Source organism: Glandiceps talaboti, chromosome 4 (assembly GCF_964340395.1).
Source record: "Glandiceps talaboti chromosome 4, keGlaTala1.1, whole genome shotgun sequence".
Lineage (NCBI taxonomy): Eukaryota > Metazoa > Hemichordata > Enteropneusta > Spengelidae > Glandiceps > Glandiceps talaboti.
In genome coordinates this window covers 10,908,711-11,052,889 of record NC_135552.1, presented here as the reverse complement: position 1 = coordinate 11,052,889, position 144,179 = coordinate 10,908,711, and the positions used below count along the sequence as shown (strand labels likewise).

General features: G+C 35.2%; 9 protein-coding genes across 12 annotated transcripts; 4 read left to right on the top strand and 5 right to left on the bottom strand.

The window, feature by feature from the left end:
- Window positions 1-39,692: 39,692 nt before the first annotated feature.
- Window positions 39,693-43,747, bottom strand: LOC144434153 (uncharacterized). Its single transcript, XM_078122608.1, has 2 exons — window positions 43,072-43,747; window positions 39,693-42,112 (listed from the first exon to the last, which is right to left on the bottom strand). Exons 1-2 carry the CDS (start codon window positions 43,745-43,747, stop codon window positions 39,693-39,695), a joined length of 3,096 nt encoding a protein of 1,031 aa, XP_077978734.1.
- Window positions 43,748-46,334: 2,587 nt separating this feature from the next.
- On the top strand, window positions 46,335-46,745 carry LOC144434479 (histone H3). The gene has a single exon (XM_078122933.1). It carries the CDS (start codon window positions 46,335-46,337, stop codon window positions 46,743-46,745), a length of 411 nt encoding a protein of 136 aa, XP_077979059.1.
- Window positions 46,746-50,706: 3,961 nt separating this feature from the next.
- Window positions 50,707-82,857, bottom strand: LOC144434152 (uncharacterized). Its single transcript, XM_078122607.1, has 21 exons — window positions 82,729-82,857; window positions 81,945-81,992; window positions 76,338-76,394; window positions 74,603-74,701; window positions 73,426-73,548; window positions 72,731-72,871; window positions 71,770-71,968; window positions 71,142-71,254; window positions 70,512-70,673; window positions 69,919-70,098; window positions 63,402-68,595; window positions 62,204-62,334; window positions 61,262-61,480; window positions 59,131-59,175; window positions 57,613-57,737; window positions 56,781-56,952; window positions 56,074-56,176; window positions 55,705-55,808; window positions 55,221-55,268; window positions 54,753-54,845; window positions 50,707-51,603 (listed from the first exon to the last, which is right to left on the bottom strand). The coding sequence occupies exons 1-21, from the start codon at window positions 82,756-82,758 to the stop codon at window positions 51,580-51,582; spliced, it is 7,410 nt and encodes a 2,469-aa protein (XP_077978733.1). The 5' UTR covers window positions 82,759-82,857; the 3' UTR covers window positions 50,707-51,579.
- A 127-nt stretch (window positions 82,858-82,984) lies between these two features.
- On the bottom strand, window positions 82,985-86,629 carry LOC144434151 (uncharacterized). The gene is made up of 4 exons (XM_078122606.1): window positions 86,499-86,629; window positions 85,163-85,243; window positions 83,209-83,482; window positions 82,985-83,001 (listed from the first exon to the last, which is right to left on the bottom strand). Exons 1-4 carry the CDS (start codon window positions 86,580-86,582, stop codon window positions 82,985-82,987), a joined length of 456 nt encoding a protein of 151 aa, XP_077978732.1. The 5' UTR covers window positions 86,583-86,629.
- Window positions 86,630-89,674: 3,045 nt separating this feature from the next.
- On the top strand, window positions 89,675-126,735 carry LOC144434612 (leucine-rich repeat flightless-interacting protein 2-like). Of its 4 annotated transcripts, XM_078123087.1 has the most exons (13): window positions 89,675-89,680; window positions 89,960-90,061; window positions 106,868-106,954; window positions 107,804-107,866; window positions 110,281-110,397; window positions 113,823-113,993; window positions 114,816-114,908; window positions 116,031-116,222; window positions 116,963-117,083; window positions 117,587-117,666; window positions 118,006-118,110; window positions 119,773-119,930; window positions 122,664-122,764. In XM_078123087.1, the coding sequence occupies exons 2-12, from the start codon at window positions 89,975-89,977 to the stop codon at window positions 119,881-119,883; spliced, it is 1,227 nt and encodes a 408-aa protein (XP_077979213.1). In that variant the 5' UTR covers window positions 89,675-89,680; window positions 89,960-89,974; the 3' UTR covers window positions 119,884-119,930; window positions 122,664-122,764. The 4 variants fall into 4 exon arrangements, with proteins under 4 accessions (XP_077979213.1, XP_077979214.1, XP_077979212.1 ...); XM_078123088.1 differs by having other exon boundaries at window positions 89,675-90,061; window positions 110,284-110,397; XM_078123086.1 differs by having other exon boundaries at window positions 89,675-90,061.
- Window positions 126,736-131,996: 5,261 nt separating this feature from the next.
- Window positions 131,997-132,368, bottom strand: LOC144433916 (histone H2B, gonadal-like). The gene has a single exon (XM_078122321.1). It carries the CDS (start codon window positions 132,366-132,368, stop codon window positions 131,997-131,999), a length of 372 nt encoding a protein of 123 aa, XP_077978447.1.
- Window positions 132,369-133,910: 1,542 nt separating this feature from the next.
- Window positions 133,911-134,291, top strand: LOC144434613 (histone H2A). The gene has a single exon (XM_078123090.1). The coding sequence runs from the start codon at window positions 133,914-133,916 to the stop codon at window positions 134,289-134,291; it is 378 nt and encodes a 125-aa protein (XP_077979216.1). The 5' UTR covers window positions 133,911-133,913.
- Window positions 134,292-138,173: 3,882 nt separating this feature from the next.
- Window positions 138,174-139,524, top strand: LOC144433651 (late histone H2A.3, gonadal-like). Its single transcript, XM_078121996.1, has 2 exons — window positions 138,174-138,207; window positions 139,169-139,524. Exons 1-2 carry the CDS (start codon window positions 138,174-138,176, stop codon window positions 139,522-139,524), a joined length of 390 nt encoding a protein of 129 aa, XP_077978122.1.
- Window positions 138,433-138,804, bottom strand: LOC144433972 (histone H2B, gonadal-like). The gene has a single exon (XM_078122392.1). It carries the CDS (start codon window positions 138,802-138,804, stop codon window positions 138,433-138,435), a length of 372 nt encoding a protein of 123 aa, XP_077978518.1.
- Window positions 139,525-144,179: the final 4,655 nt, after the last annotated feature.

Sequence of the window (144,179 nt, the reverse complement as noted above, 5' to 3'; positions counted from 1 at the left end):
TTTGCAATATTAAGTGCAATCCCATCAACTGATCTATCATCAACGTTCTTGAATAATTGTTTCTAATATTAAAGATGAACAAAAAAAAATGAGAGTTGGGGAAAAAACCCATTCTGCCCTCTTTCTTGAAGTAAGTGACATGTCAGAGACACAGAGTGAAACACCTTTCAGCAGACTAGTTATGAATACCTAATGACGTAGTCACGTCACTGTACTACATCCATTCTCCAATTTGTTGCTAGGCAACCAAACCTTTCTAATGGATGAAAAAAAGTGCTCCCTAACTTGGGGTAATTTCACTGATTCACGAAGGTCTTTCAAGTTCATGAATAATTGCTTGTAATTCATCAATAACATATTGTTACTTTCCATTTATATTTTGTCAAATCAATTTGTGTACCCTCAAATCTTCTTTATATTCGCAAAATAGGATATAATTTTTAGGCCATGATAAGGTGGATTTGTGTTTTCATAAATCAAGAAATACAAACAGAGAGTGGTAATTTATATGCTGGCAATAAAGAATTCTCACATCACTGCAAACGTACGAGCAAACACGTAATTTATTCAGCAAAGTCATCTAAAAGCTCTGTGGCAAATTTTGAAAAATTTTTCTCAAAATCTTCCTCTATACTGTGATTTATTCAAATCACTGAAGACAAATTTTTTTGTGAATTTAGTCTCTAGCACAAGACTAAGAAACTTAATAAAATGGGTGCAAATTTTTTATATTAAAATATATATTTCAAGTTCATTTTGGATATGAAGTTGAGTGTTTATTTTTTTATTTGTAAACTGTATTTTTTTTTATTAAGAGTCACCTCGTCTTGTGTTTTCTTTCTTGTCAAGAGACCTAAGTGATTGGGGACAAGGTCAGTTGAAAAAAAAAAGAGAGAAAAAACATTGAAAAAAATCTCCCTGATGCACCCCTCACCTGACTGGTTATATAGTTAGTAGAGTCTTGCAGTAATTATTAACCATTGTGGGGAAGAAATTGTCAGTTGTTGCAAAAATCATATGACAGCAATAATTTAGGGTTGATCAGGTCTTGTCTAGGAAACAAAAACAACATTTTTGCCAATGTAATAAAAAAATGCAATGGAATCAAAATTTAGGGTTGTTTAAAATCTCAATGTGTCTTGCTCTATTAAAATATTGTCTTTTTCCATGGTTATTCACAATTTTCTGTAAAATAAGGAAACTGTCAAAGTTCGATGTATCTGTCTGATTTCTTAAATTACCATATCAAATTTTTCATCCTGACTCTTAAGATCATACCTTTAACGGGGCACAGCCAGGTCTGAACATCTTGTGTCTTGTCTTTTTTTTTTGCATGTGAAGGAATATGTTATTGCACTTACGGAAACATGTTTAGTCATCACTGGTAAGGCCAAATAAAAAAAATTGTGTTTCTGTTAACCTGACCAACCCTCATTTAAGCAAAATGGGTTTTTTTAAAAACATTTAAAACAAAAAGATGAGAAATTCTTTGTCTTCTTAACCTTCTTACATGTCTGTTTTCTATCCCCAGTGATGTCTGTACATATTTCATCAAAACTATCACAGAAGGTGTATTCTCACTGACATTTTGTTTGTTTTTGGATTGAAGCAGTATTTTTCAAAAATAAAAACTATTAAAAAGATAGAATAACATACAATCCCAACCAACCTACCCTATTTTCTGAGGCCATATCGGAAACACACAATTATTTTTTTTTCACCGAACTATGAGAGAATACATAATCCATATGAATGCTATTTTAAAAACAATACAGTTTATAATACACACACACGCATACACACACACACACACATACACATACACATACATACAGACACAGACACACGTCATACACACATGCATGTATGCACAGTGACACATACACACACACATCATCACACACATGCATGTATGCATAGTGACACATACACACACTCACATGTCATCATCACACACATGCATGATCCACAGAGACACATACATACATACACACACATTCATTCATTCATTGTTCCATCCCAATGAAAAGACATGAAGTAAATCACACCTTGTTGTATCACCTTATTGTATCTATAGCCAAAATAATAGTTCACATATATCTACATTCAGCATTGTTGTACACTAACAAAGCAGGTCCTTTTATATTTTGGTTTCCAATAATCTTTTTAAAATAATCTTTGGAGAAAAATCAAAATCGTAGATGAAATCTTGTGGAAACCTCTGTTTCACAAATTTTTCACCATCACTCGAGATTTCACTTTTATATTTGGAAAATTTATTTCCAAGATTATCACTGAAATTTTTACATGTAATTCTAGACAAGATAAATGACTAAAGAGCAGACTTTGGCAATCAATGTAAATGTTATCTTCTCTATATGTTCAATGTACCACTTGTCTCCAACAGTCTTTGAAAGTCCTACTTTATACATAACACGTTTTAATGAGACAATTGATGGTAAATTTCAGTGCGTAAATCACACATTTCTAACTTCTATTTTTAGTATGTTTTCCCCGAAGTACTACATGTAAGTGTCTTTAGCACATAGGTGTTATGTGCAAATGCTGCAAAGCCATGAATCAAGGAATGTAATGGAGAAAAAAAAACGGAATTAGAAACATTAATATGTAATACACGTGTGATTTCATTTCAATGCAAAAGTACATGTTAATTAATGGCTTCATTGATTGACCTGACCGTGTCTTTTCTCGGTTTTGTTTATAGATTGAATTTTTTTTTCAATTCAGGAGGCACCTGACAGGGATTACAATACATTGTGTTATTGTATCACTCTGTAAATACAGAACAATATTACAATTAAAAGAGATAATCTTGTTAGTACTATTTGTTATGCAAGTTTGATTATACGATCAATAATTATTTAACACAAAGCTTTGTGCTTTGCCAGTCAAATGACCTTTGACCTCATACTGTTCAACTGTATGTGAAGCTGATTGGTCTTTGTTATTTTTTATTCTCCCATTGTAGACTTCCAGAACGTGGGATCTGTTTGAATAAATAGAGATAGATGCAACAGTCAGAAAAATATGTCTCAACCATTTTATTTTGTTACAATAAACTCTTTTGCAATAACTATGCCATCAAAGTTTCAGAGAAATTTGCAGTCTGACTGTCAAAAATGAATTTTTTAATGAAAATTTGTGTTGGAGTTAAAATTGAAAATATGAAAAAATCAAATCAAATGTACAAATATAAGGTTCCAATAATACTTCACCCTAGCTTATAGTCCGTTCCCCCCCCCCCCCCCCCCCCCATTTAACAGAATCTTTGTACAAAATGGCATGAAGTTGTCTGGCAGATCTATACAATAAGTTTGTTCAGATAAATGAATTATTCTGTGTTATTCTTATGGCATGATAAGACAAGGCCGATTACATTCAATTTTAAAATAGGTTGGGTAGGTAGATTTTTTATTTTATTTTCAAATTATTTTTTTTTTTCATGTGTGAGTGTCTAGTTCAGGTTTTCCATTGTTTTCCAAATGGTCTCTGTGTTGTTTATTTCTTCCTATCAGATGTACAGCCATTACAGATAGGAAGAATAGTTGTATATTGACCAATAGTCCTAAAAGTGTAGTCCTCAACTGAAAACAGAGTTCATCTTTTGGCCGCTCAGCCGATTGCCTTGATATTTGGTGGGTATATTACCTTGGGTGTCTAGTTGGGAAATTGTTCAAACCCAAATGATCTTAACACCGGTGTGTGATTTAGGCCAAAAATGTGATTTTTGGTCAAAAAACTACTTGGCAGATAAGTCTTCAGGGTGTTTATATTAAGATTAGTTCATGACATGATGATCCCGTCAGTGATAAGCAAATTAGGTCTAAAAATGTGTCTTTTTGGTTAAAAATCTTTAATTCCAACACTACTGAGCAGATTTAATAGGCAGAAATTTGGTTGGAACGTTCTTCAGGGTGTTATATTAGGAATTGTTCATGGCATGATGATCCCATCAGTGATATACAAATCAGGGCAAAAAATGTCTCTTTGGTCAAAAATCTATATTTCCAAAATTTTTGAGCCGATTGGGTTGAAATTTGATGGGAACATTCTTAGTGCTGTTTAGATTAAGAAGTGTTCATGACATGATGATCCCATCAGTGATATGAGTGATATGCAAATTAGGTCTAAAAATATAATTTTTGGTAAAAATGCTTTAAAATCTTCTCCAAAACTACTGGGCCAATTTGAGTTGAAATTTATTGTGTAGGTGTCTTGGGATGAGCAGATATAAGTTTGTTCAAGACAAGTTGATTAGGTTATTATTATATGCAAAATTAGGGGTAAAAAAAATAAAACTTTTGTAAAATGGTGACTATAATACAAAAGTACAATATTTTACCAACTTTCTGTGTGAAATGTGTTCTTAGTGTGTATGAATCATCATATGAAACCACTAACCACTTTGTTACTTTGCTAAAACACAACTGCATAGTGGAAGAGCTGAACCGCAGAACCACTTCTACACATGCTACAAACAAAAACACAAAACAAAAAAAACAAAAAACAAACAAACAAACAAACAGCAGAGCTCTCCTGACCATAGGTCGCTTGTTTGGCCTTTTGCACTGTATTGAGCTATAAACACAGACTTGGTCTATGTTGCTTCACATTGATTTTTCAAATAAATAGGAAGCCATGATTAAATTGTTTTGAAAATTAAAAAATCTAAAATAAATACCTAATCCTCATCCATATGGCCACATTAATTTTTATTCAATTTTAATTTTTTGTAGAGCATCAGAAATGATAGACTGTTGACAGCGGCGGCAGGTACTTTTTAAAATCTTTGAAGATTTGGTAGATTGAATTTAATCTTAATTATTCTTATCTGTATGGAAAATAGCATTCTAAAAGATACAATTATTATATTGAACACAATCTTGAAACATGCTTACCACAAAAATTGCACCTTCAATGCTGTTTTCACCACAAGATACTTTTATTTATGTCGATAAAGACACAGAAATACATCTGATACATATACCAATAAATAATCCTACATAGTATACAAAATCTATATACATGTGCAAAAAGAACCCCTCAAGTGACTATCGATGCAAAAAGAACCCCTCAAGTGACTATCGACAGTGAGATCAATACCCATAATATGTCTACCCATAGCATTGATCAATGCCAGACATGTCACTTCAACTTTACCAGATTGTCATCAAATGTCTGCCTTTCAGTGCAGAAAGTCTCAAAAATTCAATTTCAGCCGAGTGTCATATCCATAGTTACATTATTCAATATCTTGACCTTTGACCTGAATTTGAAGACTGCAACCTGTAATTATTGTCCATGTATATAACATATTAAATACTGTACCTCGATAATCACACAAAAAATTGTCAGATACGAGTTAGAAAAAACTTCTATTTTAATTGTACAGGTGGTATGTACCATGGAAATATAAATGTTAAATTTTGGCTGTTGTTTCAATTTTTCCTGACAACCCACGCCCAAACTCAGTTAAATCAAAGGTTACCATACAATCTTTTGAAAAATAGGTGAGATCATTTTAGAATCCGAAATGATCACCAAATATAACACGGCATCTCAGAGTCTATGGGAATATGAAAGACTCTCAATTTCCTTCAACAGAGGACATTGACTCCTGCAGTTTCTTTTATTATTTCAAAAGGACTCTGAACTAGCTTTCATCCATGGCAAAGCTTGAAGAGATTATTTTTAGTCCCCGCGGACGAAGTCCGGAACGGGGACTTATGGATTGGGTTCCGTCTGTCCGTCCGTCCGTCCGTCCGTCCGTCCGTCCGCAGCCGTTTCTTGGAGATGCCTGTACCAATTTTTTTCAAACTTGGTACAGGGGCAACATGCTATGGCATACATATGCACGTCAATTTGTTTTATGATACGATCCAATATGGCCGCCTAGCAGCCATTTTGTTTGTGAATTTTCCCTGTCTAAAGCCATAACTCAGACATGCTCACACAGATCTCATTCAGAGTTGGTATTAGGACAGTGTTCTATGGCATATATGTGCATATTCATTGTTGTCATGATACGATCCAATATGGCCGCCTGGCAGCCATTTTGTTTGTGAATTTTCATGTCCAAAGCCATAACTTAGACATGCTTGAACAGATCTCATTCAAAGTTGGTATTAGGACAGTGTTCTATGACATACATGTGCATATCCATTTTCATTGTGATACGATCCAATATGGCTGCCTGGCAGCCATTTTGTTTGCAAATTTTCCATGTCCAAAGCTATAACTCAGACATGGTTGAACAGATCTCATTCAAAGTTGGTGTTAGGACAGTGTTCTATGACATACATGTGCATGTCCATTTTCATTGTGATACGATCCAATATGGCTGCCTGGCAGCCATTTTGTTTGCAAATTTTCCATGTCCAAAGCCATAACTCAGACATGCTTGAACAGATCTCATTCGAAGTTGGTATTAGGACAGTGTTCTATGACATACATGTGCATATCCATTTTCGTCATGATACGATCCAATATGGCTGCCTGGCAGCCATTTTGTTTGTGAATTTTCCATGTCCAAAGCCATAACTCAGACATGCTTGAACAGATCTCATTCAGAGTTGGTATTAGGACAGTGTTCTATGACATACATTTGCATATCCATTTTCATATTGATATGATCCCCCATACCCGATCAATCCTTTATTGTTGTAGGCATATGTTCCATGTCCGACAAGCAGACACAACATATCTAAGTCTGTTTGATTTAGGTTCACAAGTGTTGTTGCGTGATCAGAGTAGTGCTAATTCCTTAAAACCCAATCATAGCGGGGACTATGTCATTCTCAATGGCTTGTTTTTAGTGAAATTGGTCTCTGAGGTGCACACATTGTACCTTTGATAAGCATGCAATTATATGTGTTGGCAACTTGAACATGGGTAAATATATATTGACGTCAGTATTTCAATACAATCACAACTTTCATTCTGTATTTGAAGTAGTTGATTTTCAGCAAATTATACCCAAGGGACTCTTTGAAGGAAGCTGTGATAGATTAAAAGAGGATGAAATATTGGAATATCAAAATTACAAAAGAGAAGAAATGACAGCTTGCATATTAATAACCTTTTCTTCAACAAACTGCATTGGTTTTTGATTGGATATACATGTATATATACTACACAAGTGTGCCATATATTTGCAACAATTTCAAAAATCTTTCATTTAAGGACCAATGAAAAGCTGTGCTTACATCATAGTGATTGATCATGTGACATGGGTACATTGTTCCTAGCCTTAATAGGAATTAAGGAACACCAAATGTTTTAAACTGGACAGCATCATTTTTATGGAGTAAAGAGAAGTGCAGAATTAAATACTAGCTACTATGGAAATCAAGCTACAGCCACAAAATAAAACTATTGTTATAACATATATTGATATACAATGTAAGCTATCAATAGATTCTGATGTAATTACACCCACAGTAGGGTGGCATCTCTGATCTCAAGTTTTCCTCAAGTAGTAACACATTCAACCTCATCCAGTGTTTACACTATCTTAATTAATATAGGGTTACTGTGTACCCATGTAACCATGGCAGGGATGCTACCTCACCTCTTGCGTAATCAAATTATTAAGCTACCTGGCATATGCAAATGCAATATAGTTCTATTACTTTGTGTCTATTTTAAGTTTGCCAATAACTTACTTTCCATAGTACCGGTAGTATTTAGAATCATTACACACTTTAATAATTTAAGCCACAACGTACATGCATATATTATACCACATATTGTAATGCATGGTGCAATATAAAATGATTGCTCAGTTCTACTACAAATCAACGTAGACTGGGCCTAGGTAATAATAATCTGCTGTTACTTTTTCAAGAAAACTCCAACCTATTCTCAGTTTTAAATCAAGAAAAAAAATCAGGGGGTCACTGTACAAATTTTCATTAATGATTAATATATGACTCGAAAATGAACCTATGTAGAATCCAATATGGCCACCACAATACTATGTTAACTCTATGAGAAAATAAAAGATTGTCTATTTCCTTCAAGGAGGACAGTGAACCTCCGGTTATTTCAAAAAGGACTCTGAACTAGCATTCATATGACAACAGTTAATGAGATAATCAAATGACAATTATGTCACAGTTATTAACTTGAACAAGGGCAGATGTAATTGGTTTATTATGTCAAAATCTTACACACGAGTACAAAAACAAGAAATTTCTGACTTGTTTCACACCTAAGGGACTTTTTGAAGGAAACACAGGATGCACTTATAGACTGATCAATGGAACATAACAAATTAAAAATAAAAAAGATAAAAAAAGAACATGTATGCAGTGATTCAAAACAGTGTTGGTAAATAGATGGATGCACCTATATATGTTAACCCAGGTGTTTTACTTCACCACCAAAATTATGGTGCAACATATATAAAAATCTATTTTATATACAAATTGTAGCAGATTTTTTTCCCCACACATAAAAAGTACTGCTTAGAAGTAGAATGCCAATAAAATGAAAGTCCTTAATGAATAAAAAAAAAAAGTTTGGAAGTGAAACACATATTGTGTGAAATGCATTGACAAATTAGAAAAAATGGGGGGGGGGGGGAAACAACGATGGATAAGAAAATAACACCCCCACCCCTCCCACAAATAAAAAAATAAAATAATGTATAAAATAAAAAAGATGAACAATTAACATGCAAATCTCATGAAAATTAATAGAACTATTTCTCCTGCAGGTTATACTGAAATTTAATTAATTTTGATCATTTACCTTTGGCATGGTATGTAGGGTGAATACCGTTGCTGCATGTTGCTTAACATGATTGCGCTGTTTCTATATGCAATGTAAACAAGAGTGATACAATTGAGATGCAACTCCTGTAAAAATGACACTATATATGGGACTATTTCACTTCCAGTCATTTCAATCATTATAACCTTTGATGTGGTAATGCTGAACACTGGCAACTTGTGTTGCTTTTAGAATGTGATAACTGTTTCTGTATATGCAATGTCAGTGCGTGGTGCTTAGCGTGATCGAGTTGTTCGTGTATGCAATGTGAAAAGGGTGAAATAATTAAGATGCATACGCTTGTCAAAATGGCACTGTGGGACTTAATTTCACCGCCACTGGTTTATAGCCAATCACTTTCGGTCATTTCATCATTACTTTGGTGTGGTATGTAGGTTGATCTGGTGCATGTTGTTGAACGTGATCAAGCTGTTTCTGTATGCAGCGTAAGAAGGAAAAGTCTGCAAACTCTTTGTAAAAATTGCACCTTTGGGACTTTCACCTTCAGGTTAACTTGTGACTTTTCAGTAAGTTCACCGATATGTACTTTGGTGTACACGTATGCAGGCTGATCTGGTGCATGTTGCTGAACGTGATCGAGTTGTTTCTGTATGCAGCGTACGAAGGAAAAGATGCAAACTCTTTGTAAAAATTGCACCTTTGGGACTTTCACCTCCAGGTTAACTTGTGACTTTTCAGTAAGTTCACCGATATGTACTTTGGTGTACACGTATGTAGGCTGATCTGGTGCATGTTACTAAACGTGATCAAGCTGTTTCTGTATGCAACGTACGAAGGAAAAGATGTTAACTCTTGTAAAAATTGCACTTTGAGACTTTTCACCTCCAGGTTAACTCGTGACTTTTTAGTCAGTTCATCATCATTACTTTGGTGTGGTATGTAGGTTTTGCTTTTTCATGTTTTGCTTAACATGATTGCAAGCTGTTAATTTCTGCATACAATAAAAAAAAGTAAAACTCTCGTGAAAATTTGTGGTATTGATAATAATGATATCAGGGCATTAATATATTTCTCCTCCAGGTTAGATCATTTTGATCTTTACCTGTACCATTGGTATGATACATAGTATTATACAAAAGTGTATTACGGATGTTTACACAGTATTATACAGATACAGATACATAGGGTGAATACTATTGCTGCATATTGCTACAACATGATCGAGCTGTCTTTGTACATAATATAAGAAAGAGTGAAATAAGATGCATTTTAACAACTCTTATAAAAAATGGCAGGGACTTGCAGCACCTCCCTTTCACCTCCAAGTTTAATAGACCATCATCAGAGTTTAATTAAAGTCACATCATTACTTTTGGAGGGTATATTATTGGCTGATGCCTCATGTTGCATTAACATGATCATGCTGTTTTATAAGCAATATTAGATAGAATGAAATAAGTAAGCTTGTCTTGTAAAAATGGCACTGTGGGACTTAATTTCTCCTCCAAAAAAGTTAAACCATGACTTTTCAGTAATTTCAACATCACTTTGGTATATCATGGCATGTCTAAGGGCAATTGATGCGGCGCATGTTGGTTAATGTGATCAAGCTGTTTCTGCATGCAATGTAAAAATGAGTGAAATAAGTGCAGTACATTAGTCTTGTGAAAATGGCACTGTGGGACTATTTCAATCTCCTCCAGGTTAGCTAAATTATGGAACTTCAAACCAATTTAGATTGGTCTGGTACCTGAGCGAATACAGTCAGTGCATGTTGTTGAACGTGATAACTGAAAGTTGTCTTGTTGGACATTGTTACTCATATATCTATATAGATCATGGAATTTTATGTCATTACCTTTGGTGTGGTGTAGGTTGATCCTGTCAGTGCATGTAAAATGTGAAAATAGTTAACATTAAACATGCAATTATGAACTCTTGTGGAAATAACATTTACGATCATCTTCATAAATTTCAGTTCATTTTGCACCAAGCAATACCAATAGCTTACGGAAACTTTTGCCAGGTATCCACATGGCTTCATCAGCATTTTCTGACGTCTACACAATACATGTGTGACTTAAAAATCAAGTTTGCATCATACGAGTTCAGTAAACACTGACAAAGCCATGTTGGATGCCTGGCGCAGCTATTAGCTTTGAAAAATAAATCCTAAATGTACGAACAACTTTGGACAGCAGGAACGTTTGCACAGATGAGCTGGACATGACATGCTTATGTCCTCTTGGTTAGATGGAATTTTAGCAATCATTATGACTTGAATCCATATGTACCTTTGTTGTGGTATATATACAGATGGAATATTGTCAGCGTGTGTTGCCAAAAGAAGCACAATGTTGGCAACTGAGACATTTTTTTCATCCAGTTATATATATCCAAATATATATTCACTGAAAATTAGTTAATTACTTATAAAAAAACACTATCTGTTCATTGTGTTGTAATATCATATGCAAACAGTTTGACAAGTTTAAAGCTTGAACTGAAGCTTGGTTTGGAATCTGTTGCCATAGGATGTTAAGACTGCACTAGTTGATAACTGGAGTATCGTTTTTAGACAATCATGATATCATCACTGAAAATTGCTAGAAAACGAATAATTAGACATTGTACATGTTAATCAGTGGTTTATGTTTTATCCATTATAGTACAGAAATGGGTTGAAATCACAACTGTTGTCGAGGACACTAATTTTGGGTGTGGACACCAAAATTAATCTGATTTGATTTATCATGGGAATACATTTAACCATAGGTGATGCGATACTGTTCAGGGTGTACGATATTACAAGTAAACAATTGTTAGCTGAGAAAAGATTTTCAAAAAATCTGTTCCAATTGCAGCTAACTGCAGCTTTAACGTACATGTTATCACACTGCTTCGCCTGTATGCATAATATAACAACACATGCCCTTCAACGTGAGAAAAGAATTAGTCCTCTCAACTTGGATATTTGAGCGACTCGACTACTTGCATCATTGAGTTCTTCGATATCAAAGGTATTTAAGAGAATAGTTTCCATCTTCGTGAAACTTCAAAACAGGAAAAATACACTCAGCAAGCATTAATCAACTTAAAAATATAAAATATAAATACCTGATAAGTAGGAAAGGGTGCTGAGAAAATAAGTTAGAATTACAAATCAAGTAAACCACTTGTTCCTCGGTTGTTGTACGCTTGCCATAAAACGTCATCACATGGCTTGCAACGTGAATGCTCTCTGCTTGTATGCAAATCAGCACGTGGTTATCAATGTGAACGTTGGCATATACAAGTTTGAGTCATAATGGTAACTTTGCACTTTTTGCAACTAATCTGATCCAATTTATCTTCTGGTTTTTTTCCACGAATTTACTTTTAATCATGAAAGCTGACGCAGTATTTTTAGGTAGGATTATATACTTTTATAGTAGAAACCATTAGTCAGAGCATGCGAACCTTTATATAGGGTTATGACATATCACAACATAACATTTGAAAATTCAGCTCAGTACGTTATTCAAATTTTAATCCGTTATTGTTTTCCATACATCATTAATAGATTGTATTTAAAGAGATCAAAAGTTACCAATGTAAGAAATTACTTTTATCATTTCTGTAACTGTGGCTTAAATGGATCCAGTATATTTCTGACAAAATATCAACAAAAAATCCACCGCAGAGACCAGATATTTTTATAGTAATTAAAGTTACATGATTTCCCAGCGAGCCACAATGATTATCTCTCAAAAGATTATAGGTATTAGCTATCATGAAAAGCAAAGTCATCAAACTTGGGGTTAGCCGAGGAAATTGATATGCGATAGGCTTGTAAGAATTATTACAGAACCATATTACTATATTTCATATTTGGTTTGATAAAATATTAAATATTGAGATTAATTTAGTGCAACTGCAATCATTTAGTCCTCTCTGAAAATTAGCACCCTCCCTCTTCAGCTTTTTTTCTCAAGTGGAGCATCTGAGTTAGCCTCAGCGAATCATTTTTCTGATGAGGATTTGTCGAAGACACTGTCAAACTGAATATAAAATAATTGTTACAGTTCAGTGATCGTGAAATGGAACATATGCGATTTATTGATGATTAAACAACTAATCCAAGGACATTTCGTATTAAATCTCATGTCAGAATGCACTATTCAGAGATGTGGTGGTGATTCAACCTTAAGAAATGTGCCATTAAACCTTTAGAGATTGATGAGAAACCAGAACATATATCTTTGAAATCGCCGACTTGCATATCGCGGTTAACGTAAATCGTCATCACGTGTATGCGTGCATGCTGTAAACGTGCATCACGTTCTAATGTAGATGAATGAGTCGGATTCTGCAATTCCAATGAATGCAGGTCACCTGAGTAATCTGTATAAAGGGAATTTACTCTCGTATGGTTAAGTCATCACGAGGCCTTTGATTTGAATTACAACTTAGTGATTTGTTCTATTTAGGATATTGATCAGTGTATGGATTACTTTCCAACAAATACAGCGGCTGATGTTTGGAAATCAGAAGACGAGAAGAAAATAGAAAATGTTTTTTTTTATATGTTCAGATTTACAAATCTGGTAGAAGCGTGGAGTAATTACAGTAAGTGATATTGCAAGAGTCAGTCTCCTGGAAACCATTGGCAATGCAAGGTGCATGAGACTGAAAGTTGACCTCGCATAGACAAGGTCAAATTAATTCAGAGACACTTTGTAGTGCCACAGGGAAATTGAAATATGAAAGGTTTATCCTTTCAAGACTTCACTACCATATGCAAAAATGAAAATTTATTGCACCGCTTTTCACAATTTTTCTGAATTCTATCACTTTATGGCAAAATCTTTACACATGTGAGTGATGAATTCGTTATGTTGAGATGCACCTAAAAAGATATGGTTTAAACAATAGATTCAATCTTTTCCCTCTTTTTTTGGTGGGAAAAGGTGCACACAGTCTTGGAATTGTTATTAAATTACCATTTAATGAGAAATGGGTATTTAATTAAAAATTTTAATTAATAACTTGTGATTATTTTTTGCTACTTGTAACAATAAACACAATGTGAAACAACAAAGACCATATTTATAACTCAATAAATCCCCCCAATTTTTATTTTATTTTAAAGATATTAATTTTCAAAATTTATAATTTAATAAAAATCAAAATATGTAAACAGACTTCCTCTACATGTATACAATTTTAAACAACTTTTTTTACATATTTTTTTTCAGTTTTTTTGTAATTTGTTTAGTTACAAAAACAGACTTTATCAAAACATTACTGTTTCATATTTTGATAAGAAAACAAAAGTTGATTTATTTTAATAATAAAAATCAAAAACAAATTCCCCATTTTTAATTCGATATAGCCATTTTAATAAGAGTACAAATTAAAAGAATCACACTGAATTGAATTTGCTCCTTATATTCAAGAGACATTTTTACCAAATGTAAATGCTTTTCTGTCTGTCTGTCTGTCTGTCTGTCTGTCTGTCTGTCTGTGAGCAACCTGAAAAACAAAAACTTGTATGCCAATTGGTCTGTACACTTTATAGAGATGCTTTTTGGGGTGTACTCTTTGGGTGTATACTTGAGGTGTCAATCACAGGGACAAAAAGGGTACAAAAAATTATATATTCCAAAATATTTTATTTTATGCTATTATAAAAATAGCACCGAAATAGCCATCAAACCAAAGAATCTCCCTTGCTTGTGTCCAACTGGCAAGTATATTTAGTAATATCCATTATCGATCTGAGCACCAGGCTCCCCCTCTCCAACCCAAAGATTCTCTATTCCTTATCTCCAAATGGCAAGTACAGAAACTCTTTATCAATATCTCATCCCTCTTGTGAAGAAATATCAAGCTGAATTAAATAGTAAGGCTCTCTAGATCTATCAGCTCAACACAAGATATACTCAAAGGATGACTTCAAAAAAATACCTGGTCCATATATGTGTGAACTTTTAAAATTATTACAAGAATTGATGTAACAAATCTTTTTTGATATAGAATTGAAAAGTAGTATTTATAGACCATGCTTTGGGGCAACATACATTACCATTTATCAACATGTACTAACTAATTCAACTTTTGTCATGTAAATTTTATACAGCTCCATCAATTAAATACTTTGTTTGCCATACTTGAATTTCCCAAAAACCTACTAGTAGCGGGCAGACAGGGAAAAAACCAAACACAGAAAAAACACAATGCTAGCATGTCATGTGAAATCCATTTTTCTGTTAAGTCATTTTCAGTTTGTTACCTAAGTCTACAAGACTGGTGAAATGTGAATATAAAAATCCAAAGTTTGATTGACTTTATAAACAACTATTTTGAGATCTGATTTGTAGTTGTTTTGTCGATATTTTAAGACTTTCCATTTACAATATATGACATACAGCCTTCTGCGGAAATTTTGAGCTATAATTATTCTTCTAAATCTACCAAAAAACCTACCCACATGTGGACGGCAAACAAAGACTTCAATTGATAGTGCCTAAACCATGTATTTCAGACTATCACTATCAAAAAGTTAAACTGGGTAACTGGTGACTTTAACACAGTTATTTGAACTTTTGAGAGAACGATGACATACACAATCAAACTTAGTCCTTTTGTTATGCAGATTCTTTATAGAATTAAAAAGGTCGTTGTTTGGGGGTCATTCAATAGTATGATACAACAAAAGCCAAAATAAAAATAAGAATAATTCATAAGGAAAATAAACTGTGTTTAAATAATAATTGATCTATTACACATTATGGTATTTATTGTGTAAGAACATATCTCTTATTTATGTTTCAACAATGCTTTTTCTTTCTTTTTTCAAATTTTCAGAATTTTTTACATACATCTTCCAACAGAGAAAAGTATAAGTTGCAGTTAAAGGGGTATACCACTCCAGGAAATGCATTTTCATAAACTTTGGGTTGCGAGTCAATTCATGATTTAATATCATACAAATTTCCGATCTGATAAAATCTGATGTCGTGAAAGCGGCTAGATGTCTTTATTTACTGCTATTTCCATCGTTTGTGTCGTTTGTTATGTTCCGGTGATCGCCACCTTCCCACATCTGACCCTGTATAATAGAAAATCTCATTTGAACTCGCGCTTTTCTGTAGCCAATCAGGTTGAGCGTTATGTTGCACTGAGAAATTGAAAAACAAATCAGGGATCACCGTCCAAATGTTTACAAAGGCTCAGCTCATAGATGTAGTAGTACTAGAAACTATGGTGGTATAAAAGACTATAACATTGTTAGAGGAGCCCTCTATTACTTTTAATGCATTTCATCCTAACATTTTCAAAATGATGTGTAAATCATGTTGGTTTTTAAAAAAAAGTGTGTGTTTACATGATGGGTTGCTTTCAATATCAGTACATTTAAGTCTTGATGCCATAAAAGCAAACTAAGAACAGCTTGTTTTTAAAAACCGTCCCAAATATCAATGATACATGATTACTTTCACACCAGTCACAAACTTGTGGCAGTGCTATATCCATCAGTGATATTATAATTCTTTCCTGATCTGGCCATAGAGGGCATCTAATTTTTATTTATTTAGTGAAAGATATATACAACATGTACAGTTGGTCAGGTGATGAGAAACAAATAGAAAGGGCAACCCTTACATGTAACTGTCATTCTGTGAGGCAGTGGTTCAGAGAACATAATTAAGAACCATCCAACATACACTGTTACTACATGTAGGTTCTCGTTTCCTTCATGACACATATATCCACACCATATGCCACTAGATACTTGGGGGGGGGGGAGGGGGGCATTAAGGGTATGTTGGGTGTAAACACTTTTGACAAAGTCTACTGGATAATAATGCTCTTAATAGATAGTCTATTGTTGATAGGTAAAGCTATAAATTTGGTCAACTTTGGCATTTCTCAAGTACAGTTGACTTCAAATGCTAAACTTTAGTATTCCATTGGCTGAGGGATTAAAACACTCAGTTGATCTGTTATGGTCACGGACAAAATCCAGAGTTGATTTCTTTACCTGCAGACAAGCCCTTAAAATGCATCCTGTTTTCCATTTTTTCATAAGCCATATAGCTGTATAGGGGAGATTGATATATTTAGTTTGTGACGTATAATTGACCATCAGCTAAAAAAACCCAACATACTTACATGTGTATGACTTTCAGCCTTTAATTCTGCAGTGTTTTATCGCAATGCTTACCCTATCATAGAAATCTTATGTATTAAAGGGGCACGTAGCTGCAACTTGGACATTTCTGAAACTATGTTGTTTGATGACTTTAATAAATCTTAATATTGTATGTACACCCTGAACAGTATTGAATCACCTGTATAAACAAATTTGTGTCGTATACAATCACATAGTATATGGAGCAATATCCTGTGAACCTAGATATTTTCACCCATTAGAAAATTTTACAGTCCTCAGCTAGTTCTTAAAGACTAATTTTTACTAATTACCAGACTGGTATATTTAATGTTCATGTATAAGAAGGCATTTTAGTCACTACTTATTTTTTACTAATTACCAGACTGGTATATTTTGTGTTCATGTACAAGAAGGCATTTTAGTCACTACATATTTTTTACTAATTACCAGACTGGTACATTTTGTGTTCATGTATAAGAAGGCATTTTAGTCACTACTTATTTTTTACTAATTACCAGACTGGTACATTTTGTGTTCATGTATAAGAAGGCATTTTAGTCACTACATATTTTTGCGGGTTTTTTTTGGTTTCCAGTGAAATAAGTGAAAATACATCTTTTAGTGAAAATTTCCAGGTTTTCAGTATTCAATCAAATTGATTTTTGGGTCCACACCCAAAAATCAGTGCCTCTATCAATCACATTTTCAACTTATTACTATATTTCTTATAGATAAAATAGACCTCTAAATTGCTAGAATTGATGTATACAATGTCTCATTATTGATATTTTCACAATTTTCTGTCAATAGATTTTGACTGACTGAAAAAATGATACCCCAGTTATAACATAGCTAGTGCAGGTTTAAATAAACTTTATTTGACAGTATTAACACAGGTTCATTGTGAGTAGAATCCATGGGTTGTTTTCTTTTGAAGTTCATCACACACTATTAACAACATAAGTTGACCTACTCTTGCCCCACCCTACCTCACCCCCTCCAAACACACAAAATATACCCCCCCCCATACCTACACATTCATACTGTTTAGTTAATTAATTCAATGTAGTATAATATTGTTTTATATTCTAAACTTGCACAGAATATTAACTATTTGTCCTAACTCAACTTTGCCTCACAATGTTCCATAATTTTTTTCTTCGAAAGACATATTTTATAAAGAATTCTTAAAAATCCATGACGTCTGTGACACTGACTAATACTAAAGTGCTGAGAAAAGAGACACTTAAGGACTGTTGTTGTTGTTTTAATGTGGTTTTTTTGTACCTAATTTACTTATATTGAACACCTCATTGTTTTTATTCATCGAGGTTTATCTGTTGTCAAGAAATCTAGTAGGATTGTCAGGTAAATATTGAAAAAAAATTCTAAATTTTGATCATGAATCCAGGTGAAATACCATGGAAACATTTACTGTCCTTCAAAAAAACCCATTCATAATCAAGAAAAAATATATGACTCTTTTCTTAGTGTGTGTATGAGAGAAAATCAATATTTCTGCTGTTGGTGACCTTTGACCTGCAATTCTGTATGCAATACATCATTCTGCAAGTGAATAGCCTGTATATGAATGTGGAATTTCAATGCAAATTAACGATCAATGGTGGCTATGATTATTCTATTCTGTATTCCTTATGTCAACTGATACTTTCAAATGCCTGTCATGCCCTTCAAACTGATTGAAAACTAATACTCAAGGTCAACAATTATTATAACCAACTGTTTTTTTCATCACATTATATTTTCAAATATTCTCTGTCTCAGTTTCATGGTCTGGAAAAAAAATTACTAAGATGTATTTTCTCTTTTCTTTTCCATCCCCTTTCAACAGAATCTGTTTCATTCTCACAAAATTATTTTTATGAAAATTGAAATATTAAGTAGTTTTTTGGTTGTTTTTTTGTTTTGAAATTTTTGCAAATAACATTAGAGATAGTAATTCTCTGCATACCTACTTCGTATCATGCCAGATTTATTGCATTTTACAAGTAATTACTGGAACATACCATTTGAGAGGAAGGGGAGGCAGGGTTTTCTAGTTATATGATACCACAGTTATCCAGTTATCATTTTTTCATAAAAAACAACAAAGTTTGACCCACCAAATTAATTTTGCAGAAAACCATTCATATAAATGGAGTGATGTTTAAAACAATTTATTTCTGCTGAATTTTAGAATTTTGTGACGTGAGGGTTCCTCAACCCCTGTACATAAAATAGCTTACTAAATGTCGTCTGCAAATATTGTATCTACTATAGGTAGCAGCACTGAAAGAATGTCAAAATTGAAAAAAAATACTGCAATTATAAATAAAATAAATATTTATATTAAAAAGCAATTATAAATGTTTATATGAAAGTAAATTCTATTTTTGTATCTTTAACAGATTAATTTGCATACAGATACTTGAATTAAGTGTGACAGCTGAAAAAAGGAAAGAAACATTTCTCAAATTTCCAGTAATATCAAAATGTATGCTTCAAACCTACTTGGTTACATAAAAGCCCTCATGATATAATTATTTTAGAGCTTAAAATAAATTCAGCTGTTCAAATACATGTAATTATATATTTTGGTACATGTTTGATGATGCTATGTAAACTGCACATGATATTAACCCCCCATACCCTACCCCCATATGACCAGAAATTATAAACAAAAATAAATATTTGTAATGAAAAATGTTACTACAAAAATAAGAATACGGTTTTTCCTGCACTTCTTGTCTAAAATTTAGTCGAAATCTGCAAAAAATTTACAAAAAAACAAGAATTTTTAAAAAAATTTGTAGGCAATGACAAGATACAGAAGATGTTTGATGTTTTCGGCATGTACTAAAAATTAGTAACATTATTATATAGAGGGAATTTATTTCAATCACTCCTGTCTAAAATGGAGTTGAGATCTTCTAAAAAAAATTATGAAAAACAAGAATTTTTGTAGGTATTTTTTTTGTGGGAAACTACATGACACAGATGAAGTAAAAGGAACAAGCTTTGAAAGCAAACTGAATTCAAGTGGATATAATTGTTGAATATTTCCGATCATTACCGATACTTGATAGGGCTGTGCAATCACATGTGTTATAAATAATTCAGTACCCAGAAATATGAGTAATTATCTATCCTGGGTTGGGTTTTTTCTGAATAATTAATAACTTGACAGTTTACTATAAACAGTCTTCATAGTAGATGATAAATATTGAAACAAATATGTGAAAATATTTTAATGTTTGCCTTGTGGTATTAAATTTGTCACCCAAATATATCCAGGAAATATATCTAGGAAAAGAAAAATGCAAATTTGATCACAAATTTTTCTATATATATTTCTATATTATTTTGGAAAAAATGAATTTCATGTAATTAATTATTCATTTATGAAATTTGTCTACAGCTTTTCCAAGATATTTATATTATAGCAAAATTATATAGTTTAACAGAAGTGTAGTTTTATTTTTAAAAATATCTTAATATTTTCATTTATTGCAGTTTTAAATATATACTGTGTTTTGATCATTTTGAAATAAATTTTTGATTCTATGATAATATGAAAATGATACTGTATTTTTTTTTTATTTAAAAATAGAACACAGAAAATATCAGGTGACAATCCCTAAGGAAAACAATGTATAGACATACATTAATCACTTTGTTTTACAACCTCATTAATAAACTTGTCAATATACTTACATTTGTACATCAATTATATTTTGTTCTTTATTAACTTGTTCATTGCTTACCATTCATTTATCTGTCTGTGTGTGTTATTGCTGACTGTACTTCCAATGTTTATTTACTTCTTTCATAACTTTCTATCATAATAAAATTGATCTAAATTAATTTTAGAAATTGGAAAATGGTCACCACTTATGCAGTGCCCTGATACCCATAGCTGGGGGGGGGGGGACAAGTCTTTGTAAAAGACACAGCTTTCCTGCATGTGTAAACACAACAATGAGTCTGTGATTGGCAGGAATTGGCTTGATTTTGATAATTGACCCTGAAGGTCAAGGTCTCCAAAGATAGCTTGCATCTGATAATATGGTGGTAGACACTTGAATGGAGTCTATGTATTACAGTTTTTGAGTTATGCAGTAAATAATGATTTTTAATTACAAATATGGCTGCCATGCAGTAAAAGTGATATGAGCACCAAAAATAATGCTTGTGCATAGTTCTTTTCTTCACTATTCCTTGTAAACATGATTTACAAGAAATTAGCAATCTGTAAATACTACAATGTGTTTGTGTTTTATATATAAATCTAGTTAATCTTTACTCAAGCCAATCTACTTTCATTGGGCAGATTTGAACCTAAACTCTGAGACTGTAGTTGTAAGAGGTAGAAACAAACTAACCACTCAGCCACTGACAATTCATTTCATTTGTTGATCTCTTTGCTTTATTTACTTTTAATGGTATTAATGAATGTACAACACAATAGAATTCAGCATAAATAAATAAATAAATAGATAAATAAATAAATAGATAAATAAATAAATAGATAAACAAATAAAATTAATTGAAAAGTAGGAAGCTACGCAATTTTTATTAGAAATTACAATAATTATATTATGTGTGTATGTACATGTGTGTGTGTGTGTGTGTGTGTGTGTGTGTGTGTGTGTGTGTGTGTGTGTTTGTCAATCTGTAGGTGTAAAAAATGATTAAGCATTTTAGTTTTGTAAAATTAAAAATGATTCTTTTCTCACATTTCTTTATCTGTCCAGGCCACACAAAAATAGTTATTCATAGTTAATGATAAACTGTCAATTTCAAGTGTTCGTGTTTGTTTTATTTTTTGTTTGTTTGTTTGTTTGTTTGTTTGTTATTTTGCTTGTTTGTTTGTAGTCAGTTTTTCTTTTGTAAGCCTGAAGAACAATATTATTATTTTATACTCTAGCTTGGTTTAGAATTTGGATCAAATGGAGAAGATTGTGACAATAGGGATGTTTGAAAACAGGATCCACATGATGAATTGATTGATTGATTGATCGAGGCAGTACAAAGTAGTTTTTAAATGGATGCCTGGTCTCCTTTATTCTTGATTGGTGTGTACTATCTTTATACTATCTGATGGTGACTGTAAGTCTTAAATTCCTATTTGCATTCAGTCATATCTATAATCATGAGTAACCATAGAAACAGAGTAGAAAACTAGCATGATATATATTTGTATCTTTGAGTCTTATATCATCTGTTATATCGTTGATGTGTTTTTCAAAATAACAACAGCTTATCCCGATAAAAACAGCCATTACAATATGAAAAATATGAAAGAGAGAGTGTTGGAATGAGATTGAAGCCTTTTTCTATCAAGGTCCATGGGGGGAAAAAACCTTCCAAATTATATGGTGATAGAACTTTTACTGTATATGCACCAAAGCTGTGGAATCATCTTCCGTCTGACCTTCATTGAAAGAAACATTCGAATTATTCAAGGCAAATCTTAAAACATTCATATTTCGTCAATGTTATTGTTGAAGTGGTTGTGTTTCAATTTTGTATGGGTTTCTGGTGTGTTCTGTGTTGTTTCTTTTGTTGTAGTTAATCAAACTGTTGTGATTTTATGATGTGTAGTGCTTGGCAGTTTTTTTAATGTTTTTTTTGTGTTTTTTTTTTTCTCTGAATCATGTATGTACATACAAATGTCTGTCTGTATAATGGTGTGTGAGTATTTCACAATGTATTATGAAATTAATTTGTATTTCTTTAGGCCTAATTATATAAGTTGTGTGTTTCCGGTTACACTCAATTTTTAGAATAGGTGGGGTAGGTACCCGTAGTCTTTTTATTTTATTTTGTTATATTTTTTTTTTTCATTATATTTTTTTTCTGGGTAAGTGTCTAGTTCAGGTTTTCCATTGTTTTCCAAATGGTCTCTGTGTTGTTTATTTATTCTCATCAGATGTACAGCCATTACAGATTGGAAGAACAGTTTTAGAAATTAGAGTGTCTTTTTAATTTGTTGGTAGTTTTTACAGATTATCTACAAAAAACTTCTATTAAGTTACAAGTGCATGGAAAATGGATTACTGTAAATAGAAATGGTTGTTAAAGTACAGAATGGAAAAGGAATACTTTTTCATTCAACTATCCCAGGGTGATTGTAAAGTTATATGTCAATTTTTTTACCTCTCTCCCTCCTCCATCCCTCCCTCCCTCCCCCCCCCCCTCTCTCTCTCTCTCTCTCTCTCTCTCTCTCTCTCTCTCTCTCTCTCTCTCTCTCTCTCTCTCTCTCTCTCTCTCTCTCTCTCTCTCTCTCTCTCTCTCTCTCTCTCTCTCTCTCTCACAATTATTTAATTTCATGAAAAAGTGCTAATATGAATTACAAGGAGTAAAAACAAAATTGTGCACACTTATTTTTAAATTATTTTTGAAAGCATGTTAGTAATATATGCAAACATAAAATATTCAGAATAAAGTGAACAGACAAGTACAGTTCATGATTTGGGTGAAAAGTCATTATCTACACTAAAATCCCTCAGGATAAAATATATGTATAGTTCAACACAGCCTTGAACTCATTTGGCTATTAAGGACAAACATGTCATTTGTATCTCAGGTAACCCCTCCCCCTGGGCCTAGCAGCTTGAAGTGGAAGCCAAGAAAATTACATCTCTAGAATTACCTATGTTACATCTAAATCACATCTCTACTTTCATTTTGTATACACCTTGACCTTTTCAGTTATATGTGTGTTACTATTTTAAATTGTTTAGAGTCTTGGAGTTAACAGAGGACATTATTTGGGATTTGGAAGAGAAAAACCTTGACTCTAGAAATAGTTTATTTTTATTTTTATAGATGCATTCTCTGACATTGATTTGATTGAGTACCATATTGGATACTGTATCTCGTAAGATATGAGTCATCGTACGTGAATGTGAAACATCCCTCACCTGCAGGTTTGAGTGAGTTCACAATAATCAAATCACACTGCCATCGTTTCCACTAAATTAGATCAGTCAACCTAATAGAGAAAGTGGCTTCCTTTCCTTATTTATCGTATTTTATGCGAACTATTTCCATCCTCCTTGGGAGAGGGTAACCACCATAGTTGCCAGTCAACAAGACAAGACAAAAGGAGACGGCTTGTGAGAATACTGAATAAAGTGCTTCTCCATCAGACTACAACACCTGGCCGTGAGTGCATTCAAATTACACAAATTTTGGTGATTTTTCACTATATTTTTATTGACTTTGTAAATTGTGTGTTGGGCAGAAACACTTTACTGTTATATATATATATATATATATATATATATATATATATATATATATATATATATATATATATATATATATATATATATATATACATATATACATATATACATATATACATATATACATATATATATATATATATATATATATATATATATATATATATATATATATATATATATATATATATATATATATATATATATATATATATATATATATATATATATATAACTCGGTGAGTATCAATCTGCTAAGACAGTGCTCTATACCGCAGTGGCAGAGCGTAATAGTTTTGGTAGTACTGGAACTCTTTCTTGGGTGTAACTCGGAGTTTCACGCATATTGCGATCATCAGACATATTGCGATCATCAGTGTCTGATGATCGCAATATGCGTGAAACTCCGAGTTACACCCAAGAAAGAGTTCCAGTACTACCAAAACTATATATATATATATATATATATATATATATATATATATATATATATATATAATATACATACATACATACATACATACATACATACATACATGCATACATGCATACATACATACATACATACATATATATACATGTTGTGTCGGGGAGGACAATTCAGTACAATTCCCTGTAGAATCTGCCATCTTTATCCTGAAACATGATGGAGTAAACATTCTCTGACATGAGGATTATATTTATATACATATCACATTTACACATCATACAATCACATGATGAAGTCACATCTACACAAATCATGGGAGGGTGCACAAATTAAATGCATTTACATTAAAGTCGCAGTATCTCCCTGGATTATCTCAAGTAGCTCTCTACACTGTAAAGAGAGCTTCTAGAGAAAATCCGGAGAGAGATAATACTGTATAGGTCTCTATGCTGTTGTATGCAAATTGTCACTACATACAGTGGACCTGTATATTTCAATAATGCATGGTATATTCTACAAATTTGTCTTTAAAAAAATAAATATTATGGCAATTTCTTTCCAAATTTATTGCATCAGCTTCCCCCGAAAGTACATATTTATAGTGTTCTGTATAATTTGCACACAATTCTGAGCTATAAAAGCAGTAACATTTTCACGTGTGAAAGCACGAGTTCTGCTGTAGGCTTACGTTCACGTTCTTGTATATTTTTGTCACGTTCCAATCCACGAAATGATATCATGCATGCAGTGACTACAAATGAGTTCGTCTGTACTCTACGGTCGGTCGTCTGCTCTGCTGCACAGGGGCGTGTAATATTGCATAGATTGTTGTTTTCCAGGTCTACAGACTAAATATAACAACCTTTTGAATATATATTCCTACCTGTATAGGGAAAGAGAGAAGGGAAGACACGATTGTCGACCCTGTATGAACTCCTCTGTACGTCTAGCTATTTTGAATAACCCGCTCGTTGCCGATTGGCTGCTCGAACTACGCCTACGTAAAAAGACCCCCTAGCTTACCTGAAGATTAGACGCATAGCTACAGTAAGGAATGACTTCCGCGTTCGAAACAAAAAGGGTTTGTTTCATCAAATTTACCGTATTTCGACCCAAAACGTATTCATGGTTTATACAAATCTTTTTGGCGATTTATGGTGGACCGAGTCAGCCTAAATATATTTTCTCTTTCTGGAAACGAAATGTCTACGGAAGCGTATTAGTGCCAAGTTGTAAGGAAAAAAATAAAATTTAAAATCTCGTAATACGAGATTTCAATTCTCGTAATTACGAGTTTTTTTCTCGTAATTACGAGTTTTCAATTCTCGTAATTACGACTTTTCGATTCTCGTAATTACGACTTTTCGATTCTCGTAATTACGACTTTTTGAATCTCGCAATTCCGAGAATCGTAAAGACATTTCGATTCTCGTAATTACGAAGCAATTCTCCGGTAAGTTGATATCTAACTGGGAAAATCACACTGCCATTTTAAGTTCATGTTATAAGCAACAGCTGAGTTCTCAACAACACCCGATCATCGGGTAGTAAGTACATTTAAGGTGAACTGAACACTCTAATATAAGTCCAGTGAAATTACATAACACCCATAGGTTAAAAAAAGAAATGGCAATGAAATAACGTGTTCACATATGTACACACATATACTGGATGCAACAAGAAGTTATATAGGTTCACTGCAATGTTTAAACAGGCAATCTGTCAATGAACTTAGCCAAATAATAAACACAAAACAAGAATTCCAGAAGAACAACAAGAATTCTTCATCAGCAAAGAATTTGTTCAAATAATGGAGTCCAATATTAAACATATAGATATTCTTCTGAAATTCGGACACAACTCCAACTTATATCCAATGATGAAGATGTAGGGAAACTGTCCAATACAAGACAGGATTACGACTGAAGAAGGACCTAACGGCCGGTCCGAAACGTCTTAAAAGAAGGATCAATAAAGTTTCTATCTGGGGAGTCTCGCCAATGTCTTCCTACTAACACCCTGATATACCAGGGTCAATAACCTCGACAAACCGGTCACTTGGCTAACTGACCCTCAAACCAATATTATTATACCATACCAAATACATATATTCAAGTATTTATCAACCGTGGAAAAGGTCTCCACACATTTTCAAACTTGATCGAACGACCTACGGTGCCACGTTATTGAATTTTAAATTTCAAAACCGTATAAATCTGATTTACCTTAATCAGTGAAGAAAATTCTAAACTAAAGTTGTGAATTTTACCAAATATCAGATGGTAAATACTATTTTCTTCAATTTCAAATCCATTATTGATTCATTTTGCCGACATATAATGAAAGAATATTCTTCGCTGTTTTAATGCACTCGATTTTTTTAATGAAACGAAAAACGCAATCAAATCATACAAACCGGTTACCGTGTCAAACACTCTATAGTGCATCTGCTTAGTACATCAAAATCATAAGTTTCAAGGCGTGTCTGAACAATTCAAAAATTCAAAAATAACAAACAATAAAAAATCATAATTTCATAATTACGACAATCAAAAAGTCGTAATTACTAGAATCGTAAAGTCGTAAATACGAGAATAGAAAAGTCGTAATTACGAGAAAAAAGTCGTAATTACGAGAATTGAAATCTCGTAATTACGAGATTTTAAATTTTATTTTTTTCCTTACAACTTGGCACTAATACTTTTCCATAAGTGTCAGATTCACAGTCACATGTTCATGATGTTAGCTAATATTCCATTCCACCATTTCCAGGATGGTGATATTGTAGTCTAATATGGCTGTCGACAATAAGACCTTCAAATCCCCCGGAAGCATCACTACTTTATGGGCCACCAAAAATGAAATTAATTTCAGTATACACAGATTCACAGTTTGACACAGTAAAAATGCATTTGTATTGGAAATCGTATAAGTATACTCAACAGGAAGCTGTCGTAAACTTTTCGAGATCCATGGTTCCGGGTTTAGTGATGGCCGTGCTTCTAATTTTGAAATGTAGCGGTAATCTGACGTCATTAGACAACGCCTCTTTCTTGGCCAATCAGCAGTGAACATTAGACGGCTATGTCATTTGACCTGCCTTTGACATACAGAGGACTTTCTACAGCGCCCGCTCATTGTAAAAGGTCTATTTTTATCGTTACAAAAGCATTTTTGCCCCCCAGTGATAGTGTATAAGTTTACTTGGCACATATTCTTCATGCAGGTATGTTTTTGTTGCAAATGTGCATGTTTTATTCAAATTTGAAAGGTTACGAAGAAAGATGACCCGGAAGATGTCCACCCTTCTCATATTTATAGTATACGTAGTACTATAGATCGATACATTTGTAGCAGCAAGATTCGTATGATATTTTCCTAAGAAAACGGAAATCTAAGCAATAATACACGCCCCTGTGCTCTGCTGCATGCTGTTAGCCCATCCCAAGGAGCCTAGCCTACAAGCTATAAACAGCGCCCTCTTGGGCATTTGGTTGTCAGTCTAGTTTTGCAGGTTCCGTTTTCACATATATTATACACATTTCTATCCAATCTCAACAACATAAATCATATATTTGTTGATTAGTCACTGGTGTCTTTCAATTTTTATTGTATTTTAGCACTGTTCGAATCCTTGTGTAATACTGAAATATTGCAGCAATATAATTAAAACTGTATATGTAATATAGACATGTACGTATGTTTATTATCGTTTTACGGTAAATAAAGTAAAATACCTGAAAAAATAATGTAACAAATTACAATATACATTAGGTCTGGTGATTGATGAAAAGACATTCGCAATTCAGTTAAATAGCGCCCTCTGCGTTGATAGTGTGAATTAAAATATTTCAACGTGCTGACAAACAATCGTATTTTTTGAGGAAAAAAGTGTCATGTAGCGATTGGAAAGTGTGTACTATTGTATGGAGAAGTAGGGAGACGAGCTAGCGACTTGTATGGGCACGGCTGTATAACATAAATCTATGACAATAAGAGCGCATAGCTGTCGGTATCTATTAATTCTACCTTACTGTTGTTTCTGTAAGTATTTAGGTATTTTATCACGTAATAGGTGGGGGGGGGGGGTAAAGCAGTTTCTACTCTAGCAGATCAAGCTAATAAGGCATTTAGCGGCATTATCTGCAGCCTGTAAAAAAGTTGGGGGATTTCCTTTTGAAACTTATTTTATGTTGTTTGATTCCAAAATTCTACCTACTTTGTTGTATGCCTCGGAAATATGGGTTTCAGTATTATGAACAACTTGAAAAAAATACAAAGAAAATGGTGCAGATTATTTTTGGGGCTGCCATCAAGTGCAACAAATGAAACAGTTGTTGGTGAATGCAGAAGACATCCAGTTTTTGTCTTTACTTTGATGCGATGTGCCAAGTTGTGGCTCAGATTAACGGAGTTAACTGGGTGACGTCATTGAAACATATTTTATACTCGTATGATTTTGGTTTTGTCTGCTTGCACAGAAGGTCGGTAACAAGGTTTTTCCTCCCCCTGTTACATGTAAAATATTCAAAAACTTGAGGTGGTGAAGTGTTTAAATGTACTGCCACCAGAGGGCGACAATGCAAACAAAACCTGGAATTGCTGCGGTGATTTCTTGTCAAAAAGCTAAACTTCAAAACTACAAGGACTAAGTTTAAGCGGAAATGTTTCTGAGGGTATCTAGATCAGTTGATGAAAATATTTATAACACATCTACCTGAATATCATTTCTGAATTGAGATAAAATCGTAAAATGTTTTAGTAGTTTTTGATTTTTCAATCGTTCCATGGTTTGCACCAAGGTAGTTTTGCAAACGGAGCGGAAAAAAGCCCCCTGTCAGGGGGAGGCCTCCCCCTGACAACCCGAAAATCGAAATTAACGCTAGCTACGATGCATTTAATACTTCCCTTGGCATGGTGTCAACAAAGGGGAAACACATTGTATAACGTAGCGATGACAATTCAGTGATGAGGTGACTGCTAAAATACGGATCGATAAAGTACAAAATTCTATGTACATGTATAACTAAAGACTCTCTACCAATACGCCGTATTCCGGTTATCGAAAAAGCCCCGAAAAGATAAAAGATATGATTGTTTGGCCACTAGGGGCGCTGTTTTAGAACCGGAAGTGAGGGCCAGAATTGTAGAGCATTGTTGCAAAGCATAGAGTCTATAGGCATCGTAACCACTGACTAAAGATTTTCTGTCATTCCCCGTAACTTTACGCTATAATATTGCATTATCGCCCATCAAATAACGAAATAGCAAATTAACCTCTCGTTCTCCTAATATTTCGCGTAAGTTTGGCTCTGCAATTCGAACGTGAGGAAAACCCAAAAGTAGCAACATTTTGAAACGGGTAGTACACTGACATCTCACTCACGTTTTCAGTGTGACCTCGTCCATTTGCGTTACCGTTGGAGAAATTGTAGCGATTGCTTCCAGTCAAACATCGGAACGGAAAAAGGTACAAACACAGAGGAAAGAACCCTCAAAATCACAATATACGCTACAGTTATTGCAGCTTGCATAAAACCAATCTGATTAAAATCCGATGTAGATGTCGGCTAATCGTTCATTGCTATTTTACTTTCGTTATTTTGCCTGAATTGACCTTCGTGGTACATGTTTGATCGCCTCCTCTACCGATCAGGACAAAAACGTAAACATGTACCACGAAGGTCAATTCAGGCAAAATAACGAAGGTAAAATAGCAATGAACGATTAGCCGACATCTACATCGGATTTTAATCAGATCGGTATAAGACATGGTATGATGAGTGAACCACGTAAACGTTACATGGAAGGCCGATTCATTGAAGGGGTGGGCGATGTGGTACATCAATCACAATAACAATACACATGTATTTATGATTCGTTGCCGACTTCAATGTTTTTTTTATACACTGACGGTCCTGAATGAAGAATAGTAAGCTAACCAAAGTGTGATAGTAAAGTTGAGTATATCAATACAAATATGTTTATGCCAACTTATAACCAGTACATGAAATGGTTTTTTCCGGACAAAGTTTTATGATTTCACCCGTGGTGCTACACCACTGTTCTAATAAACAAGAAAGGCCTAAGTATGCGGCGACATCAGTTACAATATAAACATGTGGCTTGGTAATTGTCGACCGAACTCTCAATATTGCAATGACTGTAGCTGGAAGCTGTTCAATCTGATTAAAATCCGATGTAGATGTCGGGTAATCGTTCATTGCTATTTTACCTTCGTTAGTTTGCCTGATATTATTTTTCTTGGTACATGTTTACAGTTTTTAGCCTGATCGTAGAGGAGGCGATCAGGCAGGCTAAAAAATGTAAACATGTACCAAGAAGGTCAATTCATGAGGCAAAATAACGAAGGTAAAATAGCAATGAACGATCAGCCAACATCTACATCGGATTTTAATCAGATTGGAAGCTGTTGTCAGATTTGTAATTTTCTAATCGTTCTTTTGTCCAGCAACAGACACCAGTAAGGTAAAGAATTATGTTTATCATGTCTACATCAGGTATATTTCGAAGGTCCTCCGTCCAACTTTCAATGTTTCCGCTGTCGAGTTCTATCTTTTGATCCTTGACATCCACTATTCGTCTCCTCTTCCGTTCTCTCAGAAAATTATCATTTTCTAGTGTTTCAAGACCAAGGTTGACAGCATTTCTGGCGATATCTAGTAGATTTAGAATTAGTAATTTTCCACTCTTTTATGAATGCACGGAGTTCTTTTACGCCCATTTTGTTGACAGCTTCATACATCGCCATACTATTAGATGCCATGACGAAAATTCTGGCCCTCACTTTGTCAGATATGGTGCGCCCTCTCGCGATACTTTCCTGCGAAACAACCGGAAGTTCGATAACCGGCATACGCCGTATTAACGTGTATGGTATAAACAGTCTCACTGGACCGACATATCAACCCCAGATTCGATGATCGACAAAAACAATAGCGATACTTTGAATACAAGCTGGTCAATAGAGGGCGATAGTTACGTGGCCCCAACACAAACCATGGATGTACGAGTCTCACTAGTACGTACATCCATGCACAAAGCAAAGTGAAATTTTAATATGTAGATTTTTCGGTAGATTGCAACAGGGTCTTCCATTGTCTGCATGTATGTATATGTATGTATATGCAAGTATGTATGCATGCATGCATGCATGCATGCATGCATGTATGTATGTGTGTATGTATGTATGTATGTATGGTCCGTGTATATACCATACCGTCCATTCGTTTGTAGTTTTTCTATTGCAAAGTAGAAAAACAAAAAACTTTTTCATTTTTCGTGTCATCGATCTGAAAACGGAACATGGAAAACAAATCGTTTTTCCATTGCCGTTTTTTTATTTAAAAATATACAAAAATATGTATGTACAAACAACAAACACACAAATGAGAACTGGATGGTCTCAACAACACTCGACTCAAAGGTTTCCAAAAGTTATGACAAGCTTTCGCCCTGTTAACAGAGCACCATCAGGTCAGTAAGTAAACTTTGTGTGTGTGTGTGTGTGTGTGTGTGTGTGTGTACACATGTCCAATCACTCCACACACAGTGGCCTAGAGATACAACAATGATACATCATATAGACTTTATACAAGGTTTAATCATATTTCAAAATGAAAAGAAATTGGAGAAAAAAATCCTACAAGATTTCAAATAATAACAATACCCCTAAACAGATTGAAAACCTTTTGAACTGATACAAAGCTATTCCAGTAAAGTCCCATAGTTTGAATAATAGCACCATTAGTTAACTAGCACCTTTCTTTAATATAAATTCATTTCACAAGTGCAAAATTAAGAAGACCCAAACTGAGTTTATAAGGCTTTTTCCCGATGTAAAAAAATCTTAATTATTTTATTATGTTAACATTGAACCTTGTCTTAGATGGCATTAAAATTGTTCTATAGCATTGTTAGCACACATAATATGTGGTTTCCATATCATATGAGTACATGTATATGTATACGTAATGTCAGAGATTCATTTGTACCGTGTATTATGCAAAAAAACCTGGTGTGAGAGTTTTGCTAATAACAAATGATGCATGATGCTTAGGCTTCAGAATATTATAGGTACTGGTACCTGTTGATATGCAGTACCCCTCCCTCTCTCTCTCTCTCACACACACACACACACACACACCATAAACTCAGTTTGTGCTCCTCCAAGTTTCTACATGTATCCAAATAACAGAGCTGAATATTAAGTAAATGACCAGGTGAGTATACTGACTATAATTTTTTGCAATAACATTTCTCTATATGAGATGAAAACTAGTTGATCTCTCTTTACATCCATATTGATGGAAATATTAATATCAACTCAAAATTACTACACAAGTGATATCTTGTATCCACTTCGATTCTAAAAGAAAGTCATCCTGACTGCTAGCATGAAAAATAAGGAAAATATAAGTACTCATACACTATTTTTGACATATCACACTACAAGCTAGATACATACCAACAAGACACTCACTTTGTAAATCATAGTGGACTAGACTAGACTATCTACAATGCACGTAACATATTTACCATATACTGAAATAAACGCCACTTTGATATTGGCCTAAGAAATTCAAAAAAAAATACTGTTTTTGTTTTTCCACTATTAACAATATTTAGTCCTGTGACACAAGTACATTCAATAAAAAACAACCTAAACAAGTGAAAAAGACTAGCTTGTAGTCGATTTGCCTTTTTGTGAAATTGGTTAAAAACAATTTTCAGACGTTTGTAAACATGATGAAATATTTCATCTACTGTAATAATTTGAACAATTCATAATCATGTTTTTTGGGGTTTTTTTACAAAAAATGTAAAATTAGCTCAGTTATCAAGTTTATAAGTTTACATTCAGCAAAAAAATAAACTTTCCATTGTGAGGACTCTGCTGAGGATGTAACAATGTAAGCGATTAAAGAATGTATATCTTTGACAAATCAAATTGGTCCAACAACTGTGTAGACTGTTTATGATACTTTGGGTGAGTAAAACACTAAACAAGACGAGATGTCACACCAGGAAGAAAATCTGATGGTGTGTGTTCGATTTACATAATCATAATCATGATTTCTTGATGATACAATTATAATTTCATGTTTGATAAATACCAATCACAATCATGACAAGTTTAGTTCTGTTGAATTATTTCCTGGTCCACATCAGATAACAATTATGTATTTCTTTTGTATCCATTTTGTATATTTGTATTATATGTATGTTTCTTTGAAAGTGTAGCTTATTTTTGTTATCTGGTGAAATAAATTTCATTCATTTCATTTCATTTCATTTCATTGGTAATCATGCCTCGAACTATGACTGACGTGATTACAAGATGGAAGCCAGCATAATATCATGAGGGGATCACACGTGCGTGGCTGACAGCAAGTTAGACTGATGGAAAACATGATGTAAATAAATTGTGATTGGTCAGACTGGTAATTTGTTATCATTGTAATCATTTTGATGATGTAAAATCATTTAATTTATAATAAATGGGTGAAACTTTTTGAAATGTTAACTTGTAAATAATCATGATCATGACTGAGCATTTTGTGTACAACTTCGTTTCCAGAAATGATGTCAGATTTATCGAAATCATGATTGTGCAAATCAAATGCACCCCAAGCAGTTTATCTGTACATTCATTCATCTCTGCAATTTGCATATCACTCCTGATTGGTCATATATTTGTGATCTGCATAAAATCTACATCACTCCTGATTGGTCAGACTACTTTTGTAATTTGCATAAAATTTATATCGCTCCTGATTGGTTGTGCATGTTGTGATCTTTATCTGCAAAGTCATATTATCTGAACATTACAACCAAGACTTTGAATATTAAAAAAAAATCCATAAAATTGACTGTAATTTGGCTCTTGTATGAGGTTCATGACTATATCTATCAAAGTAAAATACCAAAGAACCTTTGGTCCCATTTTGTGACATTTGACTGGTCACAGGACTCCCTAGGTCACTTGTATTTCTGTCTGTTGAGTTCCCTATATCACTATTGATATGCAATTAAATGATTAATATTAAAATACTAACCAAGGTGTGAATACTTATCAATCACTACGCTTTCTAAAAATGTTGTACAAAGGATTTACATTGTCACAACACCCTATACACTCTACACTAGTAATTCAAAAGATCTTTTAAAAAAAATACAATCTTAGAAGTACATTTGTATACACAAAGTGACTAGAACTATCCATAGACGTATCAAATCACATTCTGACTTGAGATATCTATGCTAAGTACTACAAACAGCTGACATCACCATACATTATCATCAAATACAGCTACACAAGACAACGAAACATTCGGAAAGAATCTGAAATTGATAAAAATCAATACACACAATTGCTACAAATTAGTGATAAAACATTACCTACATGAAATAACTTTTTTTTTTACATTTCATATTTCTGCAAACAAATGTATGAAATAAATCTACAGATCCAGTGTATTTTACTAGACAGAACCAGTGTTTTACTAAGGATTTGAAACCCCAGTAAACAGAGGAGGGAAATCTGGTAAAAATTTGCACAGATTTCCATACCATGTACCAAAATTTGGGTAGGGAACCCTGTTAAAAACACTGTTGAACTTGGGTTTATTACACATAATTACCAATCATAACAATGAAACTGACAATACTATAATTTGGATATCACGTACATGTAAAATTACAAACCATACCCTAGAGTATATTAGTAGCACTTCTAGCTCTAAATACACGTTTTGTACAAAATATGACAATAAATGTCAGTAAATTATTTACTAGATTTTACTTTATTTCACTAAAGGTAACTTAATGTTCTGTTCTAAGCTATACTTTTTATAAATGAAATGGCTTTATGGACTCAATTGTAATGCCTTACGTAAGTATATTAGACTGTAAGATAAGATATGTCTTGTTTCGCTCTCACCAGCCTCGTTGGGGTTGACCGATGTGTGAGGGCGCCCCGTCATGACATACCCTACAGACTAGACGTATATCTGAATAGATTTGTTGACTGGACTTGTTGAAGATAACACCATCAACAGTCAGTCAGTTGAACAAATTTGGGCAATGTTTGGATCATGATCATTTCTTAATACAATGACTATCCCTACCCTTACCCTAAACCTTTACACAACTGTTTCTTGGTTTTAAAAAAATGCACTAGCTGTAACTGGAACATTTTTCAAAACTGTTTTGTTAGATATAATGATTTAATTGTAATATCGTACACCTTAAACAGTATTGTATCACATGTTTCTATATATATAATTACATATTTATGTAATAGTACACCAGATATGGTGCAATATAGCCAATCAAAGTAATTTTTGGACCTGCATCCAAAAAATCATCACCTCCAACGAATCACAATTACAACTTGTTACTATACTGCTTGTAGATAAAATAGACCTCTAATTGACATGTTTAGTTTTGTTGGTATTTTAACAAAATATTCACAGAATAAATTGTTGTTTGTTTGATAACACCCCAGGTACAGCTAGTCTAGGTTGAAGTAAATAAAGTCACGATTTACATGTACAATAGTTAGATAAAGTGAAACCTTTGGAAAGGTTTACTCAGCTTGGTTAGAAAAGAACGAATGACATCTGTTTCCTGTATCATTGATAACTCCAACAACGGGAAACTTGCGATTAAATTGCTACATAAATTCAAGTTGTCAAAACATGATAGAGTCTGACCATAAAATCAACATCTGCAGAAAGTTGTACTCTCATTGTCATATAAAACCAGTACCCCAATATCTCTTTTCCCTATAAAATTATAACAAGTCTAGGCAGACATAAGTTTGGCAGCAATGTCATACCCAGCACTTACATTGGCAGTACAGTGTGATAAAAGATCACGTTTCTTGGCAGAAATGTAGTATTAATTATTTATTAAAAAACAATAATCTATGCATCTCAGCCTAGAGACTGAGCTATCTGACTTGGCATACTGACTTGACAGTATAGCCCAGAGACTTGGCTATCTGACTTGACATACTGGTTTGACAGTATAGCCCAGAGACTTGGCTATCTGACTTGACATACTGGCTTGACAGTATAGCCCAGAGACTTGGTTATCTGACTTGACATACTGGTTTGACAGTATAGCCCAGAGACTTGGCTATCTGACTTGACATACTGACGTGACAGTATAACCCAGAGACTTGGCTATCTGACTTGACATACTGGTTTGACAGTATAGCCCAGAGACTTGGCTATCTGACTTGACAGTATAGCTCAGACATGGCTATCTGACATGACATACTGGCTTGACAGTCTAGCCCAGAGACTTGGCTACCTGACTTGACATACTGGTTTGACACTATAGCCCAGAGACTTGGCTATCTGACTTGACATACTGGCTTGACAGTCTAGCCCAGAGACCTAGCTATCTGACTTGACATACTGGCTTGACAGTATAGCCCAGAGACTTGGCTATCTGACTTGATATACTGGCTTGACAGTATAGCCCAGAGACTTGGCTATCTGACTTGACATACTGGCTTGACAGTGTTCTGGGAAACAATATTTGCAAGCCATACAGCCAAGTCTATGGGCTAATGAATCCTTGCATAGTAAGTATGCCATTTGAACTTTGGTTGCACAGTGTACATATTGCAAAATATTTTGGTTTGAAATATCCACAATCATAATTTTTTTCAGTTTCCATTTTCCCCACTAGTGTTTCATTCCAATAACAGACATGGCCTATACCAATAAGTTCTGTCAAACTAAAGCATTGCATAAAACACCAGAAAGAGATGTACAAAAGAGTTGGATCATATGTATTTTAGGGGAAGACATGGCATTATCAAATATCTGTGAGATAATCAACTTGCATAATCAATCATTAGATATTATACCATGCACAAGCCAAGATATTGTCTTTGAACAGAAAATATGGATTATATACCATGACAATTCACAACAATTCATGTCTACATCACTGATCCTGCAGTGCTGAAAATATGAGCCAAAACATATCAAATCGCCATTATTTTTCCTGAGTTTTCATAAACCATACTTGAGGTGGTATAATTACTGGTATATTACTCCCCAATATTTCCATCAATCAGTTGGAAAATACTTGTGACCTAAGGGTTTGTCACTATGAGTCTAATGACTAGTGACAAGGCTCCTTAGGTCACTTATTTTTCCTTGGCTGAATGAAGAAAAATATTGGGGAAAAATAGCCACAATATTTTTCTTTCATTCAGCGAGGTAAATACAAGTGACCTAAGTGGCCTTGTCACTATGAGTTGCTAGATGAGTATAGGGACAAACCCTTGCGTCATGAGTATTTTCCAGCTGACTGAAGACAAATATTGTGGAATAATAGCATCATTTCTTATACAGACACAGGTTGTGATGACATAGAATGACCAGGGTATAAAATCCATATTTGCTGTTCAGAGACAACAATTTGGCTTGTGCATGGCATAAAGAGTTCATCTACTGCCAGTATTCTCAGCAAGTCAAAACAAAAATGGAAACATTGAGTCTCCATATATGCTAAAAATATACAGTCTGAGAAACACAATTTTTCTCTTTTACAAAACGAAGCTATTTCATCTCAAACTCTCTACATAAAATTACATCTACTAAAGTCTATCATAAAAGCACATCTAATTTCATCAAAAATATAGTGAAATGATACAAAAAGATTTTTCAAAATGTTGTCCCGGAGTACTACTGTACTGGTACAAGACAAAGTTTCATTATAAGTAATATGTGTAAGTATAGCACTTTTTAAATCTTCTAGAGACTACCTAGTGAATAGATGTCATCCGTGGCTTCAAATCTCAACATTTGAAGCCATGGATAGCCTCTAGATCACATTTGAACTAATCTACTGGTCATATTTAAACTTCAAAGGCACAGTTCACATTAGGATTACAACTTAGATGTAAAAAACTGTTGTGTGACAGAGCTACATAAAAAGTTGGTCCACAACAAAATAACAATCCTTTATAGCACCACAAAAAAGATAAGTAATAATGCAAGGACCTGGGATTGAATCCTTGGCCTTTAAGTCTACAATTTCATTGAAAAATTGAAGTCAATTTAGAATCAGTAAACATGAATGAGATGTGTTAGCTGTGATTTGCATATTGTCACATTTTGTTGTCATGCAAATTTCAATGAACAATAATTACCAATTAGCCTAAAATTCAGTTCATTTTGTAAAGAATATCTAGACCTGTACTTGGAATGTAAGATTTTAGATTGCTTCAATTTTTAAGTATTGAGTTGATAAAGTTGTATTTGATCTATACCATTTTAGTAGTACTTCATGTAAAATATTTTGTTTGAATCATTATTCGACTTATATCAAGTACATATTTGTTCAAAAATATACATATTCCCAGGTTCTCTGGTCATGATTTTTGAATTGGTGCTATGTTTTTAATAAAAATATATAGCAAGAGCTATTTTGTATAATAAATTTCATCAAGGCACAATTGGCACTTACATACACACCGAGTAACATTTTCCAAAAATCACAATTGTCTTGAAAACTAATGAAATGTGAATTCTTACTGCATTACCAGTACTGGCAAATACTGCAATTTTGAAGTTAGTGTTCTCTCCAGACTATTGCCACAGGATGGCTCACACTGGTAATACCTCCTGTCGTTGTTGGTTAGAGACCGGTGTCTTGGTTTTGGTGGCTATTTTGGTCAAATTTTTGTATAAAATGAAAGTCGGAATGTTCTCTTCCTTTTATCGAGGGTGCTTACAAATTCCAAGAGGGCTTAGTACCAATGTGCCGCCATAAAAAGATGATAACTTGTTGCTGTGAGTCAAAATAATTAAAACTGTTCTCTTGGGAGTCACAAGGAAGAGGCACACCAGATTTTTTGGTAGGTGAAAAGATATTGCTGTGTGTCAGTTGTGCGTCAAATTGAGAAGAAGTTAGAGGGCACACTAGTTAGCACCCTTATCACCTTCAGGAGAACACAGTCATAGCAAACTCAAACAATGAAATCATTGATTTCTTGCGTATTATTGCTAGTAATAAATCCAATGCAAGTCCTTGGGGTCAGTTCTTACATAACTATCATTTGAATGTTGTCTACCTGTTCCTGGCCAGCACTAGCTTGCACTGAAGCCATCAACTCTGCTGGATTCTGTGCTTGAGGCCACTGCATAAAATGACGTTTGACATGCTTGTTCCAGTCATCTTCTGTGTTGAATCGCCGATCACAGAACTGGCAAATGTGCTGGGGTTCTTGCTCACCACCAGTGTAGTCTAAAATTGGATGTTGTTGTTCAACGACTGGTGATGTCATCTCATTATCAGCCAGGGGCAGCTCATGTACAGAATCATCTACTGGCTGTATTTCCTGACTTGTTTCCTCTTCCATATTGGTGCTGGTGGCAAGATCATCTCGATGACATTTGGTCATATGTCTTTTGACAGCATATTTTTTATTGGATGAGTACGAACAGAAAGAGCACTTGTGTGACTTCACAGTCATATGCTGGGCCTCATGACGCTTCATTTCAGATGCGTAGGCAGTCTGAAATCCACACTTGTTACACATGTATGGTTTATCCCCAGTGTGAACTCGAATATGTCTCATGAGATGGCTCCTTTGTCCAGAGGTGAACTCACACTGGTCACAGTGGTAGGGTCTCTCTCCACTATGACATCGCTTATGTCTCATCAGATTATTGTAGGTAGCAGTGGAGAAGTTACAAAGTGTACATTTGTATGGCTTTTCCCCTGTGTGTTGTCGTTTGTGCTGGGTCAGTAGACTCTTGCGAGTGGTTTCGTATGGACATAGCTCGCATTTAAATGGCTTCTGACCAGAATGCTTTCTCATGTGGACAACAAGATCAGACTTCTGAATGCCAGCGTAGTCGCATTCAGAACATTTATACTGGGCACTGTGATCAACATGGTAGCGACGCATGTGTTGGTAGTAATTGGCCAGTTTGGATGCAGAGAATCCACACAAGCCACACTTGAATGGCATTGCTTCAGCATGTTCAGTTCTTAGATGTTGTGCTAACACCAGTGGCTGAGTAGTCTGGAAGTCGCAATAGCTACACAGTCTCATCTCACCAGTTGTGTCAATAAGCAATGAGTCAACTGAAGTGAAGGAAGTATTAGGACTGAAATCGTCTCCGTTCTCTTGGTATCTATTTGCTGTATGCATCTTCATGTGGAGCAGCAAACTTCCCTTTTTGTGGAAACGTGATTCGCAGTAGTCGCACTTGAATAAAGTGCTGTCAGTGTGACAGCGCACATGCCATTCGTACGCTGCCTTGTTGTTTGTGTTGTAATCGCACTGATCACAACAAAATGGCTCCATCTTGATATGCAAGCGGAGATGAATATCAAGACTTCGGGCTGTGGATACGGCATAGTCGCAATAGTGACAGTGGTACATCTCCTTGGCACCATGTGCATCAAGATGGACGTCAAAATCATGCTTCTGAGATGTTGTGAATGGACATGCAGGACACTTGAATGCTTTCTCTCTGACATGTATTTGGGCATGCTCTGCAAGATCTTCACTGCTGTTGGTTACATACAGGCACTCCTCACACATGTAGCTACTGGTTCCAGTGTGCTGGGTCATATGGATGGCTAGTCGGTTCTTGGTAGTAGTGCTGAATGGACATAGGGAACACTGAAAGCTCTCCTCACCATTATTATGTAACATCTTGACGTGGCGGACTAAATTACTCTTCTCGGTAGTCGCGTAGCTACATTGGGCACAGCGGAATGATTTCTGTGGTGAATGCATATCACGCACATGTATTTTCAGTAAAATCTTCGTCTGTGCAATGTAGTCACACTGAGGACATCTGTGGGTTTGTAAATTCAATGGAACGTCTTGTACTGGTGAAGAAAATGGATCGTAGGGTTCCTGTTTGATTTCGATTTCTGGCACTGGCTCCTCTTTTATCTTGATTTTCTTGGTCTTGGACTTTTTGGTCTTGGATGTGTTTGACTTCACTTTGTCTCCCTTTTGTCCTCCATTTTCATGGTATTTACGCATGTGCTTGTACAGACCTACTCTGCTTTGGTAAACCTTGTTACACTTCTCACAAAAGAAGGAACCAATCTCCAAAGAATGGACTTTAAGATGTTGAGCAAGGTTGCCCATAATACTAAAGCTAGCACTACACTTGGTGCACTTGTATGGCCACTTCTTTTTATCTTTTCTGTGGACAACCATGTGTCGTACGACATGCCCTACATTATTGGACTCGTACCCACAAATGCGACATCTATGCCGTTTGACATTACCGTTTACTCGGTATTTTTCCATAAGGTGCGATATTTTCGTTGTTGACACTATGACACCAGGGTTGTCACCTGACTTGGTTGAAGGGGCACTGATTTCCATTTTCTTCTTGTTTACTTTTTTCACCATCAGTCGTTTGCTCTTCTCCACCAACTTCTTACTCATAGTAGAACCATGGGAGGTTTTTTTCGGTTTTACTTTGGTTCCTGCAAGCAGTCAAGAAATAAAATGTCCACATCAGTAACCTTATTTTATCCATTTCATTCATCTGATGACCTGTGTGTGATTGGTATCTTTTATACATTATGTTCTCAAAATTGTAACCATCACATTGGAGGGTCTACTGAATTCATAATACAAAAATTTCCATCTAAATTATAGATGCACACCACGAACGAAGTACTACAGACATTATTCTCAAATCAAAAACTTACAAAATCAATCTCAATATTTCTGCCTTTACAGGGTATGTAATGGTGATGTTTCAAACCTCAACAATATTCTCTATCAAACCTATGGTTCAACAGAAAGCAAACTGAACATTACCATATTGGTTTCTTCCTCACTTTTACTTGGGTTTGACAAGAACCATGATAGCACACACAATGGCATATGTAACTTTATGAAGTTATGTAGATTTTGTGGGAAAACTAAATGTCTGTGTTTTGTAAACACAAAATATGTTCATAAAAAAAGTGAGCAAATGTATTGAACATATCTACAGTTGTGAAACACATTTTGACATATAAATGTCAGTGTGTGTGTGGCTGTCATGGTTCTTGTCAAACCCAGGTGAGGGGGAAATCTAGTATGGTATATGTGTTCAGTTTCCTTTCTGTTGAACCAATAGTTTTGGTAAAATATATATATAACAGTTTCAGTATGTATGAGTACAAAAACTGTAATATGTACGCTGTCCGGCAGTGTTTTATTAGGGGGGTAAGAAGGTAAATTCCATCCCCACATTCCTGAGTCACTTTACAAGGGTTGCCACCTAAACAACAGTACAATGTATGGGGAACTTATGCCAATTTTACCATACCAACCCTTTCATTACCAGGGTTTCCAAATCTTTGCAAAAACACTGTTTGGTATGTTTTTAAATTGAAAAATAGAAAGAATTTGTTAAAGATTATATCAGTTATTACAACCATGCAAACATTACCTAATTCACTCTGCTCATAACCAGCCTCCTTAGCCCTGTAAACAGCCTTGTTGCCTGCCTTATACCCTTTACAGCATGGAACATGTTTGACCAAATTGAAGATTTTCACCGTCGCATAGTCGCAAAAGTTACAGAAGAAAGTCTCTTTACCAGGAGCCACTTCCATAGTACCCCATTTCCGACTTTCCAGAAGTTGGTGATGTCGCAAGTGCCTTTCAACATGGGAACGCCTGTACACACTGTAAGATGGACACCTTTCACAACGAAATCTGAACTCTCCATATCTTTTGGGGGACTCACTGCTCTGGGTATGCAGCTGCATGTGAATATCTAGTGTGACTTTATCCCTGGTAGACACCCAACAATAATGACATCCAAACTGATGACGTCTTTCACCCATTTTCATCTTTTTTTGGCTACCAGTAAACCTTTTAGAATGTGTTCCATCAGGATCATACTCTTTCTTTATTTTTGGTGTCACATGTTTTGGGGTTATAGGCATAGCAGTAGTATCCACATCATATTCCTTCTTAATTTTGGGTGTGGACATCAGTCCAGAGCTGTCTTTTGACTGTTTCCGTTTCGCTCTCATGGCAGCAACTTTTGGTGTTGAAGTCCTACGACGATGTGATTTCTTTCCAGTTCCTGATCTTGTTTGTCCATTTGCAGTTTCCATTTCTATATTATCAAGAAAGAAGAAATGCCTATCAGAGGTAACAAATAACAGAAAAAGATAAAAAAGACACAAAAAAATATGATTATGAGTAAGAATAACACTCCTTGAACCTCTACACCAAATATAGTTTTAAAAAGTTTGAATTTGGAGACTTGTCATTCAGATACATGTACCATTAAACCCAAGTTTACCCCTCAATCACAATCACCACCATGTTCTATGAAGTTGAAATGAAAAAAAAAAATTGATATGAATTTGACATTGTCTACAAAGAATTTAAGCCTGACCACACACTAACTAGTCAACTAACTCATGAAAAAGCAAAGGAGAATAAGTTTGAGTGATTTTGAAATTCAAAATGTAAATTTGTTGAGTGATCACCTGTGAGGCTTTAAGAGAGAAAGTTTTCCAAATTGATTTCTTTTCAGTGAAATAGCACATTGGTGTAACAGTATGTTGCATTTGAAATCAATAATAAACAAGTATGAAATAAAAACATTAGACTAACATAGAAGGCTATCGTCAAATTTGGTACATGTACATGTACATGTAAAATAGAGGTATATGGTTTCCTTGTGGTTTGTATTACATAGGGTGTCTACTCTTAAAAAGTGTACCTCACTACCTTATCACATGACATATTGGTTCACATGAGATCGCAGATAACCTAGTAATCAACATCTTGGATCTGCCATACTGAATTATGTACACAACCTTTGTAGTATACATTCCCTATCCGTCAATCATCAGATTGTCTAAGCCAATGAAAGTGCAGATAGCAATTACTATATGAGTCTTGAGACTATATGCAAAATATGTCACTAGCTAGGTGTGTGTGTTTATGTTAATGTTTACTATGGTATACTATTGGTTCACATCTTAATTACAGAGTCCTGCAAATATCTGTTTACTGAGTGCTACTGGTCAACCCAACTTTAGTCTTGCCTAAGTTACTATTTCCCAAAACCAGCCTAACACCATACCTCAGTATGTTAATAATCCCTGATAATAAAGTACCAAATGAAACATGACAATTCATCAGCTTCAGAGACTGCATATGATTGTGTGTGTGTGTGTGTGTGTGTGTGTGTGTGTGTCTCTCTCTCTCTCTCTATAAACAAAAACAAAAAACACTGGTCCAATGCCAAAGTGATTTTTACATTCTGGTTTAAATTTTAATTGAGTTTCTAACTTCCCTTCCAAGTTCCATCTGGTCAATAAAATGTATTTCTAAAAAAATAATTGAAAGTAACCCCCACCCTCACCCTCTATTATTTACATGTCCAGATTAAAATAATAAACCATACTCAAAATGAATCTATGAACAAATTTACCTACAAACAGACATGTATGACTAGGGACAGTTTGACCTAGAACTTAAATCACCTTGACTGGAGTCTGCTTGATGTAAACACAACTTCTCATTGTATTGTTGACGTGACATGTCACACCAAATCATAACAGCTCATACGATTAGATGATAATGCCAATAATTACAAACAAAACAAAGCAAGACACTTTGGACGTGTGTACTTGTAATTATCAAGAAAATTAAGCCTATTGGTATTTTCAACTGAGGTCACACTGAACGTCACATGGACGTACCAATGGCATGCATTATTCATTCAGTGATTTACTCAGCAAACGGTGCAAGGTGATCATGTGGGCAGTACGTACAGGCAGTGGACAGGAAGCCATTTCAGTGCAAAACGTTGTAAATATTTTACTAGGTAGCTTAAGTTGACTTTGCAGTTATATTTTCATAGTCCATGCGATGCATTTGAGTTATTTTAAAAGTTGGTAAAAAGACACCAGACTTTATAAAACGTGGCTTCTTTTGGCCGCCATGTTGGAACTTTCCGTGCGAACAGGAGAGGGGTCACGCCTCGCCTCTATCACATCTAAGCTTAGTACTAGTAGACACTTCGTTTTTGCGTTAAAAACTTCCCCACCTTTGCACTCTTGTTGTTTAAATCTAACTCAACATCAACAAGTTTAAACCTGGATTTGTAAATACGCTTGTTTATAAGTGCTCCCTAGGTGTTCACGTAACAAGCCTGGCCCTGGCCCCCTTTCTTTTAAAACCTTGATGTCCAGACCAGACACTTGACACCCTGTCCAACTCCATGTGACTCTATTATATATATTTATAGCAGTTGGTTTATACTTTTGGTACAACTTTTCACAGTTTCAGCATACAATAAGTATGTTGTAAAACTTACCCGCTTCTGTCAGCACACACTGCGTTAGTTGTAATTTTCTGCAAGTTATGTGAATCGGAAGTTTTGATCGCTTTGTTTGCAAATATTGGTACCAAGTTGAAGAAATATGGAAATAAACGGCGCGAAGAGGAGTTTTGCGGAAACCGGAAGTTCTGAGCTTGGTGCAAAAACGGGATCCTGAGTGCAGTAGCGAAAGCCAATCAGATATCGACATTTTGGACCAATCAGGGAAACTCTTTAAACGCCAATCAACGCTCCCGTTGAGGCAATAATGACCAATCACAGCTCGTTAATCCGCCTATAAAAAGCTTGGCGCTTCGTTTGAAAAATCAGTTACTTCTAGTCTACTGAAGCAGCGAGCAACAATGGCACGTACCAAGCAAACCGCACGTAAATCTACTGGAGGCAAGGCCCCACGTAAGCAGTTGGCTACCAAAGCCGCACGTAAGAGCGCACCAGCCACCGGAGGTGTAAAGAAACCACATCGTTACAGGCCAGGAACAGTCGCTCTCCGTGAGATCCGTCGTTACCAGAAGAGCACTGAACTCCTCATCCGTAAACTTCCATTCCAGCGTCTGGTCCGTGAAATCGCTCAGGACTTCAAGACCGATCTCCGCTTCCAGAGCTCCGCCGTCATGGCCCTCCAAGAAGCCAGCGAAGCTTACCTCGTCGGTCTATTCGAAGACACCAACTTGTGCGCTATCCACGCCAAGCGTGTCACTATCATGCCCAAGGATATCCAACTTGCCCGCCGTATCCGTGGCGAGCGTGCCTAAGAAGTGTGCCTAGCATACACAAACCAAACGGCCCTTTTCAGGGCCACCACATCCTCCAAAAAGAGAACTACCAATCCACGTATTGTCGTATTTAGTAACATTAAAAATCACTCATACTTTGATTTACAAGTTCCTATACATTTGTGTCCATACATACCCAAGTACTACTACTATAGTATGACATTTTTATGTTCTTATCTGTAAGACAGTAAGTCATAAAGACGGTCTGTTCTGTCGTCAAAAAAAAAAAATTCCCCAAGACTAATGTACCAGGTGCAGTTATACTTATTTCATCAAGTGTTAAAATAATACCCAAGTGCATAGTGATTCGTACGTGTGCGGCCATGTATGTAGTTAATAGGTTCAGTTGGCGGTTTATTTTTGGCGCCGTTTTCTTAGAAATGCAATGTGTGTCGTAGTCTGGTTCCTATGCAGTATCACGACCATGGCCGTATACTTCCATGCGAGAAACCAAAGAAGAATACTTGTATATAAAAATTAAGAGTAGTTTCACAATGTGAAAATAAGCACAGCATATTAGTTATAACGCAGAGGATCTATGGTTATACAGATAGTGATGACACTCTGCAGATCTGAGGCTGGGTCAGACGTAATCTGAAGGGTAGTTATTGTATTTGGCGAGTATGTAAGGCTGGAGTCAGGCTGCCATCCAACTCATTATTGAATAGAGGTTTTAAAAGGTATTGTGGCAAAGCTGCAAGTGATTTTTTTAATTTTCTTGGTAAATGACCGCTCCTGAGGTTTAATTTGGTTCAGATTGCTCATTTCTTGTTACAAAACGTAGCTCTATGGAATTTGTTGGTCTTGAATGACTTACCAATTCCTGATCTTTTGTGTTGTGTTGCAGCTGATAAAAAAGGTGTTTGTATTTTGACAAAATTAGGAGAAATGGCTCAGAGTAGGCAGGCATTTCTCCATCTTCTAGTAAATGCACTCTGTATGTTCATCCCTACCAGCTTCAAGCCAAGTTGTCTACTTTTTCCACAAGACAACCTAAGCAAAACAATTACAATTTGCACAATTCTTTGACAATTTTTATTTCATACTTTTTGTTTTATCAAGTATTTACAATATTTGACCTGTCAATATTTAATTAGCACATTGCCTTTAAAATTAAAAACGTATGGAAGAACCAGGAAATTCACCAAAAACACGATTACTACTTCTAAAACTTTATCCCAACTTACAAACCATGATATTCTACATCACACTCACTAAACTTACAATCTGCATTTTTAAACTCCATTCAAGCATAATGTCTTTATTCAGAAGTACAATAATTTCATGAGATAACCCTGTGCAGTATGCATGATAAATAAAACTGAATGTATGAATGTACGTTTGCATTGACAGATGTAGTGACCTTTGACCTTTCTATCTCAATGGAACCTCTACACTGTATCTTGTAAATATTATAATACAAGTCTGGCATGTTTGCTTCACTTTGGTTTGGGTATTAAACTAATAGCATTCTCTCTGTAAGGCATGTAATGACAGGGCACCCTCGCTCACCAGTCAACCCCTTTAGATAGTGCAAGCCAATGAGAGTTGAGTGATATGACCAAATGAAGTGCCTGTTTCCAATATGATGTAGAGTTCACAGGTGTGTGCTGTACAGAATGCTGTTGAGAATATATATGTCTTTGGTTCTTTTTGAAGGGGGATCTTAGTCTTACATTAACAATGCCATGCATCATTACAGATGGACTAAAAGTATAAAATATGTCGTGACTGCTGCCATTACAAATATAATATAAAGACAATTACGGAGACAAAAATGTCAGTTGTAACAGTTAAACTGAGCAAATTGTGTAAATCTAGTACACGCACCCCCACCCCCCAACTTTTCTAACTTTATGGCAGTTACATGTACAATTAGCCAACTACCACAAATGACAATAGATTTCAAGTTAAATACAAATTTAAAAGTTAAATTTCTTCTCATCAAACTGTAGTACTTTCAGAGTTTTCAAATTACAGTTCTCATAAATAAATAAAGAACGTAATCTTATTTTCTTGGCTCTGCATTAGAGGAGTCTGTCTACAAATTTTGATTTAAAGCCACAGGTTTTAGTATCTATTAAGTTTAGCATACACTAGGTGAATTTGGAACAAACCTAAGACATGTAAGAATGATATCTATATTTCAAAGACTTACTTTATGGCATAAAATTATGATACGATGCAAAACCACCTGTCTTGTTGCCAGGTGTCTCTTTTAATTGAAATGCAGCACGTTTGTGTTCAAGTATGTTGTGTTGGCAATACAAAGTCATAAAATGTTTAAAACATTCTGAAGTTTGTATTTGCAATAGTTCTAAATATCAATGAAAGAAATCCACCTTTTACAGAATACATTAGATCTTGCAAATACAACAGTATTTCATTTTTTAATAACAAAAAAAGACAAGAATTCAAACAAAAAGTAGCAGTGAAAATAGACATGTATTTGTGGTACTGCAAATCTGGTATGGATTGACAAGCTTTGGTATAAACTGAAATTAGAAACTTTAAGGTAAATTAAAAAAAAAACATTTGACAATCTAATGTATGGAATATTTCACATCAGTGATCACTGAAAACAATAGACATGAAATCTCACACACAGGCTTAAAGTTACACTAGCTGTAACTGAAACATTTTTTGAAACTCTTCTCTTTAATAGATATAATGACTAACTCGTAATAGGTGTGCACCCTGCACAGTATTGAATCAACTGTCGGTAAATATATTTATGTACCTGTACGCATATCAAGGTACAATAAAATCCAATCAAATTGATTTTTGGGTTTGCACCCAAAGATCAGAACCCCAATGTGATCATGATTTCAACCTTTTACTGTACTACTTATGGATACAATCAACCCCTAATTTACATTGCCTAATTATTGGTATTTTAACAATTTGCACTGATTATACTATTTATCTGATGAAAAAAAAATTCTCCAGTCACAGCTAGTGTAGCTTTAACAAAGATTGTATTTCACAGTTTTTGTGATACAAAACTTAGCAGCATATTACATGATATATTATAGATAGGACTCTTGTCATTTTTGTACATAAATATAAGTCAGTCAATTCAACAAGTATAATAATAATATTTTTTTAAACTTTTCATTTATGAACATATATGATAATTTGATAATTAAAGGTTCATTTGCATACTGGTATCAAATAATGTTTTCAGTGTTACACTGCAGTGCAAATACCAATAGTATGGTATACACTAGTATACCAATGTATATACACTAGTGCAATTACTCACAATAATACACTGCACCACACTTGGCATACACAAACATGAAAAGTGTAATACAGTGTATTTTAACTATGAGACCAATTTTTGGGGTAAGCTGTAGACTTGTCAGCATCATTTAACACTCATTAATGATAAAGTTTTGTTCATATGCAAGCAAACACGAGATAATTATATACACACATAGGCCCAGAAACACACATAACGATACTGTCCAAAATGAACTCACATCAACATGTACAAAATCAGGGCCCATAAAATCATAGCAAAGACTACCATTTTGGTGATGAAATCAAGCTGATGCTAACACTAAAGAGATTTGGAGCAACTATATCCCTGAAATTTGAATGTAGACAGAGTGACATCAAACATGAACGTTTTTTAACCATTCATTATATTAGCACCTTTAGAAATATGCACTTGCGTTTTTTTTTAAAACTATTCTTTCACAGTTTTTTAGTTCCATGTTTAAAAAAAATAGTCAACAATAGAACAAAATGAAAACTAAATCTAACAATCAATTGCTATCCCTGTCACGTATTTAGTAAAATGTTAAGAATATTAAGTATATCTAGAGAGTAAGAACTTCTACACATCTACAGTTCAAGATACAAAGGCTGAGAAGAGTTTCTGTTGTACCTCCACCCCTCCCTCTCCCCCTTTCTCCCCTCGCCTCCCCTCCCAATTCTCCATCGTGGAATGATACCACATGGGTAGCTCTCTATATACTTATACAGGGCCAGCATGTAATGACTGCAGTTGGGGTTCAACTTGTCTGTAAGATATGCTATGACAGGGCGCCCTCACACATCGGTCAACCCCAAGATGGCGGCATGACACGGCATATCTTTCAGTCTAGGGTAGGTTCAACAAAACCCAATATATACATTTTGCTCGTCATGTTTTGGAAAAATCTTAAGATGATACGATTTTCAAATCTGTATTTGAGAGGTGTTTTATGAATCCATGTTTTCATCTAAATACCCTGATGTTTCTGGTCGAGAATACACAAAGTCACTCAAGATTCTATGTTTAAATATCACTTTTTTTCTTTTCTCTTCATTTTTAGTAATTGAATTTGAGAATTATTTACTTCATTTACATTATATTTACATGTCTATATTATTTAAGTTTGAACTGAGGGGAGAGGAGTATCTTTTAGAAAGTCTTGCAAAAAAAATATGCTCCTTCTGAAAAAAGGAGTCAATAATTCTATACAGATAATGATGCTTGATGTACTCTGCTGTTATGTCTTCTTGCATTGCTGGTTCAACTCTCCGTCAATATTATCATAGAAAAGTCTTTGCTCTTCATACAGCTGTTTCTTTTCTGATGGGAGATTCTTGATCGGAGAAGCTAATTTCGGTATCACTGTCACTGTTCAAGGTGTCATGTACTGGACAACTGTTGCTGTTCGAGGCATCATGTACAGGGCAACTGTCGCTGTTCGAGGCATCATGTACGGGACAACTGTTGCTGTTCGAGGCATCATGTACGGGACAGCTGTTGCTTTTCAAGGTGTCATGTACTGGACACTTGATGATTGAACTGAAGTGACTATGGACTGGCAAGCCAGGTCTGCTATAGGTGGAAGACAACAAGAATCATAGATGGTTATGAAGTGATCATGATTGTGGTTTTTACTGGCAATTCTAAGATGCATTAATCACGATACACCACACTCCTATAGTAACATTGTCATGTTAGAAGTACTCTCTGAGAAATGCCATGGCGACAACTACAGAATTCTCAAGATTGAAAAACCACACCCACACTACTATGGTATTAACTTGTCTCATCAGATGTACTCAAAGAGAAACACCTGCGGTGAATAGAGCATTCTCAAGATAAAAAACCTTGCCTACCAAGTTGTCACTTTCATCAAAATCAAAAACATACATGCAGAAATGAAGCACAGTTAACAGTTATAGGTTAAGAAACAAGGGACTGACTCCAACCAACCCAAGTTTTGGGAAAACATTAACAGAGAAATCATGCACCTTCTCAAAAAAAAGACAGATGCCGAATTTACAATTTCAACCCTATCTTTTAATAACACTTTAATATATTGTCAAAAAAATCATGCACGTCAAAAAAAACAAAAACAAGACTCTGACTTAACAACTTTGCGACCACCTATCATGAGAAAAAGTGGGATACAAAGAGGATGAAGTGCCGCAAGGAGGGCAAAAAAGACAGCATCATGTTTGTAAGTTGTGTCAGTGAGAAAAATTAGTAGAAAACGGGATGTTTTGAGCCATGCGAAATTGTAAATTGCGAGGGGGGAAAAAAAAGCTGTGAGTAATCAAGCACTAACCATTCAGTATGCAAACAAGTGCATGCATTGTGAACTTAGCTACACTTTCCGTGGACTCTAAAATAACATAGGAGAAAGTAATATGTAAAAGAAAAAAAATTGGAAAGTTTTGGTTAAAATGACATAAAAGTATATGAACATAAAATAGAATGGGTGGATTGAAGGTCTGTCATCCATGTGATGTGAAAAGGTGTGGTTGAAAACTGTGATAATTGCTAAGCCTAAACAGCAAATGAATATATCTTGGAATACATGTACTTTAATAGCTGGAAAGAAATGTTTTGTTAGTGATGAAAAAGCATACTGCCGTCTTGCTTGTGGTGTATGTATGGAAACAAATGGTTTTGGTCTTGTTAGACTTTGTTAAATCAGTAAATCAGGAAGTAATACAAATATTGCCAATCAATCAATCATCAATGATGAAAGATCAATTTCATCTCCATCCAAGTGTTTTGGAGAGAAAGCAGCTAGAATGTATGTAAATCAATCTCATCCTGTTTTAGAGCTTCATACAGGTCAGAATGGCCTTCCCGAACTTCCTAAAAACTAACTGTAGTGTTTTAGCAGTGCACTTCTCATTCTGGATCAGGTACAGTATATTGGCTATCCAGGTTGTAACCTTTCATGTTATATAGCTGAGACATTTGATCACTGTTCCTTGGATGACCAAAACCATGTGTTTCCTGGACATATTGCAACATAATGCTGTACACAGAAACATTACAAAGTACGCGCCAATGAAACCAAGCTGTGTAGGCTTGGCCAGCAGTTGAGGAGAAACCATAGGAGTATACAGGTAGAAAGTTACCACCGTGACAAAGAGAGAGAGAGAGAGAGAATGAGGTAAGAATGAACTTACTCGTTGTGATGACAAAGTCTCTCTCCAATCCTGTTATTACTAAGCTAGCCAATAGCAGGCAGAAAAATAGGCAAAGCACGGTGGACGGATGGGTGGAATGCAAGGCAGTTAGATATTGTTTTTTTATATCATAGGAGAATTACCAGGAAAAAAAAGTTTAAAGACCCCAGGAATGTTGTGGAAGTGAGTTTTCAAAAAAGCTACTCTATTTTCACACATTATACGAAAAAATTATGACATGCTTTATATATATATGTGTGCAAACATAAAAAAATCTACCATGTCTAAGCCCTCCAGAGGGCAGCGTTCAATGACATGTTTTCTATGATCATACCTACCTACCGAACAAAACATAGCATTCACACTACAGGCAAGAACGGACAAACATCGACTTGAAAAGTCTCTGACATGCAAATTTTGGCACGTGAAATGGAAAATATGTTGAACTCAATTTGTAGATGCATGACAGTCAAGTGATTTTCATATGAAACCAGACAAACACAGAGCAAACAAGTTGAAAATGATGCAGATTTTTTTTATAGAGCACAGTAGCTGTAAGTTTGTTGGCTTATGTTTGGCCAAGGAAAAAAAAAAAATGTTTCTGGTCAGGACAGTTTGTCTAAAAATCTAAAATGGTGCGACAATGTTTTTTTTTTTTTTAATTCTCAACAAACCTGTCACTCAATGTACTATACATGGCAGTTACTGTTCTTTTTATTTAGTACTTTACAGCAAGTGTGTATGTGGGGCAGATGTCATTTGCTTGTTAATGATTGGCTCTCTGCAGTTGTTTTCACTGAAGTAGGGAGGGTTATATTTGTGTTTTCCCACGGATCTGCAGAGGGCATGGGCTGGACAAACACAGAAAAAAAAAGACAGACGTGTTGGTATTTAAGTGATATGTGCACTGACCAGAAACAATTCTTTTTTTGTGGCCTTTTCTACTAAATTGTTCACAATAAAAACAGAGCAATAAAAAAACTATTAGATCTTTTCTGTTGACCATATTTGAATTTATTAGAATAATTTGGACATTCTGGGACACATGCCTTTTTTTTTTATATTAAAGTCAAAAGTATGTGAAATTTTGAAATCTTTTTAAAATGCTGTTTCATTTCACAAGAAGTCCCCAAAATTACCCTTTGATGATAGTAAATGACGATTAACAGTTTGCACAGACTGTAAAAAGATTGTTGTTGATGTTCTAATAATCCTTGCAACACACACTTACTTAGAAGATTATGGCGACCATCAACAATTGTATTTTACAGTCTTTCACACCTCTTCTCTGTTTTCACCTTGTGCCATGTACATTTCCATAATCAGACTCAGCACAGACATTTAGCCCGAGATGATATTTGTGGTATATTTGTTGGGTATATAAACTGTTTTGATACTGGTTACTTTGTTTGTGTTTCTGAGGTTATTTAGAAACGATGATCTTCATTCACTCAAAAACCCTAAAACTGTGTTTAAGTTACAGCTACTGTGGGGCTCTATCATATATATATACATATAGTAAGCATTTTATTGTTATTTGACAACCAAACCTACCATTACTCCTTGCCTATTATCTTCCCTAGAAAGAATCTGAGACGTTTCCTCTCGTGTAAATTTCAAAACGGCAGTGATGACTTTGGCCATCGTCTGAATTAGAGATATGATAAGAAAAAGACAGAAATGAATAGAAATATCATTTAAGATAATAATTTTATGGAGAAGCACAGGTGAGGCTGATTTTTATGCACACACACACACACACATACACATACACAGACACACATACAGACAGACACACACATGCACAGACACACACATGCACATACACACAAACAAACACAAACACAAACACACACACACACACACACACACACACACACACAACAAAATGTACTTTACCATGCCAGCAACACTAATAAAACTTTGCTTAGTTGTAAACATGGGACACCAATATTAAAAGTTACATCAATTTAAACATCTTCTGTTTGTCATTCTCTGACGACAATATACAACAACACTTACCTTAGTTTCTCTGCCCATCATATACGCAAAGAGGACTTTCTTCAAGTACTGTCAAGAGAAACAAAATCATACAATGAGAGTACGGAAATTATAATTTTTCAATTCTTACATCGTAAAATTATTAAAATACATCTGAACATACATATATATATATATATATGAAGACATTTTTCATCATCTACAACCTGGTATTTATCACTGATATCATGCCTTTGTTATGTACCATAACTTCAACAATGTCTGCCAATGCTGTAATAACAAACTGGGAAAACAATGATATGTAGTTAAATCTATGTCCATAGATGGCTACAAGACACAAGAGGTGACTATGCACACTGACAGTAATAAAGTTTACTACTGCTGTACACTAGATGTACGTGGAGATTTGAGTTGTTGACATTTTACCTGTTAGCAATGTCATATGTTAGGATTTGACCCCCTAGCCCTTAGTAAAAGTGTATAAATTCAGGAAGTAAGATGTTACCTCTAATTCGGTGGGTTCATTGAGTAGTGGTCCGAGTGAATCATCCAAACTGGAAACTGATGATGCACTATTAGCCCTGTAGGGGGATCCTAAATGTGGTGAAACTGTAAAGGCAAACAGAACAATTTATGAGAGACCTGAAATCTGGTATTTCCATCCCTAAGCTAGAGTCCAAGGGGTTTGTTACATTTCCCCATATCCCTGGTATTACAAAAGTACTGTAAACAACAAACAAATTTACCACATTCATTTGAATGAAAATCTGCTACAGAAAGTAACAAAATCTTTCAAATGACAGATTTCTCATGCCATTCAGTTTTATACTAAAAGTTTACCAAATCTGTTTTTCAATAAACTACAATGACTTACCACCACCTCCTTTCTGTCCAACTAATAATTCTATTTTGTCTTGTAGCTGTCTAAATTTTATATGTAATTCAGATAGTTCACCTTTCTTCTGAGCAAGCTCACTCTATATTCAAGAAATAAATGATGAGAAAATAAAGTCAGTACAATAAATTGTGTCTAAAAGAAATCATGTAGTTGTTAGATGCTTAGTGCCAACTAGAAATGACATACTGGAGAATGTTCAAGAGCAGAAAGCTCAGCAGTTTTTAGGTATAAGTGCACAAATAAATACACGCACGCATGCACGCACGCACACACACACACGCACGCACACGCACACACACACACACACACACCAGACACATTCATTCATTAATGTCACTAGCCTCCTACATGGACATGCAAATCTCAAAGGTAAGAGGGAGTTGCCTTGATTGTTAAGATTTGCGCATCTGTGTACCAGGCTAGTGTGTCATCATTTTATCAGGTCAATTAGCATTACAAACCTGAAACTACTTTTGCACATTTGTCACAGTGTTACAGCTCCATAAAAAACATTTCAACTTATCAGTTAATCAGAAATTATCATTCCACGATTGTCACAGAGCAAAGGTCAGAAAAATATGTTGAAGTTTAACCAGACAAACACACAAGTTATGAAGTGTGTCCCAAAAAATCTGTCAAATTTTAACCAAGCAACCACACAAGTTGTGAAATGTATCCCATACCTGCAAGTTCATGTTGTCCAATTCCAGATCTTGTAACTCTGAGGTGACTGAATCTTCATCAAATGTAACTCTTTTAGGCCTAGTCTTAGTGTCTGGATTTAGTGGAGTTCCTTGTATAAGTGGTGGAGGTAGACTACCTTGTGTCATCTCCCGCATTTCAGTGATTTCAATCCTGAAAACAAAATTTAAAATTTCCCTCATCTGACACATTGTATCATCTTTTTGAATAATAACCCGCTACTCTTTTCCAAAATTTTGAACCTCCTTTTTGTGTTTTCTTAGTGGGTTTTGAACTACAACACTCTGGCACGAGGTCTCTGGTGTTCATGTGGACAAGAATAAGGTCTGATTGCAGGGTTATCGACTCCTTTGTACCAAGGACATTTTATCTTGCCAAGTTTTTAAGATTAAAGAACACTGGATCCAATATATATGTTGTGTACCCTAGCCCCGTTTGTTTCAAACCAACAGAAACTAAGGAGCCAAGTAATATTAGGTTTAAGTATGTCATAGTACCATTTTTTCATATGAAGTTTATCCAGTACATTAGGTCACCTGCTTCATTGTACAATATACTATAGTACCAATCATAGCAAGACTGTAGAGTGTGGGTCCAATATGTGTGTACCCTAGTCTGTTTTGTAACCCAAACAATATGAAGGTGACAAGTAACATTAGGGTTAGGGATGTTACAGTATACGGTTGGTTCATGAAATTGTTTGTTCGAAGTTTCTATTTCTCCAATGACAAATTTCTATACAATGGAAATCAAGGCACAGAGTTCTCAAGTTCAAGTGCAAACCACATTGTTTAAGGAATCATTTAACAATACCTGTGTCTGGTTTCGATCTCTTCTATTTCTTTCTGGTGTTCTTCTGAATGTTTTTCCATCATGCTGTAAGCACCCTCATTACCCTTGACTGCTGCTAGTGCCATTTCTCTCTGTTTGACAATCTCCTATCAAGACAAAGTTCAAAACTAATGTCATTTTGATGTAGTGATACTGTTATGAATTCATTCTATTATGTTCATTATAACATGTGGATACAGTATACTTGGAAATTTTCGCTAAAATTTTCGGTTATTTCACTGGCAAACAAAAACACAAAAGTAAGTGGTGACTAAAATGCCCTTTTTTATATATGAACACAAAGTACCTGTCTGATGATCAGTAAAAATGTCCTTAAACACATTCAACAGGTCGGTTAAACATAGTAATATTATGTTCTTGTACCACAACCAAGGAATCTTATTACTTACGAGTAACGTTTCACCTGTTCAGGTCGACAGGCTTTGTCAAACTGTCCGTTTACTGGCTTTACTACTAGATGGTTACCAAATACATCATCTTTACAATGATGCCATTGCCACTATGCCACCTAGCAGTAAAAGCCAGCAAATGGACAGTTGAACAAAGCCTGTCAATCTGAACAGGCAAAACGTTACTTGTAAGTAATAAGAACCCTTGGTCATGATACAAGAACATATTATTACTCAGTAAAAAATAGTCTGAGAACTATAGCTGAAGACGGTAAAATCTAGTAGCCAAAAAATCTAGGTTTACAGTATCAAGTACGGTTCAAATTCACCTTTGTCATAAATTTATCAAACTTTCCATCTAACGTTTTTTTCAAGAACTTTCCAAACAGTTCTGTTGTTTGTGCATGTGTCTAAAGAACAGCATACTTATCAGGTATATTGTATTAATTTCAGTTTACAAATCATATCTTTGGTTTCTCTATACTACCTACTAGTAACCAATGCTTGGCTTTAGTGATGACTTATTACTTCACGAGTATTTCAAGTTTTTGATGGAAATGTACTTCAATTGCTACTTATACAGCATGTTCATATCAGAAGTCAATAAGATAAACCATCCTGGGGCGCCCTCACACATCGCACCACCCCTCTCACAAAATGAGAGGGTGGAATGACACTACATATTTTACTTGTAATCAGCAGTAGCACCACATTTTTCGTATGTCTTTTTGAGCAAACTCTATCACTGACTCATTGCTATTATTCAGGTTTTACATCTAACTAAACTTTACTTGCACTTTCCATGAGAAATTAATTACGTGTGCTGACTTTCTGCACTATGTCCCTTTCACAATGGTATTCATGTTTGTCAAAGACAATGGAACACAACTCTAGCATTAGCTCAGGTGCAAATTAATTCACATGTTAAGTGAGGTGTAAAGCATGCCATGAATATAATAATCTACATTGACTACTTTTAACACTAGGTGGTACATGAAATACATACAACTACTGGTATACTACGGTGTGATTTTTTTTTTAAACAACTGGACTTTTTATCTTGTTGGTAAAACATGGAAGGGTAATGTACCTGAGAGGAGTTAGCTTGGGAAGGATCATGGCTGCCACTGGGTAACTGAAACATTAAAGCAAGAACAAAAATCACAAAAAAACACTAAAAAAGAAATCACAACACACGAACGACATGCAGTTATTAAAACACAGTTATACGGCAAATATGTGTTAGAGTTTAGCAAAGAGTTGGGATCAGAGGTTTCATGCTCATATTCACATTCAAATTCCCTTCAAATTTGATTTGGAAATCTTCCATATGAAAATCCATCGTGCATTCCTCTTGACACCCATCGGCATGATCAGGCAAAGAGTTGTCAATATTTCATGGCCCATCTCTGCCTCTTGGTGGTGCTCTTCATTTGGTTTTTTAAAATAATTCATTCCTGACTATGCCGACAAGACAGATTGAATGTAATTTTGACTGATAAAGTCTTTATTTATTTCAATAGTTGTGTAGAATTGAGACACATCACAATTCATGTACTGGTACATGTACATCTAAAAATATGTTTACTGGAGGTAGTCACGCCAACAAATTGTCAAGCAGTCATGGGAGCATGGGAACCACAGAGTGCTACACAAGTGAACAGTTTTCTGGGGCTGGTAAATTTCTCGGCTAGGTACATACCAAATCTAGCAACCACTTTAGAACTACTCAGAGAACTGTCAATGTTACCTCTTTATAGAATGTGTGTTCACAGACCTTGATTTTTCAAATTCCACACAATCCTAAAATCCCAAACAACAACTAAAGTAACACTTCGTAGATAGCAATTATATCATAATGTAATTACAAGCATGAAAACTCTGATTTTGAACTCTAAGCACATGCAGGACTCTAGGGTGTAACAAGTGATGCATCAAAATTCTTGGTCAATGCTAATAACTCTGGGATGACTGGAAGCCATTACAAGGCTCCCTCTGATTGGATAGCATACTAAGTATGATGCATGAAATAGTTGTGCTTTTTTCCACCATTTTCTAACCAATCACAGTGAACCTTACAAAGTGCTTCAAATCATCTCATAATTTTCATCCCTAATGACAAATCTTGTCACATTTGATAAACAACTTTAAACCCAACATTTCATGAATTTTTTTGTTAATCCAAAGTAGTATAATTTATTTGGAATATGGTAAATCTTAGATAATACTCAGGGTAAAAACAAGTAGATAGACAAGTTCTCTGAACAATAAACCATGAGTCGCATCTAAAATTTATAATTTAGATTTTGCCGCCATTTCTTCAGAATCCACTAAATGGAGTGTGAAGTAAATAGACCTCAGCAAAAAGGACATACTGATTTTGTATTGCAAGCACACCAAGCATTGACAACAAGCCATAGTGGTGCTTAAATAGGGTTTAACAATAGTGCTATTTCAAAATGTTTTGCCACTGGTAGGTTGCAGTTACTTCCATAGACTTTGGAAGACTGAGTTGATCATATGACCATCGTTGCAATATTGCTCAAGATTATTTCAGTTTGAAACACACTGAGTACAACTAATATATCTCTACATATTATAAGGTGTAATGTATTTTTTAAGAGAGGAACTTATAAGTGCTTTCGCTAGATCATGTGCCACACGCCGTTGCATATTGCAAATGCAATTGATTAAACCCACAAAACAGAAGTGGCTGCAGCCTACCAAAAGTGAGTGCATGGCCCGCAGCTAAACATTTCAAAATAGTGCTATTCTAATAGACAAGTGAAATGATGAGGCACAATAATATTCACAATATGGATACTGTAGTTGTACTTATTTTGGTGCATGACAATTTTGGCATCATGGCAACTTAGGACGTGTCAGGTGCACTTTCATTTGGCCAACAATGCAATGGCAAAGTAGACACTACTTGTAGATAACTCATCCATTCTGCCAGCTAGCTATGTTCAGTGCAACTATTGGTGACACCTTTCACAACAGCTGAATTTAGAAATATGACAACTTGGCACAGTAAGTATGTTAGCAGGACGTATTTCCATGGCAACAGCTTCTGTTAAAAATAAATCTAGCACCAAAAATATACGACTACAGTGTAGCACATTTACTGTGACAGATGTGATATCACTGATATACATAAACACCGACACAAGTAATCACCTGACACACACATGTAGTAACAAATCAGTTTGACCACTTACTTTTCTTTCACTCTGCCATTCTGTAGTCAAACCCTTTACCTCCTCAGAGTGCACTTTTTCCATTTCTTTCAGTTTCTTCTTGAATGCCATTCTTAGCTTCTGTTCGTTGTCTGCCATTTTCTTCTCAAGTTCTGCTATCTTGGCTTTATGTTCATTTTCTAGTTCATCTACCTTGTTCTCGTAGTCTTGATTTAACTCATCCAACTCCGACTCTTTATCCTTTTTTTTGTAAAATATTAAGTGAAAATATTGCTATCAGCTGATGTTGTAAAGGAATACCAACATGGCAAGACTGCAGAATCAGTGGTCTTCAAAGCCCAATGTTTTAATCCCAGGTTCTCACTTTGGTATAATTTTCATATCAGTGGAGTCATATGGATTACATAGTTATTTGTAGAATCGTTCTTTTGTTTAGAACTACATGACTTGATATACACAAAAAAAAAAAGGTTTTCTAACCCAAATTTTAATCTTAAAATGCCAACAATTTCTCTTAGCATATTTTTGGTCTCACTAAGTCCATTTTATAGCCAGGAATATACTCTGGAATCCAGGCTGCCCCTGTCCCAGTGTATTATTTTGTACAACAGTATGTATGGTAACAGGATTTTGGATATTACTAGTATAGTAAAGGAACATTAGAAGTATAGTAGATTATTTGCTATAAAATTGTTAGAACTTTGAAGGCCAGACCAAGTGTGTTTTACATATACCACGGTGACTATGCACTCATTGAGTGCAAAGACAGTTGGAATGGCTAGCTATTCATGGAATAGAGATTTTCCATGAAATAGAAAGATTTCCATAAAATAGATTTAGCATTCCATGAAATAGAGGGGGTGGGTTTCCATGGAATAAATGTATTTTTCATGATCAATGGCATGAATGCAAAAATATCTGTAATTTACAAAGAATAAACACTTGTAAAACTGGATGACAAACCTTTATTTGAGATGCATATCGACTAACAGCTGCTTCTTGTTTGAGTTCATTTTCCCTCATTTCTCTGTACAGCTCTTCCATTTGTCGTTTGTACTCCCTCTCTTGCACTTCTTCCTGACTCTGTCCTCTCTCTGCAAGAAAGCATAATATGAATGCAGCCCACAAGGCAATAAGCACATATTTTCAGTAAACAGTGCCCTCTTGGAGGTGTTAAGGTACGACGAGGGAATATACTCTACAACTGATTATTTTTTGCCAAAAGACAAATATTCACAAAGGAAAGAAAATTGTGTGTGTCTTTGAACCAGATTGTACATAATGAAAATGTTGCAGACTAAAACAATAAAAGGAATTTAGTCTAAAGGAACCAGTTGCAGATGTTGAATGATGCACAGGAGTTTCTTGTCGGGAAAAACCAAGCCAAAAATGGATTTAAATTCATGTTTTGATGTGGTAAGATTCCAACTTTTCATCAAAATCTGATCTGAGTTGACTGCTTTAGTTATTATTCATTGATTCATTGCAATGCAGAACTCACAACAAACATGCATGAGACAAGTGATATAAATGCAAAATTGATGGCTTGACTTCATCATGTGAGGGCAGTATTTACTGTATCTCATCATGCAAATCTCCCACTAGGGTCACTGTTTACAGTAACATAGAACCCACAAGTATTGATGAAAACAAGTTTTTTACGAACGATCCTTTTCTCAAAAAGTCAGTGAGTCTATTCATACAGTTTATATACAAATAAAAAGTTACTGAGAAAAAAAATCATATGAGCAAATATGCAAATAAAACAACTGTGAAATGTTAATGAGGGGAATGAGTAATGATAACTAAGTATGTATATCTAACACCAAAGACAACAATTTTACAAGGATGTGAAATTATTGATGTTGGATTTAAAATGAAGAGGATTTATGTGTTAACAGCCTTGACCAAAGACAGCTGGTATGAGTTGCCATAACAACAGCAGTGCCACTATGCAGTTAACGTCATGGCAACAAAGAATATTTCATGATGACAGAGAACACCACGCTAACACAAAATAAAAGTGTGAAATGATAATGTATGATGAAAGATGACGGACATAACAAAGGGAATCTACTGCTAGGGTTGATGATATGAGAGGGAATAACTAATCACATCTATTTAGTGCCAGGCTAGACAAGTCTTCCATACGCCAACCTACCGATAGACATGGACAAAGTATCCTCAAACTGTCGTTCCTTCTCTGCCATAGTTGTATTAACTTCTTTTAACAACTGTTTCAATTTTAGATTCTGTTCTTGTTCAGCTTCTTCTTTCTGTATGGCGAAATCCTTCTTAAGTACCTCCAGTTCACTCTTATGGTCATCCTGTAAAATCTCCATCCGTTCTTTGTGTTTCTGTTTCATTTCAGTAGTCACTTTTTCCATTTCTGCTTTCACATCGCTGATCTTCTGGTTCAGTTCTTCTTCTCTCTCTTTGTGTTTTGCAATAATTCCCTGTAGTTCCTCAGTCTCTCTTTTCTGTCTCACTTCAGCACCTTGTAGACTTTCTTGTGCAATTCTTTCCTTTTCTTGTAATTGTTCTGTCATATCACTCTCCTTTGCTTCCAGACTATTCCTTGTAGTGTCTATTTCCTGCTCAAGTTCAACAAGTCTATTTTCAAGTTCCTTTATCATCTTTGACTTTTCTTCTAACATTGTCTCTTGTGTCTCCAGCTGTTCTTTAAGTTTACTACTACTTTCCGTCAACTCTTTCACCATTTTACCCTTCTCTTCCAAATCGGATTGAAATTGTCTTTTGATCTGACTCAACCTTATCTCCGCTTTCTTTTTCAATTCAGCTAGTTTTGTTTCTTTTTCCTCTGTAAGCTTCGCTAACTTTTCACTCAATTCCTTCTCCTTTTCATTAGCAAATTCTTCTACCTTTGCTTCAAGCTCTTTCACAGTAGCCTCCTTTTCTTCAAGACTCTGTGTACTGGTTTGATTTTCATCCGTAAGTGCAGCAATTTTGTCATTTAATTCCTGTTCTTTTTCTTGAGCTAATGCCTCTATCCTAGCCTCTAACTCTTTCACAATGATGTCTTTTTCTTGAAGGTTTTCTTCCGTAAGCACAGCAATTTTGTCATTTAATTCCTGTTCTTTTTCTTGAGCTAATGCCTCTATCCTAGCTTCTAACTCTTTCACAATGACGTCTTTTTCTTGAAGACTCTGTGTGCTCTCAGTTGTAAATTGATTGACTTTCTCTGTGGCAGTGTTAAGTTTATCTGTGAGTTCCTTGATTTCCTTTTCTTTGTTGTTGAGTTTTTCTATCAAGTCGTGACAGCTACTTTCTACGTTATCAAACTTCTTACTCACTTCTTCCATGTGTACTTGTAATTCCGCAATCTTACTGTCCTTGAGTGTTGACCTTTCCTCGACCTCTTGCAGCTTCTTGGTCTGTTCCTGACATTGACTTTCAAGTTCCGTAATTTTCTCACTATACTGGTACTCAGCATCTTGCATATTGGATTTTTGCTCCTCTTCCATATCCTTGACTTTGGCGTCATAGAATTGTTTCAGCGTGTCGATTTCACTACTGTGTTTTTCGGTTATACCTTTGATTTCTTTCTCAGCCTCTGCAATTTTACTCTGTAAATGCTGATTCAGTTCTTGTTTATTCATCTGTGACTGATTTTCTCTCTCTTTCATCTGTTTAATAAGGGACTCTCTTTCCTCAAAGAAAGCTTTTTCTTGTTCATCTAATTTCGATCCCCATTCTGATATTTCTGATTTGTATGTATCACTCAACATTGTAAGTTTCTGTTTGGTTTCTTCGTGTTGGTCTTTCACAATCTTCAACTCCGCTTGTTGCGCCAAGTTGGTATCTACAACCTCTTGCAAATTCTGCTCATGTTGCTCTTTTGCCTCTGACAACTCATTATTAAGTTTAGTCCTTAGCTCCTCAAGAGCTTGCTCATGTTCTTGTTTGAGCTGAATAATATTCTCAGAGTGCACTGATTCAAGTTTTTCAACATCCCCTTGAGATTGTTGCCTCAATGTTTCAACTTCTACTTTCAGTGTCTGAGCAAGATGGCTGCTCTCTTTCAACTGAGCATGCTCAGCTGTGATGTCATCAATCTTATTTGCATAGTCCTTCTCAAGTGCCATAATTTTCTCTTGATTTTCCTGTTTCAGGTTTTCAATTTCTTGACTATGATCTAATTTTATCTGTTCAAACTGATCTTCATGTTGTTTCTTCAAAGTCTGTAACGTCTCTTGATGATTCGACTCAACACTTTGAACTTGATTAGAATGTTCTTTTTTCAACTCCTCCATTTTCTCGTTCTGAGATTTTTCCATTGCACTGACAGTTTCAGAATGAGTCTTTTCCTGTTCCTGCAGCTGACCCTTCAAGTTACCAATTTTACCTTTTGCCTGATCCCTAAGATCTAAAAGTTGTTTTTTATGATTCTCTTGTGCTTCAGTGAACTTGACCTTGAACTCAGCAGCAATTCTCTCCACCTCTTCTTTCTTCATTGCTTCCATCTTAGCAGCCACATCATCAATGCCAAGATCCTTCTCTTTCAGAATTTCTGTAAACTTCTGATTAAATCCTTCCTGTTCTTCCTTCATCTTGATTTGAAAATTGTCTTCCATTTGTTTCACGACTACACCATGTTTCTTTTCTTTTTCCGCTGACACAGTCTCAAACTTTTCTTGTTCCTCCACAATCCTGTTCTGCAGGCCTGTAATCTTTGTCATCATCTTCTGCATCATGTCGTCCTTCTCCTCTCCCAACTCTTTCCTCATCCTCTCCGTCTCCTCTTCATGATGACTTTTCGACTTTTGCAATGTCTCTTCCATCTCTGTTGTCTTCTGTGTAAGCTGCTCGCTTAGGTCTTCAATTTTCTTTTTCATTTCTGAAATTTTACTTTTGGCTTGGTTTCTCAACTCCGTGAATTGGTTCTTGTGTTTCTCTTCTGCTTCTTTCAGATTCTTATCATGATCCTCTTTCAGTTGTTGTATTTTGTCATCAAACTCTTTTTCCTTAACTACTAATTGTTCTTGGTGGGTGGTGTGTAAATTTTCCATTTGCTCCTTAAGTTGCTTTTCATTTTCTTCAAGCTCCTTAACTCTGTGCTCTTTCTCTTCAAGAATTCCTCTCGCAGCTTCTTCTTTTTGAGAGAACTCACTTTCAAGTTTGACAATTTGAACAGAGTACTGTGTCATGGTTACCTGCATTTCTTGTTTCTGGTTCTCATAATCCTGTCTCATACTACTCATCTCCTCATTGTTTTTAACTACTATTTCTTTGATTTCATCAGCATGGGTCGCTTTAAGACTTTCCACAGAATTTAAGAGTTCCTGTCTGGTGTTCTCCAACTCCAGAATTCTAGCCTCCTTCTCTTGAAGTGAGGTCTGTACTTCCGTAAGTTTGTTCCCTAACTCACTACTAACCTCACCTAAAGAATCAGCTTTTTCTTTCTCCAACTGATCGAGTTTTTTAGCAACAGCATCTTGTTCCTCCTGCATCATCTTTTCATGATCGACTCTCAACTTCTCCATTTCTTCCCCGTGGTTTCTTTCATTTGCTCCCAATTCTTCTTTCATGGTTTTTATTTCTTGACTCAGTGCTTCATCCATTGATGCATGATCTTGTCGAAGTTTAGATAATGTTTCGGAACTTTCCTGTAAATCCTGTGTAAGTTTGTTCACTTTCTCTGCAAATTCTTCCTGACATGTGTTCATTTCTTTAGCATGCTGCTCAGTAAGACCCAGGATTTCACTCTGTCTCTCCTCAATCTGTTTTTCAAGGTTTTTGACTTGCTCTGTATATTGTTCTTTGTTTGCTTGCATCTCTTCCTGCAGTGATGCAATGCGTCCCTGTAAAGTGTTAATCTCTTCAGATGACCTCTCTCCGAGTTCCTTCAAGGTTCTTTCATGATCTGCATTCAGACCTTCAATATTGTTCTGAAGTTCTTGCTCTCTAAGTTTCAGTCCCTGTATAGTCTTTTCTTGTTGTCCGATGGTCTCATTAGCTTCTCCTAGTTTGTTGCCAAGTTCTGTGGTTACTTCGCTGACTGAGCTCTGTTTCTGGACTTCTAAGGCCTCCAGTTTTCTTGCTATTTCATTTTCATGACTTTCTTGCTGGAACTGCAACTTTTGCTCATACTCCGAACATTTATTTTCATGCTCTCTCTTCTTGTCTTCTAAATCTCTACTGACTGCACCCAATTGCTGTTCTAAGTCTGAAATCACAGCAACTTTCTGTTCAAGCTGGTTATGAAGTTCTTTGATTTCCTTTGAACTTTGCTCTGCCTCATTTTCTTTCATCTCTTTAATCTTTCCAACTTCAACTTCAAGTTCCTGGACCTTCTTATTAAGTTCCTCGACCACTTTTTGGTGTTCTTCACTCAAAACCTTAATCTGATTTTCCAAATCTGATTTTTGTCGGTCCATTTCTTCAAGATTTCCTCTGAGTTGCTCCTTCTCGGTATTCAACTCCTCTATTTTCAAATCATCCTGCTGTTTTAAAGATTCACATTCGTTTGTTTTACCCTCAAGTGATTGAGACAAGGTGTCATTTCTTTCTTTAAGTTTGTCTATTTCTTCCCCTAACTCTTTCAGCGTACCTGACAGTTTTTCTTTTTCTTCCTGAAGAGCATTAACAACTTGCTCACCTGATCTACTGGTCTGTGCAAGATTCTGTTCTAAGCCCTCTTTATGTTCTCTCAGCTGTACAACAGTTGTTTCCAGTTCTTCTATCTTATGATTTTTTTCTTGTACTTCAGTTTCATGTTTTTCTGTAAGATTCTTATGATCTTGCTGCAGCTCATTTAGTTTCATCTCCTGATCTTTATTTGTCTGTTCTAGTTTATCCGTCAGTGACACATACTGTTCTAACTGATTCACTTTCTCCTGGATATCCTTGACATGGTTTTCTATTTCCACTTGTAACTTTTCTTCAAGTTCTTTCACTTTGTTGACTGCCTCAGACAGACTTTTATTCAGTACTTCATTTGCATGTTTCAGATCATTGTTAGCTGTGCTAAGTTTTTGAATTTGGTCCATTTTTTCTTGCACAATGTTGTCATGGTTTCTGTTGAGATCCTGCATCTGTGACTTATACTGGGTTTCTAAATCACTAGTAATGGCCTCCACTTTCTCTTCATGACTTCTCAGCAACTCCTCCACATACTGTTTATGTTCTTGTTTCAGTTCGTCCCCTTTTCCTGTCATTTCTTGTTCGTGCTTAACTCTGAATTCGTCCAATGTTTTCTCATGTTGTGCTTTTAGCTTGGCAAAAGTGTTCTTGTTTCTCTTGGCAATTTCTTCAATCTTAGCACTAAACTCCTTTATTTCTGTTGAATGTTTCTCTTTCAATTGTTGGACATAGCTCTCTTGTTCAAGTTTCTCCTGCAGTTGTTAGAAAACAATGAAGCAATGAAACAGATTATCATTGAGTTGAGAATTTTGACAATGGTCATATTTACACAGACAGATAGTGCCACATAATCTTATTGATTTCTGTGCTTACGTCAACAGTTCCTGAAGTACTAACAATATACTGTGAACTGAGATATTTTTGCTACTAGAAACCTTTGCAATTTTACGGTCTTCAGCCAGTTCTCAAAGACTAATTCTAACTCATTACCAGACTGGTACATTGTGTTAACAATGTACAAGAAGGCAGTTAAGTCATATCTTATTTTTACATCTTTGTTTTCCAGCAAAATAAGCGGAAATAAGTCTTTAGCGAAAATTTCCAGATTTACAATATTTATAATGCTAAGAAAAATACACTTGCACATATTTTGAATCTTAGTGTATGCACACGAAGCTCATAGCATTGCCATTAGCTAAAAATGTGGTACCATACTTTTCTGCACTTCTAACTAACACTATTTCTAAGGTCTTTACGCATACACAAACAAACCTAACTTTGCAATAGGTTTGCACAGCTACATTCAGCATTACAAAAGTCAAAGTAGTGTCAATGTAGGCATAGCTTAGTATTCATAGTTCCTGGTTGGATGGATGCTAACACAGTTAAGTGTTCACACACCAGTGGAAGTACACCAATAACAAGGTGAGAGTCTCAGACACATGCAGTTACTCCATTTTGATTAGTACCTATAAGTGTATAAAACGCCCCAATTCTAGCTCTATTTTGTTCTCAGTTATGATATATTCATTTTGATAAGTATCTAAAATGTTCCCATACTTGCTGCAATTTGTAGTTAGATTTTCAGATCTTTAAATTTATTCACAACCAAACAGTGTAAATAGTAAACTTGTGGGACTGATAATAACATGTGTCATATAGAGAACACTTTTTTCTGCCAGTAGAAAACAAAGCGAGTACATCACCAAACTCAACATGGTTAAGCTGCAACTCTGTCTGGAAGATTAACAATTTCCTACATTGATAACACATATATCTTGACGCACTAATAGCAAATTGGACATATCAAAGGTATTTCTACAACAACCTGTATATTCATGTTTTCTGGTAGCTATTTATTTGTATGCTGTGCCCTTCCTATTGAACTGTGATGGAAAGATGTACTCATCAGTATTTTTTTTCAAGGGCAGCAAGTAGATAAAACCTACCTGAGTTCCCCTGTCATTTTACCGGGGTTCCCAACCCAAATTATATAACAATGTATGAGAACTATGCCACCAAATTTTACCACACACTGACTCAAATCCACACAGACAACATAATTTAACACTTACAGTTTTCATGTTATCAATGATCCTCTGTAGTTCATCTTTCTGGTTGTCCTGTGCACTGATAGCAGCGGTTTTCTGTAGTTCTCTTTCTTCTATCGCCATCATCATCTCTTCCTCCTTCTCTTTCAGATGTCTCTTCTGGTCTTCAGCATGTCTTTGGAGTGCAAGTTCAAGTTCTTTTTCCTGTGTGGAGGAAAATTTCACTCTTTGTCATGACAAGATTTTCGCATTTTTCAAGTGCAAGTGCAAGTCCTCTTACCTGTGCAGAGTAAAATTTCAGCCATTTTGTCATGACAATATTATTTATGTCTTTGAAGTTTAAGTTTGTGTTCTTTTTCCTCCTACATATTTCTTACTTTTTATTTTGATTTGCAAAGACAAATAATAAATTCATTTTTTGATGAAAAGACATAAATCAGTGTTTTTGTTTGCAAGTGGCAAAAATTCCCATGCAGGTATTTTGCTAGGGTTCCCACTAAATTGTTCTAAAAAGTACGGAAACCTATGTACATTTTCCCACATGTACATAATTTTTTATTATTCCTCTGTTACCATGGTACCCAAACATTAGCTGAAAGACTAAATATGAAAAGTACCTTTCCCTCAATTGTTTCTTTGCATTCTTTCTCCTTCTTTTCAACTATTTCTTCCCACTGTTTTTTATTCTTGGCTATTTCTTCCTGCCAGTGTTTGTCTTTCCCTGCCAAAGCATCTTCCTTTTCTTTCATCAGCTCTTCCTTCATTTTCTCCTTATCTTGCTGTAGTGACAATTATAACATAACGCTTTGTGTTCAGAAGTAGAAACTACACAACTGGCATCACTCACTTCATCAAAATTAGTATAAAACTTATGTACTACGGCATATTTTGTTTGGCAAAAATAGTCTGCTGCTTGCTACAACATTCAAAGAACACATAATATTACCCCGCTAATAATAATACTTTATTGTTGTATGTATTTGTGCAATGAAATTTGAAGTGGTTCTGCAAAAAACTGGAGTTAAAAATAACATTTCAAACAACACTATTTACAGATTACTAAAACATAAGGTACTAGGTGACTGTGCCTTTTTTCAAATTGTGCTCCACACCTTCAGAATTTCAACCTGCAGCACAAATGATAAATATACGTTGTTCACAAATGTGTATCTTGTACAACTGCATCCATACACCCTAGTGAAAGTCTATCTGACAATAGAGTGTTTTTTTCCACTGTACACACTTACCTGCATAAGAGAGATGACAGCTTGTTTACCTCTAGATAGCTCCTGTACTAAATTCTGTTTTTCCTCCTCTTCTCTCTTCTCAGCTACCTCTAGTTGTTGCTTAGTCTCAAGTGCTGAATGAAGACAGGAATTTACCAATTGGATATTATATCAAGGACTAACAAGAAACAGTGGGTATGGTCTTATTGTAATATCTGTTATTTCCCACTCTCTCTGTCGTCAATTAAAACAAACTTGTGAACATTTCTTTCACTACTGCCAAAAATTGTTAGCCTGCCTACCCTTGTTTTCTCTGACCTTACTGATCGTGCAGTACTGTGCAAGACACATGTGATTGCTGTTGACAATAAACATCATGTTTTGATATTTTCCCATCTGGGTGACGACACTTATCTTAAATGCTCCAAAGTTCGATACAGAAAGAGTTTGATTAATTAATTTGACTGTCTGACTGACTGATTGATTGATTAATTGATTGATTAACTGATTGACTGACTGACTAATTGACTGACTGACTAACTGATTGACTGAGTGACTGACTGATTAATTGACTGACTGACTGACTGACTGACTAACTAACTGAGTGACTGACTGACTGATTGATTAATTTATATGGAGATAAACTTACCCATTCTGTCACTTTCTTCTTTTTTCTGTTGTAATTCTTCTTTCTCCTTATTACTGGTTCTCATTTTACCTCTCAACTCAGCAATCTCTAATTCCCTGGTCTCAATCTCTTCATGCATTTGTTTCTTGACCTCAGCTATGCCAATCAGTTTATCAGTTTCAACTTTCTCGATCAATGCTTTCGCTTCCTTCAGTGATTCCTGTGACAAAATTTACAACCAGTGATAATCATGCTCAACTGATCACTTTTAAGTTTTATGTCTGACATAATCATTAATCCAGATAAAATTGTTGTTGGCGATATAAATTGGGGGGGGGGGGGGGGGTTTGACTTACACGGAACCATAATGACAACAGATTTCAGGCAAGTGAACTGATAATAAAAAAGATGCACATCTGCAACACAGCTAGGGAGTTAGCATTAGTTTAAGGTTAAGGATAGGAATAAGTCAGACCCCCTAACATAAAGCTGGTTTGTATCACCATCCATGACTCATATATCTACAAATGCCACAAATATACTAAAAGTTGCATTTATACAGGATCTGTTATGATTGTCCAAGCTACTTTGTTTATAAAGTTGCTACCAAGAAAACCATACGCCTAGTCACTTTCATCAGTTTCAACCAGAATTCCACATTTCATGTAGAATAATGAGCAATGTTTTTGTTTAAGGTGTGGGAACCCTAGTAACATACAGGGGTAGATTTGGTAATAATTTTGTAATAGAATTTTGGTGGGGAACCCTCGTAACATGACTGGGGATGGTGGGGAACCCTCGTAGCATGACTGGGGAACTCAGGTAAGTTCTACCTACTTAATACTGCCCTTAAAAATATGCTGCTGAGTACATCCTTGCACCACAGTTCAATAGGAAGGGGCACAGCATATGAACAAATAAATAGCTATCACAAAATATTTGTATTTATACAGGTTGTTATGTTGCAATGACTGTACCTTACCTGTAGTTTCTGGAATTCCTGTGATTTGTCTTCTAGTTTTTTCTGAATTTCTTGTTTCTCAACATTTAATTGAGATGTTTTTTCTTTGTTATTCCTAATGGTCTCTTTGCATTTATTAAGTAAAGTTTCTTGTCTCTTCACCTACAAAATATAGACAGTTTAAGAGAGTCAAATGTTTTCAATCTCACATTCTTGAATGCATAAAGTGACATCTCATCAATGGAACAAAGGATCATCTTTTGTCCAAGACTATTTTTTTCCTGTTGCTCTGCAAGAGAGCTTTTTCATCCAAACAGTACGTCGAAATCCAACATGACGGTCTCAGGTACTCTTCACATACTGACAACAATACAGTGACTGCTTGAACACATGAAAAAAATATCAAATGACTCCCAATAGCAGGAAATTGGCTTTTGAAATACCGATACGTTTGTTTTGTGTCCTGGCGAGTCAGTTGTTCAGTCCCATGGTAAAACCAACATTTGAGGAAACAATGCCAGGAGATGTATTTTTAGATGTAGTTCAGGGCATGAATCCTGAGTCAACTAATACCAGATTAGTTTGATGCAAATATTTTCTGTGCAACTTATAACAGAAAACATGTTCAGTTTCAGTTCGTATAACTTTAACACTAGTCATAGCTTTTTGCAAATCTAGTAAAGTTCATATGTTTTGTCTACCAGCTCAACCCTCACCTTCTCTTGGAGAGTTCTAATTTTCTCTGACATCTCTGCAGATGCAGCAGCCGCTTTCTTCTCTACATCTGCTTTCTCACCGTCGACCTCATCAGGGTTGATGCCTTCCTTCAAGAGTTTCACCTAAACAAGTCAAGTAGACAACATTCATATTGCTGCTCTCTGAATTCGGTAGGGACTTATCAGATTGCACACTCTATGATAATAATCGCATAAAAATATAGTAATGCACATTTTTTTTAAACTGTACTTATCTGCATAAATAGGGAAGAGAGGAAATTAAAATTTACATCATGTGAGAAATAGTTGAATACATGATCTTGGTCACACTTGCAGTGTTTTTATAGGTTGTAAGATCTTCCTAGGTTCCATACTTTTATCTTATCGGGCTTCTCCCCCACCCCCACCCCCACCCCATATTATGATACAAGGCACAAAATCTTTGCAAATGTACACTTTTCCTGCATGTGTTCGGGAAAAGTGTTACCTGGGTTCACGACCTCCACAAACACACTGACTTGCGATTTCACAATGCCATGCATAGGAGAGTTGAGGAGTTCACGTTATTACTACATTTTATAGCATGGAACAAATTACTACATTAAAGTGGCCCTTTAATTCTCAGACTACCTTTGCAGCAAGCAACTGCATGAAAAATGCACTCAAAACCCCCAGTTATACCAACATTGATGTCAAGCATGTCAAAAGTCATCAGTGCCATGATGCAAGAATGGTTTCAAAGATGTCATAGCCTGTTTATGTAGCTGGATCTGTAATTACACTAATACATATATACTAGTTCTATATACCAGCTTGTTATGGTACGTACCCTACATCAACTGGATAACATAATTTGGAAATATCCCCATGAGTTGATTGGTTGCAAAGTCGGCCTCTTTCACGATTCAAATGAGTTATTATGTATACACATATGTAACTGATGATGAACACAGGAGATAACCAATGCAGGAAGTAGGATAATTTACATATAATGCTAATGTTATGTAAATTTATAGTTCATAGGGGTATACTTATAATGACTTTTGGGGGATGTGGCTAACTTATCCAGTTAGAATTGTAATCATGTAGGTAGAACAAGCTCTAGCATAGTTACAGATACAGCAGCAAAGACATGCTTTAAGGATGCCAACACCAAGAAGACACTTCTGAGACTAACCTGTGTTTGCAAGACACTGATCAATTCATCTTTTTCTTCCAGGGACAGGCGAAAGTTTTCTTCTAAATGTGCCTTGGCTTGTCGATCTAAATGAGCAGCCTACATGCAATCAAGTTATATAAACTAATATTATAATGCTGATGATGGGTAAAATTACATATAGCAAGGAGTTGTGGGCTCGCAGCTTGGTTCAGAATAGCCTCATCTACATAACTCAAATATATGATTATTTTTTGGTTCTTTTTTTAAAATGAAAAGTATGCTTACGCCTTCTCTTGTTTTTAAAGCAAAATATGGAATTATTTTTTCTATCACATGGCTTAAACTTGTACTGTTCACATGTGAATGTCATACAGGAGACTGTTAATGACAAATGTCTCATAATTCTGTTCTGGAAAGGTTGAACTGTTTCTAGGAACAAGTATAGTGTAATTTTCAATCAGTAAAAAATTATGAAAAAAAAAAGTTTTTTATTTCAATTGCTGCAGTATTTTTTAAAGTTGGATAGTAACATATATTGCACATGAAACCAAACTGGCAAGAGATAATATACTGATTACATAGTTGAGCTTGATGAGGCCAAACTGAACAAGGCTACTCAATTCAAATTAGATAGCAACAGACATATACATACATACATACATGTAGATGCTCACCACAGCGTAGACAGGAAATTTTGCATATCTCACCTGATTGGCTGTGCTCATTTTGACAAGCTAAAGAGTTAGCATAGCAAGTAAATATTATACAAATAAACACATGCATGTAGATTATTGTTAGAAGAGAATAGACAAAGAGAAGTACAGAAGAAGGAAACTGAAAATATAAATTAATAATCAAATCTGGTTGTTAATATCATGTAATACTTAACAGTTGCAATACCTATAAATGGAGCATATTTTAAGAGAGTTTCATTATATGACTGGCTGTTGATGTTGTACATATTAAAGTACAATATTGAATTGCCAAGCAGTGTGCCCTCTAAGCCAATTTGACGTGCCACTGACGTACACAATTTTTAGTGGCACACCAATCTTTGGTGTTCCCCTATCTCTTACTATGTGGTGCCTCACAAGAAATGCCAGTTTTTATCATTTTAACTCACAACAACAGAATTTGCCTATCATTAGAGGGCACACTGTTGCCAAGTGCTGATGAATCAATCTCAATTTTGTTTTCATCATGTTTTGCCACTGTGTGATATGTACTTGTACAATGTAACTACACACTGTAGTTTCACCTGCATGTACAGAACTTGGTAGTCTTAAAAGATTTGTTTGTTGTGTACACCTCTGTCATCACTCATAATATTTGGCTCATGGTTACAGGAATGCAAACAACAACAAATATTTTAGTCTAAGGACTAAAGTGATTTTACAAATTTCAGCATGCATACCATTAGTAGAATATTAGGGGCCATATTATTATTAGGGGTCATGTAAGAAAACTGACTACAAAATAAACAGCACCATCTACCATGGAGTGAACAGTTTGCAGTTAAAAGCTTTTAGCATATTAAAATATGTATAGGTTAAAATACCACTCTAAATTATGTCAAATGAGAATTCACATATATTCTATGTCCTTACTCAGATAACTTCAGGTGAAACCAAGTGAGATGTTATATTTACTCTACATTGTCAATAAAACAAAAACCATAAAATACAAAAAAATGTAAAGAAGTGATAGAGTAAAACAGCATGCAAATATTGTAAGCGTGTATAGAACTATTTACCTCTCTGAGCTCTGAGATTCTTCTAAGTGCTTTATCCTGTGTTTGTGTCATGATACCCTAGGGAGAGAAAGACAAGATAATATAACAGATTAGAAAGGTTACACAGAGTACAGTACACATCAACCCACACATCCTGTGTCTGTGTCATGATACCCTAGGATAGAAAGACAAAATGAAATAACAGATGAATACCATTAGACAATTTACAGAACACATCAACCCACACATAAAATGTCAAACGGTTACAAATCTATTGCAAACTAGGATTCTTCTGACCTTCAACCCTTTCATGACTAGAGACGAGTTTTAAATAATATGGGGACCCAATTTATATGAATATTTTCATAATTACAATAATATTACTTTATTAGGAAGTAACATTTCTTTAATTCCAGTCTAAAATGAAGTTGATATATGCCAAAAACTTACATAAAACAAGAATTTTGTCCAAACAATTTTGGCAGGAATGTTTTCAGTATGGAAGGGGTTAAAGTTTAAGTTTGTATTTCCTACAGTATTCATACTAAGAAGATGGCTGTTTAGAGAAAAGAAAACTATGTTTAATACTGTTGGGAATAATATTATCAATGTCACATTAAAAACCCATTTTTTAATTAAAAATCATGAATACTGTTGCTTTGAAAGGAATATTTGATAAAGAAATAATGACATCCTCACAAATGTATGATTATTTAAAAAATTCACTTTTGATTATTTAAAATTAATTATTAATTTTTGATACTTGGCCTGAGTGCATCTCTGGTATTTGACTACACTGTGTTTGTTCCTGGCAGAATTTATGCATATATTATTTGATCAGTGGAATTAATTTTATATTATTTTTAATATGGGTTACATTTATTAATTGCCTCTAATCTAATAATTTGTGATGTGTTTGGTTACCCTCTACCTACAATAAAGACAGGGGAAATAACAATTTTTTTCTAGTAGATTTAGTATTACATGTACTACATCACATGATTAAGTTTCAAATACATCAATTTCTAGTAGACTTAGTATTGCATGTACTACATAACATGATCAAATACATCAATTTCTAGTAGATTTAGTATTACATGTACTACATCACATGATCAAATACATCAATTTCTAGTAGATTTAGTATTACATGTACTACATCACATGATCAAATACATCAATTTCTAGTAGATTTAGTATTACATGTACTACATCACATGATCAAATACATCAATTTCTAGTAGATTTAGTATTACATGTACTACATCACATGATCAAATACATCAATTTCTAGTAGATTTAGTATTACATGTACTACATCACATGATCAAATACATCAATTTCTAAATGAAGTAGATGTTCTAATAGATCAAATGAATGTATAGTTCTGTCATTTCATTACAACATTACAGTAGTAGAATAGAAATTGATACATAACATCATTACACTAATGACGTCCGAGTGATTCAGATGAAAGCTGTGCAGTCACTTCAAAAACTAGATTCCAATAAGGTAATTTCACTATTACTAATATTATAGTAATTATACATTCAAATTCATTTTGTCCTCTGATAAAATTATTAACAATCAGAATAACAACAATAATGATTCAAACTTGTCTCATGTATGGAATAATAAATTATATATTATCATACACATAAATCCCTCATATTACATATAACATGCAGGTGACAAATCAATCAAACACATTTATCACATAGATTCAGCAGCTTGGTTTCATGATATAATAGAAAGTTTATTTTATGACAAGCAGGAAATGTTACCTTGTCCAAATATTTCATCTAGACTTGACTGACTTCAGTGGACTGAATGTGACCATGTGACATCATTACCATGTGCCGAAAGTTCATTGAAAGAGTCAATCGAGTCTAGACAACACAGTAACATTTCCTGCTTGTTCTATATAGTTATAACATGTCTGGATCCAGTATACAGTAATTTTCAGAGGCACCAGTGTAGTTCAACAGGTAGACTGTTCCATATTTGTGGGCCATAAAATAGTATCTAGTCATGCTAATCATGTTAATATGAAGGTTTGTACAACCCATAACACCAAAGTAAAGCATTTTCTGTATTTACCACAATCGTTCATAGCATACACATCAAGTGTCAATTGAAAGTATACTGTTTCATTCACTAATTGACCACATTAGAAAGGCCACATGCTAGGCGTACAAATAAACCAATTGAAACAGTATTTTTTTTACACTTGATGTCAATGCTGTAAAGGAGTGTAGCACATAGAGGAAGTGCTTTACTTCAGTGTTACTCGTTGTAATATGATTAACTACCATGCAGCCAGTCTAGATTGTCAACATGTATCATGATAAATTACTATATTATAATAAATGATTGCATTTGGGTTTATGGCTAATAATTTTTGACTAATGAGATTTATAGTGTACAGATATGATGGAAATTGTTAGGAATATAAACAACATTCTGTTCTCAAAGAATGATAAATATGACAGCAGTGTTTGCTTTCCTTTAATACATCTCTACATTTTTCACTTGGTTGAACACACTAAAACCTCTTTTAGCCAACCTAATCTAGTAGAATATTAATGTATTCGAAGGCATAAAAACTTGTATTCCATGGAGAGAAACTAGGAGAATATTCAAACAGTTTTCTGAATTACTATAAAAACTCATATTCTGGTATTGTTTACACAGATGATGTCACAATAGGGGTGCCCTATCATTTTAAAATACATGCACTAATTATGTCATTGAATTGTTCATGTAATATGCCTGTATACAGGTTTGAGTATGCTTCAGTACATTGAACATTAAGCCATTTTTGCTTTTTAGATATGCAGCATAAATCACCCCCCCCCCCCAAAAAAAAAAAAATTATGTATATATATATATAGGAAGTCAGTGGTAAGATTTGTCCGTAGTACAGTGCTCGATACGTCTGCACGCAGAGCGGAGTATATGTTGAGGGTAGAAGAAAATCAAGTCGGGTTTTTCGTCTCTACAAGCCTGTTTCGTGAGTAAATCACTCGTCAGGAGATGTTGATGTACATCAACATCTCCTGACGAGTGATTTACTCACGAAACAGGCTTGTAGAGACGAAAAACCCGACTTGATTTTCTTCTACCCTCAACATATATATATATATATATATATATATATATATATATATATATATATATATATATATATATATATATATATATATATATATATATATATATATATATATATATATATATATATATATATATATATATATATATATATATAAACTGTATAATATGCCTGTATACAGGTTTGAGTATGCTTCAGTACATTGAACATTAAGCCATTTTTGCTTTTTAGATATGCAGCATAAATCACCCCCCCCCCCAAAAAAAAAAAAAAAAATTATGTATATATATATATATATATATATATATATATATATATATATATATATATATATATATATATATATATATATATATATATATATATATATATATATATATATATATATATATATATATATATATATATATATATATATATATATATATATATATATATATAGGAAGTCAGTGGTAAGATTTGTCCGTAGTACAGTGCTCGATACGTCTGCACGCAGAGCGGAGTATATGTTGAGGGTAGAAGAAAATCAAGTCGGGTTTTTCGTCTCTACAAGCCTGTTTCGTGAGTAAATCACTCGTCAGGAGATGTTGATGTACTCAAATCACCCCCCCCCCCCCCCAGCCATAAATAAAGAAATAAAAAAAAAGATTAAGAATTAACAAAATTAATTTTTTGAATTTTAATACAATATGTTTATATATATATATATATATATATATATATATATATATATATATATATATATATATATATATATATATATATATATATATATATATATATATATATATATATATATATATATATATATATATATATATATATATATGTTGAGGGTAGAAGAAAATCAAGTCGGGTTTTTCGTCTCTACAAGCCTGTTTCGTGAGTAAATCACTCGTCAGGAGATGTTGATGTACATCAACATCTCCTGACGAGTGATTTACTCACGAAACAGGCTTGTAGAGACGAAAAACCCGACTTGATTTTCTTCTACCCTCAACATATATATATATATATATATATATATATATATATATATATATATATATATATATATATATATATATATATATATATATATATATATATATATATATAAACATATTGTATTAAAATTCAAAAAATTAATTTTGTTAATTCTTAATCTTTTTTTTTATTTCTTTATTTATGGCTGGGGGGGGGGGGTGATTTGAGTCTAAAACTCAGTTTGTGCCCCTTTCTGTTCACAAAAGACTATTTCATATTTCTACAACAATTGTTGTAAATATTGATTTTAGTAAATGTTGTTACTAAAATAGTGATTCTTGTGCATTCTCATTTTCTGATTTTTGCGAGTTAATAAAATGCATAAATTGTTGTCTTAATAATATTTCACAAATAACGTTGAAGAGTAAATGCATGCATAAAATCAAAATAATAATAACATGTAGGTCAAATCACTACCACAGCTATATTGTAGCTGAGTTTGCAGGCTTTGAAATAATGTAGGTTCAGAGTAACGAAAATAGTAACTGTGACACTTATGTGAAATGGATTTGATGGTGGCTGTAGTATGTACCATGTCTGCCCACAACCGTTCTGTGTATAAAACTGAATTTTATCAGAATACATTTCATGTTGGTTCATTTATAGTCACTAATGAATTTTTTTAATCATTATCAATCTTGCTGTCATTATAAATAAATTCTCACATGTGTACACTTAGCTTTAGTATTGTAATAATCTTTAGGAACTAATTATATGTGGTCTGTAAAGGTTTTATCATCCGGTAATATTTTAGAAAACATTATTTTGCTTCTTTTTGGAGAAAATAAGTCTAATAATTTGTGTAACTAACCTTATTTGGGCAAAGTGTGTCTGGTAATATATAGCAAATTACTGTACCAATGCGAGGGCACTGTTGCCCATTGATTATAAAGGGAGGTGATGTGGATGTGACGCAGGGTACATGTTTATGATAATACATATTTCTACTCAAGCCTGTCATTTCCCTAGAGAGCTTGTGGGGGCAAAGACAGAAATCTATTTTCCATAATATGTATGCCCTCGCATACAGTGTGTAAAATGCACACACACAGAGAGGTTTAATTACATGATTTAATATACCTTCAGATGTAGAAAATTAAGATTATGTCAATACATACTTTATACATTATGTAAAATGTTCCATTACAGCTATTGCAGCTTTTAATTTATGTAATACTAAACAGGAATTTTGACTTTTTGTTTCACTTCTGTTAGCATATATCAAAATACAGCATGAGTCTTACTATCATGGAATACTTGTTTGAATGTTTTATACTTCTTTGTTGTTAGTTTGTCAGTGTTCTTTCAATTTTTCAATGAAAAGATCTGATATATATACACAGAACATTTTTAGTAGGCTTACTCTGTACCTATACATTTGGAAGGATGTGAAAATACAGATAATGTAAACTTGATAATTTCTGTTCCCAGTGAAACTGAAAGTAAAAACACTCAAATGTGAAATAAAACTAAAATGTGACTTTTACCTTAATTTTTTCATTCTCCTTCTGTAAATCCTTGTAAGCAGAAACAACCTAGTGAGACAAACAAAATAACAGTGTGGAATTAAAATCACACATTTTGACAGTTGCATACCAAAATTAGTTAACCCTTTACATTTTTGAAATGTATATGCACACTATGCGCAGTAAGACTTCCCGAGGGCCCTCACACCTAAAATCACAAGAGACAAACAATGAGAGAAAGTGGCTCCACACAAGGAATATTAAACTTCTGTGTGGGCGATCGAGATGTGTTTTTCTTTTGTTTTATATGTGTCTGTTCTGTTTGGCTGATGATGTAATAAAATAGCCATGGCAATGCAAAGCCACATTTTTATGTCTTTCAAACTTGACAACGGTGATCCTTTGTTACTAACATTTCAAACCCTGAGTGTGGTTTCTTCAACAGTCACTTACTAATTCTCAGTTTCGAAAGCTGCCCTACTGGTGACATAATAGAGAAAGTGAACAAACTAAAGAAAAAAAGAACTTTTAGTTATAGGAATACCACAAATATAGATTGGGTGATTTGGTGAGTAAGGGGACTTGAAGGAAGTCTTTCTACTCATGCTAACTCTTTGATAAAATTGTTGAGAATTGTTCATACCAGCTACAGAAACTATGTATATATACTATGTGTACGAAAACAATAAAACCATCAATACTGTGTAAATCGTTTTAAAAACCTGGACTAACTATTTTTGACTTGTAAATACCAATATTTCAATGATTTCAAATTTCAGTCATTTCAAATAAAATGAGAACTCACTTCAAGACATTTCCTTTTGTATCTGTTCATTCTACCTTCTACTTTACGGAATCTCTGGTAGATTTCTTCCTTGGAGAATGCATCTAGACCAATGGCTGGTTCATCTATTTCACTTTCAGTGTCAGATGGTTGGTACATTCTCTGTGGTGTCTCATACTGAGGGAAGAATGGACTATCACTCATAGTTGACGACTGGGAATCACTTCGTGTCCGATAACTAGGCACTGGTGTACTGGGAGCTGACCATGGCATAGCCTCATCTGTAGTATGGCCCTGTAGTAACATAGAAATACGATCAAAGTATTAATATTCATAGTGTGCTTTCCCATACTTTTCTCAAAGCAATTTGCAATTATTACCCCTATTACGGGCTTCTAATGCCACAACAACTCTTTATACTTTCCTTGACTACCAAGCATCTCGCGACTCAACTTGGCTGAACAAAGAAAATACTGGGGAATAATATGATCTGAGAATTACATTTTTGTTTTAACAATCTCACCTGTTCTGAATGGTGTTCAGAGTTTTCAACCATAGCTGCAGGATGTTCAGCTGGTGTTGGAGCTGAAGCAGCAGCATTTTCACTTGTTGCTGACACTATAGTTGCAGCATTCTCAACTTGTGCACCAGCTGGACTAGCATCTCCAGCAGCAGCTAACTGGCCTTGGTGTTCTGATGATGTGACAACATTTTGTGGAGTCTTGGGCTGCTGTTGGTTTGCAACTTTGTCTTTTTCTGACTTTACAGGAGTAGTCTGCAATTAACCCAAAAAAAATTTAATTTGTCTCCTAACGAAAAATGCTTTCCCCCAGAAAATTGTGCTAATTATCGTGACTTTAATAAGTACAATGTTGCTATGACTCAATAACCCTTTGTTGGAGTGTAGGAAACATTATTATAAAATCTTTGTATTAAAGACAAAGAAATTTGTAAAGTGCATATTACATACATGTACTGTAATATAATAGTAAAGTCTGAAATATGATACTGTCAAACCAGAGTGACTATAGAGCTTTAAAATTAATTAGGTGGCACAATATTTTTTAAGTATCACACATCGTTTTTTTGTTACGAATTACACACCAAAATTATAGACACTGATAGTGCACACACACATAATGTTACATTTTATCTTACTGTGAACACAACCACACAGTTTTGTGTTTGTCTCATGCATTAGTGATGTTGATTTGTATTTCCAGTGAGATGACATGCATAATTTTATGTCTATGCATGTTATCAGTGTCTGTGTTTTGTTTTATTTAACTTAAAAATGTGTGAGACGTAAAAAAAATTGTACTGCCTAACTGAAACTCTATAGTCACTCTGGTTTTGTAGTATTCATTCTAATTTGAAAGACATGTTCACATTGACATCTTCCTCTGGGTTTATCTTTGTGCTGGCAGACACACTTTGAATAAATAACACTGTAACAGCCTTTCATAAAATCATTATTTATATGTCATCTGTTACTTATGAATCACGCTAACCACAAATTGTATACATGTACATAATGTATTACTAACTAGTCTAATATTTGTTACACAGACAGCCTGCGCTGCATGTCACGATGTGGTCAACTGAGATAAAGATGAGACTCATAACTTTTAACTATTGCAGAGTAATATCAAACCCTACTGTCCTACACACATCAGGGGTATTGCTACAGATAAAAACTCCTGGCATGAACTCCTGAACGCCCATGTCAGATTAGGATTCAAGTTAGGTGAGAAACTGTTGTCTGGCAGAGTTATTAAAAAAGTTGGTCCTGAAGAAAGAATGATCCTATTGAATCCTATTATGGATCCATTGATAAGATAGTAGTAATACAAGGACCTGGGATTGTATCATGGGTCTTTAAACCCCAAATGTTTGAATCCAATGGTCTTGGATTAAAAGTATCATATCATTGCGTTTCTTTGGCTCAGGGACCAACTTTCTCTATACATGCTATAGCTATTTCACACAACTGTTTTTCATGCCCAAACCCTCATCCTACTGGTGTTGGCTTTATTGAACAATAAAGCTAGCATAAAGATAACCAAGTATCCAGGAATTATTGTATCTCAATGTGTTCAATATCACAAACTTAACTCTCAAAATTATTCAAACAAATTGACACATAATATCACCAATCTGAAAAGTGCCATTTTTACAAAACTGAATGGATAAGGAAAGAGAGAGTTTTAATTCAGTTTCCTTAAAAAGTTGGGTCAAAATCTGTATGTGTAAAGCCAGCACAACAGGACTAGTGGACTTAGAACCCAGCATAGCTGAGTGACATTCTCGTATTTGACCTTTACCGCAAAGATACAATCACGTTAAGTATGGTTCTATTTTTAAGGGGAACGGCACTCATTGATCTAGGCTTTGATCTTCAGACACAATACTACTTCTATTTCAGGCAGCAAGAATGTATCATGGCATTACTTACATGGGCTCTTCTACTATTAACAGAATCCCTTGGGGGTCTTCCATCACTAGGGGATGATGTAAAAGCTTTACCAAGTGGTGACTGCAATGGAATGAAGTGTGGTAGGTTACAGATGTTACAGGAACTACAAGTATTGCATAGAAGGCAGACATATTAGTATTCTATGCATAGTGCGACTATGTCAACACTGGAGTGAGGCCATGTGAACAAACACATGGAAATGAATGTTATTATGAATGACATGCATACTTATAAGGCAAAATTACCATAGTGATGCAGCTCACATTACCTGATCTGACCTATATCTTGTCAACCATGCATGTTTTAAAATATTGTGAAAATACCATTAGGATTTTTTGAATAACATAAAAATAGAAATAATGGTGTAATGCATGGGGTATGCCAGTTGAAACTTTTACCACACTCCCCCTTTCTGTTACCGGGGTTCCCCAACATTAGCAAAAACACTGAAACATACTACTCTACTAGTGATACTCTAATCTTTACATAATGAGAACCCAGGTATCGTCATAAATGTATAACTTTATGATTTTATACAAGCTAGACATTGTTCTTAGCCCATTACAATCTGACAGACCCCAGAGAATTACTACATTTATTATTCATCAATTTGATATACACGATTCACCCCCAGTACATGTGTTGCAGATGTGTCCTCAACCCAAGACAAATATATATTGAGTTCAAACAATTCATTTGAGAAAAAAACATTGTTGGTCGTTCTTGCTGACAGACTTGATTCTGACCGCTGTTCAAGACTGACACTGTTAGAATTGATTTTCGGCAAGCAGCGACAGTTTTAATATTATTAGTCATGTTAGTACTAGCATTGGTTTAGTTACGTTGCTGGTGTTAGTTGGTTTGGTCAGTATACTACAATACACGTATTAATTTGTGTTTCTAGAAATTATCGTAGGGAGTAACGGGTGGGAGCGGGTACAGAAAGTATTTTGCAAAATTACTTTGGACATTATTTGTAATGAATGGAATGTCAGCTGCTCAGGTGTGTGTGAACATAAATAATTCATATCCCATCAGTACAGTAGTATATGTATGTAGCATTATTCAATATCGAGCCCGCATCGAAGGGACACAGCGTTCGGAAGGGCACACATTAGCGAGTTCAGGATAAATCCATCGTAAAATACTAATCAGTGACATCTCTTCACCGTACGACATGCCATTTGACGTCATAACGTCACGATTCACGCAAACACATAAAAACCGACGTAAAAATAATTTTTAAAAGCTCACTTATTCATACACGTCAAACACACCCCTATCGACAGTCCTCTGTCAACCCATTTACACTTACCTGCTCGGGGATATTCCTCGGTGGCGGTGGTCTCACTGGAGACTTTTCACTGTCCTCCAACTTTTGCTTCAATTTTTTGAACATACTGACCGAAAAATTGCTTTCGCGGACAATTTTCTGTCGAGTATCAGATGGACGCCATCTTGGATGCTTTTTAATTTTAAGCCCCTTAGATTTGTCAACATTTTTATGGCTACCCTACACTACTCTCTGTAGACTGTGCTTTGACTTTGTAACCAGAATAACTCCAATTTTGTGATTTACACTACAAATATTAAGTATTATGATTCTTTTGTGATACATTCAAACATGAAGGAATACTTTGCAAAACCTATTACATGCAGCCATATCATTTATGATTGCAAACATAGGAAATAAATATTAATCAAAAACAGAGTGCGCATGATCCTACACGTGGCTGCTGCAGGGTCAGAGTTGAAATTAACATCATCCCACTCGTGCGCCGTGACAAATATTGAGTGATGCTACCAGTATATCGTGTGGATATAGAGAATCGTAGAAAATAACCATATGTCACACTTCGTGAGAAAAAAAACACAGACACGTGACGTAGATCTGGTGATGATACTGTGACAATGACTCCAGCATGCATCTATCAATCAATCTATCTATCTATCTATCTATCTATCTATCTATCTATCTATCTATCTATCTGTCTGTCTGTCTGTCTGTCTACCTACCTATCTATCTGTATGGATTTATTACATCAAATATATTGCTTTAGACATGATACTCTATATACAAAACATATTAGACATACATATGCTATATACATGTAATATATATAGAGAGAGGAAGTAGAGTAGAGCAAAGTATATTTTATTTGACACACACACACATATATGTGTGTGTGTGTGTGTATATATATAATATAATATGTAGACGAACAGGCATATGTATAACACTGCAACAACGAATGTAAGCTTGGTTCCCACAATACACGATGCAGAGCATTTCATAGCAGATACATGATGTGTACTAATAAAAAATAAAAGAAATGTCTTTACGTTAGTAAACTCTATTCGATCAATAAAAGACCAATTTTCTGTAGATTGGTTAGTTTCATTGATTGAGGATTGAGTTAGTGATTAATAATTAAGTAGACGAATAAATTAATTAATTAACTACGTACTACATAATTAAACTGACTGATCGACAACCGACAGAGTAGCTTATAAACAGATCCGAAAGGTAGGTTTAGCTGAATCTGTGTTCAGATATTAAAGATGACTGGAGGAGGGTAGGAAGAGAGAGAAAGAGAGAGAGAGAGAGAGAGAGAGAGAGAGAGAGAGAGAGAGAGAGAGAGAGAGAGAGAGAGAGAGAGAGAGAGAGAGAGAGAGAGAGAGAGAGAGAGAGGGAGGGAGAGATAGAGAGAGAGAGAGAGAGAGAGATTGACATGCAGACAGACAGACAGACAGACAGACAGACAGACAGACAGACAGACAGACAGACAGACAGACAGACAGACAGACAGACAGGAAGGGAGGGTAAACTGGCGCCTGACTATCTAGAAAGTGGAATTTGTAGAAATATACTACATTTACCTACCATACATTCAATTATGAGACAGTCAATAGCCAAGCGAATGTATGTGTCTGCCAAAATATATCTGTATAATAAGTTAAAGTGTAGGCAATAAGTAATATAGCCATACATTTGAGAGACCTCTTTCACAAAACTCACATCTATTTGTAAAGAAATCTATCATTGTTATGTATGGGACGCTGAAGTTGATTTCCACTGTTAGTTTAATGTACATCTCTGAAGTGGAGCGGGGGTGGGGGTACGGTTAATCACAGCCTTTGAGGTAATATTTCACAGCTTTGAAAACTAAAGTTAATGTCACAATGAAAATGGGCCCGTAACATTGGTATAGTGACATTACTATTGCAGATATACATGTAGTAATTTAAGTCACTAGTACGTACGTTAAAGAACTTTAGATGGTCGCATACCGACTAGCGTATAATAGAAACTGAAATCTGATGAGATGTGGTGATTTCAATTATTTCTTTCTTTCTTTCTTTCTTTCTTTCTTTCTTTCTTTCTTTCTTTCTTTCTTTCTTTCTTTCTTTCTTTCTTTCTTTCTTTCTTTCTGTCTGTCTGTCTGTCTGTCTGTCTGTCTGTCTGTCTGTCTGTCTGTCTGTCTGTCTGTCTGTCTGTCTGTCTGTCTGTCTGTCTGTCTGTCTGTCTTTCTTTCTTTCTTTCTTTCTTTCTTTCTGTCTTTCTGTCTTTCTTTCTTTCTTTCTATTTTATTTATTTAATACAGATAATATATCCCTGAGGATTATTAAAGGCACAGTAAAATGAAACAATTTGAAAGAACAAATATAGAGATAATTAAGCTACACTACAAAAACCTACTCACTAATAATAAAGCATAGACTAAAATAAGATAAAAAGAGTACATTTCAGATATTGTTGTTGTGTGTATGAGTTGATGTGTTCAATAGTATTGTTTACTGAATATGGCCTAGAGCTATGGAAATATTTTTTATTAATCATGATTTCTTTGAACTTGTAATCTTCTGGAAGTGTATTAAAATTGTTTATTGCTTTAATTTCGCATTAAAAAAAAGTTCTCTTCTGTGTCTATTATGTAGGGGACATTGGTTTAGGAAGTGTTTTTCGTCTTTTACAAGTAATGTGTCACTAGCTGCAATACTTGTAACTTTGTTTTTGTTTTAATACAATACTTTTTTATTCTTGTTTATGTTTTATTTGTTGTGACTAAACATTATTCGTTTTACTTTTCAATTTATTCTTACGGGGTTTGCAAAGAAAAACTAACTGGGACTAGGTTGTATACATGTTCCGTATACGGCCCGTTAGCGGAGGCCTCGAGGGCCGAGAGCGACTGAGCGGAACCGCTACTGTGTACGTACTGCATCTAATCCTGTGTCACAACATATACCCAGGGTCGCGGTGATCCTATCTATCGAAAAATAGAAATGCAAATATTTCCATTTCATTCGGTAATCGACACGACTTATATTTAATTTCTTTCAGAGTGGTTTCTGCAAATTTGATACGAAACAAAACAAAGAAAATAACTTATGGTACTATTGAGGGCGGGTTATTAAATTAGACACAAATACTATAGCGATTGAGAACGAGGCTCACATCATCCGGGCACTTCCCTACTTTCATGGCGGAACTCAGTAAGAAAGTTGAGCATGTTTACGGCCGTACATGGGCGAATTAGATTATTTTGCCAGTGACGTGATAATTGTTGTATATTTTAGTTGATACCGGAGATTCGGAAATTTCATATATATCATACGGACTTCCATAGATGGCGTAAACTTGGCGGGATTTCCATATTTTAGGCTCATGTTGTGGTCTATCTGCACAGCATACTACACGTCTAGCCCTTGATGATAAGACATTTTTGATACAGTTGCTTTCGTTTGTTCACAGTCTAACATTGATGTTCGTAGGAGCTATATAACAAAATGAGCACACCAACCAGTGGAAGAAAACGGACTGGAGGCCGTACGTACACGGCTGAAGGCGAAGCGCTATCACACATAGCGAGAGAGGTAAGAGTTTGACATGATGACATTCGTTCAAGTGTTTGTGTTGTGGCAAATGTCGTCGACTGAGTGTTACATTCCTGGCATAATATTCAAAATTTTTGACTGCAAATACGACGAACGATTGACATTGGCTGCTGTCACTAGTTTGGTTGTAGAGATATTGCCCCTTCTGAATTATGGGCCCTTTCAAAAAAACAGTCCTACCCATCTGTGCGTGCACTGAAAGTTCTCCATGCACGTATCAAGTTACACTCCAGCCAAACTAATAAAATGGAGCACACACCCTTTCGATGGCCTCCGTCATCAAGCCTTTATTATATTCTACAAAATATACAATGCATGTACTGTGACACCCATGTTTCTGAATTTATTGCTGCACTATCAAAGCTAGTATAGTGATTATGTAGTTAAAAGTGAAGTTGTGCCCAGTTAAACTTACATTTTGTAAAACATTTAGCCTAATGACATTTACAACTCATAAAACACATGTGAAGCCAGGTTGTATTGTTATCTTGTATTGTCACAATATTAGGATATATAGGACACAATGCAAAGATGGTATGCAGCAGTGCACATTACAACTTTACAAGGCTCCTATTTCTACATGAAGTTATTGGGCATATTCACTCATAAATAACTCAACTTTTAGTATTTATCACAAGAGGATATGTAGCAAATGTGCTGATAATTATCCATTATATAAGCATAAACATAAGTGTAATAGTTTTCTCACTGTTAACATTAATACATTGACATTGAGGGTTACTGCCTTTTGTGTAGTTTTATTTTTATGAATGTATAATCTCCCTGTGTAATTTTTATGGGGTTTTGTATGTTGTGTTATATTGTTCTCAGGACTAAAGACTTTATTGTAAATACAGTTAATTTTTATGGTGATAATAATAAAACAGAGATATTAATGATCAGGATGAAAAGCAATATTAATTTACAATGCTAGGTATTGAAAACATTTTAATAATGTTAAATTACTGCATGTTTTTACCTGAGATAATCAGATATTTTACAATAATGTAGACAACTTTTGAAGTAGATGAGCATGTACTAGAAATAGTAGATGGGTGAATAAATATCAGCAAATTCATTTTGCTTTCATTTTTCACCATTTTGATAATTTTTTATAGTCGGTTACATGCAAGCTTCAAACAGAAAATGCCTGGCTACAGGCTATTACATGTATCTACATCACTGTATTTATATTATAAGCTATAAAAGGCCTTGTTGTATCAATAATTTGAAAACAACCAGAAGTAAACAATTTGGCAGACTTACAAACTGTATGTTATGTTCTGTGTGTCAATTTAGTAAAAGTTACATTGTAGTGTGGCTTGTTTTCATGTGTCAGACATGAAAAGTGGGGAGGGCGTGGGGTCCGCCAACTAAACAACTTTTTTTTCCCAAAGTAGTAAAACAACCAGGATAGATATTAACAACCAGGATATTGAATTTGATGACATCAAATCAGTTTTTAGTCACTTGATGTTATTTCAGAGTCGGTTACAAGGAAGAAATTTGAAAATCGTAAAATGGATGTCTGCTTTACAAATACCCATAGTTTTAATTAATTAGAAATGGTAAAATTTACATGAAAATAGCCAGACTGGTTGATTACACATTAATTTATGGAGGTAAACAAGTCTGCAGCCAGGCTATTCAAATTTGCCATCCAGATTACCAGATACTTGACTCGTTGTCTGTGAAAGTGTAAACAGAGAAATGTTTGAAACTACTAGCAGTATTCAATATTCTATATTTATTTCCAGATTGTTCAGTTCAAAATGCAAAAATGATGGGTTCCATTAATTTATGTATATCACAATAATTTCTTCATCTTACATGTTATTGTAACTTAAAAATATATTAAATATGACCCTGAATACACTGAGTGATATAGCGAAACAGGAATATTGTATCTTACAGACTAGATTCATACAAGGGAGGAGGAGGGTGGAATGGGATTTTGAATGAGTAAATCCCTGTGAAACAATTCAGGAGTATTTTTGTATGTCAAAATTCAGCATGTTTGCTTACTTCAGTCACAGACATAAATTTATGTATTGTACAATGCTGGTCTGTCAGCAGAAGAATGAGTCTATCAAACTCATTCTAATCCTTATAGCTTCATTGAAATGATAATACTCGAGATTGAGTCATGGTCCTTAACATTTTGCATTTATTTAGTCAATGCCAGTACAGAAACACAGGCATTCCTGCTGCATTTCAGATGTCACCACAGGCAGCCTAGTTCTGCATATGATATGATGAGTTTTAATATGATCTGAGGCAGTTCATGTAGCTTTGTACAGATTGTCTAGCTGTGTATGAGGTCAAAGGTCAAACAAGTCAAAATTTCATGCAAGTGAAAATTACAAAAATATTACCACTCCATATAAATGATATTGCTGCTCACAATGAAAATATATTTTCATACCTTTTCATACCTTTATTTTATACCCCAAAGTATCTACAGCAATGAAAATGTTCTCTATATCTGCATCTCAAATGAATGCTGCTGCAGATTGATCTAATTACATTAGATTAGATTGGGCTTTCCCCAGGTCATTTGAATATGATACATTCTATCCTACAATTTTATGAAAACAAAGGAGATATATTTGCATGACAATATGCTCTATTGTGATGTAAATTGTTTTGTCACACCAGCTCTATTATTTGAAGAATTCTGAATTCGGAAAATTTGAGATTTGTCTTTCTGTTTGAAATCCGATCCAGTTAGTCATACTCTGACAAGCATGCTATATGTCTGTCAGTCAGTTCATTGACGGCCTCCATAAAAAGCAAAGCAATCATAGTGTCTAATTGAAGAGACAGTAAACCATTGAAACGACTGAAGAAAAAGAATGAAAGGGAGTCTGATGGCACAATTTGCCTGACAAAGATGTTATAAATTTGAGTCATGTCAAAATGCAACCATTTATATGTGTAAATAGTATGAGTGAAAGATAAATTGGAGTGGCGATCACCTTTGATAACAGTTAATGGGGAATACATAGAAGTTGGCAGCTAACAATCAGTACTGATGAAGTACTCATCAAACAGCCTGCAGCTAGTTGCTCTGCATGTCAAAATGATAAATGTTAAGTATGCAGGGTTGTACATGTTGTGTGATATATTTCATCTTTGAATTCTTTCGTGCAAAAATGCATACTTGGGACTGTCAAATAATCATACCCGTGTCACTCGAAATACAAGAAATAACATAACTGAAAAAATGCAACTGCATTGCACTAGATCATAACATGTACAGTGTTTTAAAGGTTGTAAGTAGGTGAAATCTACTCAAATTCTCCAGTCATTTTACATGTGTTCCCTACCAGTGTTTTTGTTATAAGGGTGATACACTGATAAGCAGGGGTAATCTGAATTCTCCAGGTACAAATGTATATTGGGGTTCCCCACCAAAATTGTGGTATACTTTAACGGAAACTGCCAGTTTTATCATATTTCCCGCATTATTTTACCAGACCTCCACAAAAACAGTGATCAATACAATTTATCTAGAAATAATTGAATGGTGATTTTAACTCTTAATTTACTTAATTTGGAGTTTTCCACCAAGCAGATAATGTGGAATTAAATATTTTTTTTATAAAAATGGATCGTGATTGGAAAAGATAAGAAAGACTTTAATTATTTAATAGATAATGTTGTTTTGAATATTTTACTCTATTTAAAATCTGACATGAAGTCATTATCATAAACACTTTGTTTTAATTATGCTAATTATTGCCAAAAAATAGTTAATGCCTTTTAAGAGTCTATTTAATTTGGTTGGAAAACTGTTACAAATCATCTGTAAGTAGCAACTGTGCTAATTATATGATCATTTATAATGCTTTAGAATTTTGCTTTATTACTCATTGAATACAAAAATCACTTCATACAGATTCAGTTGTGTATACACAGCAAGCATACATGCAAGTAATTTCTTGAAAAAAGCCTGCTGTGGTGCGAAACTAGTCAAAGATTCAACTGTTTTGTAGTCATTTACTGCTGAGAATAGTGAAAATAAAAAACTTAGTGTACATGATTATAGACAGTATTGTTATTGTTCATAATGCTGTCAGTTCTGAGTTGGACAATTATGTATTATTCCCAAATATTTATCTTTGTTCAGCTAAGGAAAATATGTGTAACCTAAGAGATCATTGTCACTACAAATTTGCTAGACGAGTACTAACAAAACCCTTAGGCTACAAATATTTTCCTGCTGAATGAAGAAAAATATTGGAGAATAAAATGATTATACCAGTGCTAGCAGTAGTACATTGAAAAAAAAATCGAGAAAATTAATAGTAATAATTTTGAACATTTTGACTCGCATTTCGAACACAACAGAACCAATGACACAGACACGCATTGTCATCACATAGACACGCATATGCACATGTAGATTCTGGCGTGGGGTACATGTATAGCCAAAGGAAAGCATGTATAGGTGGGGTCACAGTGTAATATAGCTGTTTTCTTTTCAACCCACAAGATTAGCAGTTGTGCAGAGAAATGTGTGAGGTAACAACGCATCACTAAAATTATTGCAAAATAATGTGATAAGAACAGTAGCCGAGAGATTCGTTACGGTTCTTAGGTATCTTACTTGCAACTTTGCTGGTTTGGGTAGCTTATGGTAATAAGATTACGGCAACTCTGGGCTATAAAAAGTGTATCATATTGTATATAATGTAGTGACAATTTCTTTACCCTGTGTTCCTTACAGAATCATTACTTGTAGGTCTTGTGGGCCAAAAAGCTGAATAGTATGTTGTGAAGATGAAATGCAAGCAAAAAATGAAATATGCCCATTGCTTAGGTCTAGGAAAGTAGTCAGAAGTCGGAATCTATATTTTGAATATCACTTCACAAAAATACCAACCGGACTTAAGTATTGAAATATGATACAATTTATTTTTATTGCTTTCACAGCAAACCTGAAATAAAGTATCTATAAACAGAACTGACACATCAAAATGATATAATTTAATGTCAAATTTATACCAAGGATTTTTAAAAACATAAGGAAGTAAAATACAACTCAGTTGCTGTATTTTCTTTTTACCGTGGTTTGGAAATGTAAAAATGTTACAAGATTTCAGCAATCAGAGTTATTATAACTTCAACAAAACTGTATCGTGTTGACCCAGTGTGTGACCGGCTGTCTTGAAATAGTGATGGCTAAGCAGGAAAAGGATAGTGTCTCAGAATGTATAGAAATATATATTTACACGGATATGTGTTTGGTTAGTCTCTTAAAAACATACACTTCCAAATAGTAATGAGGAAATTTAACTGTCTTATGAAAGGGCAGTGTGTGGGTTAAATCTTTGCTAGTTTCCTGAGCATTTTACAAAGCTTCCTCCAACTTGTGTAGTCTAGTTCCTATATGGTATCATTAAGATTTATACCTCCACTGGTTCAGTTAGAGACCATGTTGGCATCCAGACTAACCTCATGCTGCACTTGAATACTACTACCATAGTGTGCAATCAGAAACTAATGGGCCATGCAGTGTCAGGACTTCAAATACAATGTGTGGGAGAATTAGATTAATTGGTTGGTTTTGTTAAGATTTATCGGGCAGTTGAAATGAGAAAGGCATGATGCATTGTGGAGACTACTACTCTTTGCAATGTGAATCGTTCAGATGACTAAAATGGCCTTAAATAAGGAGATATTCAAGTTTTGAATCATTGTTGAAAATCATGAACAGTTTCAATTGTCTGCCAGTGATGAACCTAGAGGCTTGGCTATCTGACTGGACAGTTCATTTGCCAGTGATGAACCTAGAAACTCAGCTATCTTGCTGAACAATTCATTTACCAGTGATTAACCTAGGGGCTTGGCTGTCTCAGGCTGGACAGTTTGTTTGCCAGCGAGCCAGTACCACGTATGTTGAGCCAGATATTCAAGTCTCTAGGCTAGACTGTGATGTCAAGTCAGGTAAATTCAACTGCATTTCACTTTGGGGGGTTGTTGATGAAAATATTTTGGTTCATAAGCATATAGAAGATTGACGAACTATCAATCAATGACAATGAACCAAAAGAATTCCTAAAGCACCAGACTCGTAAACATAGTTGTGTTCAGTGGTGCTGAAAAGGGTCAACATCAGTAGTTCAACTATAAAAAAACCCCAGCAAAAAGCATAAGAAAACATAAAGTATAGGTAATATTCTATATTTAATGTACATTTGGCTACAGTGTTTTTACAGACAGAAAGGATACAATGATTTGCAGTTGCCCATACAGAGAATAGTGAATGAAGAGATTTTAAGTTTTGAAAGGTACTGTAGTAAAAAATGGTGTTAAACTGAAGTAGATTTCACGTACTGACAAAGTCCAGCAACAAATACATTTGACTGACCTCTCCCTGACCTTTCCTGTAATGCTTCCCTTATCAATTTTAATAGTACCAGTGCATATATATCATTTTATAGCAGCCAGCTTATACACAGTGTATAATACTAGACAGACCTTATCTCTACTAATAAATAAATCTTTTAATGTTTAATATTTATAATGGGTTTAAAGCTACCACAGCTGAAGCACTGGTTTTGTAAAGCTAGTTCACCTACATGTATAGAGTGTATTACAATGTAAGATATGTGGGGTTGTTCAACCTTATCTGGCTTCTAAACCAATGGTAGCTGATATTATTACATATGTACCAGAGATTACTTGTACCAGTGCGCACACATACTAGTGGTATTTGCACTGCAAATGAGGACACATCATTCATTCTATGCGCTTTTGTGATCACATAACGTAAATTTTATGGAAATTTGCTGTTTCGGATGAACATACATGCATGTAATAATAACAGAACCCCATGCTGCATGAATGCCAGTGTGGGTACTCAGGGTTATTTGTGCTCATGTTTTTGCAGTCTTTTCTGTACACCCGCAGAGAACACTGCAAGAACTCATTCAAATACCCAGAGTACGGTACACTTGCACTCGTGCATCATGGGTCTCTGTCATACTATGGCATGATTGTTGTATCTTACAGACTATTACATGTAATACTTACTGGTCACATGATCCAATACCATTGTCAAATTATGTGATATACATTGTTTGAAATACAAGGTATTCTGTAAGTGACAGTAAGATACATATGTATTTGATGTCTGTGATGTTCAGGGTTGTCGGTGGCCAAGTGGTTAAACCACTTGCCTCTTACCACTGCGGTTTGGGTTCAGATCCATTCAGGGTTAAATTCACCACGCTGTAAGTAGGAAGAGTGTCGTTCAATTTGACTCTACCAAACAACACAGGTTTCGCCAGGTACTCCGGTTTCCTCCTGCATTAACACTGAATCCATGAGGGATGGCCCTCACTGGGAGATAATTGTTTATAACTATCCAGTATTTATAAATAAAGATTATTATTACTAATATTAGTATTAAATATGATGTGAATGATTGTACTAATGTTGTCCCAGCTCCCAGAATGTCAAGACTTGATTCTGATCGTTGCCCCTCTCTTATCTGGTGATCTATTATCCCCAATTGGAGATGGATAATAGTCAGAATCGAGTCCTGGATTTGTCTAGCTGGCTTAGAGCCTTGGCTAGCTAGTCTAGATACTATCCATTGGAATTTAAATCTAAATATCTATTTACCCAATTTGGTAAAGAGATATTTAGATTCAATCTCAATGGATAGCCTCTAGAGTATAGCTTTCTGGCTTGGCAAAATCATTTGCTTGAATATTTGGGCCAGCAACAGTCAAGCCAGGTAGTCAAGTCTGTGGAACCAGGCTTAGTTTGTCTGCAGTCAAATAAGAACTAATATATAACGCTGATCTGCGGATCAGATAGAACTAGACAAAAAGAGAGATACACAAAAATTGCATAATAATACATGCATTCTTATGTAAATTAAGTTATTTTATTAACCTGAAATCTTAAAAGTTGACCTAACTACTCCTTGATAGGAGAACTAGTCTGTGTACCATACAGTATGTTATGTGTCTGTGTGATTCCACCTAGCTCTATCCAGAGAAGTAAAAAGTGAAGAGTGAAGTGAAACAAACATCTGCCACATAGACAAGCTAAAGGAGAACTCTAATATTGGTATTCACTTGCACCCATAAACATTTCGTGAAGCGCAGTCAGACATCTGAACCTTTGCTGTTGTTTCATAGGAGTGGCATTACTTGCATTTCTATCAATGTAGTTGTATAAACTATTTACAGCGTTCTTGTGATATTTACACTGCAGTATCAAACACTTTAGATCATAGATGTACTAAGTACAGTTGCTGGTATGTACAAACTAACTTTGGTGTGATAGTATTGTTGACATGTCTGCCATAATGATTTCATCCATAAGTTGATAGGAGGTCTATGTACATACAAATGTACACACCTGTCACTACAAGGACATAACAGTGGTACTCTGCAGATTACATTACATGTACATATTTGCTAGAAAGTGTTAGAGACAACATGGAGCTCTGTCATTCATTGGGCTATGACGTCATGACTCAATATATATCTGAACTTAGTCTACAGAATAAAAGTTACTATACTGTGAGATAATATTCAAGTTTTTATTTAGCAAGAAAACAGTGTAATTTTGTACTGGGCAGTGATATAAAAGAGAGGTGCCATCCACACAAGCATTTACTCACACACTCCTACATGTATATGTACGCATACAATTCATCCATGCACACACACATACATACATACATATATACATACATACGTACGTACGTACGTACGTACGTACGTACGTACGTACGTACATACATACATACATACATACATACATACATACATACATACATACATACATACATATGTGCGCACACACACACACACACACACACACATGCACATAAACCCTCAGTTCTTCAATATTAGCACAATGAAGACCAGATTAATGTTATAAAACAATGTGTATTTGAGTACAAGTATGTACAGTCGTGTATGTATAACCACAAGCACAGTATTTTTATTTAGCAGACAGTGACATTAAAAGAAAATGTCTCAGAATCAGTATGTGTTCCTGTCTAGTATTACTAGCCTGTCAACATTGCTGTATCTGTGATTCCTGTTACATTTGTGCACTTGGATAAAAAGAGTAGTGGGTGGAGTCACAGATCCAGCAACATGTCCATCAAGAAAATTAAATTATTCTCAATTTTCTGACTGTGATTTGCAGTAGTTTATAATGAAATAAAATATTTCATTTGTGGTATTCTTAGCCTGTCTACTGCGTGTGTGACCAAATAGCATTCACAGATTCAGCCAGCAGACAGGCTGTGATATTCTGTAGATATGAACAGCTGTGAAGGGACATTGTTAAGAATTGTAAAGAATTAGGTTAAGAGTCTGCCATTCTTGGTAGTAAATATAAGAGCCTGCCATTTACCGCTGTAAACGAATGTAAGGTTTTGGAGATAAAAAAAATCTTTTAAAAGCTCTAAAGTGAAAGCGTTTATAGATGAAAGGAGTCATTCACCTCACAGTAGAGTATGACATATAATATACATGCAGTAATTGCTTTGAAAGGTTGACATCCCTGTGACCTTTGACCTAGTGAGATCATTGCAAGTAAACAGTGCTAGGTATTGTTTAACTAGTAGTAGTAGATAGCATGACCCCCATTGGATTAGGATGGCAAATAATTGGATTTCTGTCAGAGGAGGGAAATCAGTAGGAGAGAAAGAGAAGATCCCTGGATTCCTGCCAATTTGTTGGTGATATTCCTACACTCTAGAGTCTCAATATATGCTTGTCCAATAGGGAACTTGCAATTCAGACTGAGCATGCTCAGATGCAAAGGACTATGGGATTATCTGTGGTTATTGTAATACCTAATCTGGAGCTACTGATAAAATTAACCTCCCACAATGGTCAGGGTGACTATGAATTGATCATTTGTGGTTACAAACAATGTATCAGCATTGTTTACAATACTAATTGATTAGTATTTATTATCACATTTCCCTGTTGTTATCGTGTGCTGGATTTTAAGGTTTATTACAGGTTGTAACAGATTACGTGATTAAAATATGATAAAGAAATGGGAGCCTGGATGTCAACGTGGTCTCTATAACTAAAGCACACAAGTGGAAGTGTAAATCAAAATGTGCAAGGGGGCCTCAGAGACCAGTAATGTGACTTCTCATAGTGTTCCCCCTAGCCTTGTTTCCACTAGTGGGTTCAGAGACCAGTTATAAACAACTTCTTATAGTGTTCCCTCTAGAATCGTTTCCACCAGTTCAGAGACAAGTAACACCTGCTAATAGTTGCTAGTGTTTCCCCTAATAATTTGTAGCAGTTAGTTAAAAACCAGAAAGTGAAAATCTTATGGCTTGTAGCTGTTTTGATAATACCGTTTTTGCAGGAAATGAAGGAATTTGGAGTGTGATTTTAACCATGTTTAGAAATTACCAGAGGGTTATCATCCTTGTAACCTTTTTCAGAGAGAATTCTAGAAAGATTACTCACATCCAAGGTCTTGAACTAGCATGATTTTAAAAACTACCACACACACATTCTTTTCTTAATGTTGGCAAATGTGAATATTTGATAGGAGGAAGCATGGCTAATAATTTAATAATTTAAGCCAAGAAATGGCATGATATTTGAATAACATTAATAATGATATTTGAAAAACATGTGGGCATCACGTCTACTAAAATCAATTTCTTCCAATTCCCATCTGTCCCTTAAGAAAGGCCTCATCTCTCTGACATCATCCATCAAAATTTTCCAGTCAGTAATGAGTTGACAGAGTTGTGTTTAATTTCACGTCTTGTCGTCAGAGATCTTCAAATCAAGTCTAAAAATATGAGATCGTTATAACTCATCAGAGATAATATGTTTCTCATGTCATGCACTCTTATTTTTAATTTACTTGATGTAACCATAATAAAGGTAGACCACTACTATTTCAGTTTACAGTATAAATTGAGTACAGTTTTATGATTTCTGACTAGTTTTTAGCCCAGAGACCAGTCACTGGCTTTTAAAAAGTAGAGATCTTGCAGTCATGATTTGAAAATAAACTTTTCTAAGGAATGTAATTCAAATGTAACTTACGTAACTAAAAAGATTCAAAAGAACAAAACAGACATGAAGCAAATGCAAATAGTAGAGTGACTTTAATAAAATTGAGTAGCATACTACTACAATAACATGTGTAAAGTAATTCCAAATATGATCAAGTGTAGTTTTAAATGCTAACTCTAAAGAGAAAACAACATTGAAGGTATACATTTAGATATTGTTCCCCAATATTTTTCTTCGTTTAGCTTTTGAAAATACGAATGACCTAAACTCTGGCGACTTGTAGTGACAACCCGTAGGTTACAAGTATTTTCTGACTGAATGAAGAAAAATATTGGGGAATAATATACAAAATGTAACTATGCCATCACCAGTAATATAAAAAAAATTGGGGAAAAGTAATGGCAATTTTGAGCATTTTGAACACGGCAAAACCAATGACGTAGACATGGATTGTTGTGACATAGAACAACCAGAGTATATATTCCATACTTTGTGTTGAACCCGGCTTGTGCATTGTATAATATATATATATATATTTTTTTTTTTTAAAGGTATAATATATATTACAGTAGATTTAACAGTAACATATGGCTGTAGACATAGTGATTGCCAAATTTACCTAGTTTTAGTTTTCTCGACTGACTGGCAAACCATTGAGCAAAAGAAGATTAGATATGATATGCTGCAGGATAATACATTGTCAGACCAAGCTCGTCTAGTTTTCACAGATTGATTTGAAACTATTAACATAATGAAGGTAGACGTGGTATAGTACATGTAATGATGTACATTGAATTAAAATAGCATACTGCTGTAATCTAATGATTACCAAATTGACAAAGTTTGTTTTCGCATGTCGACTTGAGTAATATTGAAGGAGAAAAGGCTAAAGGGCATCGCAAGATTAGATTTGGCAGGCAGTGTAATAAATTGCCTGTCTAGTTCTCCACAGATTTATTTGAAATAACATGTAATAGCATAATGAAGGTATAAACTATAAATGATATAGTACAGTGAATTCTTTACAACACCTGTACTCCTAATGATTCCCAATTTGAAAAAAAGAAGTAATTTTATGTGCTGACTGATGTTGAAGAAGGGAAAAACGGAATGGAGATGTCAAGATTAGTCAGGATAATACATTGCCTGTTCTAGTTCTTCACAGAGTCATTTGAAATAACATGTAAATTATAACGACATAATGTAGGTATATACTTTAATGAGAATTCTATAAAATACCTGTACTCATAATGATGCCCAAATTGACAACATTTATTTTTTTGTATGCTGACTGGCGTAATATTGAAAAAGAGAAAATGAGAAGGGATATCTCAATATTAGGTAGGGTAATAAATTGCCTGTCTTCATGTAGTTGTTCAGAAATTTATTTGAAATTACATGTTGATGGAAAATTGCACCTTGCGGCACAGACATGTTGTAGTCTAAATAGGAAGTTATAGATCGTGTTATCCTGTGATATAATTTCCCCTATCAATAATATTAAAGTCTAAGAGACAATAGCTTTATGTTAGTTAATTAGATGATTTATTAATTATATCTTGATAGCTGATTAGGTGTACATGTACCTGACACTAGCAATCTGGTCATCTCCATAAAATGAAGAAAGATTAATTAATGCTAGAAACAAGTTTCCCTAGGTCTCTCATTAATAGTCAGTTATGGTTTTGACAATTTGATTTTATGACTAGGGAGTCAAAGAAGTGTTTTTTGCTTCTTGTCAAAATGATGAATATAGCTACCAAAATTGTGTAAAGAGAAAGCATGAGACATTTTGAATGTTTTTTCTTTTTTAAGTTGTTTCTAAGATCTGTAAGAAATACATTGTACATTGACTTTGATATTCATTTTGACATTTGACCTTGCCAGTTTATGTCAAGGTTATAAGGAAGGATGTTACTGAAGACTTGGGCCACACTTCCATATTTTGTACTTCCTGTAATTCAAGGAAATGTCTTTTAGTTATTTAGCCAATTGTTTTCCTGCCTCACAAAATTCATCTCAGAGTTAACAGGGTGGAAATTGGAAATGAAGATGAAAACCCTTGATTCTTCACAAAGACTGTAAAGAAACCCTCAGATAATGTTATATTTACATGTATGTATCTTCCATGCATTTATTTTGATTGTCAGCTGCAGACTTTAAGTGCCCTTGTTGGATTAGGATTATGAATGCCAATATTAGAAATATTAGTCTCTGACTAAGTTTATAAAAAAAATGATACAAAAGAATATATATTGATTGATCAGTTACAATTTTGGTATGAAATGCAGTTGTCTGGCACAGAGCTATAGAATAAGTTGGTATTGAAAAAAGAGAATTATCATAGCTTATTAAGGTAACACTAATACAAGAACCAAGGATTGAATCATGGGCCTTTAAAAGGTCTTGTAGAATAGGATTGAAATTTAGGTGTGAAAGACAGTTGGCTGGCATAGCTATAGAAAGAATTATCATAACTTATCCACATATTAAGGTAACTCTAATACAAGAACCAAGGATTGAATTATGGGCCTTTAAAGGCCAAGTTCAGATTAGGATTAAAATTTGGGTTTGATTGTCATGACCAATAGTGATGCTATGTCGTCCACATGTCTTTACTGATAAGATAGTAGTGATGTTAGAGAACCCTGAGATTGAATCATGGGCCTTTAAAGCAACCTGTGTTAGTACTGAAGTGGCAGGAACAATAAAAGTAATCAAGTAACTACCATGTAAGATGAAGTTTTCCTACAGATCTGTATATCATTCAGTCAGACCATTCATCAACTATATGTCATAGAGTGATAGCGTACAATGACATCATTGGCTGTAATGTTATGACTTGAGGTCAACTAAGGTCAGGTCATGGTACACTTGTAATGTTGTATTGACGTTAGAAAATGATTTCATTGCACAAGACATAAAACTGAATGAAATGAATCTTGGACTGGAGTATCTTGATATATTGTATGAAGTAAAAACATGAAAACAAAAGATTCCTTCTTTAAAAAAAATAGCATTAACAGTACATGTTCTTTAATGTTGACAATACTGTCAGCGTGATTTGCTAAATGTCAAATCTCTTGTATCATTACATCAATTTTGGACTATGAACATTTATTATTAAGTATTTTTCCATATCTAATTAGTGTGGCTAGGGAAGAGGTTGACATACTGTAATTGGAAAATTTAATATTTCATATTCAATTACTACATTTTAGAGGGAATGTCTAGACAGTATATTAACAAAAGTATAGTGTGTGTATGTGTGTGTATGTATGTGTGTGTGTGTGTGTGTGTATACATACATACATACATACATACATACATACATACATACATACATAACTCAAATATAGACAGAACCTCAGTATATATGATGCTGAACGTTCTATATTGCAAGGCTATTGCTTCAGCCACTCGTTACAGCACATAGAAGAAATACTCATATTTACAAGAATATTGTAATTTAAAGTCTGATTTCAGGTTAACATTTACTGTGAGAAAGATATTTGTCCAGCAGTAGAATGTTATAGAAAAATTTGATCCTGAACGAAAAAATAATCCTATCTAGTCCCAATGTCTCCATTGATAAGATAAACACTAATGCAAAGACATATTGGGCTTGGAGTTTAATTATAGCTATGGCTGAACAAGGAAACAAGACATAGTGCATTCCTGGAAATAATTAAATAATTACGTTTCTGAGCATTCCTCTTAAAGACAAGTACAAATAAATTGCAACCTTACAACCATTCTTCAGGAAAAAGTGAAGAGAAATGTAATGAAAATAAAAAAAAAGCATTGTATGAGGACAGCTGCTAAATATTATGATGATAAATGATATGGTTCTTTATATGAATCAGAGATCGAGCGATGTCTAAATGACTGAGCATCATGAATTCATGACATCCAATATGGCTGCCTGGCATAGCAAGGATTGTGAAGATATGAAAAAACTGTGTGTCACACAGTGCAGGAGTTTATTAATTCACACCAATCATACCCTACCACCAATCATAGTGTCTGTCCTGAAACCTAAAACTGTGCTGAGTAGTTTCTACCCAAGGCCTCTAGCTAAAGTTAAAAAAAAAATAAATACCAATACTGTATCCTTGATGAAAAGTATAGCTGGTATTACGATGGGGGCCATATTTTGCATCATGGTGGTAGGTTTCATTTTGTTACCATAAGACGTATGTATAATTTATAGAGCCGTTTTTAGACTGTCTGGATCGTCAATTGCCAGTCAGTACTTGAGATAAAAGTGATAACTGAAATAACTACATTATGGATGGATATTTGTGAGAATGTCAATGCACTGACAAATGTCTATAAGTGATAAAACTGGTGATTGATAGCCTCGGAAAGGAGTCGGTCTATTTATACAAATGCTTACTGAAGTTTTTAGCTGTCAGCTATCTCATTTTAATTTTTAAGAGGGATATTTGAGACAGAATTATACAAATAAATATTTGATATGAAAGACCATGATATGATTGAATTTTTTCCTTACATGATGTCGGGGTGGTGACCAATCACATATGAGGTTTCATTTTACTTTCCGGACAGCTGTTTATAACAGCTGCAGCGGAAGAACAGTTTATGTTATTCTAGTACCGGTTCATGTACTTTGCAATCATTCATGGCTCTGAATATTTTGCCGAATTTATTTCCAGTGTTGACTGATTTTAGCAATGTGTAAACTTGATTTCATTATGATCATATTTAGGCATGCTAGTCTTTTTTGGTGATAGTTACGGAAGGCTACCAGCATAGCATAGCAAATGCCTGTTTGTGTATATGGACAAAAATAAGTACAAAGTATACAGTCACGTAGACATGACACATGGTCCATGGCTATATTCTTTCTCATGACCTTGACATTAACTTTCAAGGTCAAGTGTCAAAATCAGTACCGGGATATCAAAATTAACTAAATTTCAACCAAATTTGGCATAAAAGTTTCCATATTCCTAGATAACATGGGCCAATCACCTTTTAATACAGCACTATTGTAAACCATGTTTTTAAGGGTGGTATTAAACCAGGTAAAAGCTAACCCAGGTTTCCTATATTTACTAGGGTTCTCCACAAAATTATGGTACAACTTGGTGTGCAAATCTATGCAAGTTTGACCACATTTCCAATCACTCTACCAGGATTCTGTAACCTTAACAAAATCCCTAGTAGAGGTTCAAAGAAATTAATAATGTATACAGATAAATAAATAAATACATGATATAATTAGTATGCATAACTTTTAATATTAAATGTCTGACTGTGGAATGTTACTGTTAGGTTATATTTAGCAGCAGATGTTGTAGGTGTTATTTTGACATGCATGTTATTGATATTAGTATAATTATTGATAGTAATCCATAATTATGGAGATTTATGCATTGTGGTATATTATACCAAATCTACTATATTATTTAATATTGAGATATTTATGATAACTTTATATCATCATAAATAATGGAATACATTTATTAGATATACTTGAATTAATAAATCTGTTGGGGCGGTTTATTCATTTGATAAATATATCATAACTGTTGAGGGATTATGGGTTGTAGTTCTTTGCTAAAGTGTGTGTTTGTCTGTCAGTAACCCCAAGAGATCATTTAAATGAACAGTGAAAATGACACAACAAATCATCAGGTACATGTTGTTTAAACAGACAGAGTTGTTGTATGCAGGTGGACAATGAATTAATTGTTGTAACTTTGTCATTTGTCGACAGGCAGAAGCCCGGCTAGCCTCGAGAAGAGCTGCCAGGGCAGAAGCCAGGGTTATCAGAATGAAGGAACTCGAGCGACAACAGAAAGAGGTAAGTTGTACATTCCAACGAACAAACAGCCTATCATTTCTTTAAATTATATCATACATGACTTTGGGGAAATGTGTATGAAAAATAATGGGAAAAATGAAGCCTACTCGCATATCAAGGCTTGAAATTAACAGTAGTCCAGGGCACATTAACTACTATACATTGCATCTAGACTACCAAATTAGCAGTAGTAGACACATAGAGTACTACATGTCATATCTAGACCAAATTCATAAGGTGGTAGTCTGCTCGACAAGTGGAAATTCATAGCAAATTGTGGTTGAAACAGTTCACTTGGTTAACTTTTACGACCAAGTGTAGCTAAGTGAAATTTAGACCATGGCATATTGCTGTTTAGGGTTTAGTTTTATGTAAAGGTTTTGGTACAATTCTAAAACACATGACATTTTGTTATTCAAATAACCATGCTGATATTGACGTTAATTACCATTCACTTTTGAGTCATATTTATGTATGTATCCTTAAAACCAAGTTTATAGTTCATGTGTGTGTGATTATGACAAATGGTGCATTACTTTATGTTAATCATGTTTATTAGTTTATGTTGTCACTTCCTATATTTTATTAAACAAGAGAAACGTCATATTTTTCACCTGACTTATATATGCTACATCACCAGTAATGAAATAAATAAATTCAATTAGGGTTTCAAATGAATAAAGCAAAAATTATGACTGCCTTTGTTTTATGTTTCCCATCATTATTAATTATACAGACCTATGCAGTAGCGTACATACAGTACAGCACATATAGTACAGTGCAAGAAGTTCTATCAAAGCAGTGGTTGTGAGTTTATTTCATGCTCTAAATTGTACGATTTCTCCTCAGGCCGAGAAAAAGATGGATGAAGAATTTGCCCTTTCTGGTGATGACAAAGTGAAAAATTCAAAGGTACTTGAAAGTTTTGTTTCTAATGTGAATTACAACACTTTTTCCTGGAGACTAGTGAGTTTATTAAAGTAGTTTATATTTATTGCTTTGCAGTTACAGCACTACTTGGTAGTGGATATTTAGTATAGGTTTGTTATACTACTGTTTTAAAAGGGACAGAATCTGTGGTTCTTGGTGGTTACTTTCATTTCATACTAAGAGATTCTTATGTTATCCCAACTACTTTAACATATTGAATCATGTATAGTTAGTTGTCACCATGTGCTAAGATATGACATAGAAACAGCACTATGATGTAATTTTTTGATACAACCCCCCCCCCCCCCCCCCCCCCCCACCTCGAAAAAAAAGGGAAAAAAAGCTGTCTTGGTGACCAAGCCTCTTCATGCGTAGTGAACCACCCTTCTTTGTGCATTCGCAACTACCTTGTGCAGGGCTCGAAATTCGCGGTAGTCCCGCGTCCACAGACTACCAAAGTTTGTCTCTGGGCTACCAAATTATGTGAGTGGTAGCCCAATTGGGCTACTAAGTTTTGAATGAAACTGTGACAGCCTGACTCCGACACCTTCCCGGGCCAGGGGCCTCCGAGGTCGCAGTCCTGTGGGACGTGTTCTCGCCAAAATTAGCGTCAAAATCAGTGCGTCTTTTCCAAATTTGCATCCACACTACATGTATATCAAATGTACACGAAATACATGTACACTGTACACGTCATTCTTCCGTACATCGTATACACAGCTTGTACTTCCGTACATCGTATACACAGCTTGTACTTCCAAAATATCACAACAAAACATTTATATGCAACAATATTCTGTATAGCGATTTAATGTTATCTTTCTATACTTTCAATTTTCCATGGTAATCACTCTCTGGAAATATGCCCTCCGGCCCGGAGTCGGAGTACAGTACACTCTCGGTACAGCATTGCAGTAACTAAATTCCATCACATGAATGACAGTTTTAACTTTCAACTTGACAGAGACACAGTTGTAATGGTGTTTGATAAGATTTTATGCTGCTGATGAGAACTATTAACTTGGTATACACCTACAGATTCGTTTATTCTTGAACAATGCCTAAAACATTCCGTGTGTAAACCACGCTCACACAACCCCTGAGAGCATGCAGTGGTGAATGGTAAATTCACGTAATGCATTCGATCTAGTAGTAGTAGCAAAGCTCAAAAGAAAGTTGAAGTTTTAGTGAGAATGAAATGGTGACATGATGATTTGAATTTATCTGAGTGAAGTTTTCAGCATGGACCGTCTGCCGATGTGGTCTTAGACTCTGTTTGTCTTCGCCCATGAATGGAAGGGGCTTTGCCGTAATGGCCATCATGTATAACCCGTCTGTTAATAAGTAACCAATCACGTGGATAGATAATGATAACAGCACATAGTTTCTAAACTACCCATGACGTAGTCTCCACATCAGGAAATGGCCATGGGGCTTATGAAACTGTTTATACGTTTTCCATACGTTGAATCATATTCAAATTTTACAGGTCTCACTGCACCAAGAGATTTAAATAATAGTTACAACTAAGAACTGCGACTACATGTCTTGCATGCAAAAAATTGCGTCCCCAATGTCAAATACGGCGTGAAATACACACAAATAACGTGTTAACGTGACCTCTGAAGTTATTCAATCAATCATCGAATTCAATACATCATATATAGTTACATATATACACAAACACCATTAATTTAGGAATGCATGCATATGGGCTACCAGTCACTGCTCTCGGGCTACCAAATTTAAATGATGGTAGCCCACCTGGGCTACCAAGAAAAAAAACGAATTTCGAGCCCTGTTGTGACAGTGGTGTTCTACTCCTCAATATAGTTTAGCATGTATTATGTACAATATGTATTTTGTAAACTGGCTGTGATCAAAATAGGTTCTTAATGAGACTTTATTGTACCATACCACAGTCACTTTTACTTGTAGTGAATGTCAATTCATGGATGTCATAGTACAATCTAATTATTATTAATATTATTTATTTATTTGTTTGGGTGTTTGACCATTCAGGGGTGAACAAATCCACTGGTCCTGGGTCCGGGACTAGTGATTTTTTGGGGTGGACCACACAAATTTTACCTTGTCTGGTCCATCGGACCAGTACCTTACTGTTAATAACTATGTTAAAAAGTCGTCTGAATATACATATTCATAGGTAAGATTTAATGTTTCACATTAGCGGGACCTTGGACCACTAATTCTTTCAGCAGGACCACTGTATTTTTTAAGGCACTGGTCCGGGGACCACCAGTTCACAAAATGATTTGTTCACCCCTGCCATTACTGACACCACATAGCAGTCTCATTAGTAGTTTGTTTGTTTATTTGTTTGTTTGTTTGTTTGTTTGTTTGTTTGTTTAATGGTTCTTTGTTTGTTTTTTAAGCAGGCTGTAGGTAATAGACCATTACTGACATCATCACATAGCAGTCTTAGTAGTAGTTCGTCCAGACGTGGAAGTGAAGAAAATTTAAATATACCCGAAACTAATGAATCAATAAGGGTAAGTAATAAGTAGAAATATATTTGTCATGTTACAGACTGTAGTACCATGTGTTTTGATTGCCTTAAGTTTTTGACACTGGATGTTACGTACTGTATAAGTCTCATACACATTGAACGTAGGTCCTCAAAACCTTAGTAACAGTTATTTTCCTGACCAGTATACATACACTCAAGAGCCAACAATTAACAAAGAGGTAATGAATTCATTACCAAGAAGAATATTACTGTTTCCATACAGATATGTTGTATTTTTCAATGGCGAAAGTAAACAAAAATAGTGAAAGTTACAGTAACTGGCGTTTTGATATCAACTAGAAAGACATATTAACGATATAAATAATGTCTATTTTTAAAAAAAAAATATTCTAGATTATCTGTTTATGTTGACTGTTCTGGTGACTGTAAATTACAATGTACTAATAATAGTAATATGCAAAAGTGCCATGGAAGTGTCATATGCATTCATGAATGTATGGGTAAAATGTAAAAAAAAAAACCTGAATAATGTATTCCAGTGGTGGGATGGGGGTAGGGGTGTGGTGGGTATGGGGTGGGGTTGGGTTGGGTTGGGAACTCAATTGCAAAGATCAAATTTTATGATTATGCTCCAGTAGTTAAAAGGCCATGGTACACTTCATTATTTTCACCATAAATTCAATATCTGATTTAATGTGAACATTGCAAGCCACCTGTGTTCTCTCAATTCTTGATTGATATATCTACAGCTATTCAACGTATAGGATACAGTTCTTTTTGTTTGCTAACAGCATTCGTAGACATTTCATGATATCTCCATTTCGATTCATTGATTTACTTTCCTGCCATGTCATTTCTTTTGTACATACATCCCCTCTAGGGATAGATGTTTCTATTCAGTTTTAGTCTTGTTTGATACTTGTCCATTCTGTATTATTATATTCTGAATGTGATATAGAGCAAAAAAAGAATAATACTCAAATAATGTCTGAAGGATTACAGAGGTCAACCAAAGTTCAGTCTTTTAGAAAACATTCTAAATTAAAAAAACAGAAGTTCAGTTTTTTTTTGCCAAATTTCAAAATTATAAAGTGTAGAAGTTCAGTATTTTTGCCAAATTTTTAGATTCACAAACCAAAGTTCATTCTTAGAAAAATATCTAAATTAGAAAACCAAAGTTCAGTTTTTTCGCCAAATTTCAAAATGAGAAACCAAGTAACATGCAAATTCATTAGGTGTATTATCCAAAGACTTGCTATAACTCCCTTGTTCATGTAGCAAAACAGGAAACAAGATCCAAATTTTATAGACTTTTAAAGATTAAAGGTGAACAAAAGGCAAGGCTTATTTTATCTTAGATATATTTCTTTGTGCTCAGGGGACCCAGAAATGTCATATTCACCAACCTTGCATGGCACGACCCCATTAAAATAGAATTATAGTAATTGGCTGAATCTGGTTAAGAAGACAGAGAGGCCTGCTGTACATATGTGGTGAGACATTGTTGGAAGTAAACAATGCATTTGCATTGTGTGCCCACTCTTCAGAAGTATACATGAAGCTCCAAACAATGTCGGTTTCCCATAATGCCTTGCTTCAGTCTATAACAGGCCTCTTTTAAGTCAGATTTTGCAATGCATAGTTGTTGGAAAATGACTTTCCAGGGTTCCCCAAGGATAAGGAAATGCAGCTAAGATGAAATCAGCCTCACCTTTGTTCCCCATGAACATTTGGCCCTCCTGAAGAACTTCCGTCACTTCCTGAAAAACCCACGCCTGGATGTAGAAATAGGGTATATATGGGAATAACGCTTAAGGCACCCAAGGACCTCACGTACATGATGATGCATGTGTATATACCTTTGTACTTTCTACTTTCATGTCTTAAATATGTATATTTCAATATTATCTCTACCACATATAGTCACTAACAACAGCCTTCTAGTTGTGTTTTTACTGTTCTTGCATCACTCTGTTGCAAGACAGAACAGGATCCTCTTGGCATTTCAGAGTTTCTTTCTCATTCTCAAATAGGAAGTATATGTTGCCGTTTAAAGAGTACTGTTCAGTTCTACTAATGCCAAAATGCATGTTAGTCACAAGGCAATCATTTTGATTGTCATGTTAAAACACAATCAGATGCAGTGTTTTGAATTTGAATTCTACATGGTTGAGGTATACACCGATGTAAAATGCATTGGAGTTACGTCTTACATTTTGTGTGAGATGCATCCTTTTATTTGAATGTTATTTAATCATTACAAAGTTGTACAGCATTGCCTGGCTGAAACAACAGATAACAACTGCTGCTTCTGTTCTGTTCCATTATCTTTCTTTTGCTGCTTACTTTTAATTTTAGTCAAGACGGAAAGTAGATCAGGTAACTTGATTGTCCACACTGGTTTCTGAGTGTTAGTAACGATAACCACAGGCCTTGACAACAGGCTGGCAATCTGCTATGTATTGTCTACACTGGTTTCTGTGTGTTAGTGACTGTTTAACCATAGGCCTTGACCTCCGACCTGCTGTGTACTAGGGCATGAACATGTAGCCTGGAATCCAAGCTGTGTTTGGAAATGCTTGTTTTCCAGTGTGTAGAAAATGTAGTGTTCCAAGCAACAGCCAAGATGTGACGCTAGCAAGCATGTTAGTTGATGTAGAATAACAATACTAATGTTATATGCATGTTTTCACCCACAGCTGATATCTGTGTTACCATGTTTGTTGTGGGACCCACTTATTCATACATTGTGTGTGGTTGACTAACTTGAATGTCTTGTTGTAGAAATAGAAGTCGCTGAGCATTAAAAAGTACTTATTTGTGTGGTGTTAAAAATCCTAACAGTTGTTGTCAAGTTTGTATGAAGTTGTGTGGTATTGAGTGTTATACATGTTCTTTTATCATCAATACAAATACATCCAGACATTTTAATACTTGTCATACGTGCATATGTATGTACGTACATACGTACGTACGTACGTACGTACATACATACATACATACATACATACATACATACATACATACACACACACACAAACATACATACATACATACATACATACATACATACATACATACATACATACATACATACATACATACATACATACATACATACATACATACAAACATACATACATACATACATACATACATACATACATACATGTACATACATACACACACACGCAGACACACACATATGTACACATACACTCACACACGACTGCGTGCACACACACACATGCTCATGCACACATACATACACACATTTAAATCCAATGGCTTAGAGATTTACAAATGTCGCTAGGTGACAAGGATGTTAGACATGTTTCCATTCTGAGTGTTTCACCAAGGTAAGATATCAATGATGAAATACATGTAGCATGCTACAGATCATTCCCGGAATAGATTTTGATTGTTTTGTTGTCGTTTTTCCCACAGGATGCCTTCTATGAACTTGAAGAGAAGTATAAGAAGGCTATGATGACAAATGCACAACTAGACAATGAAAAAGCTGCACTTATTTACCAAGTAGATACTTTAAAAGATGTTTTGGAAGAACAAGAAGAACTCATGCAAGAATTACAAAGGGAAGCTAGGGAAAAACATAGGGTAAGTCAGACATGGAGAGTGCGCATTTCAAAGCCACAGTGCCTCCTAGTGGTGATATAGGGTCAGACATAGTGTGAAACCTACCAATTGTACTTGTGTAAGTAGCAGTGTCATGTAGCAGCAATGGTGGGGAAAAAAAGGGGAAATATACATTCACCTTTTCGAGATATGCTGTTTTTGAGTAATAATGTAATGAAAAAAAATGTCATGGAGCAAGTTAGATATACAAACGTGCACCTTTCCAAGGAACAGTGCCCTCTAGCTGTACTATAGGAAAAACCATAGGATAAGTTAAACATACAAGTTTGCACCTCATGAAAGAACAGCGCCCTCTACCAGTAAAGTATGTAATTTGTAAATCTGTCCATCACAAGACAAAGTAAACAGTGAAATGAAAACTTATCTACCTATTAACAAGTAAGTGGAGGAGTTAAATAGCTAAATAATAACTCAAAGGGTGAAAAGGAGCAGGCTTGTCGTCAACACTGATGACTTTACATGATCCAAGAGGGATATGTGAAATACAGCTACATAGATAGCTAGTACATACACTGCAAGACAAATCTACATTATATTCTGAATTTTTGGCGTGAGATACAGGCACATATCAAAGAGTCAGGGACACTTTAATTACTGTGTTGTATGTATCACAGTGCACACAGATTCTTCAACTGGAAGTGGACACTGATGATATGAAGGGAGGTTGTTTTTGGTACCACTGTGTAGGAACTAGTGACACTTACTTAATGTGTTATCAATGCTTGTGTTCTGTGTTAAGTGATATTATACAATATTGTATGATTTCTTCTTTTTTTTTGACAGGATTTAGAATTAAAAAAGAGGGAAAATGCCAAACAACAATATGACATAACAATATTAAAAGAAATGGTTAAACAAAGAGATGAACTTATAGAGGTGAGTTTTATACTAATGCCACTATCGACAGATTACATAAAGTGATAAGTTGTCAGGGCAACAAAAATAGGTGTCATGGCAACAGACGGGTGTCATGTTGTGAATGAAATTTAACTGATCACTCAGTAATACAATACAGCAATTACGCCCTTACAAATGTGACTGTCAATGAATATCTGCCCAGACTCTCACTGAGATGTTTCCAAAGGGTAAGTAATTGACAAATGATTCATTGATAATAATCTTTATGGTCTTGATATGGGTTTTACAGACCGAGGTTGTGTGGTGGAAGGGCCCAACATTAGGAGGACCTGTAAGCCATACTACTGATCAGTAGGTCAGCAAAACCCATATCTAGGCGTAAAGGTTTTCTCATCTACCCCATATAGTGGCACGGAAACATTATGTTATTTGCAGAAATGTTAAAATATTTTAAAAAAATTCACAAAGCCAAATCTCTGAGTGAACGAAAGTCAATGAGCGCATCACTTGCTATATTTGGGCAAAGTGTGCCAGGGCATGATATGGAAAATTATTGCCCGGGTTTAATGCACACACTCTCCATTGAATTGCATTGGAATCGATACTGGGCATAAGGTTTAGGAGACAACTTTCAACACAAGTGATTTTGGTTGTAAAGTCAAGCTTGGCAATGGATTGTGTAGAGTTACACTGTGATTGTGAAGTCAGGATGGGTGAATGGTTAGCACGACAGGCTTGAAATATACAGGTTAAAGATTCAAGCCTCATGGCTGCTGTTCGTTTCTCAATAGCCTAAAGCCATGGGCAAAATTTGAACCATCGGTGTGGCCAAGTTAATCATGCTGTAGTATAAATTGGGACCTGGTAGGATAGATGTTGCTATGTGAATGCTTTAAGTACTTACAGAGGGTATATCTATGTAGTCCTTATGGAGTATAAAAGGGTGTTGTACCATTGTACGTTCATACCAGCATATTATTGTAAAGTGCTTTGAGCATAGTGTGGTAAATCAATTCATGAAGACTAACATTATTAGTATTATTACACTTATTTTATAAACTACCACTCACTACTACTTTACTAGTAGATCATTAAGAGCTGCACAGAAGTATTAATAGGCAATTCTTTCATCGATTGCAGGAATATGGTCTAGTGTTAGTTGGTGGAGAACCTTCAGAAGACGACGAAATGTTTGACAGCGATGAACCTGTTGTCAAGTCAGCTGCACTGGTTTCACGAGAAGCAGCTCAAATCTTAGAAAAAGCCGGTGAAGGCTCATTAGATTTTAGACTAAAAGCATTTGCAGATGAAAAAGAAGAATTTTTAGAACAGGTAGGCGATGCTATAATTGACTTAAAGTGTTTGTTTGACAATGTGGTAATGGAAACATTACAGCATGTGTTGCGATACCCCCAGGAAAACTGCTGTCAATGTTTCAACGAGGCAATCAGGACTGCATGTCCCTTCTAAGCTAGTTTAACTGACCGGGGCATCAAACGTTAGTCTTCCCCAATCCCTCACGATGTGGTGACTTGCCTGGAAACACAGTTTGTATCATTTTGACCAACATCAAGAAACTTAGTCTGTTATTAGGAAGGCACACTGATGACGACACAGGGAAGTGTCTACACCAGTACTTTAAGAACTGTTAATGTTACGTAATCTCCAGTGAAATTGGTGTGGTTTCTTGTACATTTCAGAATATATATGAAGTAGAACATTGGTTAAATGAAGAGAGTTTTCTGCACTCTGAAAAATTGTCAGTGTTATGGGAAAAATAATGAAATCAACCAATTTACTGTATATATCGTAATAAATGATTGCAAACTTAAATCTTTCTAAAAAGCGATCTTGAGTATACTACACGAGTAATTTGAAGATCCTCAGTGTAATTGGAATTGTAGTGACTTTGACCATTTTCTGTATTTTCTTGGTTAATGTGAACCTGAACCTTGGTAAAAACCTATCCATTTTGAGACTTCCTACAATATGAGATTAATGTGTTTTATTTGAATTTTTCACTCTACCACTCTTTGTCGGTTGTAGAATCATTGGTTTTTTCCACCTTTCAGATTAAGAAATTAACTGCGGAACTAGAAGAAGAAAGAGAGAAAAATCAACAAGCAGACAACAAAAGGTCTAATCCATTATCACCTATGAATGGCCCCGATTTACAATTACTTGAATTACAAAGTAAGTATATATCTTCTCACTTCTTGACATTTAGACATTATTCCCCAAAATGTTCCTTCATTCAGCCCAGGAAAGTATGATTGATGTATGGGGCCTTGTCACTATGAATAGAAGATGAGTAGTGTCAACAAACTTATGACGCGAGTGTTTTCTGGCTGAATGAACAAAAAATTATACTTATGCAAGCATAAAAATGAAAAATCAGAAATGGTGATTTTGAATTTTTTGACTCATATGTCATGGTTTAGAATGACATGGTATAAATTCCGTATAATTTGTTTGAATATGTTCATGTGGGCTTGCTGGTGGGGGTAGTAGAAGTATGAAACAATAATGTATTTATCATATTATGAGTATTGCAGAACAAATTATGTAGACATCTGTTGTCATGGTTTAGAATGACATGGTATAAATTCTGTATAATTTGTTTGAATGTGTTCAAGTGGGCTTGCTGGTGGGGTAGTAGAAGTATAAAACAATAATGTGTGATTTGTCTTCTGCAGGAGAAGCAACTAAACAAATGAATGAATGTAAATCAAGACTACAGAAGTCTGAACAGGACAAGACAACACTAGAGGGCAATGTAAGTAAAAGAATTGACATCTACTATTAATTATTTTGTTCTAGAAATTATTGAGTTACTTCCCATTTCCTAAAGGGAACACAGATCCGAAAAGTTTAGCATCCAGAGTGAAACATACAAAACCACACACCAGTTTATCATGATACAGATTTTATCAAAGGGTGCATCCTTACAGTAGTGGAGATCTCTTCATTGTTTTAGGATGATCTTGACAGTGTTGTCTCACCCTACTTCTATAGCAATGTGTATTCTAGTGTGGATGGGTATCAACACAATTTATTTTGACGTGTAAATCTTACCTGTCTATAAAAGTAGTGGTCTCGTCAATTCCTTTTGTAGGTTATCAGGTTAGAAAGTCAAGTTAAACGATATAAGATGCAGGCAGAGAATGCAGAGAAAATGGAAGGAGAGCTCAAATCAGAGAAAAGGAAACTCCAAAGAGAGGTATGTCATCAAATTTGATAGTTTTAAGATATTTTGTGTTTACCGTTCCCAGCTTTAATATTACCCTTTCCAACCCAGTTTGCTTTCCAGTGTTTTTTGCCAAGAGTCTGCTGTATATGTTATTATTTGCTTTGTATTTTTTTTTGTCAACAGCACTGTATACTATAGTTATCATTTGCTCACCATCCACGTTTGTTTTTACTACACTTTTTCCCTAGCAGTTTCCTTTCCTTCCACAGGTGTTCTTGCAGATTATATGTTTTTGTTTTATGTGGTGAATGTTGTGTTCTGCATTTTGTAGTCAGTGTTTTTGCTAGGGTTAGGAGGAGCCCTTGTAGTTTCCCCATATAAATTGCATACTTAGTATTGCATCCAATACTCATACTTCTACTACCCCACTAGCAAGCCCACTTGAACACATTCAAACAAATTATACAGAATTTATACCATGTCATTCTAAACCATAGTTTTGTTTGGTGACCCAGTTAAATAAGAAATTTGGCCAGTCATGAAAGTTGTTCCTGGTCCTTTTGAAATCATAAAAGAATTTCTTGAATTTCTTGAAAGAATTTCTTTGGGGTTTATTGTCTTGTTTTCATGAAATATGACAATCTGTTATTTTCCAATAGCGTTAATAACATAGTATTTGGTGGCCATATTGGATTTGGCGGCCATATTGGATTCTAAAATGACTGAATTTTGATATCATTTTGACGTCTGTTAAAAAAAATTGTGTTGTGACCTTCACTTTTTTTTCTTGATTTTAGTTGAGAATTGGTCAGGGTTTTCAAAAGGTTTAAGAGTTTCTTAGACATATAATATAGTAACTGTAATTTGACTGCTGTAATTATCTACATACCATCCTTAGCATAAAAACACTGTATACTTACTTCATCCAGTCTTTGTGTACATGTATGTATGTGTTACTAATATATGTAAATTAATGCAGGTGATATGACAAGGGACATCTCGGTGCAAGGCAACTTCATATTTCCAGAGTAAAAGAGATGAAATATGTAGTCTTTTTACTGAAAAGCAAGATGTTGATTTCCACCTTCTAAGAAATGAGTCCTCGAAATCTACTGATTGTAATGAAAACATTTCACATATCGAAACCACAATACTGTGTATGTTTTCAGATAAAGTCTGTATAACCTGCAGTCTATATCTTTTAGCAAATATTTTGGTGTTCAGTGCAGTCTTGGCAGCATATGTGTGTGCGCACAAATTTGCATTTGAATTGATTGAATTCATGGCAGCCATATTTAAAAAATGCTATAGTCAAAAAAAGGTACATTTTTGCATTGCCACAGTATGTATATAGTCAATTTGATGCCGCAGCCTAAGTACTATAGCATATAGAGAGTAAGCAAGTACAAGAGTATATCGTGTCCATTCTGTTGGAAACGTGCAATCTGCGGGTCCAATGAATGCCTGTATAGATTTGATTTCAGAAATTAGCCAAACAAAAAAAAATAACAGAGCAAAGTGAATGTATGATCCTGTAGTGAATGACACAAAGTAGTGTAATATATGCACATTCTAATAATTCAGAACCCCTCCCCTCCAATGCTAGGTATAGTTGCAAGAAATTAGTTTACATGGCTGGAACTCTTATGTTTTGAAGTTTTCTTTAGCTAAAGTTGCAATTTTCACTTGCAGTTGCGGATAGCACAGGAGAGAGTAAGCGACATGGAAATGGAAACGTCTCGTCTTAGCAAACGAATAGAGAACATGAAAAGCAGAAGTGCCCGAAATCAAGCATTGTTATGAACCTTTCTTTTGGTGTCCTTAAAAAAAGGCCTTGGAACTTTTCACAGGTTTTGTCACTGTTCTCACCTTTTTTCATGTGCCTGGCACACACAAAAATGCAAACTTTTACGCGAACTGCTCAGTGCAATTTTGATTGTCTTATCAGCATGCTGGAATAATAATAATTTGTGTAGTTGTATAGCATGCATTCTTTTTCTGCAGCTAATAGTACGTTTAGTTACACATAGCTTGCATGGGTCATGGACACACTCTTTACTTTAACACACACCTGTCTTCAAACACAGTCTGGTATCAGACTTCGAGGGAAGTTGAGTAAACCTGTAGTTCTGGGCTCTGTGACATTGAGTAAAACCTGTAGCACAATGACCACGATGGAGCAGAGAGAGAGATGGAGACTTTTATGCAGCAAAGTGATGTGTTGCTACTTGTTCAAACCTATGTACAACTCAAACCATTGCAATAGCTTCTCAAAGGAATGTCTCTTACAAACAAACCTTTTGGTTTCTTCTGTATTTCATTTATCATAAATGACCACACAAAGTCTCTCAGTATTCATGTAAAAGGAACAAGTTCAGTGTTCAGTGTTTGTTATTAAGTTGAAATCTTTTCAAAGATTAAAATATGTAGTTGTGTACCTTGGCAGGTAACACAATTCAAAATCAGTATTTTCACTACATACTTCATTCATTCACAGCTAGAGCATAGTTTGATATTTATGTAGACACTATCAATGCCAAATCGGATATAGTTGCCATATGGATGAGGATTGGGTATTTATTTTGGATTTTTAATATGCAAAACAATTTTATCATGGCTTCCTACTTGAAAAATTGATGTGAAACAACATATTCCAAGTCCTTTTTTGTAACTCAATAAATTGAAAAAGCATAATAAGTGTGTAGGTTGTTTGTTATTGTACATACAATAACAGACTTTTCACACTTTTTTTATTTTAGATTTTTACAATTTATTGAATTACAAACACAGACTCAGCCTGTCAATGTTGTTTCACATTGTTTTTTTTTCAAGTAGGATGCCATGATAAAATTATTTTATAAATCAAAAATCCAAAATAACTGCCCAATCCTCATCCATATGGCCGTTTTAAACAACTGGACACATTTAGATTCACAGTATTCAAATCGCATTCACTCATTGAGCAATGGTATTTCAAAACTTTATTTTTCAAATTTTGAAGAAAAAATGACATGGCCAAAGAGGTGATTTAGCACAGTGCTTCCTTAACTGTGTACAGCAGTCTTTTTAAAAACATATTTGAAGTTGTTGCAGCTATTTTGTGCCTTTGTACTATTAACTGAAGCCCACCGATGTGAAGATTTTGGTTGCCGAGTAAAAAATTATGACATACTCCTTGTACTTAGAACTCTTTCCAATCTTTTGCCACAATCTACCTTCGGAATGATCCTGGACTTTTCTATAGGGGACCACTCTACTGCACTTCTTGGAAGTCATACACAAGGCTTGATGATTTATTTAAGTTATTTTTGACCTTTGACCCCAGTCTAATCTACTAATTCTATGTAGTCGTTTTGTGTTACAGCAATATAGCATGCAATTCATAAAGTAGATTTTTGTTTTATTTTTTTGTTTTTGTTTTTAAGTCGTCTGTCGATGTTTAAAGAGTGTTAGATGGATGCTTCTAACAGTATATTTGTCATAACCCGTATAGTTAGCTGTAATTTGGGTGTGGAATTTACGGTATTTTGGAAAAATATTCATGGAAATATGACTGCTTCTGAATTTAGCAAGTCTAAAATTGAGTATGACATAATGCAAAGTTGTAAAGATGTTTGTGTCTTCATCTAAAAATAATACAGTTATAAGCTATTATCTAGAAAAGTTTCGTAATTTTCAAAGATTTATCTCAATTTTGTTAGCAGCATCCATGTTCGTGTGAATGTTTATTTACTAAGTTTAGTTTAATAACTCCACATACATATCAACACAGCTTTACTTACTTATTCCATAGTGGTGGTGAGCTGACCAGATTACCAGTACCAGGCCAACTAAAACTGCCAATTTACCGCACACCACATTGACACACCCCCAACATAAATGTACATCATCACCCTGTAAAGCACCTCAAAACTAAATAAAAAACTTACCAGTATTTGTTACCACAAGATGCACATCAAAAACTAAAAATTAATCTATTTTTAACAAGAATGCTTCACAACTATCTCTGAAGATAATATATAACGTGGGCCAATTCTGTTTGAAATTCAAGACTAAATCTCCTCAGTTATGTTGATCTTTCAATTCAAAATGTTCACCTTTCATTTCATTCAAAATGGCTGCCATTTATATCATTCAAAATGGCCGCCTTCATTACATTCAAAATGGCCGCCTTCATCTCATCAAATTTTGACAGAAATTAAATAATCATCTCTTTCTAAGCAAAACAAGATGATTAACATACTGTTTACTTGAACTTCTTTTTTAAAAAGTCGACACAAGCATCAATTCATCAAATTTTTATCAATTTTTAACAAAAATCATTGAAGGTGCATTCATTCTTAACATGTTTAGTTTAATCAGTGCTTGTAGGGGCAGGATGGTGGAAGCTGGTTCCAATTCATGTTATATCTAATTTTTTGTATATTAACAGTAACAAGTTAATGTAGAATTAGTAATGCACTCTCTGTGTTAAGTTGTTGTTATCATACATAGTACTTTTAATGTTTTACTTTATTGGATTTTTTTTATCTTGTTTTTTTTCCCCCATCTGCCTTGTATGTGTGGTTGCCTTGTCAATGCAGTTACGGTCAGCCAAAGATAAGGTGGATGAGCTAGAGACTGCTAACGATCATCTCAACAAGCGACTTGAAAAAATTAAAGGCGGGCGAAGAATCTAATGCAAACAATCATTTTCATTTGTCACTTGCTGTTGTTATTTACTTGTGATGTATTTTTTTGAATCTCCATTTGTCAGTTTCATTTTGGGGCAATTGGCAGGTTTTTTTGTGCTTTTTTTAAAAAATAACTTTTATGGATCAAATGTGTAATAATCATATTATAGAGTGCCATGCACAGTTCAAGGTGGATATTACTGATATTTCATATTAAGAATTTACCTCTGATTGGCTGGTGACAATCTTTTAAACTGAAAATAGCCAATCAAAAGAGAGTTTTACAGAAGTGCTGGTCATTCAGTATTATGATGTCATTCTTGTGGACTGTGTTAGCCATTAATCAGTGTAACAAAGATGTGTGGAAAAATGTTTACAAAACTGATAATTGCTATATCTGTATGCTGTCCAGTAAAGTTGCCATGTGTTTATAAACAGGTAGCTTAAAAGAAAATTGTTGTTTCAAGCAATCTTTCGGATTTCACAAATTTTTAGTTTCATACTGGACTGGCCAGTGACATACAAAAATGAGGCAGATAGGCAAGCCACTATCGCTCATCTCAGCACATGTAACAAACAAAAAAACCTGTCAATTGGCATACTTTCACAGCCTTGGAGTTTCCCCAGTAGTGCATTTCTCCTAGTCTACCTGTGACAACTTCTTTATGATTCTTCATTCTCTATGAAATACTGATGTGCCAAGTTAGGTAGTGCTAGAACTTTTTGTATAAAAATAGTATTGGTTGGGCAGATTTGGTGTAAAACAGAAATATACTTATATATATATCAATACAGTAGATATTTTGAGCATCAAATCAATACATGAGACATTAAAAGTTTGGTTGATCAACGACATTTCAACTACCAGCAACTTATTGTACAAATCAGTGATTCCAGACACTACCTACGTTACTTTTATTTGTTGTCGGTGTATTAAACATACAATTACAATTCAGTATATTTAAATACCAATGGTTCAGAAGTGTAGTTCAGAAAATTTGTGAACTTTAAGAGAGGCCCAGGCATAAACAGTTGATTTTCTCATTAAGAGTTAAGTTTTGTGTGATCTCTAGCCATAGGTATGAACAGTACTCTCTGTGTCTCAAGTTCTGTCAGCCATTGTGTGCCATTGATTGATTGAAATCAGTTTTGTTCATTCTTCTGTGTTGTTGTTTTTTGGGTAGACAACCTTGTGCAAAACTGTGATATATGTATTATGTATATGATAGTGCATAGTACACATTGCTTTACATTGTACATTGATTGCTGTATAAAAGATGCAGAAGAAAAGGAGATACCTTAACGGAGGTCATTATAAACTACAATTGAAGTGATTTTGGTCAAGTTGATAGTGTTTTCAATGAAAGTAGCAGTGTATCCTCTAATAAAAGGAGGCAACATTTTTCGCTTGGTCAAATCATAAAAACTGGGTTCTCATACGAGTCACCACTAGTAAGGTATATAGGGAACAGGTTTTATAAAACTATGAGAACATGCTTTGTGTCAGTGATGCTTCAAATTGGCCAAGAGGGCGCACTGCTGAGTAGTATTGAACACACTGTTATGTAGACAGGGTTTATCACATTAAAGTATGAAAGTGTCTTGTTAGTTTGAGGTAATAGTTAGACAGAATGCCGTGCCAGCACTGTCGCAGCTCATGATAAAGGACATGCTAGTTTTACTGATACACACCGTTAATCGTAGTAGTACATATGCCGTTCCTCAGATATAGATGGAAAAATATGACTAAAGATACATTGATGGACTTTCTTTCATAAACATGTAAACATATCAAGTCGAAGTAGGGATACAGGTGAACATTTAGATGTTAACTCAGTAAATGCTTACAGTATATCAAGTCATATCAGTAATAATTTAGTCCAAAAAGAAAAAAAACGACTTGAATTTTCAAACAATTTTGCAAATGAGGGCGCTTTTATTTGGAAACATAATCAAATAGTAAGTTGAAAGTTGGTGACATAAACATAGTCAATGCATTTTTAGCCTGGAATCTCTGCTGTCCATCTTTTATAACCTAGAATCTATGTTGCTCATTTGTACGCAGAAAGTTTAAAATGTTGTGGGTTAGTACATTCTGGAAGTACGTCTTCAAAACATGGTGCTCTTTCGTTGAAACTTGGCCAGAAAGTAGTAAATGGAATATTGTATTTGTCCTTGTTTCAGTAAAATTCTCGACACACAAATACTTCATGTATACAGTTTCACTCAAACTCTTTAATTTTTCAGTATCTGAAATGTTGTATCTGGTCTGTTTCAAAAGACATGTTATCTCAGTATTTTTTATGTAATTTTTTTTGTTCCTTGCCAATGTAGTTATGTTAGAAGCATATATTTAGATGGCTGTAGGTTACTTTTCACCAAACTTCGTCATTTTGTTAATCACCTATTAATGTTATTTTGATGCAAGCTGTTGGATTACTTTGTTCACCTAGTCTAGAGACTATCTGTGGCTTCCAATCTCTTCTCACATCTAGCTCAATGAGGTCCTGAGATGAAATTTCAAATTCAACTGAAGCCACCTACACAGTCATTAACATCATGTGTTCATTAATCAATCACAGAATTCTACCCAATAAGAAGTTAGTGTGTATTGGGGCATTTACACAATGACCTAATATGGTACATTTGTCATATCAGGATGCTAACTTATACACTCTTTACATCATTGTAACAGTTGAGGGTTTACTCATTTGCATGAAAAACTTTTGGTTCATGATTTCTCATTGCGCTAGACGGGGTAAAGAGAAGTCTTAAGATCTGAAGCCATGGCTAGCCTGTAGACTATTGTCTACCATGTGGTCAGTGATGTGTTCTTGGCGTGCAAGATACAATTTTGACTTCAATAGCTACCTTTACCTGCCGACTGGCAATGAGTGAGTTTGCAATATGGTGATATTGTCAACAACTGTGCTGCTATTTCACACTATTTCAATATTACAACCTTGCCTCTAAGGCTGCTACCATAAATTCTCATACTTAGTTCACAGTGTATGTAGTGTATTTACATAATGACTTTTATGAATAATCTCACAGATCTAAATACATTTTGACCAGTGGATTTGATGCTATGCTTTCCAATGTAATAAGGAGTTTAGGAATATTTATACATGTGTTGATGATGGCTCAGCATTGTAGAAACGCTCATTATGTGTACTTTTAAACTGATTTTTGGTTTTATTCGAAATGTGATTTTTCCCCAATTTGCTTCCAGGTGCTGCAAGTTTTTCATCATTCAAAAGAAAAAGAATCAAGAATTTGTCTTTCATAGGTAGAGTTTCTTTCCTGTTTTGGCTTTGCCAGCTCCCAGCCAATCAGATTTCAGTGTGTTTGTTGTAGTTACTTGTCTCTGGGCTGCATACAAACTGTCTGTACTTATATAAAGCAAGTCTTTGCCAAACAACTCTGCTGCATTCCTTTTAAATTATTGAGTCATCCAGAAAAAAAGAAAGATAATCCACTTTTTTTTTCATTAGTTTAGAACCAATTGAAATAAATGTACAAAGTGAGTCGAGAAGGTTAATTTTACAGACTTGCATGAAATGTAAATGTCAGAAATACAGAACACATTGCACTAGGACCGTAAAATACCACCATTGCATGCATTCAATTTCAGGTGTGGTTTGACAGAAAAAAAAATTATTTCTGGATTTACAAGAAACCAATTATTCAAATGAGATGTGCTCCAATTTGAATTTGATTCCTGTACAGTAATGATAAAAATGCCAACGACAATTTAGCCTTGTATTTAAAAAAAATGATAATGTATTTTGTACTAGCTGTAGCCTGTAGGAGCCTTGGTAGAGTTTAATCCTGCTGAATCAGCATGGCCCATGCTCAGTTCAAAGGTTAGAGGTTAGAGGGTACAGAGATTGCAAGCTGTAGATAAATAACCAAACTTCCAAGGTTTTTTTAGTACCTTATTTTTGTGAAGTGGACAGTTGAGGAGAGAGCTCTCATCATATTGATGCAATTATACAAATAAAAATAATTGCTTGAGTAAATGTAACATGTGTATGTAGAATGTTTTTTCTGTTTGCTGTATGGATGGATGGATGGGTTGAAAGAGTTGAAAGTCACATTGAACTCTTGTGTAAAGAAATAAGTACAACCCATAACACTAAAGTGAAATGTTTTCTGTATGTAGCACAGTTGTTTATAGCATCCATATCAAGTGTAAAAGTATACTGTTTCATTTGCTAATTGACCACATTAGAAAGGCCACATGCTAGGCTTGTAAATAAACCAATTGAAATAGTATACTTTTATTACTTGATATGAATGCTATAAACGAGAGTAGCACATAGCGAAAGGGCTTTACTTCAATGTTACTGGTTGTAAAACACTGGTGTGTGTATGTGGGGGGGGGGGGGGCATCGTCAGAAACCATTGTCATATGTATGGTAATGTTGTTTTACAATTAAATTTACCCCACACTTTGAGTCAGCAAAAATTTATGCTCTGGCTTACGAGAAAAGGATGGAAAGAAAACAACCTTGCTTTGAATAACTTTAAAGTACTTCAGACAAGCCTTGGAAAGATTTGACTTTGATTTGCTAGATTTCAAATCATGATTTAATGTGTTTGCGCTGTCATATTTATGTCTGGTATTTGCCAAACTAGTCTGTTAAGATATGTCATATTGGCATGCAGCCATGCCATCATGTATCAGCCAACCCACCGCTCTCAGAAGACTGGTATTCAGTGACACATTCTTATGTACTGTCCAACCAGTGCAAGAAAGTACCCAACAGCTATACAAATATGATGCAAATGGCAAACAGTCCAGTACAGTAAACTTAAAATGTGGTAATCTTTAAAGGCTAAGGTTTCAATCACGTTCTTGTGTTACTATTATCTTACCAGAGAAGCCATAAGGATTACATAGGTTAAGTCTTTTGCCTGGACCAACTTTTTCTATAGCACTGTAAGACAACGTTATTTGCAGTCTGAACTGGCCCGGACCTGTATTAAACCTGCACTAGGTGCAACTGGGAACTTTTTTTCTTTGAGTAACCGAAGATATACGCAATAAAAATTGTAAAAAGACATTGTATCTGTAATTGATTTGTAGTGAATATTATTATCTCTAGGTAGTGTAGTCGCAAATTTAAATTTGAGCAAAAGCTTGGTTTTGAATTTGTCACCATTTTAAAACTGTACTAGCTGTAAGTGGAGTATCAAATTTTGATCAGACAACTACAATACATTCACTGAAAATAAATTGTTAAAATACCAATAATTAGACATTTTACATCTTAATCGGTGGTCAATAGTAACCATAAACAATACAGAAAGAGGTTGAAATCATGGTCTCCGTTGAGGGCGCTCATTTTGGGTGCGGACCCCCCAAAAAATCCAATTTATTTTGATTTATCGTGTATACAACTATTTGTTTATCCACAGGTATTGCATTACTGTTCATGGTAGACGACATTACGCGTAAGTAACGTAACAAAACATTTTCTAAAAAACGTTCCCGCGCCCTTTGCACCTAGTACAGCTTTACAGAAGCGAATATTGAATCTCGTCAGTTCGTGCGCAGTAGTTCTATAGGAGATGTGTAAAAATTAATGAAAACAAAAACTTGAAAGGCCAATTATTTATTCCAGTATAATAAAATGTTACCAAGTGGATAATCATTTTGTACAGTGGCGAATTATACAAATTTATAAAATGGAGGAATACATACACAATGACAAAATATGTCATACAACAGAAAATTCTCACATTAAAAAAAAATGAAAAATTATGACGCAAATACTAAACTTGCAAATATATGTTGACCCTGGTGTATCAATATTATTTAAGGGCAATACAGACAAATTGTGTTATTCAAAATCTAAATTTGGGTTTGCTAGAAGATGATTGTTCGGTACGCTAGGTTTTTGCCAATAGAATTTTGGCGGGAACTTCCCCTGGTGGAAAATTTAAAATTACTGGTGTACTTTTAGTCAGTGCGTGCAAGCAAGACCTCGGACTGCGTCTCGTAAGGTTGCCGAATGAACGCGAAGGGTGACGGTACCTGTGTCCGGACCTTCGGGAATTTCCTTCGGTCGATTCCATTGTAAGTACAATGTACTACAGTAGTATTACAGCAGCTAGACTAGGCATAAATTTGTCTCCCGACTTTCTGGTCAGCAAGAAATGTCTCTTCCCGCTTTGTTGAACACTGTGAAAATATTCCCGTCACAGCATATACTAATTTCGTCATCATAACCCCGCCTACCACAGCATTTCGGAATATTTAGTCCACTTTTGTTGACGACATTACCACTGCAACACATTTCAGTATGGCCGTCGAAAACTGCGGAGCCACAACATGCAGGTTGAACTTTTCCCGATTTGTTCACTACCACGTTTCCACAGCACATGGATGACATTCTGTTAAAGTCGCCACAGCCCTGTTGGTATTAGAAGTAAGGAAACATATGTTGCATATTAGTTGTCGACCGTAAAAAATTGATACAAGTATTTATCATGGAATGATTCATGTGATGATGTCATATAGATCATTCACTTTCTCCCAGTAGAGCTGCTCTATGTCAGAGTAAAGGAAATCAACGACAAGTATCTAAATGCGAACTACTTTCTGTCATTAGAAACTACAATCACTGACTTTTTAATGAGAATCTCTACCCGTCCAAATGTTTGGCATAATTATGATATTCGCTTTGAGTATTCTGTAGTAGTGGTCGGTAGACAACAAGATTGGAAACCACCTGGTGACGAACTTCGGGCTCCTGGAACAAGAGCTACTGGTAAACGAATATAAAGGCGCCACCACCGACTGCGCACCGTGTAGTCATCGTCACTTGTTGACGATACGGCATATCTAAACAACATGGTGTGTGCGTGTGCTCATTGTCGTCGTCGTCGTCGTCGTTGTTGTTGTTGTTGTTGTTGTTGTTGTTTTATAATACACTTTTCACAGGAATGTTACCTACCGAAGTACGGCGTCGACGTCGTCGCCATGCATGCATCTGTACTGGAGAAACTGTTCACGATAACAAACATCACTAGAAGTGCTACAAGGGTCCTCATTGTACCAGCTACAAGATCTAAAATACAAACATAGTATGTAAAAACAATATGAAATCCATCCCGAAGTTCAAACATCTGTATTATGATCATATATACAATTTGCATTAAAAATCTCGATCTGTTACTACACGAGTGTCAATACTTTTTCTTTGGAAAGTAAAAGAAGTCGAAATATGTTTATAACGTCTGCGCTGTTGATTGACGCCAACCTTGTGTTGCGTTTTGTGTGAATTGTCTGTGTCGAGTTATTATTTTACATTTGTAAAAAGAAATATTACGTGAACTATTTTACAGTTCTTAAAAAAAACGTGTGGGGAAAACCCACCTGATTTCTGATATCTCCCACTTTACTGGTAAATGAGTAGAATAAGCTTTATAATGGAAAACACACTCAGTAAATTTTATGCGAGCAAAACAATATCACTCAATGACACCGACATTTGACATCATTCGTGCCGGTAGGGGGATTATACACCAACGTAGTTTTTTGACATGCGTGACTATTTGCCGTAATACGCCTAACAAACAGCCTTATGACCAGTGTTACTTTTCAAAAATTGTGTTCTTGAATTTCCAAGCTGAAGATGGTCAATAGATCCTCCTGAATCGGACATTTTACCTCTCCGACAGAAAAATTTGATAAAAGTTGCAAAAAATATATGTAAGAATGTACATGTACTCCATACTCACCGATTTTGCTTCATGCAGAACTTAAAGAAAAGAACGAGTGTGGAGGGCCTACGAGTGTGGAGGGCCTTAAATACTCCATGACATCCGCAACGAATGTCTTCCCAAGAACTCCGTAACCATTCTCTGGTCCATGGTTCTATCATGGAAGTAGAATGGTTATGATGAACACCGCCAAACTCAACGTCACTGACCATAGATCGCAGCATTGTGTTTATTTTACGTTCATAACAAGGATGCTCATTCACACTCATTTATCACTCTAAAAAGTGTTTGTAAACACATGGGCCTGGGACGGAAGGACACACAATGACCTATTTCCATAGTTCACCAAATCTTTGTTTGACCGCAGGCCACATTCTCCATAGTGGGCTGAGGTTTGACCACTGTCTGTGACTGGTTTCAGGGACTGAAAGAGTCGTTGTGTGTGCACCAAAACTTCGTCGTAAACCACATCCCCATTTCCGACACCGTCTAAGACGCACTTTTGCGTCAGCAGAAAAATGTAATCTGGCTTGTGAGAATGGCACCAAAAGTGCTGAGCGAATAGTTACATGTAAACTCAGACCACTATAGATGGATTTTTCATGTTTCTTGTATACCTTTGAGGTTGGTGAAGGGTCTATGGTTGTAGGCAATGTCAAGAACACATACTTCAATAACTTGGACGCCAAAGCACACAGACCTGATTCAACGTGTCATTCATTCATACTCGAGACCATTAGTGATCTGAGAGTCACACAATGCGTATGCTGACTTTCTTGATTGTGAATACCTGTACAATGCATACAGCTGTATAACTCGTGCAATTGTGAGAAATTGCACGATTATGCAGGACTGGATTCCTCATTCCAGAGTTCAAATAATATTCCAGGACTTTCTCATCCGTTTTCCATGAGTATTCAGATCAACTTTGACATTTCGTCTGAGTGTTGACGGGGGAAATAGATTTTACCTGTCAACAATCACACCTGCTTTTTAATACATTTTCTCACGACAGTGAGACACTTTACGGCAGTAGCATCTATCGAGTTCAACCAGGAGTCGATACCATTTTGTTAATGAGTCCTTTGAAGTTGAAGGACTTTTCACAAACGTATGGACCCTGTTACTCGTTAAAAATTCTTAAAGTGTATAGTGTTATACACATAAATGTATTACGTGGAGAGGTTAGTGATCGTAAAGAACGTAAACAGGTACAGGAACTAGACTAATGGTCTAACTATAGCTCTGGATGTATATAATTTTAAATAATTCATGCTACGAGGTTCGACACGTTCTCCCTCCAGCATATACATCCAGAGCTAAGGTGTAACCATGTAGTGTAAATGTTTAGGCCTGTTTATCAATTGGGCGGAATAGGCTGAGATAACACATTTAGCTAAAATAGACGACAAAATGTATGCTGATTTTCTGTGTTTAGGTAGTTCTCTTTTTGGAGGATGTAGTGGCCCTGAAAAGGGCCGTTTGGTTTGTGTATGACACGCATACGATTTACTTGGAGCTGGTGTACTTGGTGACGGCTTTGGTACCCTCACTGACGGCGTGCTTGGCAAGCTCACCGGGCAGCAAGAGACGTACAGCAGTCTGGATCTCTCTGCTGGTGATGGTGGATCGCTTGTTGTATTGGGCAAGGCGGGAAGCTTCAGCGGCTATACGTTCGAAGATGTCGTTGACGAAGCTGTTCATGATAGACATGGCCTTGGAGGAGATACCAGTGTCTGGGTGAACTTGCTTCATGACTTTGTAGATGTAGATACCATAGCTTTCCTTCCTTTTCCTCTTTCTCTTCTTCTTGTCGCCACTTCTGGCAGCTGGGGCCTTACCGGCCTTCTTGGCGGCTTTACCACTTCCTTTGGGAGGCATTATGAACGACTAGAGTAGATAGTTCAGAATAACCGCCAAAAGCAAACGTCCTTTTATTCAGGGGGGGCACGATACCTACCACGTGATATGGTTTGACCCCTAGAACAATAGAGCGTGACCCCGCTGCACTACAACTTAGTACAAGCGAGTATTTCCCGTTTTTCAATGAATTTTGAGTGTATATGTAAATAATTTCTCAAGATAAATTCCACATTTGTTGTAAAGCTATAAGGCATCATCCCAAACTGCTTAAATAATATCAAAAACGTCCAGTTGTGAAATTATTTATGTTCGAATGCAGGAGACAGGTCAAACTACTTAGTCAGAGCTTTCGACGAACGCTATTTTCCGATGGTTTTTTCACAGAAGAACACCATGTATTCAATGAAAAAAAATCAACATTTATACATTTTGATTCATGATATTTACGTTATATCTTGCCACCACTAAATGCTCCACGAATAATGACTATACGGCAGCGTCAAAGACTAGTCGAAACTGTCTTAATTTCAAGATGGCGACGCACGCCTCGTCATATTCCTATAAGGGATGGACCATTTGATATCCTGGGGGGGGCTTGGAAGATTTCGGGGGGGAAAAAAGATGCCAAGTGGAAAAAAAATCCGGATATGAGTGGGTGATGGAAAAAAAAAGATGGACCACTGCTTCTAGAAAAAAAAAAATCTTGATAGGGAAATGATGCACAGGTTTGAGTATACTGTTCAACCTGCTCGTACCTCTCCAACCAGGACACTTGTCAAATCATGACAAACAGTTTCAAACACGTCAGGGACCAGTCAGTTTCGTTAGCCTGTGGTACATATATATATTTGTTCTTGTCTCTGTTTCTTTCATGAATGGTTTAAATATTACTTCATGTAAGGGTTCAAACATAACTATACATACAATTATACATATAATACATGTATTACCTAGCTACCACACTAGTTATATGTAATTTTTTGGCTGTTTCACAATCAGTGCTTCACTTATCTTGCACTTTGGGGCAAAAGTGAACTTGACTGTTTTGTAACAGTAATCTTCATACTATTACTATCACTATTGGATAGTTTATAAAAGAACTTAATTATTGTCTGAAAGTGTCTGTGAATGGCCTAAACATTGCCTTTAGAAGTAAAAATCCTCCAGGGCCCTAGAACCCCCCCCCCCCATTCACACACACACACACAAGAGGTACACATATTCCAGTCTCAAAGCTCTTCCTCTACAGCTTACTGTCAGATGCTATGAAACTTTATTCATGGGGTCAGTGACTTTTTGTTGGCCCAATGGAAAATAACACTGACACCCCCCATCCCCCCAAGCTGGAGAAACTGACCGGTCTATCTAAATGTCTGAGCTATTGTCAGCCTGACCTATATGTTAAATTTTAAGCGTCGCCTCAACGCCATTGGTCCATTCGTTCGCGCCCTTCCTTTGATTGGTTAAAATTGCTACCGGTCAGAATCCTGCCGGCAAGTATAAATATGGGTGTCTGAGCGGCAAATTCAATTATCAGTATCTGAACTACTGCTATAAACAAAAATGTCTGGACGTGGTAAAGGAGGCAAAGCAAAGGGTAAGGCAAAGAGCCGTTCCAGCCGTGCTGGTCTGCAGTTCCCAGTTGGCCGTGTTCACCGTTTCCTTCGCAAGGGCAACTACGCCCAACGTGTTGGTGCTGGTGCTCCAGTCTACTTGGCTGCCGTTCTCGAATACTTGGCAGCTGAAATCCTAGAGTTGGCAGGAAACGCTGCCCGTGACAACAAGAAGACCAGAATCATCCCACGTCACTTGCAGTTGGCTGTCCGTAATGACGAAGAATTGAACAAACTTCTTGGAGGTGTCACCATCGCCCAGGGTGGTGTATTGCCAAACATCCAGGCAGTACTCTTGCCCAAGAAGACCCAAGCCAAATCCAAGTAAATCGTATGCCAAGCATACACAAACAAAACGGCCCTTTTTAGGGCCACCACATCCTCCAAAAAGAACTACCAAAACTTACAAAATCTAATATGAGAGTGTATATGTATGTATGTATGTATGTATGTGTGTGTGTGTGTATGTATGTATGTATGTATGTATCAATGTGTGTATATATGTACGTGTGTGTGTGTATGTATGTATGTCGGTATGATGCCAAATTAGCATTTACTCTGGCCGTTCTACATTACGACAGCGCATGTCTGCAACGTCTCTCTTTCTGCTGTGTTCGGTATCTGAGTCAAAACGTTCAAAATGGCCATTACTGTATTGCCGGATTTTTATTTGATATTACTGACACATGCATAATTATGTTATTCTCCAATATTTTTCTTCCTTCAGCCAGATAATACTCATGACCTATTAGGTTGTCACTACTCGTCTAGTGACTCGTAGTGACAAATGGCCCTTAGGCTAAGGTCACTCGTATTTTCCTGAACGAAGAAAAATATTTGTGAATAACACCTAAATAAACCTCGCCATAGACTTATTTTTACTGAACGCAAGAATAGGTGTGCCCAGTACCGTAGCCTGCGGGGGGGGGGGGGGGCACCCCTGAGATTTTGGAAAAAAGCAACTTTTTGAATACATATACGATTCCTAGCATGCGCGAATTTAATGGATAGTTCACTAAAGTGACTGTACACTGACTCATGGCTAATATGTATCTTATATCGCTTTGAATTAAAATGTGTCCAGTTAAAAATTGTAACTTTTTGCAGCAAAAGAAAAATTCTTTGCGCGGGAAAGTACAAAAGAAGTGCACACATGCACTGTGCATTTTCTGCGAGTAACAGTAGTCTTGAAAGTCTCCTTCAATTGAAGATAGCAAGTCGCAATTATAATGTCAGCGAGTGAAACAAAAAAAAAGACGGAAAAAGTCGTTCAACATAAGGTTGCCAGCAATGCTGCATGCAGTGTCTCCGAAGATGCGCTCGATCTTATTTACATCTTGTTCCTTATATTAAAGCATTTCAAATTCATGCTGATAAAACGGCATATCTCTTTTTGGAATATTTGGTGGCCCTGAAAAACTATTAAACTAGGTACACAGTTTAAGATCCACTATTTGAAGACATTTCTTTCAATAATTGTGTTCGACGTTGTCTTTGGTTAAAATGTTGTAATTATCCCATTGCACACTGACACTAGCGTTATTCCGCAATTCATTTTGAAGCGACAGTTTGCTATGGAAAGAATCGCCCTGAGTTTGTAAACAGAGCTGTACCTTCGACATCAAAATCCAAACTTCAATTTCCATTATAATGATAATGACAAGGAGAATTCACTGAGTTCACCTTGGGTTCCGACATAAACGAGGCCATAACAGTTTTGGGAGTTGGGTAAAGAAAATGATTATTTTGTTGTATTACTTATTTGAGAAACACCATCCATTTTTTTTTACTTTGAATGTGACATCTTTTCGGCAACTACTTTGAAAGATACGACATTAGGCCAGAAAAATGAAAAAGCTGTTCAACCTACCCATATATTTTTTTCTGGTGATAGGCAATATATCCTCATGCGGGCTTCGCATTTTTTTTCTTCAAAATTAAGGATATTTCTTTATATTTTCTGAATAGTACATGAAACAATATACATTTGAGTCAGACTCTATTCCAAATTATATAATATCTTATACAGTGGTTTACTTGGCTCTGATGTTGCATACAAGCATGAATTGAGATTAAATATCGAATGCACTAAAAAGACTCAATTGAACAAAAAAGACTCAATTGAACGAAAGTTTACGACCATTAGGCCATCAAAACTCTGAAAGTCTTGAAATGTTTTGCTCTTTATTCGGGATGTTTTGGAACCAAATTAAACTTCAGGAGAAATCATTTACCATGTGCACATCTGCATATCTTTCAGCTTTGCCACAACAAAATACACTTCCAGATAATATATAATGCATAGCATAATTGTTTCAATTCTGGTATTTTATTAATATGTCTATGGTTTGATATTTTATGCCTCTAAATTGCCTCCTACACTGTCTTATTTTCAATTTTTTTTCACCTTTGAAGTTGTCTCCTTGCAATGCATCATTGTACCATATGATTTTATATCTCCACTGTAGTGTAGGTGACAGAAGAGGTGGCTAAAATAATGTTTGAGTTTCAATTGGTGGGGCTTAACATTTTTTTTAGAAGAGAGATTGAGAGGAACTACACCATTTGTTTAACCGTAAATTGTGTACATTTCCTAACTGTAGCTATGCAAACAAATTGCATGAGATAGTATCAAGATGACTGAATAAGTTCTATCTAAACTCGACCTGAAATATTTTGGCAAATGATTATATATGGTTTGTTTTATCCTTGTCAAGCATTGTGAAAAAATGAAATTGACCGACTTACCCAATGTGATGGGTTAGGTTACCCGTTGACAAGCATTTTTTTTTATTTTCTCTGACCTTACATATGATATTTAATAGCGTATGCTAAAATATATATTATGTAAATTGCATGCAAATTTATGTAAATTAACACTTTTCTAAATTTTAAATACATGATTGCACCAAGACAAAATTCTGCCCCCCCCCCCCCCATGGCAATTTGTGTGCGTAAAATAGCTTATTGTACATGAAAGTAATGTACCAGTAAGGTAATTCGTAAAAAATAGTCTTTGATCTTTGAGAACTAAGCTGAAGACTACAAAATTGCAAACATTTTTAGTGGCGAAAATTATATGTAGGATTTTCGTGCATGCTAATGGTGAATACTAGACTGTCGACAATTGTACGTGCCTTTTTTTCTACGTTTCATCTAAAACAAAGTCGTCGCCTCCCTCCGAAGCACTGAATACCAATGTTTAATGATATGTGAGTGCCTCCGACACTCGTTGGTCAATCAGTACTACGCGGTCCGGTTATAGTATTGCTCCTGATCGGAACGAGTTGACAACTTTAATTTTAGATAAAACGTAGCAAAAAGGCACGGACAACTGTCGACAGTCTAGGTGAATACCTGTAACTGCTACAACCACTCAGCACAAAATGTACTACCATGTCAATATTTTGTGAAATCCTAACAGCCCAATAAGAGTGCATTAGCATTTCCAAACACTTTACGGTATGGTATAGTATAGTAAGGCATAATCTATGGTCAAGGATATATTAAAATATTTCTAACTACAAAACAGGTAGACAATAGTGAACAAACTAAGAATACAGTTTATTTAAATCGGTGTGTCTCGTGACTGGCGCCTGTCAGCAGACTCGGCCGCAGTGGACGTGCTCGTCACAGGTTCAGGATTTTTACGGAATCGATGTGTATCGTATTTCATTTCTGGCCAGTTTCACAATAATGAAGTTTATTGATGCAACAAACTTTACTTGTTTTAGATTAACTACCTTTACCCGTGTCCTACGTACTATATCATACATGTATTATCATACATGTGTACGCTGTTGTTGGAAAAAAACAACAGATACTATCAAAACGTTTGAGAAACGATATAATGTTTGAGCAATCGAAGGTAATAAGAACGTGTATTCGACGCCGAAACACGTCTTAATGAATGTCAAAGGTCGCGCCTGTCACGGGCACGACGTGCTCGTGACCGGCGCCTGTCATCAGACTCGGCCTTATTAAATATAACTTCTTCTTTTTTTTTATAAGTTTCAATATTTTGCTAACAAACTTAACCTGGAAGATGGCAACAACGGATAGAATAGCTCAATATTTGTTAATTTAGAATTTGTTAATTTAGGTTCGGGATTTTTACTGAAAATGGTGTGTATGAAAAACACGCCCTGCTTACCTATCGATTTCTGAAAATTCAGAATTATCAGTATCTGAACTACTGCTATAAACAAAAATGTCTGGACGTGGTAAAGGAGGCAAAGCAAAGGGCAAGACGTGAAGCTTCGGCGGCGATAGTGCCGATATGTAATAACCAATATCTACTAGACTACGCATGTCGTATTTATGTTCTGTGACTGAGATTGGCCGTTCATATATCTGTATACTGTATACACACGTTCATACCACATACAAGTTTTATAGGTAGTTCTCTTTTTGGAGGATGTGGTGGCCCTGAAAAGGGCCGTTTGGTTTGTGTATGCTGAGCATACGATTTACTTGGAGCTGGTGTACTTGGTGACGGCTTTGGTACCCTCACTGACGGCGTGCTTGGCAAGCTCACCGGGCAGCAAGAGACGCACAGCAGTCTGGATCTCTCTGCTGGTGATGGTGGATCTCTTGTTGTAGTGAGCAAGACGTGAAGCTTCGGCGGCGATACGTTCGAAGATGTCGTTGACGAAGCTGTTCATGATAGACATGGCCTTGGAGGAGATACCAGTGTCTGGGTGAACTTGCTTCATGACTTTGTAGATGTAGATACCATAGCTTTCCTTCCTTTTCCTCTTTCTCTTCTTCTTGTCGCCACTTCTGGCAGCTGGGGCCTTACCGGCCTTCTTGACGGCTTTACCACTTCCTTTAGGAGGCATTATGAACGACTAGAGTAGATAGTTCAGAATAACCGCCAAAAGCAAACGTCCTTTTATTTATAACCAAACAAATGCAAATGAAGGATCCAAAATAGTAGGCGGGAATCGGACTGAACCTAAACTAAGACTTGACTTAAGTAGTTAAGTATACATAGGTCTATTGTCAGCCTGACCTATATGTTAAATTTTAAGCGTCTCCTCAATGCCATTGGTCCATTCGTTCGCGCGCGTCGTTTGATTGGGTAAAATTGATACCGGTCAGAATCCTGCCGGCAAGTATAAATACGGGTGTCTGAGCGGTAAATTCAATTATCAGTATCTGAACTACTGCTATAAACAAAAATGTCTGGACGTGGTAAAGGAGGCAAAGCAAAGGGTAAGGCAAAGAGCCGTTCCAGCCGTGCTGGTCTGCAGTTCCCAGTTGGCCGTGTTCACCGTTTCCTTCGCAAGGGCAACTACGCCCAACGTGTTGGTGCTGGTGCTCCAGTCTATTTGGCTGCCGTTCTCGAATACTTGGCAGCTGAAATCCTAGAGTTGGCAGGAAACGCTGCCCGTGACAACAAGAAGACCAGAATCATCCCACGTCACTTGCAGTTGGCTGTCCGTAATGACGAAGAGTTGAACAAACTTCTTGGAGGTGTCACCATTGCCCAGGGTGGTGTATTGCCAAACATCCAGGCAGTACTCTTGCCCAAGAAGACCCAAGCCAAATCCAAGTAAATCGTATGCCAAGCATACACAAACCAAACGGCCCTTTTTAGGGCCACTACATCCTCCAAAAAGAAAGCTACCAAAACTTGTAAAAACTAATACGAGTGTGCATGTATGTATGTATGTATGTATGTATGTGTGTGTATGTATGTATGTATGTATGTATGTATGTATGTATGTATGCATGTATGTGTGTGTGTATGTAAAAATGCGTAATGAAATTGTGAGACAGTCCGTATGAATAGATGTAAAATCCGACGTTTCAATTAAAAATTCTTTCTAAAGGTATTATCAGGCAAGACATATTAGATAAATACCTAATATGTATGTATGTATGTATGTATGTATGATAATGTATGTTGAGTAAATGTGTGTTTAACCAAATAGTACATGGAGTACACCATGATTACATGTTATGTCTTTGTTGATATATTTGGTAAGCGTGGTCCGATTGTAACAACGACGCGATTTATCGGAAGATTATTAAATTTGGGAACTAGGAAGGGATGGAAGGTATCTTTGAAATGTTTGCCCAGTACAACGGCTGGTTGAAAGTTCATGTTTATGTACGTTAATGGTGGCTGCCTTTCATACCTTGTGTCTTCTTTCGCGGTGAGTGAACCTGGGCAATCCAGTGTAATTTTACCCTTTTCATATATAGTTGGCTAAATACGTCAATATTAACGATATTATCGACATTTCATTGTATTCTGATATAAATATTCTGAGGCAAACTCGGGAAACAAATGCCTATGGTATGTATGTATGTATGTATGTATGTATGTATGTATGTATGTATGTATCACCTTTCTGTGGCAACACCCGCATTCCAGATACATGTATTCAAGTCCTCACATACCAAATTTATTACAACCAGCTGCTCATTATTATCAAGGTTATTCAGGGAGGAATCAAGACGGATTTCAGGGCTGTGTCTTTTATGAAGAAATGTTAGTATTTATTTGTTACCTTTCTTTTTTAAACAAAATAATCATGTCACCCTTCAGTCGCACAGAAGTAAAGCATATGAGGACATTGTCTTCTACGAATACTTCTTGACAGAAGTTTCTACTCTCAGACAATTAAACAAGTATTTGTATTTTTATGTATGCAGAATATTAATTCTGCATGTATGTATACATGTAGCATTCTAAAAATTCTACTTAGATAATTAAACATGTACCTCAAATAACAATTCTTACAAGCAAATCCTTTGAGATACAAATAAAAATCACCAAAATAACTAAAAATATGCTAATTATGGTAATCAATATGCATGAATTTATTTGTTTTGAGATTGTCCAGAAAATGAGCAATTAATGTCTTCAAAATATTACAAAATCTTGAAAACTGTCCACAATATAATAGGGCTGCAAAGTGACTAAGTATTTTTATGCCAAAATACAACCGCATGTTGTTTTACATAATATGCCTCATTGTAAGGGAGATCACTACCATGGTAAAAAAAAATCTTCCTGACAAAAATGTAAAGCATAATAAAATGTTTGTTTATCATCTTAAATTCATTTGGCTAGCTTGTCATATGTTGCTTTCTTTATCATGAAAACCCCGTCACAAACATATGATATTTTTTTTATTATTTTCTGTGGAATGAAGATATTCAGTGTGCTGCATTGGTGAAACCTTTTCTTTAGTGTGGTTTCTGAAAAGTGTCTTCGAGCAGTTACTTTGTTTAAACCTTTTGTAACAATCTACATTTTTCATGCTTCTCTTTATGTTCTATCAGACTACCACTATATTTAAAACCTTTTGTATGGATTCTTCCATGTACATTTAAAGTGCTAATGTTATTACACCCTTTACCCCACTCCTTATAAGTTACATACAAATGGTCTTTCATTTGTTACTTGTATGTATCCTTATGTGCACCTTTAGTGTTCTGCTTTGAGTAAACCCTTTACCACACTCCTCACATACAAACGGTCTTTCATTTGTGTGGATTCTTCTATGTATCTTTAAAGTGTCACTTTTATTAAACCCTTTACCACACTCTTCACATACAAATGGTCTTTCATTTGTATGGATTCTTCTATGTACCTTTAAATCGCTACTGCTACGAAACCCTTTACCACACTCCTCACATAGAAATGGTCTTTCATTTGTATGGATTCTTCTATGTACCTTTAAATCGCTACAGCTATTAAACCCTTTACCACACTCCTTACATACATATGGTCTTTCATTTGTATGGATTAATTTATGTCTCTTTAAACTGCAACTCGATACAAATTCTTTACCACACTCGTCACATACATATGGTCTTTCATTTGTATGGATTCTTTTATGTACTGTTAAATAGCCCCTGGTATTAAACCCTTTACCACACTTTTCACATACAAATGGTCTATCATTTGTATGGATTATTTTATGTCTATTTAAACTGGTACTCACATTAAACCCTTTACCACACTCCTTACATACAAATGGTCTTTCATTTGTATGGATTCTTTTATGTACTGTTAAATAGTTCTTGCAAATAAACCCTTTACCACACTCTTCACATACAAATGGTCTTTCACTTGTATGGGTTCTCTCATGTGCCCTTATATCGCTACTGCTACGACACCCTTTACCACACTCCTTACAAACATATGGTCTTTCATTTGTATGGCTTCTTCTATGTATCTTTAAAGTACCAATTCTATTAAACCTTTTACCACACTCCTTGCAAACATATGGTCTTTCACTTGTATGGACTATTTTATGTATCTTTAAAGTACCACTTCTATTAAAACCTTTACCACACTCCTCACATACAAATCGTCTTTCATCTGTATGGATTCTTCTATGTCTGTTTAAATTGCTTTTGGAATTAAACCCTTTACCACACTCCTCACAGACAAATGGTTTTCCATTTGTATGGATTCTTGTGTGTCTCTTAAAATTGCCTTTCCTATTAAACCCTTCATCACACTCCTTACTTAAAAATGGTCTTTTCTTTTTGTGGTTTCTGAAGTGTGCCTCTCCATTATCATTTTGATTAGATACTTTACCACACTGTTTGGAAACATGTAACTTTTCAAGTTTATGGACTCGAAAATGTCTGTTCAGATCACTACTTTGATAGAATCCTTTACCACACTCTTTACATACAAATGGTCTTTTATCTGTACTGATACCCTGTTTTTCCAAATCACTACTTGTAGGAGAACCTTTACCAATCTCTGTCTGTCCAAATGACTTTTTCCTTCTCAATGCCATACAGTGATTTCTACCTCCACTATGTTTGTTTGGGTTTACTGAAGTTTTACACAAAAAATTATCTTTATCATTGATGTCTGATTGTGAACTGTCTATTCTTTCAACAGTATCTGCATGCAGTGTGACTTCAATGCTGGGTCTTTCTTCAATAAAATGCCTATCTTCAGTTTCACTTTTGTCCTCATATTCTACGCATTGAGATTGCTTGTTTGTTTGTTGATTATCATCACTTCTTTCTGTCTTTCTTGTTATGGAGTTCATCACATTATCACCTGTACTCCTATTTTGTGGAAAAGTGGTATTTACAGAATTGCCAGGAGCACCATGATTGTTTGTTCCACATTCACTAGCCAAGTCTGGTACAGTTTCAGGATGGTCTTCTGTACGTAATAGATGGTCAGTATCAGCTGAATCGAAGTTGGTTTCAAATTCTTGACCTGCCATCACCTCCTCTGAGTCTTGTTGATACTCATCATCCATGGTTTCTGATTTCACATGTTTACCTTGTCCAGTTGTCACCACCTCTGAGTCTTGTTGACACTGTTCATCTATGGTTTCTGATTTCACACATATATCCTGTCTAGTTGTTATCTCCTCCGAGTCTTGTTCACACTGTTGATCTATGGGTTCTGATTTCACATATCTATTGGTAAAACATAGGTAGAAATACCAAGCTGATTAACAGTTTTTGGTCATTGGCAGAAATGTTTTAAGAATTGACTGACATGTTAGATGGGTGTGTACCTAACAAATCAGTAAATATCACTTTTTAATAACACAATGAACTATTGACCCACACAGACCTTAATTTGCATTACAATGGGCACTATTTCTTTCCCTATTTTTCAGACCTGGGTAATTAATGTAGTCTATCTGCTAGACCTCGGATGTTCTTCTGATACAATTTACGACACATGACTGAACATCGCTATCGAGGATGGAACATTGTATCGGAAGAAAGCCTGAACGTCTAGCAGCAAGACTATAATTAATGTTGCATGGGAGTCCTACCTGACCAACAAAGTCTTTTGATCGTGCATTTGAGAGCACTTGAATCATGGAGACTACATTGTAACTATACAGTGACTTCATAAGGCAAAGTTAGACTTGAAGAGTTTCCTCAGACTATCCTACACCTAGTCTGTAAAGTACACCATGACAGGTTGCCCTCACACCTCAGTCAACCCCTTTGGGATAGAGCAAGCCGGGGTGAGACACAAGATACTAGTATCCTACAGTCTATTCTATACTATGACTGTGATATACATTTACAGTACATGTAGATGCTACAACCAGTAATTCTTGCTGCTTTCCCAAGAGTGTACCTCGACATGCACCATGGATTATAGCATTTTAGCTGTGGCTGGGGAACCCCAAAAACAAAACCTGGGAATATGGTAAAACTGGCATAATTCCCAATGCATTATACCATGATATAAATA

Coding starts and splice junctions, on each gene's coding strand:
- LOC144434153 (XM_078122608.1), bottom strand. CDS start 43,747: ATGGAAACTGCAAATGGACAAACAAGATCAGGAACTGGAAAGAAATCA. Junction 42,113..43,071: donor TTATGAGCAGAGTGAATTAG/GTAATGTTTGCA, acceptor GACTGCTTGCAG/GAACCAAAGTAAAACCGAAA.
- LOC144434479 (XM_078122933.1), top strand. CDS start 46,335: ATGGCACGTACCAAGCAAACCGCACGTAAATCTACTGGAGGCAAGGCC.
- LOC144434152 (XM_078122607.1), bottom strand. CDS start 82,758: ATGAACAGATACAAAAGGAAATGTCTTGAA. Junction 76,395..81,944: donor AGGAGAATGAAAAAATTAAG/GTAAAAGTCACA, acceptor TTCTCTCCCTAG/GGTATCATGACACAAACACA. Junction 56,953..57,612: donor GAGATCGAAACCAGACACAG/GTATTGTTAAAT, acceptor TTTTGTTTTCAG/GATTGAAATCACTGAAATGC.
- LOC144434151 (XM_078122606.1), bottom strand. CDS start 86,582: ATGTTCAAAAAATTGAAGCAAAAGTTGGAGGACAGTGAAAAGTCTCCA. Junction 85,244..86,498: donor CGAGGAATATCCCCGAGCAG/GTAAGTGTAAAT, acceptor ATTCCATTGCAG/TCACCACTTGGTAAAGCTTT. Junction 83,483..85,162: donor TTAATAGTAGAAGAGCCCAT/GTAAGTAATGCC, acceptor GGTTAATTGCAG/ACTACTCCTGTAAAGTCAGA.
- LOC144434612 (XM_078123087.1), top strand. CDS start 89,975: ATGAGCACACCAACCAGTGGAAGAAAACGGACTGGAGGCCGTACGTAC. Junction 90,062..106,867: donor TATCACACATAGCGAGAGAG/GTAAGAGTTTGA, acceptor ATTTGTCGACAG/GCAGAAGCCCGGCTAGCCTC. Junction 117,667..118,005: donor AGACAACACTAGAGGGCAAT/GTAAGTAAAAGA, acceptor TTCCTTTTGTAG/GTTATCAGGTTAGAAAGTCA.
- LOC144433916 (XM_078122321.1), bottom strand. CDS start 132,368: ATGCCTCCCAAAGGAAGTGGTAAAGCCGCCAAGAAGGCCGGTAAGGCC.
- LOC144434613 (XM_078123090.1), top strand. CDS start 133,914: ATGTCTGGACGTGGTAAAGGAGGCAAAGCAAAGGGTAAGGCAAAGAGC.
- LOC144433651 (XM_078121996.1), top strand. CDS start 138,174: ATGTCTGGACGTGGTAAAGGAGGCAAAGCAAAGG. Junction 138,208..139,168: donor TAAAGGAGGCAAAGCAAAGG/GCAAGACGTGAA, acceptor GTGGTAAAGGAG/GCAAAGCAAAGGGTAAGGCA.
- LOC144433972 (XM_078122392.1), bottom strand. CDS start 138,804: ATGCCTCCTAAAGGAAGTGGTAAAGCCGTCAAGAAGGCCGGTAAGGCC.